General features: G+C 40.1%; 4 protein-coding genes and 1 non-coding gene across 6 annotated transcripts in view; 3 read left to right on the forward strand and 2 right to left on the reverse strand.

The window, feature by feature from the left end:
* Window positions 1-5988: 5988 nt before the first annotated feature.
* On the reverse strand, window positions 5989-8485 carry LOC134215078 (uncharacterized). The gene is made up of 2 exons (XM_062694328.1): window positions 8343-8485; window positions 5989-7277 (listed from the first exon to the last, which is right to left on the reverse strand). The coding sequence occupies exon 2, from the start codon at window positions 7270-7272 to the stop codon at window positions 6022-6024; it is 1251 nt and encodes a 416-aa protein (XP_062550312.1). The 5' UTR covers window positions 7273-7277; window positions 8343-8485; the 3' UTR covers window positions 5989-6021.
* Window positions 8486-22146: 13661 nt separating this feature from the next.
* LOC134209229 (mucin-2-like) lies at window positions 22147-40389 on the forward strand. The gene is made up of 5 exons (XM_062685219.1): window positions 22147-22326; window positions 35968-36210; window positions 37456-38470; window positions 38993-39250; window positions 39350-40389. The coding sequence occupies exons 1-5, from the start codon at window positions 22147-22149 to the stop codon at window positions 40387-40389; spliced, it is 2736 nt and encodes a 911-aa protein (XP_062541203.1).
* Window positions 40390-52292: 11903 nt separating this feature from the next.
* On the forward strand, window positions 52293-108146 carry LOC134210801 (basic proline-rich protein-like). Its single transcript, XM_062687080.1, has 5 exons — window positions 52293-52595; window positions 104040-105109; window positions 105164-106194; window positions 106259-107197; window positions 107262-108146. Exons 1-5 carry the CDS (start codon window positions 52593-52595, stop codon window positions 107816-107818), a joined length of 3600 nt encoding a protein of 1199 aa, XP_062543064.1. The 5' UTR covers window positions 52293-52592; the 3' UTR covers window positions 107819-108146.
* A 13401-nt stretch (window positions 108147-121547) lies between these two features.
* The window catches only part of LOC134210804 (2-acylglycerol O-acyltransferase 2-like), a 75295-nt gene continuing 52663 nt past the window's right edge, over window positions 121548-144179 (forward strand). The window contains exons 1-2 of one of the 2 annotated variants that reach the window (XM_062687086.1): window positions 121548-121708; window positions 122232-122435. The gene's annotated coding sequence lies outside the window, so the exon portion shown is untranslated. Of the gene's footprint in view, window positions 121709-122231; window positions 122436-134589; window positions 134744-144179 lie in introns of those variants that run through there. The other variant, XM_062687088.1, reaches the window with a different exon arrangement.
* On the reverse strand, window positions 133967-134077 carry Trnay-gua (transfer RNA tyrosine (anticodon GUA)). The gene is made up of 2 exons: window positions 134041-134077; window positions 133967-134002 (listed from the first exon to the last, which is right to left on the reverse strand). It is a non-coding gene; the product is annotated as a tRNA-Tyr (tRNA).

The following is a 144179-nucleotide window of genomic DNA, read 5'->3' on the forward strand; positions in this document are numbered from 1 at the left end:
AGTACTCTTTAAGAAATAATGTTCTTTTTGGGGAACCCGGAGTCAGTGGTCAATTCTATGAGACTGTAATATGAATGAAATCTCAGAGTACAAGTGTGAAACCTCTTCACTGAATGTTCCGAATAAAATGCGAGATTGATAAAATCTCACGGGCCATGGTTGGAGGAGAGTGGTTGTGATCGTTGATGTTGAAGTGGTCATTTCTTGATACTCGTATTTCAATGAGCCCTTCCTAAACCGCAGGTAACACTCTGAGCAAGATACCGAGAAAGGTTGAGCAGAAGGAAAACCCGAAAGTCATAAACATAACTTGTGTGGGTAGCTCCATTGCATATTGATAATGATTTACGTCTACCGTTTCCTATCCTCGGTGGCATTTAACATTCCAAAACATTCCTAAAATAGGTGAACCATCTTATACCGCCGTTTGTCGAAGATGCAGAAGGCTCGACTGCGTTACGGTGGGAGAAATGGCGAGAGCATTTCGATGCGTATTTGACGTGGAAGGATGTCGAAGGATCCTTGATGTTGTTCGGTGGTCCGGATGTCCGCAAAATAATATCAAAAATTCAAATTGATGAAGACCATGTTTTGGGAAATCGATAACAAATAGCGACGCGATTGTTCGACGAATATTTTGTCCCACGAATGTCGAAAGCGTATGAAAGGCAGAAGTTTCGTCAAATGCTATCGAGTTCAAACGAGAAACTTGACACTTTTATTAATCGACTGAAAATACAAGCGACCTACTGTGGTTTTGGTGACCAAACTGATAACATGCTAGTTGACCAGGTGATTGCTACAACAAAAAATATACAACTTCGACGTAAATTTCTGGAAAAAGATTATACACTCCATCAGGTGCTAACCTTAGGGCGCACACACGAGTCTGTTGATCTGCAACTTGCTGCCTGGGATACCGCAACGAAATCGAAAATAGAACCTACTGAACTCAAAACTGATCTTATTAATGAATCCATTCTTAAAGTCAACACTGGAAGAAAGTTTCATGCTCGTACAAGATGCACCCGATGTGACAACCAACACTCATCAAGCGATCCGACCTGTCCAGCGAAGATGCAGAAATGTCGAAGCTGTGGAGTAGTTAGACACTTTGCACGATGTTGTTTCCTAAAGAAGAAAAAGGCGAGGCCAACCGAAAACGCGGAAATCCCCAAAAAGAAACGATTCGTCCGTGAAGTACATGAAACTGTCCTAGAAAATAATGAAGATGATTTTTTCGACCTATTCCATCTTGGCGGTAAACGAACAGCTAAAATAGATGTTGGAGGAGTACCTGTGGCGTTTGTAATCGACACTGGTGCCGATGAAGATAGTCTGAGTGAAGAGGATTGGCGTATCCTGAAACACGTTGGATTCGAAGCATATCCAGCTTTTTAAACGATGATGCCATTGTGAAACTCGCGCACTGCCGTCGCTGATTAATGACGCCTAGAGAGGAACGCGCCCGCTTTTGTGTCTGCACACGTTGGTGGTTAGCGAAAGAAGGAGGACAAGTCATGGCTTGCTGTGTGCTGGGTGGGAAACCCGTTGTGTGGGTCGTTGCCTGTTAGTGGGTGGCTTTGTAGGTGGTGTATGCTACCTATGCTGTGACACTGCTTACATCCCTATTATAAGAGTATTCATACCGCACATCCCCCTCCTACATTATTAAATAGATCACATATTTTGCTCTAGTAAGATGAACACAAGTGTTCTCGTACATCTTTCCGCCTTGTTAGATCTCTACGCGAAGATTATTTGCGTGAATATTTTCCCCGTCTCACACACAAATCAATTAACACTATTTGCCGCTAGACTTGACGTTTCTATGCTCATTTCTACGCTTGTGATCAGAACTGTTGATCGGTTACAAGCATAGTTTGAATGTTTTGGTGTGCACGCTAAAATTCAAAGCAAAACGAAGTTGCGCCAGAAAATTGATGCAACGGGCAATATGATTTGAAATATTTCAGCGTTCCCGATCTCTGAGTGATTGACGCGAAAATGGAAGAAGAGAAAAAAAACCTTTTCGATGACAACCAAATGCCAGCAAATGACGTAAAAAGTTATAAAATAAATAACAAGCTTTTAGGCTTTCTGCGAGCGTGTACGTACACGCACAGTTCACTCACACTCTTACTCTGTTACTTTCCCACGAGTAACTGTTGCAGCAAAATCAAAATGACCCGTGTGCGTGTTTGTGGGAAATATTGGCGAGTGCCTACATGCTTTCGTGACGTCACATCAATGTTAACATTTCTTTTACATGGTGTTTATCCTTGTACACTTCTTATTTCTGCGATATTGTATACGTATGCATTGGTTTGTGAAAGGTGGTAACTGTCTTTATTTTCCGTAAAACTTGGCTTTATGACAAAATAAAAGACTATTCAGATATGTCAGGTGAGACAGCAAAAGCGAAAACTTTTAATGTGGGCGATTGATTCAGAAAGTTATTTATGTTCTTTTAGCCGTTTAATATCGTTCGAGGAAAAAAATTGTGCAAAAATGCGGAAAATTAACAATGGTGTAGTAGCTAGGTGAAATAAGTATGGAATTATATAAGTTAATAGTAAAAACTAAAAATTCTTCTTTATATTTTCAGGTAATTGAATTTCATTCTTATCTTTTTGATAGCATTTAGGATAAATACAGATTGACTTCGAAGGTGATTATTGGGGATCCTGACAGCTTTCAAGTATTTGAACGTAATCTTTATAACGAGTTGGTAGTGTAATTGTCCTGCGCGGTCGTCCTGATGAATCGTTTGGTGGATTGTCTGTTTGTACTTGACCTCCACAGCTGAGCTTGTTGGACATACGCCACGGTCCAACCTTTTTGGTCTGGGTGACATGTCGTTTCAACGTTTGACCCTTATCATTATGTAAGACGAGGGATCCATTGTCTTCCCGGATGACTGTATATTTCTGTGGATCGAATCGACTTTCTCCTTTTGTCCGGGCTAGTCGCTCAATAATGACCGTGTCTCCTGGAGCAACGCGGCATGTTCGAGCTCCCCTACGAACATCTTCTCGCTGTTTTGCTTTAAGCTTCTCCGTTTTATCGCGATAATTAAGCACGTCTTCGTCGTAATTAGCTTTTCGACGATGCAGTAACGGAAGGCGCCGTTTGATATTACGACCAAGCATCACCTCCTCTGGTGGAACACCGGTTACCGCATGTGCTGCAGCGTTGTGTGCGTTTACAGCTGATCGAAGTTCTTCTCTGAAGGGTGTCCCTTGGCTCACCGCTACGGCCATTGCCTTATTCACAAGCTTCATGTAATTCTCGACGAGGCCATTCTGTTGAGGAAATAATGGCGTCGAAAAAACAGTTTGAATATCTCGTTCAGCACAGTAAACTTTATAGTCCTCGCCATTGAACGGCGGTCCATTATCCGGGAACCCTTCTCGTTCGAACACTTCTTCTAGCACTAACTTAGTTTGCTCGAAACAGGTTGACTTCACCGGTTTAGCTATTAGGAATCTGTATCAAGAAAAAATCGAAATATTTAGTTCACATATTATTTCAATGTATAGTTCAAATATACCTGGAGCGGTAATCGACTATCAGCAGGATTGATATACCCCCGAATCTAGCATACGGACCGTTAAAATCGAGGGCAATTGTATCCCAAACAACTTCTGGAGCTAGAATTCGCCTCATTGGGGTTGGTTTCTCTGGTCTTCCATTCATTGCACATATTTGGCAAGATTTCACCCATTCCTCGGCATCGGTTGTTAAGCCTGGCCACCATACTCGTTCGCGAAGGATGCTTTTTAGCTTAGCGGCTAATGGATGTCCATCATGAGCTAGAGACAACGTCTTTTCCCGAAGCTTACTTGGCACTACGGCGCATCCATTCTTGATCAAAATGCCGTTGTGAATTGACAGGTCGTTCGATACGCTTTTGAATCTGCTCAGTTCTTTTGGCCAAATTTCAGTTTCTAGGGCATCGATAACACTTTGGATCGTCGTATCTACAGCTGTTTCTTCACGAAGCTCATTCTCCGTTAGGAAACCAACCGGATTTGCCTCCAGTGAGGCTATTTCCCACGGACTATGTTGTTCGTTAAAAGCTTCGTCATTACCAACATACAAGCGGGATGATGGATCCGCGATATTTTCGCGCCCCCTGATATATTCGACACTGTAATTGTATGGGCTTAGGCGTAGTGCCCATCCATCAGCCCTCGTTAGTGCCCTCTTCGTGTTTTCCCTAGAACGATTTAATATAAACGTGACACCCTGTGCATCAGTTCGAAGTGTGAAGTGCCGCCCGAGTAAAAAGAACGAAAAATGTTCTACAGCCCATACAGTAGCCAACGCTTCTCGTTGGTTCTGCGCATATCGTTTTTCCGTGTCTGTTAACGCCTTAGACGCAAAACTGATGATACGAGGAGATCGAGTGAGGCTTTCCTGAACTAGGACGGCTCCCAGGGCATTGGGAGATGCATCAGTATACAAAACTGTTTTATCGTCTTCGGCAAAGTATCCTAGGGTGGTTGCGCAACTCGTTATTTTGTTCTTAACATTTTCAAAAGCTGCGAGCTGTTTGGGTCCCCATTGCCAGTTTTTATCAGTAGTTACGGCCCACAGTGGGCTCGTGATGTTGGCAAAATCTTTAATATAGGGACTGATGTATGATGCTAGCCCTAGGAAGCTTTTCAATTCAGACACACTGCTTGGGGGTCGGAATCTTCTTATCGCCTTTACTTTAGCTTCGTCTACGTTGAATCCAGACTTGTCCAGCCCATGGCCCAAAAACGTGATGAATTCTTTGTCGTATTCACATTTTTCATGATTGAGTGTTAGGTTGTGTGTACGTAGGATTTGTAGGACATGGCTAGTAGTTTCTCTGAGCTTTTCTAGTTCGTCGGCAAATATAAGAATATCGTCGATGTAAACGATGATGTTCTCAACTCCTTCTAATAGCCTGCACATCTCTCGCTGAAAAATTTCAGGGGCGCAATTTACCCCAAACATCAAACGTGTGAAACGGTACATACCGTTCTCTGTCAAGAATGTAGTAAGGTCCCGTGATTCCTTACATAGTTCTAGGTGGTAATAGGCATTGGTCAAATCCAGCTTCGTGAAGAACTTCGCGCCGTGTAGTTTCACCTTCATTTCTTCAATCAACGGCATGCGGAAGTACTCTCGCTTTATTGCCTTGTTTGGAGCTCGCATGTTCACCACTAGCCGAAAATCGTTCTGACCCTTGGGAACCGCCGACATGCCGCTTATCCACCCTGGAGCTGAAACAACACGTTCGATGATTCCACGTGTTTCCATATCATCCAAACGCTTCCTGGCGGCCTCCCGGTAAGCTGCCGGTACATTGTAATAGGCATTCTTCTCGGGTGGGATTGAAGTATCAATACTGAATCGTATACGCACTCCTGGCATTTTCGGAAATACTCCAACAGCGGTTGACTCTTCGCAACTATTAACCGAAAGACCTACTTCAAGAAGTCGCAACTCTCCGGATGTGCTTCTCCCCAGTATCGACCGGTGCCCACCTTCCACTACAAGAAATTCAGCGGTGATTATGGGTTTGAATGCTTTCATCACTTCGACCTCTGCGCGAAACGCGCACCGTATGACCATTGGGGAAGCCGATGCGTATGCGCGGATTTCTTTTGCTCTTGGACGCTCTACAAGTGTTAATTCGGCTTTCTGGTTGTGGAACTCCTGTTCAAGCATTGCCCAATCGTTCCCTCCGATGATGTTGACATCGGCGCCAGAATCAACCAAAAATTCAAGTGGGCTGGATGAGCCGAGCCGACAACGTACAAGTGCATCACTTAGAGATACAATCGCATTGATATTCTAGGGAAAAAACAAGCAAACCAATGGAATCAAGCATGAAAATGGAGAGTATTGGTAGTGTCTTGTACTTAGGTTATAACGTGTTAAATGAAAATGCTAGTGAAATGTATCTACAATTTTAATTTAAGAGTTCAACTACAATTTATTTGAGTTCATTCATTGTGTTATGTAGCACAGATTAATTTTGAATTATACCTGGTCGTTATTCGATTCATTTTTCAAATCATTTGACAGTATACTGTCCGATCTCTCCTCCTGTAGATTATTGATGCGTTTCTGTCTGATGTCGGTACGGCACATTGCGGCATAATGTCCAGTACGCCCGCACGAATTGCATCGTTTGCCCAAAGCTGGACAAACATTCCTTTTGTGGAATGTAAACCCGCATCTCCAGCACCGGTTTCGTCGTCCTTGGCCGCACTCCTGTTGAGAACCTCTCATTTCTGGAATTTTCTTGATTGCTCCACCTATGTTATTCTCAACTTTCCTGTATTTTCTGACCAGATAGCCATCTCTGCTGGAACCCTGGTTACGTTCGACAGCGTGGACTTCGGAGCAACTGGACTCTGTTGCTCTTCCCTGTGCTTTAAATGCTTCAACTCGTGTTGCAGCTCGGACGATGAGGTTCGCGTCATGCCCGTAGGTCCTGGCAGCCATAGCTAGTTCTCGATTTTCCATTCCCTTCAGTAGCTGGGACAAGATAAAACGGATTTGGTCGGATGGACTGTAGCCGCAAAGGCGTACTTTTTGTGCCAGTCTGGCGTGGAATGATACGATTGACTCTCCACTCGCTTGTGTCATGGCTTGGAATGCCTCATGCTCTGTTGCTGTATCCGTCATCGTCTTGAAGTAATCGTTCATGCCCTTCACTAAGGCTGAGTAGCACCTAGTGTCACCGTAGTTTGGTTGGAGATTTGCCGCGTTGATTATGTCCTGCAAGTTCTTTCCCATAGAGAGATAAAGTAGTTTTGCACGGTCCGATGGACCGGTAAAGGTCGACAAAGATGTAGCGATCTCAAAGTTCTCGATAAATCCCTGCCATGTTTCCCAGAGCTTGTTTGATGAAATGTCTTTCGGGAATTTAGGAATGAGGTCCCAGCGAATGTTGCTCCCTCTCTCCGTTATCCCAGCAGCGTACGATGGACCAGTACCGATTTCGCTGTCCTCATTCGATTTTTCAATCTCCGAATTCGCTCCTGTATCTCGTTGTTTCGTTAAATTCCTCAATGACTCCTCCAGTTGTCGCAGTCGACCGTCGACGTCGTCAGTTGTCATTGGTGTTGGATGGTCTATGTCCTCAGTTTCATGAACGGACACCGTCGACTCGTTCGAAAAGACCGATTCTGAGTCAGTTAAATTCATCATTTTAGACACGGAGTCTGTGTCCGAATCGTCATCGACGTTCGGGGGAGCTAGTACATATTTTCCTCCGTACGACATGGTGTCTAGATAAGCAAAGCAAAGATAAATGCACCTTAATCAATGCGTAGTCTCACAATGAAATGCTGTTAGCTGTCTATACAATTAAAAAAGGGTCAGTGTTTCTTTATTGTATCACATGCTTCTTCGGAAAACGCTTTTTTTTTAATTATTTTTTTTTATTTTCCAAATACATTACTATTTAACAACATTAAGGCATGAAGACAATATTATTTAGTTCATATGTTGAAACGAACATCTCAAGTCTTTGGTGGTCTTCGAGACGCACCATGTGGTTCCTTCACCCTCAAATATTCCGGTGGTTTTCGAGACGCACTTTGTGGTTCCTTCAACCACAAACACTCCGGTGGTCTTCGAGACGCACCTTGTGGTTCCTTCAACCACAAACATTCCGGTGGTCTTCGAGACGCACCATGTGGTTCCTTCAACCACAAACATTCCGGTGGTCTTCGAGACGCACCATGTGGTTCCTTCAACCACAAACATTCCAGTGGTCTTCGAGACGCACTATGTGGTTCCTTCAACCACAAACATTCCAGTGGTCTTCGAGACGCACTATGTGGTTCCTTCAACCACAAACATTCCAGTGGTCTTCGAGACGCACTATGTGGTTCCTTCAACCACAAACATTCCGGTGGTCTTCGAGACGCACCAAGTCGTTGATCAATATCAAGCACACGCTGGCCATTTAAAGTAACCTCTGAAACATTCTTTCAACCTTGATAACCCGTACAAGGAAAAGCGCATATTTAAAAAAAATGGAAACCAAGGAAAAAGCATGTAAAAGAAAAAGAAACGCTTACACGCGACATGAGCGGGATTACACGCAAGGGACTCCACGTGGATAGAGAAAAAAAAATGAAAACCATTTCAAGATTTTTTTTTTCTAATCTTTTAATTTTCAACTACTTCAATCATGCAATTATTTGAATCTTGCTGATATTAGACTGATAGGTATTAAAAAAATAGCCAATGGTCATTTCCGCCATGCTAATGCTAATGACAGCGTTTTTTTTTTTTTTTTTTCGCGCCTCAATAATTTTAAGCAACTACTTAAATTACATACGTACCAAAATACTATGCGACCACACAAATTATTTATGAAACCACTTTTTTTTAATATTCCGAAAAAAAAAACAATATTGGCCTGGCAGGATCGCCAATGTGAAACTCGCGCACTGCCGTCGCTGATTGATGACGCCTAGAGAGGAACGCGCCCGCTTTTGTGTCTGCACACGTTGGTGGTTCGCGAAAGAAAGAGGACAAGTCATGGCTTGCTGTGTGCTGGGTGGGAAACCCGTTGTGTGGGTCGTTGCCTGTTAGTGGGTGGCTTTGTAGGTGGTGTATGCTACCTATGCTGTGACACTGCTTACATCCCTATTATAAGAGTATTCATACCGCACAGCCATAATGCTTTGCATCACTCCTTTTGACACATGGTGCGTCCACCATAATTTTTGTGGATTGATCTTAGCAATCTGTAAATTTGTAATTTTCCTTGAAAACAACGAACTGTCATAGCTTTGCTAGCGTTTGGAGTGTGCTTCAGGAACATGGAATATTATTTCTCCTCAAAACATATTTTTAATATTGATTTTTTTTTCAGGAAAAAATCAAGGTCGTAAACGCTTTTTCGCCTCTGGATGAATCTCTCGATTTTCAGTTATTCATCATGTGCTTTGAATCCAAGTTTAAAAGTGCTCGCGTTTTTGGGGGCACACCACTCGATACGGAAGCAACGCCCAACTGTCATTTTTGTTGATTTAGCTTTGCTGCGTCGCAGCATGCGTGAAATAATAAAAATGACAGTTGGGCGTTGCTTCCGTATCAAGTGGTGTGCCCCCGAAAACGCGAGAACTTTTAAGCTTGGATTCCGTCAGAAGTGACCTTAACGGACGTTTCGAGTGATACGTATCAACGGGAGTCTCATATGTTGTTTAAGGAAAGATATTCAACTCAAATCACAACGTGCTTGAAGATTTCTTTAAGGGTTCGTGAAAAAGTGTTCTGAAAATGCAATTTTGCAATATTTCTGGAAATTTTATAATTATTTATTGCTCATACCCTGATTTCTTTATTGGCAATTCCCTATCTTTTATGGAAAGTTTCTAATTCATCATGGACATTTTATTTTGCTGCTATTTGATATCTGATACCGGACTATATCTTAATCAGAAATTTAGAATATTGAAAGCATTTCGTAGGGGCTTTCCTTAGCCGTTCGGTGGGATGCGCGGCTTCAAAGCAAGTCCGAATTCAAACACGTATTTGGCAAAGAAGCTATTGTTCAGCACACAAATTCCAAACGTTCAAACATACACCGCCTCTGAATCGAGTGGTGTGCCCCCGAAAACGCGAGCACTTTTAAACTTGGATTCCGTCAGGAGTGACCTTAAATAACATCGATTAGCGCAGATGGTAAAATACACGGACGTCTGCCCGTACTGATAGAAAGTCCTAAAAATAAATATACAATTAGAGTAAAATCAGCAGTGATTCAAATCGTTCGGGGCTGTCAGTTTGAATATGAATCTGAATCATGCACTTTCCCAGCAGTGGCCCAAGATTCATTTTTTATAACAGTCGAGATTCAAAAGCTTAAAACTGTTATACCGCTCAGTTCTATTTTCTGCAGATTTGAACCACCAATGAATCACGAGATTCAAATATTTTTCAATTGTTTTGGTGTATGAATGCGTCATTTTATGTACAGATCAATCCACTTTGCATTAACCGCACCTTCCTCAGCAGCAACATAATCATTTCATTTAATGGAAAAAGAATCAAACATGAATAGAACACTGCTGTGGAAGCCTGTGAGTTTGTTCTATTTTGGCTCATATTCAAACTAGAATAGTATTCGAAAATTTGCAACCAAACTGAATCACTACTGATTTCACCCTTAGATTCTTATTTATCGAAATAAAATCTCACAAATTCCTGAGTGTTCGTTCAACTACAACATCGCTCGCATTGTTCACAACATAACTTACATACATGAAAAATGACAGTTCTGCAACTAACTCATGGCTACTAAGACTAAGGCTAAAAATCATGTACACAGCATATGTCAAATTTGATTCACCCCTTGTTAATTTATGGCTAGCGTAAAAAGCTGGATACGATCAAAAAGGGTAGCAGCAAAACCTTCAACAGTTTTGGCTCCAACAAACCGCTCACAGTGCTAGGAGAAGTTGAAACCGATGTGAAGTACGATGGCAAAACACGGAAAAACTAAATTTTTCGTAATCCGTGATGACAGGTGCTCGCTTCTCTCCGGAAATACAGCAGTCGAACTTGGATTGGTGAAGTTCCTCTTCGAAGTTAATGATGGTGCATTCCCTTGCATAAATGGTAAGCAATAGCTTTATAGTAATTATCCTTAAATAAACAATTATTAAACTGATTAGGAATTGAAGTATGTATGTATGTATGTATCTTCAATCTAACTCCCACTGTCTGGCAGTGGTATTATGGAAGAAAGCTGACTGTAATAAAGTCAGCTTTAGCCCGGGAGTTAGAAGGTGTTAGCTCTATCGCAGCTCCAGTGACCCATTTCAGACTGCCTGGTAACTCACGTCCAGTCCGAGGCCACTTTCACTTACAATAAGCCCCGCCTGTTTATGCTACCATTATCAATTGGATAATGGATCCATAAACAAACTTCCGGATTTTTTAATCCAGCGCGTATTTAGTTTTGGAATCATATAAAAACATATTGAAACAATCTCACCAAATTGATCCAATTCCAGTTCAATGAACTGAGGAAACGATGAGCATTTCTAGTGTCCACAAACAATTCACTTCACTCTTCCAGATCTATTCTGAGCAATGTATGTATGTTCATGTATTTCTGATATTTTCACTCAGCCACACATATTGCACCAAGGACGTCCCAGTATACAAACTCCTCAAACGATTTCGCGCACTCAATTAAGAAACACACTTCATTAAAAGTCACCAAACGCGTAAATTTTAAACTTCAGATCACATAAACTTTTTTTCTTCTAGAGCATATATGCAAAATATAGTCATCACCCAAATCTATTTGTTGCTGGAGCTGGAACGAACAAAAACCAAACTGATTAGGAATTGAAGTATGCATTAAAATTGATAAAAAGGTTCCACCAGTCCGTCAGAGTTTGCGTAGAATTCCATTTCCACTTGAAGAGCTCACTTTGAACAAATTGAAAGAGCTAGAAAGTCAGGATATTATTGAACGGGTTAGCGAAGCCTCCGAATGGTTTTCACCCCTACTTGTAAAACGTAAAAGCTCAAAAGCGCATTATAGTTGATCTTAGAGAGGCAAACAAAGCTGTGATTCGTGAGATGCATCCTTTACAAACACTGAACCAATATCAAGGATAGAAGTGCCTAACAGGCCATGGGAAAAGGTAGCAGTTGATTTCACTGAAGTTATAGACGGACTGCATCTTCTAGTAATCACGGATTATTTTTCAAGATATCTTGAAACAGTAATCGTCACATCAATGACAGCACAGAATACAGTGACTAAACTGCGTGAAGTTTTTGCAAGATTCGGTTATCCTGAAAACCTTGTTTGAGACAATGGACAGCCAGCTCATTTAGATGATTATAAACTATATAAATTAAATTCAAACTAAATAAACTGGATTCTGTTTTTACACGATTTACATTTTCTCAATTTTCCGCTCATCCCAAATGTTATACGTATATCAATTATCATGTGATTTTTCTTTGATTTATCCTGGATTTTTTGAAACATGTTGCGAAGAGTTTGGTGGCAAACTGAAGTCACACGATCAAAAATACGAGCGAAAAAAAATCGTGTAAAAACAAAATCCTGTGTAATTATAATAAATATTAAGTAATGAGAAAAAGGGAGAGAATGTAGGATCCCAGTAGCCATTGTTATATGAAGATCTATGACCAAATATGATTGTCAATAAACTAATCATTATTATCCAAACTACCAAGCGATCAAGACGTGTATCCTCTCCTACACGATCCATGGAGTCAACTGCACGGTGGACTGTCGTGCATTAACATCTCCAGATTGAGAAGGTTATTCCAGAAGCTGTTTATGTTCCACTGGATACAGAAGATAACCGCCAACGAAAGTGTGGGGGTTGGGAAAGTAGCTTGTAAGTTATTTTGATCCGATCCGGTGGAACGTAGGGGCGTTGTGTTTCATGTACCAGAGAGTTGTTGAGATAGTATCCGCTTGAGATATCCGGAGGGGTGCCGTGGTCAACAGTAGATTCTTGTGTAATCAGATTTGAGTATTGCCTGGACCAGGAGATAGAGTCGGTAGAAGGAGCTGGATGAAGATGCTGGAAGATGTAGTACATACAACCCAGAGTGAAGTATCTGGGATGCCTAGGAAGCGGCCTGAAGGGGTGATTCCGTGCTTCAATCCGTCTAAGGTCACAAACGAGGTTGACACTTCGTCTGCAATCCGAATACTAGATTTCAAGCCATCTAGCATTGCACGTATCAGTCTAATCAGTCTAATCAGGAAAACCATGTTCGGCCACAGCTCATTTCTCTTCACTGAACCGTACGCTGCTTTGAAATCAATGAACAGATGGTGAACCTGCAAGTTGTACTCCCGGAATTTATCAAGAATCATCCGCAGGCTGAACATCTGATCCGTCGTTGATCGGCCCTCACGAAAACCTGCTTGGTATTCGCCGACGAAGGAGTCCTCAAGCGGTCTCAGTCTGTTAAACAGGATACGCGACAGGATTTTGTACGCCGAGTTCAGAAGGGTGATCCCTCTGTAATTGGCACACTCTAGTCTGTGCCCTTTCGTATTGGGCATATTTCGTAGATTGGGCATATGAGGCCATCCAACCAGCCGGCAGGCAGTTTTTCATTCTCCCATATTTTCTGGATAATATGGTGGAATGATTGATGCAGCTGCTCGCTTCCGTGCTTGAGAAGCTCGACCGGGATCTCGTCCTTCCCAGCGGCTTTACTGTTTTACAGTTCGTTTAGAGCCTTCTTAACCTCGTCCAGCGTTGGTGATTCCACAGCTTGACCGTCGCCTACTATGTCCATCCTGCTCCTTAATACACCTTCATTTTCACCGTTCAACAAATCTTTGAAGTGCTCCTTCCACCTGGCTGCCACCATAGTCTTGTTTGTCAGTAAATTCCCCTCTCGGTAATTACACATGGCGGGCACTAGCGCAGTCTTATGCCGCGCGCCATTGACAGTTGCGTAAAACCTCTGCATATCGTTTCTATCAATGTTCTCCTGCGCTTCAGCTATCACACTCTCTTCGTGTTGCCTTTTTTCCTGCGGTGGGTTCGTTTCTCTTCTGCCCTTGCTACACTGTACCTAAAGGTGTGCGCCGTCACGCCACGCCGCCGGCAGTTTTTGACACGCCGCCGCCGCCGACATTTTTGCATCGGCGCGCCGCCATTTAAATTTGTCACGCCGGTGGTCTACAATTTTCCACGCCGATTCAAATTTGAAGAAGTCCGAAGAATTTTTCGTACATTTAGAGGAATTTCCTTGTGAATTTCCGTAGATTTTCCCAATTTATCCCAAGAACATCACGTTAAAGCACCAGAGATTTTTTCGTGGAAACACCAATGATTTCCTTTGAAATCCTATACAATTTCCGTTTGAAATTTCGAAAATCTCTCCGTAAATACTAAGAAAAACTTCGAGTGTAAATTTCGTAGGATTTCTCGTTGAAATAAAAAGAAAAGCTCGATGAAATAAAATTTTTGAACGGAGAATAGCCGTTCGGCAGAAAGCCATTTTGCCAAAGGCCACAACCCAACAAACACTGGAGGTAAATAAAGCGCTTATATGACCAAAAATAGTTTTCTATAGCTTATACCGTTCGACAGAAAGCCATTTTGCCAAGTCTAAAGTGATTTTACCGAAAATTTCATTTGGTCGATCAGTTCTTTTGAGAGAAAAAAACAGTTGGGCGAATAGCTCAACCGGTCGAAATGGTCGTGTGGCAGTAAGGGTTATTTGGCCATAATGAGCATTCGGCCGAAAGTGCCGGTCGGCTGATTTGGTCATTTTGCCAAAAAAAATCAGAAAGGACATTTTCGGGCCAAATGGCTCTTTCAGCCAAACGACCATTTCTACCTAACGGCATTTTCGATCAAATGATCTATTCGGTCAAATGACTTTTTCGGCCAATCGACCATTTCGGCCAAACGGCATTTTCAGTCAAATGAACTGTTGAGGCAAACAACTTTTTCGGTAAAGTTATCAGTTCGGCTGAATGTGTCTCTCGGCTCTCTCGGTCTCTCGGCCAAATGTCATTTTCGGTCAAACCATTTAGGCCGGCTACTGACATCCGCCAGATCGTTGCCAGGATGTCCTGGGTACAATTTGTTTTTTCTTAATGCTTTTCAATGATAAGAGCGGGCTATGTCTGTTGATGATGATGATACCGCGATACAATTGTCACAGGCTCGATTTCGGCCGTATCGGACAAACGTTCAATTCGGCTTAATGGAATGATGACGTGTTATTCGACCAAGCGGCATTCGAATAAATGGCTTTTTGCCGAATGACTTTCGGCCAAACGACGGATAGGGCTATTTGTTCGAGAGCCACAAGACCGAAAGCTGTTTAGCCGAACAAACCATTAGAACAAAACCCATCTGGCCCGAAAATTTAATTTAGCTGAAATGGACATACGGCCGAAAATGTCGTTCGACCGAAATGGTCATTTTTTCAAAAAAGGCGTTTGGCCGAAAAGGTTATCCCGACCATTTCCGTTCGGCAGAAAAGCCATTTCGCAGAAAATGTTATTTATTCAACCTGGTGGATATTTTTGACTACCTACACAGCAAATAATTTTGAAAATTCAACGACGTGTAAAACTGCAGGTTACACTATCAAACGAATTAACATTCGATATTCAATTAAATTTGATTGAATTTTACAAGCAAGCACCGTTTAAATTTATTTCGATTTAAAAGAATAGTGAGATCGATTGAATGTTACGTTTATTTGCATGCTCCAAATATGTGCATGAAAATACATTTAAAATCACAACATATTTTTATCTGTGTATATTACCCGTTGAATAATCAACATTTGGCCGTTAGTTCAAATGACATTTTCGGCCAAACGACCCATTCTACCGAACAACCATTTCGCCCAAACGACATTTTCTGCCTTATAACCTATTCCGTCTTTTTCCGCCAAAACATCAGTTCGGCCATATGTCCCTTTGGTCAAATGAAGTTTTTGGCCGAACTGTGGTATAACCGTTTTGTCCAAATGTTTATTTCGGCCAAATGCAATTCGGATTGATGACTTTCGGCTTGACGTATTATTCGGCTTTCCATCAAATGATTTTCAGCCAAACGACAATTCTTTTTGCCTTTTTCTGGTAGCATCTACTATCCGCTCGTCCAGCTTCTGGTAGTACTGTTCAACAACTCCTTCTACTGAAAAGCGTTGGATATTTAAACGCATCGTTCTGTTGTTTCGTGAATTCGTGACGCTCAAAAGTCGCACCCGAATTTTTGCAACTACAAGATAGTGATCCGAGTCGATGATCGGACATCTGAAGTACTTTACATCTATAACATCCGAGAAATGTCGTCCGTCGACTAGCACGTGGTCTATCTCTGAGCAAGTGTATCCACTCGGATGTTGCCAGGTGTGTTTGCGGATATTCTTACGTGCGAAGTAGGTACGGCTTATTGCCATCCCTCTAGCAGCAGCAAAAATTACAAGTCGCAGACCATTATCGTTGGTAGCGGAATGAAGGCTTTCCGTACCAATGACAGAGAAAAAGAAACTTTCTCTTCCGATCTGCGCATTTGCAACCCAACATCATTCTGTTTGACATAATGACAAAAAATCGTCAAGTCAACCTGAAATTCATATCGATTTCGAATCAGTCTGATAGTTGTCCGGGTAAGCTTGACAAATTTTGTCAATGTGAGACAGACAGTGGACTACGGGCCTAATACGTTTAAATTCTATATGGAATGTTTTTCTGTCATTCCAACGCCACTCAAATGTCAAGACAACAGATCAGTAAAACAACGAAGAACTGGAACACAGCCTCAGCAATTAGCACTAATCAGTACTGCACGTTTTCCATCCCATCGTTAATTGATTACCATCGTTCTGGTTCAAGTTCACGCTCGGTTCATATTTACAAGAGATCCCACAACTAGTCGAATCTCCTTGTGCGGCGTACAGCAGCAGTTTAGCACTGACTGGAATACGGAATACTGCAGAACTAACCAAACCGCACCTAATTCTGTTCTGCCTCATTTGCGTGAAACAAGTTATAATCGATTGTTCGGACCTCGGCAAAGGCTCAACGATTTAAATTCATTATATTCCATAGGTCCCAGCATCTGGATCTTCGTCGCCCCCATCAGTGCCAGTGGTGATGATAGGTGATGACCATAATTACTCACAGCCAGCAAGTATCAAGCGATGTGGATGATCCGTGCGGGGTGCAAGCGGCTGCTGTAGCGGCAAACAGAAGGTATTAGAAACTGCAAGCCCTCCGATACTCGCTGCAGTCACCGCTGTCAAACGCAAATCGTAGTTATTAATTTGAAGCCCACCAGCAGCTGCCACTCTCAAAACATCAATTTTCATCACCAATGCTCTCGGATCCATAAGTTGGTTTAGTGCTCGGTGAACAGAATGGGTGGCTGTGTGGGACTAACATTTAACCGTTGCTGTTGGGACCTTCAAAATCTATATGAGCACTTAAATTTACTTCTCGCTCCGTAGTGCGAACGCAGTAAAGCTGCTCGTACTGAATCGGCTGACTAAAACTTAACAAAGAACAGAGTGGAACAGCTTTCCAGCTTCAATGCGACAATTGGAACTAATCAATTAATTGATGTTTCCTTCCCGAGAATCGTCCATTAGCTCTCGAACCGGGGTTGACCGAGATCCGGTTGGGGAACTGCGTGACTGATCGTTATTGAAAATGATGCTAGTGAGAGAATGTTAATGTTCATTAATCTATGCGTTCTACTAGGGCAATGTTGATTACGTTACATAGGGCATGACTCATCAGTGAGAGGCAGATTTGATGACTCATCATGAAGTTCCAAGGACCTACAGTTGAGTTTCCAACCGTCTGGGAAAGGATCCATTGCAATTTCGCGACAAAACATTTTCCAAAACTTAAATCACACTTCATTTTTATCCAAAGATCGCCACAATAGCTTTACTTGAGACCCCAACATCGTTCGATAAGTTTGTCATCGCCCGTTTGTATTTAGATGTTGGCCACATAAAAGATGCATATTCTAAGAGCTGTAGACATCTAACGTCCGATAAAGATGGCGATCATCTCTATGCGTAAGTCGGTCGTAAAATTCCTGCGCATTCTTATCTAAAATACCTCACCAGTTTTGAAAGATGCGTTGTCGGTTTGTGTCGTTTGCCGGCGCTACCAGACTACCAGACCGACAAGGTGCTCAACTTGAACGGGAAAATGAGCCATAAAAACATGACATTACCGTAACTCGTTCTATCGCAGTTGCAGACCGCTTGACCACTTTCATCGTTTCCCATTATAGATGCGTCTCTATTTGGCCTATACGCAGACCATTTCGGTCAGGAGATGCGTCGCAGCTAACTCCCGTCATTTTAGATTCGCATATACAACGCAGATTGATTGGAGGCCCTCCACATCATTATAATGGCAGGTCGAGGGTCAGTGAGGGGAAGATGGTTCGAAAGCTTGTTAGTAGTATCTTAAATATTCTATTGTTCCTACGTCGTTTCGTTTATCACACTAATCTCCGGCAAGGATAAACAACGTATTCGTGACTTACAAATGCACTTATATTTTGTTCGACAGTTAAGTACGAATGGGGAAAATGAAAATCTTAATGGACAAACGACCAACTTGAGTTCATCTTATTCTTTCAATCAAAGATCAGATGAGTATTCCAGAAGAATTTCATCTTCTTCTTCAATGGCTCTAAATTCCAATTGGAACTTGGCCTGCTTTTCAACGTATTCTATTAGCTTTTCCTTAATTATTAATTAAAAACTTTTCTATGCCCGCCATTGCATGAGAATGTATCTTGTGTGGCAAGTACAATGAATACACTATGGTGTCTAGAAAGTTTCCAACCCGAAAACATCCTAGACCGGACCGAGAATCGAACTCGCCATCTCCGGATTAGCAATCCTACGCCTTTGCTCGCAAGGCTACTGGAGACCCCAGAAGAATTTCATGGTTAGATATTTTTTGTGTAAATCGAAATATGTGATCATATTAGTTCGACACACTGAATCACTACAGTAAAACGATGGATATTAACAGAAAAATCGGCTGCCTTTTAGACCATTCTCCTACAAAAAAGTTGCGTTTGATTTATGACCGCTCACGTCCGTCGTTGAAGTAAATAATGTGGTTTGAAGACGGGTGCGGTGCCATGGAGATAATTAGCCATACAAAATCATAACGCGTTCATAATTGCTATTGTACTAAACCATTGATTTGAAAAAGAACGATGGTGACCAACTAACTGTGGACAAATACGATATTCAATAGAATTTGTTCTGTTTTAAAAAAGTTCATTTATGAAAATGTTCGAAAACCAAAATCCATTGTTTATAGGTCTGGGTTCTGCCAAACCGCACCAAGCGACTTTCTGACTGACATGTGGTATTTTGATCGTACAAAGAAAACGGAAATCATTTCATATCAATTCATACGTACATTTGTTGTAGGATATCCTCAGTTAAGAGGTTGAGGGATATCCGATACGATTTGCGTTTAATCAAATCTTCTAAACGTAAGCGGGGCAGAAAAATGGGTAATTTTTTGTTGGCGCTTGGTGCGATTTGGTATAATCTGCGTTAATGAAATATGTTTCATTTGTTTGACATTCGAAATTCAATTACATTGTTTATTGACTAGGACCCCAACCAGTACTGGAAAAGGTCGTGATCGTCATAAGACAGGTAGCAAAGCGCATTTTTTTTTCAGGCGACCAAATGAAAGAATCGTGGGTTTTTTTATCAACTCCGCATGAAAGGCAGTCATGAAAGGATGTTGTGCTTTATTTTAAAATGATAATTTCTAAGTTATTTTAATAGATGTATGCGAAGAATAGTAACTAGCCGATAAATTAATCCTACTCCTTTAATGCACCGTGTTGAAAGTGGTAATAAACAGTAAATTCTCGATTTTTTTGGTTCAATACCAAGTACTTTTGGTATCGATACTTTGATATTTCATCAATATCAGAATTTCATCAATAATAGAACCTATTAGAATAAGTTATAGGGTCCTTTGAGGGCTATATGTTTATATAAAAAAAACATAATTGTAAATAATGTGTGAAAAATTAGCCCATGACATCGAAATGACATTTCCCGTCACTGCGTCGCACTATGATTGTTAACGTGAATTGGACGTTTCGATTGAATAATGCTGTGCAATCAATCTACGGTACAGCTCCGTCCAATCAGGCATTACTGTATAGTTCATGTCAGTCATTACAAATTGTTGTTCAGACTGAAAATGTGTATGAGTTGTTTAAACTATGAACATTGTCGAAAACAAACCCAATCGCTTTAAGAGACGATTCAGAACCTGTCGTACCGTATTCAAAGCATCGGATCTGATGCCATGCCTGTCCTGTTTCATAGCAGCAGATGAAACACTAGTTCTGGAATTAGTGATTTACGGACTAACAGTGTAATACGTAACATACGGCACAAAGCGCAGTGGATTCAATATGTTCTTATTATTAGATGGTTCAGTATTTGATATTCGAAAATTTGTATTTTTGCTTTTCTCGTACAAGGTATACGTATATATGGCGTAAAGACTATGTGTGCGTAAGTCGGTGGACAAACAAACCTCACTCATATTTAAGGTACTTATCCCCAACCGCAACAAGCTGCATTCGTAACCTGTTCAATTGTTTCCTATTGAATTATTATTTATTAATTTTCGTCAACCGTCGTAGACTAGTACATATAAATATACATATTTTTTTTCATTTCCTAATGCTAATATACATAAATTGTGAAGTATTTACCATATATTTATAATAAAAAATTAACTAGAGATTAAATAGTACAGATAAAAAATGTTATATATTTTGTCTTATGTGTTGCGATTTCGAATTCTATTAAAACATGTTTTAAGATTCTGCCGAGACATTGTAAAGTCGATAGCTTCGCAGTGTTGATTGTAAATGTTCATTATTCGATTCAAAGGTCCAAATTTGGCATAATTTGTTCGATGATAGTTTGTTATAAATAAGGTACGATTACGAAGTTGCCTTGAAGGAATATAAAAGTTTAATTTTGATAAGATTTCAGGTGAATCAACACGTTGCGAAACGATATCATTAACGAAGGAAACCATTGCTATTTCACGCCGCTCTTTCAAAGTCTGTATGTCAATAAGCATGCAGCGTGCTTTGTATGATGGGAGTGGAAATGATGTCCAGCCTAATTTACGAAGAGCAAATAGTAAAAATTGCTTTTGTACAGATTCTAATCTCTCTTCGTGCGTGATTGAGAAAGGAGACCATACAATACTGCAATATTCCATTATTGATCTAACATAAGCTACATAAAGTGTTTTAATTGTATATGGGTCATGAAAGTTATAGCAGAAACGCTTTATGAACCCTAGCATGTTATTAGCCCTGTGAATGATTGTGTTGTAGTGGTCTACGAAAGAAAGTTTAGAGTCTAAGATTACTCCTAAGTCCTTACTCTTTCACATATTTCTACATATTGATTTCCTAACGAAATTGAAATGTTTGGTGTAGCTCTATTTCTGCTAAATGATATTAAGTTGCATTTCTTTACATTCAGTTCTAATAGGCTTTTCTTGCACCATATGTAGAATTTGTCTATTTCATTGCGGAATACATTGATGTCGACTTCATTTCTTACTTCCATAAAGAGCTTCATATCATCGGCATAAATTAACACTTTAATGTTTTTCAGAATGAAGGAAATGTCGTTTACGTACAAGATAAAAAGAAGAGGGCCCAAATGAGAGCCTTGAGGTACTCCCGAAGTGACTTGAATTGGTTTTGATTTGTGTCCATTGAAGTTAGGTATGATTCAAGTCATTTCAGGAGACCTGGTTTACTTCCAATTTTTGTTGTTGTTTTTAAAGCAGCATCGGTATATCAATGCGATCGAATGCCTTGCTAAAGTCCGTATATAGAGCTTCTACATGGTTGCCGTTATCCATTGCATTCAATGAAAAATCTACGAATTGAAGCAGATTTGTTGAGGTCGAGCGACCTTTAAAAAAGCCGTGTTGTGTGTCAGTTACTCTGTTTTTGATTTGCAAAAATAGCTTCTCGTTGACAATTGCCTCGAAAAGTTTTGGAATGCAAGAGATAAGGGCTATGCCACGATAATTACGTACGTCTGATTTTCGACCAGATTTAAATATGAAATTTGGCCGGATCGGACTATGGGCTCCAAAGCTATTTTTATTCGTAACTCTTGTTTAATTTAATTTCTCTGGATATGCGGAAAACGTTGAAGCATGTGACAATTTCTTTCTCGGTTATTGCGTACAATGTTCTTTGTCGAACCTATTAATTTCGTGTTCTCGCCCATTAGGTATAACCAGCCACCGCACATTTTCAAAAAGATCGGTAGTTAGGTTGTAAGACTCTAATTTTGTGGCCCCGGAATCGCTCAGTTCCAGAAGAGAACTGGCCTAAACCCCTAGCTGCTGGTCTAGCCACGGCAGCCGTTTGGGGTGGACTCAAAAGGCCTCTTCTGTTCCAGGTCTCAGGGTGTCAGGTGTGGGGAGGCTTTCGGGAGCGTGAAGACAGCCGAATAATTTAATTTTAATTGAGAGGCGCGTATTCATGCAAACATACACTTACGGGTGATTAGTTGGCTTCCCAATTATCGATGGCTGGCGGCTGGTCGCACGATGAGTCAGCCAAAGCGGTGGCTAGGTATCGAAGTAGCCAACGGATTGCCGAGGGGAAGGGCAAATCGGCGGGAGATCGATCGATGAAGCGGTGCATGGTGCGGTCGATGGAGATGAAGATGAAGCCAACGAGCGTGTGGCTAGGTGGCCGACGGGCGGTCGGACGATGCGGCAGCCGATAAGTGGCTTGGCGGTGATGCGGCTGGCGATCAAGATGTCGTCAGGTGGCCGGACGACGATGTAGTAGACGCTTATCCGGATAGTGATGCCGCTAACGGACTGCGAGGCGACAACGTGGCTCGCGGTAGACTTGAAACAATAGACCGACCGATGGTAAAACAATCGTGCGGCCGAAGAGGGGTCAGGCGATAACGCAGCGCACTAGTGGCCGTTAGGTGTGGGGCCGGGCGATGATGCGGCCTACAAATCCCCCGTCGGGCGGCCAGGTGTCACGACAAAGCCTATAGGCTGCCGTTTAACCGCGTGATGGGTGGGATGCCGGGTGGTAGGGTTACCACCAGGTGGAACCACAATCGAATTGTTTGATGATCCAGACGGGTGATGTCGGTTGGATGGAGTAGTTTCCAGGGGCGTCTAATTTGAAATCGCCGTGTAAATTTGAAATTGCCGTTTAAACTTTAGCAATATGTCTTAACGCTTGAATGGATTTAATATATATCTAATTTTTACCAATTTTTTGGGAAACGACTGTGGGGTTTAATCATAGATCATTAATTAACGGCTACGCAGTCTCATATGATTAAAACGAGTTTTTATTCGTCCGACGTTTCGACACGGGATTAGTGTCGGATATATATCTAATTAAATGTTACCCGCCGGTAACACGGTTGACGGAACCGCTAGTAGATCTCATTAGACGTAAGACGTAATTGCGAATCTTATTCAACTTTCTATAGAAACAAATATTGGCAAGAGTTTGAGGGCTACGAGTTCTGCTTTAACCAGGGTTAGTGGCGTAGCCAGAAAATTGGTCGGGGGGGTTTTGAACTTTTTTTTTTGGTAAAAAAAAATTGTTCTAAAAATTTTGTCTCTGGGGGGGGGGGTTATGTCCAAAACCACCCCCGTGGCTACGCCACTGACCAGGATAATTAAAAGTATCTACCTAGGTAACCAATAAGCATTAAAGTAAGCACTATAGTAGCATTATACTGGCATTGCATATGCTTCATGCTGTAAATAAGCATTTCGAAAACCGGGTTGTTCTAAATAGGCATTCTCAAAGCAATCATGAGAGGCATAGCCTTATAATAGCATTTTGAATGTACAACAATGTTTTCTTCCGTTAAGTGCAATGGACCAGCTACATTAGTGCCACTTTAAGGCATGTAGTGTTCAACGTTTTCCAATATGGAACCATATAGCGGGGACTATTTGTCCAATGAACTTACATTTGAGAATAGAAATCGGTACGTGCAGAATGTTTTTTTCCATTCCGACCATTGACATGAGTACTTGTCGTTAACCTAACCCTATCACTAATTACATAGTTTAGCTACATTTTTTTATTCCATTGCACTATTATTGATGGATGCATTAAAGCAGCACTACTGTAGCTGTTTTATTGCAACTGGGTATGACGTTTGTGATGGTTGCATTCTAAGATGAGTTAGACTAAGTTTCAATGTTCCTGAAGGGGCGTAGTGTTTATGTTGGGCAAAATTATTCCCACTACCATCTCTCTCTTATGGGCCAGCTGGTAAGGGCGATGACAACTACAGCGTCGGGTGGCAAGAGCGCGAGTTCGAATCCCCTTCGAAGAAAGTATAAAATTATGTTTCCATTTCAAATATGAAAAATACGATATAATATGAAAAAAAAACTATGTAAAAAAAGAATTAGAAAAAAATGCCATTAAAAAACCTTTTTTCTTGTTTTTAAAATTAAGCATTTATTCAGCATTTCGGATGCTGAATAAATGCTACTCAGCAAAATTTCTACTTTATCGATAAAGTAGGATTGAGCATTTAAGCAGCCATATATTGGCCTAAAACCTGCATTAAAGGCGACTATAGGGCTTATTGGCATTTAATGTTTTGCAGTAAAGGCGCATATAATGCCACTTAAATGATTTATATAATGCTTACTGGTTACCTGGGTAGTCTCGACCGAGTAGTGCACATGTCACATACCAGTTACTGTGACTCATGTGCGACCAAATCCAGTAACATTGGAGTTGCTGAAACTAAATCGCTCCGAATTGTGTTACTAGAGTCCGGTTAGATTCTGGTTTAATACATTTTATCTAATAATAGCTGCTGATGCGTAACCGAGCACAGGGTATTGAGCTAGTTAGTCCGTAGCTCGAATTATCGCCAAATAAATTAACTCAAATTTTCCACTTTTCTATCCGAAGGCCCAAAAGAAAATTAGAATAAGATGTAGGTAGTTTGTTTAAAAATATCTTTTACATGGCACGCTGATGCGATTAAACGAGGGTCGTTTGGCTGAAAATGTTCTATTCTTGTCTCTTTTCGTTTAAACATACTTGGTTTTTCAAAATGTGAGGATGGTAATAATGATACAAATAGTCTATTCAGATTACGTGCTTCAAAACTAGATTTATTAACGCCTTATTTAATTTAGAAATTATTTCAACGCTGACAGAAATTTCTGAAAGAATTTCTTAAGAAATTTCTTAAGGTATTTGCGAAAGAATCACCAAAGGAATTTCCGGTGGAACTCTTGAAGGAACTCTTAAATGAATTCCTAAAAAAATCTAAAGCAACTTCCGAAGAAAGTCCTAAGCGAATTTTCAAAAACCTAATAATTTTCCGAAGGAATTTGTTGAGGAATTCCGGAACGAATCCCCAAAGAAATTTTTGAAGGAATATCCGAAAGAATTACCAAAATATTTTCCGTAGATATTTGTAAAGGAGTTTCGGAAGGTATTTCCGGATAATGTTTAAAAGGAATTCGTGAATATATTTCTAAATGAATGATTCGAAGAATTTCCCAAAGAATTCCAGGAAGAAGTTTTGAATTCCGAAGGAACTCCTGAGGTAGATTCTGAAGTAATTCTTAAAATTTATTCTTTTCGAAGAAATACCCTCCCCCCACTATTATGGATCAATTAGTGTTGAAACCAATTTTCATAGTTCACTAAAAAAATGTAGGAGGTTGGAACTTTGAGTGTAAAAACGGTTCTGGAATCGTTTATGAATCAATTTTTGATTGGCACAGTGTTTCATGCATAAAATTTCATTAAAATATAGCCAAAAGCTAAATATTTGAACCGTGGTCAAAAATCATATTATGGATCACTTTTGGAAGCGGTCACAATTATGGATCAATTTGGTACATATTATGGTTCAGTATACTGATACACCCAGGTGTTTTTTTACGCGGTTGGAATTCATTAATTTCTCGGTTAACCTGAATTTTTACAGTTTTTCAAATACCCCCTGAATTTTCTTTGATTTTTTGTGAATTTTTTCATGGGATTAACCCATAGCTTCATTGACGATGAAGGTCTTAAACGACCAAAACCAAACCGTGTAAAAAAAACCTGGGTGTATTCTCATTTTCATCTCCATATGGCCTCCATATATTTATGGTCAATCCCTAAATTAGAGTGAGAAATGTCTTCGTTCATAAAAACAGCTTGTTTTATAAGCAAAAAATACACAAAGTAAAAGATGAATGATGGTGGATCATTCATACATTAATTCACGTTTGAAGGGGTGTGGAAGGATGGAGTAGTTCCACAGCAGCTTGAATAGGTTAGATGGCTTGAATTATTTCACCTACCGTCAAAAAATCATCCTCACTGTGTGGTTGAATTTGGATTGAAGCTCCGAATTAATCATAGTTTTTTTTACCGGGCATCTTCAACTCATAGAACCGTTTGAACATGGATAACACTCTATTCCAGCGTGTCTTGATATCAGCCATCGATAAAAGTTATTTTCCGAACTCAGAACGGACATAGTCTTGTAGCAAATATTTTTTTCACAGGTGATTGCCGAAAGAAAATTCCCTTTCACCAAGCGAACTTCTTCATTTGCTCGCAAGACTGTTGAGGGCCCAGGGTTGATATTCTTAGGGGGTGACTTAAGATGACGTTGCAGTGTTGTGAAAGGAACCTGGCGAAGGTTTGACGCCTTACGGATTATTTCCGTTTTTACGAGAATCGAATGCTGCTTTTTATAAAGCTTCGGAATTGTATTGCATCCGTTTTTTATATTTCTTGCAAGTTAAAGAAGATACGCTATGATGAGATGCTAAGGCCAGAGAAATAATGATAGATGGTTTTAACTGAATCTTATTGAATTTCAATTTCGACGGATTTCCATAGATTTGTTTATATCAGATCTCGGTGGTTTTAGCAGACCGACGAATTCCCAAGAACGACTCGGCAGTGTGTGAGAATCACTAGATTCAGGAAAATACTTCAATGGAAAGTGATCCATAATTGTGGGAATCTACTCGTTTCCGGTCACAATTATGGATCACTTTAATATTCTTTAATTTTTAACAGAATAAAACGAAAATGATGTAAACTCTGTGTGATTTGTGAAAAACATACCTTAATTTTGGTGTACGAACCATTTTTTCACTTTGATATGAAAAATTTAACGATTTTAAAGCTTATGAATGAAGCAACCACTTCTTGTGAAGCCACAAAAAATGTTGATATTTTGACAGATGCTCAACAGCAAGTTTTCAAATCCGCATAACTACCATTGTTTTTGGGTTGAAAAGCATGATAAACGCAATAAATGTTAGAAAATAAGTGTTTTTATGTAACAAAAATATATGCGGAGTTACATTATTGATATCAAGCTAGAAATTTAATGTCAAACACAAAAGTGATCCATAATTGTGGGTGATCCATAATTGTGGGAGGAGTGTATTGAGGAGGCATTTAAAATGGATTTTTAGATTTGTTTCCGAAGTTGTTTCCGGAGGATTTTTCAAATAAATCCCTCTAGTTAGCCTGTTTTTAGAGTCCTGGTTTTCCTCACAGCACTGCACCACTCCTTTCTTCCTCTTCTCCCTTCCTTCCTTCTGTGGCCGACGACTCGGCAGCGAGCAACTCTGTTCGCTGAGGGCCTACCGGTGGTATCGCCGGGGTGGCTTGGGGATCCTTCCAACTTTGGTAACTTTGTAGCTTTGTAACATCCGTTCGCTTCAAAATACTTTGGAATAGTGACCGCATCCCAGGGTAATGACCTCCTTTTTCAGGTCAGGTCAATTACGCCACCCCTTAATGGCTACTTAACGAAGGTACTTCTGGCCCTCTGGTGTTGGATTGGAGGACTATGGTGAGTGGTTGGATGCGGTCTTATAGGGTGGTGGAGGATAATCATGTCCTGCTATACTGCAGTTGCTAAGATACTAGCAAAACCTACACATAAAAACGAGTTTTACCTGCCATTCACAACACAGAAAAAAATAATGAAAAGTAAACAGCGCGTAAAACTTGCCATGCGGAAAGTTACACTATTCTTCGCAGAAATGGCCCTCTTCCTAACAAGATTGCTTACAACTTGCATGCAATATAGACGATTCACGGCAAATATTGTATACATTTAGGCTATATCCGTTCTGGAATTACGCTAATAATGACGTTCCATTTATGTGCATGATTTTTAGCGTAAATTTCAGTGGATTTTTCTATCTGTGAACCAATTAACGCATTAGACTACATTTTCAAGATTTTCTCGGAAACACTCATCACATAACCCGACTAGAAGAGCATAACTAAAACTAAACACAATTTTAACATATTGTGATATTTATAACTTATTTTAATACAATTGTGTTGTTAGTATCCATTATCTTTCGAATGTTGTAATAGAATTTTATCATAATATGATTTAAAAAATGCTTAATACCTAATTGCCCAATAGTAGGCAATTAAAATAGATGTTACAAAGTCTCCTAGCGATAGATATCACAACGCTGATACAATTTGAAAAAGGTCATACTCTGGAGACCTTCACGACCTGTAAAAAATTCCAACTGCCCAGTAGACAACATATTTTGTATCTGATTCTCCTATAAATTTCTAACAAAATATGTTATTTTTATGATAATATTGTAACAAAATTTGATAGTTTTTTTTTGTTTCAAGTAGTGTAATTTTTGATAGAAATTTAGATATTTTAACAACATCCTGTACCATGTTTCTAACAAATTTTGTTATAAAAATTTAATATAACATAATAACATATGTTGATATAATTTTGATATGACCTTCTAGTGTTAACATAACCAACACTTTAAAATCCGTTTTTAAATTCCCCATGAGTTTCTTTGAATTTTATTCTAGAATTTTTTGAAAAATTCCTGAGATAATTTCTAAAAGTATTGCTCAAGGAGTTTCCGAAGGAATTTCCAGAGGTCTTAGGATTTTCTTGAAAGAAATTAAAGACAAAAATCGATGTGAAAGTATTGACCTTATGTCTAAGGGAAATTCCAAAGCAATTCCTAGAAGAATTTTCGAAGGAATAATTGGATTCATTTCTGGATGATGGTTTGAAGAAATCTTTCCGGGAATCGCCGATGAACTTCCTGGAGTAAATCTTCAAAGGAATTTTTGGAGCAATTTGAGAATATATTACTGGTACATTTTCCAAAATCTAGGAATTTCTTCGTAAATTCTATTTGGAGTTCGTTCCTAAATACCTTTAGGAATCGCTTAAAAATATATTCAGGAAACTACTTCGGAAATTCTTTTAGGAATTCCTTCAAAAGTTCCATTTGACATTCTTTAAAATATTCTTCCAGAAATTACTTTATTCAGTTTTTTTAATCCCTTCATGAATTAAATCAGATTTTTTCAAAGAATTAATTCGGAGATTCTTTTTGGAACTCTTTTAGAATTTCCTACAGGAATTTCTCTACAAAATTCGACAGAAATTATGTTGGGAGCTCCTCCAGGAATTTCCTCTAGGATTTATTTTAAAATAATATGGTACACATGTCAAGCCTAGATCTACGATACCATTACTTTACTCGACATTGGCTGACTTAGACCTAGAAACAACTCGACATTTGTCCATAGAATATGCCTAAAACCTCATTAACTCAATATCATCCAATACCTCGGGAGAATTCTGAGGATAGTGCAAACTGAAAAAAAAAACAGTAATTTATGCCTCTAGCTGATAAAATTAGACTCCATACTGGAGGATTTTCAGGATTCCTTGAGGAACTTAAGAAGAGTAGAAACTTCAGAATGATTTTCCTGGTGAATTCCTTAGGAATTACTGAAGAAATTTCTAAAGAATCTTCCGGAAGATTTTTTGCAGGAACTTCTGGATGAATTTTGGGGGAACTTCTTGACGTATTGCTGAAGAAATTTCCGAAATAAATCCTCAGTGCGTTTGAGGTCTAAAATGCAGTTCAGTTATCAACCGGCTAGTGTATATGTATTTTTTATGTTTGAGAAAGACCATTATAATATTTGTAATACAGGCTGGACGGGCTCTCCTTGGCCGTGCGGTAAGACGCTTAACTACAAAGCAAGACCATGCTGAGGGTGGCTGGGTTCGATTTCCGGTGCCGATCTAGGCTATTTTCGGATTGAAAGTTGTCTCGACTTCCCTGAGCATAAAAGTTGGAACCAGTTCCAACCTAAGTGCTGTCAAAGTGTTTTTTTATTCGCTCAGGTTGGAACTAGGTTCGCACTAGTTCCAACCCCAAAGCTGTCGGGTTCGCACTGTGTTGTTTCACGGTTTCACACTGGGTTCACCAATACAACTGTATTTCAACTGTCAAAACCACGTGGGTGGGTGGGACTGGGCGGAATAAACAAGCAGAAGGGAGAAACGAAACTGTCTGTTTATTAAAATAAAATGCGCGTTGAAAATCTTTTTTTCCGGGAATTTCGTGATATTTGTTATTGTAGTTTTAAATGAAATTAATCCGGTACTGTTGCCTAGATTCAGCTTTAAAAATAATGTTTAAGGGAAGTTATGTATTCATGAGTTTATTCAGGTTTTCCTCACAGATGGTGTCCTAAATTAGGTCGGTGGATGGAATTATGTAGTTTGGGAACTCCCCTTGAAACCCGTTCACAAAATCCACTAAGAATTGTCAGACAAATATATTTGAGGAACATCGAACAAAATTATTTCTTATGCAGAATTTCTTTTGAAATTCTTCCAAAATCTTCTTTCGTGCGTTTCGGGAATTCTGCCAGAAATTACTTCAGAAATTCTTTCAGTAATTCTTTCTTGAATGTGGCGATATCTTTCAGGCATTCCTCCATATTTTTTCCAAGGGATCCTTTCGAGATGAATTCCTTTGGAAATTCTTCTAGGAATATCTTTGAATACTGTTCCAGGATTTTCTTTGGAAGTTGCTCCAGGAATTAATTTGGAAATTCCTACAATATAATTCCTTCAGGAAATCCTTCTGGAATACAGGAACTTACTCGAAGTTTCCTTCAGGAATTGCTCCGCAAGTTTCGTACAAAAATTCCCCCGGAAGTACCTTGAGCAATTCCTCCGGGAGATTCTTGAAAATTGAAAATGCACGGGCCCAAAATCCGGCGGAAAATTTTCTCAAGGTGTGAGGCTACTTTTATCAGGAGAGGTAGCGAGGAAAAAGATTAGCGAATCCTTGAGAATTTTTATTACATGCTTCTGAGTGTTCTCCGAAAAATAACTTTTGCAGAAATAGAGGAATTTTTGTAGAATAGAAAGTCCTTTTACATGAATTCCATACGGAATGCTTGGTATAAAAATGTGCACGGGATTATTGAATATAATTAAATAGGGGAACTGTTCCGATCTCCATCTCACTGAACATATATTCATCTCATCGGAAAACGAAGAAATGCAGCACCAATTTCGTCGCCTCTTTTTGTCAACATGCGTGCTCACTGCTGAGAAAAATCACAAAAATAATAAACAATCCAAATTCCAAAATGAGATGAATTCCAGGAGCAGTTTCCCTATTTATGTACACCCAAAAGTAAATTCCACTATCCGCAAAAATCAGTTCACGCACTTAACATATTTATTTATCATGATCAGATCACTGCCAGTGCACTGGATGCCCTGGATCATATGTTTCGAATCAAAACAAACACGATGCTACGCACACCAACATATCCACTGACAGATGGACCTGAAAATGTTTTTTTATTCAGGGTAGGAATGGGCGTTTTTCGGAAAAATATCGATACTGCCGAATCGATGTTTTTATTGTCGAAAAATCGATGCCGAAAAATATCGGCGTTGAAACATCGATATTCCGATATATCGATACGCCCGAAAAATTAAAAGCACGAGAAAAAAAAAAAAAAAAAAACAGGGTTAGTTTAGATTTTTTATTTCAGGTCATCGAATCGCACATCAAAGTTTCGCTGTTTCGCAGTTTTTAACAGATTGTGCCTAATGTGCTATATTTTTGGAATTCAAAAAATCGAAATCCGATATTCGCTAGAAAAAATCGATACAGTCAAATATCGAACTTAAAAAAATCGATACGAAATATCGATTAATCGGAGCGAAAATATCGATTCCCGATATATCGTATCGGTATCGCCCATTCCTAATTCAGGGTTCGGGTTGGCACTGACCCAGGTTTAAAAACGAATTCGACATAAGCTGCGAGGCGGCTCTGTCCCAGTGTGGGGATGTAATGCCAATAAGAAGAAGAAGAAGGCCGGACTCGATTATCCGGAGTGTTGATAAAAAATTTCACTCCGGATAATCGAATCCTCCTCCTGAAAATTTAACTTTTGCTCAAATAATCTTTATTATGGTTATATAACATCTAATAAAATATATCGTTGGTCCGTTCGTGGATTCTGACTACCGTTAGAGGTCAGCGCCGATCCGAAAATCGTTGGCGGCAACGTTTGTCATAATTTTTGTCGGCGATGGTTTGGCGAATTTTATTACGTTCGTAACGTAAAGCTTTGCTTTTCAGGATATTTTGAGACATTAACGGAAGAATCCTTTTAATTTCCCTGGAAAAATCTAATGAGCTGTCCTAAGAGATTCTTCCAAGTTTTTCGAATTTTCAACAGGAATTGCTCTAAAGTTTTCACGGGAAATTCTTTGAAATTTTCATGGGGAAATTGTTTAGGAGTTTGCCTATGCCACCGGGCATGCATGCTTCGAATTTAACAGAATTTCCTTGTGATTTTTTTAAAGTTTCACAAAAAACTGTTTCCAACGAAATTTCAACTGGATTTTTTACGGAATTTCTTTGGATTTCTACGTGAAATTCTTTATGTTGTCTATTAGTAATTGTTCGGGAATTCTACGAGAAAATTTTCAAAAGACGAATGGTCGTTTGGTTGAAAGTCATTTGACCGAATACCACATGGCCGAATAATACGTTTAGCCGAAAGCTATCTAGCCGAATTCCATACGGTTATTATGTGGAAAATGGTTTAGCGGTACGACCAAACTAGTCATTTAGACATTTGACCGAAAGGGTAGTTTAACAGGAAGGGCAATTTGGCCGAAAATATTATTTGGCTGATCGGATTATACGGCGAAAAACGTTGACCCGTTCAGCCAAACGCCATTTCCGAACAAATTAGCTGTCGGAGCAATTGCGAGAAAAGCGAGAGTCACTATCATTACTAGGTGTCTTGCACATATTGGATACGTTACGGATACACACTGATAATACATATTTCTATTTTTGTAAGATGGGTAAAAATATTACTCCGGATAATCGAGCCATTTTCTCCGGATAATCGAGCCTCCGGTTATTCAAGCCTCCGGATAATCGAGTCCGACCTGTATATATATAAAAAGAAAAAATCAATTTGCAAATGGAAGTTGCAGAATTTATTAGTAAGATTGAATTTTATATTTACCGATAAGCCATGCCCTTGTCATAAGACGAGTTTGTACGAGTTTGACAAGTGAAGACATTCCATTAAAAAGCTCAAAATAATTTTCTTAACGATGAGCCATGATTAGCCATGATTAAAATGTCTTCAAATGACATGTCTTAAATCTGGCATCGCTGTGTGGAAGAGTTCCTCATTATACTGATTCGCATTACACAGTATGTTTGGATAAATAGTAAAATGTTAAATTAAATATATTTGGACTAAGATCTTCCATATAATAGCTTATATGTCAATGTTTATTGGCTTTAGCCATTTTCAATTTAGCAAAAAATGGAGTGGAGCATTTCTTATAGATGTCTACTATATTAAAAGAACGAAAGTAAAATAAAAACCGAATAGGTATATAAACAATCTTGTATGCAGTAAATTGCTAAAGATAAAATATTTTAAGCTCTTTTTAGTGGAATGTATTCAACCGTCTAAGACGAGTTTAGTACTCTCCATTTAATTCCACTGCGTTTTGTTATCTTTGCAGATACGTATTTCGACCTCTATTTCGAGTACGAGACACAGAAGACGACCTCACAGTTGAGGTCGAAAAACGTATCTGCAAAGATAACAAAACGTAGTGGAATTAAATGGAAAGTACTAAACTCGTCTTATACGGTTGCTAAAGATAATTTTCTCAGCACGAGTTGCTCGTCCACGAGGCTTACTGGCTTCAATGATGCATGGGGACGATAATCCATCGCGTACAGTATGGATTAGTTGACTACATTCGAAAATTTCAAAAGAATTTAAATGGTTGGCTCGGTTGTTTTTAATGCATTTCAATATTCATCCCTTTCTTTAATGTATGCGTACATAAAGTGGTTGAAATTTTTTCTCTAAAGTTCATTTATTTGAAAATAATCTCAAAATACGCCTATTAGATATGACAAAATTGAGCGTACAGCGTATAAAATTTCTTGTTTTAAACACGATTAATGTATTTTAATATTGTTTTTTTATGATTATATTTATTATAATAAACATCCGCTACTTAAACATTCAATGTTTTGAAATTAAACCATGTTTTGGTCAAAATGGCAAACAAGTGAGAGGTAAGAACATTGCTATTTAACAATTCAATGCTGCTGGGCAAAATAGATGCTTTAATTTGTATGTTTCACCGGCATCGTATCTTATATATGATAGATAATCGAAGTCGAGCGAGACATACGATTAATTTGGGAAAATTCAGTCGGTAAATGATGAAAACAGATGTAAACATACAGAGAAAACGACAACTGTTAGGAATGACATAATTCAAATTTAGTATGTCTTCAACTTAAATTTGTTTTAAAGCTCGATTATTGTCTCAGGTCTATCATTAAGAGTAATTTTATTGAATCCAATCATTCAGAATCAAATCCTAAAAGTACAAGGTGCATGTTAAGGTATCGTACATAAAAACAGCTTTTCAACCCTATAGAGCACTTCTGATTGAATGTTGAAAAGATAGCTTAAAATCGTAATTTCATAATTAAATTTGGATTAAACTCCACGATCTGTTACCATAAGGGATACAATTGATTTCCCTGATTTGATTTCCCTGCGGCGAGTAAAAATAAACTTTTTTAAGAGTTCGGCAGCTTATTTAAGGATATCTTGGTGAATTTAAATGATTCAACCAAATTTGTTCCTACGGTGACTAAGTCTTCAAATATAAGATGACATCTTATAATGTATCCGTGTGCTGCTCTTTTATTAATATTATTATTAATGAGTCTCCTGAGCTTATAAGCTACCTATACATCGACTTTAAAATAAAGTTATACTTAATTTGAATTATGCCGTTCCCAACATTTGTCGTTTTCTCTGTATGTTTACATCTGTTTTTATCATTTACCGACTAAGTTTTCCCAAATTTATCGTATGTCTCGGTCGATCTCGATAATCTATCATATATAAGACACGATGACGGAGAAATCCATATCTTGATACATCTATTTTGCCCAGCAGCATTGAATTGTTAAATAGCATTGTTTATACATCTTACTTGTTCGCCATTTTGATTAAAACATGGTTTAATTTCAAAACATTGAATGTTTAAGTAGCGGATGTTTATTTTAATAAATATAATCATGAAAAAACAATATTAAAATACATTAATCGTGTTTATAAAAAGAAATTTTATAGAAAAAAATTCGCCGTACGCTCAATTTTGTCACATCTAATAGGCGTATTTTGAGATTATTTACAAATAAATGAACTTTAGAGAAATTTTTTTAACCATTTTATGTACGCATACATTGAAGGAAGGGATGAATATTGAAATGCATTAAAAACAACCGAGCCAACAATTAAATTTCCATTAGAATTTTTGAATATATCCATCAAATCCATGCTGTACGCTCAATTTTGAGAGTGACTGTTGTAACCGTTTGGTTACAAATTGTAGATTTTTGTTTAGGTTTATTGTTGTTTGTATCGGAACCTTCACGTTTTTCGTGTAAAAACAACAGAGCTACCACAGAAGCGTTAGGGTTTGGTACCGCTGTAATAACATGAGGGTGCTATAAAATATCCAACATGACATCATCTTGGAAGAATGCCATGTTGGATGAAAGCGAATTGTAAAATTAGCGGGAAAATATGGGAAGAAATTGATATATTAGAGTAGCCATTGCCCAATTTTGGCCTCTTAGTATATCAGGCGTCCGTGTGCTGTGAAGTGGAAGTGAAGTGCAGAATTTCAAGTGAACCCTCCCCCCCCTTTTTCTAGCAGGAGCTAGTGTGAACTCCGGGGAAAAAGTGTTCAGGTAATTCTGAACCCTGTACTGTGGAACTTGAAGTTAATTCTTGTGTCCATTAGGACCTCTCTTTTCCTACGTCTCTTTTTCTAAGACGTTTTCGGACTGCTTTTCCGTCCAGCACACGGTTCGGCCCGCGAAGTCATTTGACTTCCGCGCCTAATCCGTCAAGGATTGTGACGTCTTTCACCGGTCGATTCCTCGGGCCGTAGGCCCTAACCGTAAAGGAGGAATTCCCTTCTCGGCCGTCCAAGGTGGCTAAGCCACGGCCGGCCGATCGCGCCTACGAGGGAAGACGCCTGCCCACCATCGTCCAGCAACGCCCGCTGGTCCCGTCGGACGACGATCGTCCGCATAGCCGCTCGCCTCGCTATTCCGGCGAGATTTCTGGCCGCACAGCTGGCCAGGAGTCGCTGTGCCGGCTATTCCGGCCCCAACAACCAACAGCAGCAGCGGTATGTACCGGTACCAACGTTTAAAATAGGTCACACTTAACAAATTAACACAAATTTATTACACAGAACAACACGCACACAAAACCCTTGATTACCCAGTAGTTAGCCGACCCTGGGATTGCCGGAGAGTCTCTTGCATCTTGGTTGGTCTAGGTATTGATAGTTGACGATTCAAGAAACAGTAGTTTCACTGTACATATACATTTGTGTGATGTGCCAAAACTAGTAGAACTTGCTTCGTATTTTAAATCTGTTTATGAGTCAAAAGTAGAGTTTGTTCGTGTTCAAAAATAGCAAAGACATTAAATATCGAATAAATCAGAAAAAATAGCTACTGCCTAATGCAAATATCAAAGTCTCACTCGCTCTCCAATCGGACTTATTTGTCATTTGCCACGAGTCGGCTTTCAGATAGAACCTGCTGCCATCTCCTTTGTTTTCCTACTTTCTAAAGCCTCATCTTTATTCATGCGAAGAAGTGACTCCGATCGAACTGGACGTCCTTGAAGATCCTTTTAGGCAAGCTCTTCAGGTTAGTGGTATCAATGGAACCATTGTTGTGTCTAGCTCGGTTGGGTAGTTTCCGCTAGAAACGTCTCGATACCGCTTGTTCTATCAATGATGCCTATTTGTTCGAATCTCGCATAGTTTTATGATCCTGCTCGGAGTCGTGATTGCTGCAAAGTGCATTCGCGAAGCTGTGGCAATAAAAAGTCGCATCTGTTTTTCACATTTTATCGTTCACATCGCGAGATATTTAGAATCTTTGTCCTTGTACACGGAACTGCGCGAATGGTACGGGTGAGATTCCGAAACTTATGCAAATTTCACTTCTTTTATTTGGGAACAACTTTTTCGGTTCTTCATCGTTTGCTTACGTGAATAGAAGGTTTGACTGCATCAGAAGAAGCGACTTTTTCTTCTCTGATTGTGCTTCGCTGATATTATGTGGACTAGATTTTTGTCCATGTATCTGAGCATACTGCCTAAAGATCAGGGTTCCTTTAGCGACTTTTATCCGTTTTGTATGTATAAATATGGGATACGAGTGAGAATTAGCAGTCAGTCGTCATTTTGATACCGAGTGGTGTGTCAAAATTAACAAAATTTAAGAAGTCATTATTTATTGAATTAGGTGCTAAATGTAGGAAGTATGAACTGTTAGTGATATTAGAAACTAAAACATGGTATGATTATGTGGAATTGTGTATCGATCATAAAACTAATTGGACGTTTATTCAACAGTTGAAATTATTGTGGTTCCTGTTGCTTGTGACGGTTGTGATTCGTGCTACCAGTGTGTTAGGCCCAGACGGCTATATAGATTCGAGACCCACCACGCCTGCAAACGGAAAGCACATTTGTTTGAATGGGGGAATATGGCCGCTTTGTTCATCTCTATTTACACCAGTTGTGATATCTTCTGGACCTACGACTCCATTTCCAATTGTAGCAACGGCTAAGCCTATTTGTTCGAATGGAGGCTTCGGACCTAATTGTGTGCTTCCAACTAGTCCCGTTCCTTCACAAATCAGTTGCACAAACGGGGGGACACTGCCTTTTTGTTGCACCAATGGAGGTGTTGGACCAGAATGTGAGACTCCAGGATTATCAAAACCACCATCGATAAGCTGCGCCAATGGTGGTATTCCACCTTTCTGTTGCGAGAACGGTAGAGTTGGCCCAGATTGTGAGATCTCTATCCCAGTTACATGCGGAAACGGAGGTGTTCTTCCATACTGCTGCAATAACGGTGGCGTTGGACCTGACTGTGTAATTAATAAACCACCATCATCAACTCCACCACCATTCATCCCACAGCCTGTGACACAACAAAGCTGCTTGAATGGTGGAATTCCTCCAAACTGTGCAGCTCCTAAACCACCAAAACCACCATCATGTCCTAATGGTGGAGTCCCACCTTACTGTTGCACCAATGGAGGAAGTGGGCCAAATTGTGCCCTCCCAATAACTCCGTCCCAGCAAGTTTGTCCATTTGGAGGAGTTCCTCCGTACTGCTGTGCTAATGGTGGTCAAGGCCCTTATTGCATAAGCATTCAACCAGCCATCGAATTCGCACCACCACATGAAGTCATCCAACAACCTTCAAGTCAAGGGACGGCTAATGTTGGTACGTCTTATTACAATCCAGTGCCAGCTCCTTGTCCCTACGGAGGGCTTCCCCCTTTCTGCTGTACAAATGGCGGCTCCGGACCATACTGCCAACTTCCCATTCAGCAGCCCGTTTGCCTCAACGGAGGTCAACTTCCGTATTGTTGCACCAATGGTGGAGTTGGTCCTGGTTGCTCTATCCCACTAATACAGATACCGATTCAGCAACATGGTTGTCCTAATGGAGGACAACTTCCATATTGCTGCATTAATGGTGGAATTGGACCAAGCTGTTCTGTCCCTCAGCCTCAGATACCCATCCAACAGACTCAGATTCCCGTCCAACAACCTCAAATTTCCTTCCAACAACCTCAAATTCCTTTCCAACAACCTCATATTCCCTCCCAACAACCTCAAATTCCCGTTCAACAGCCTCAGATACCTATCCAACAAACTGGTTGTTTATTCGGAGGACAGTTGCCTTACTGCTGTACCAATGGTGGAGTCGGTCCCGATTGCTCGATTCCATCAATTCAAGTTCCTGTACAGCAACCCAGCTGCCCCAATGGAGGACAGCTCCCTCATTGCTGCACTAATGGTGGAATTGGACCCAATTGTGCGATTTCTCAAACTCCTGTTCCCGTGAAGCCATCCGGATGTCCTAATGGAGGGCAGCTTCCTTATTGCTGTACGAATGGCGGTGTTGGTCCAGATTGCTCCATTCCACAACCTCAGAAACCAATTCAACAGCCCGGATGCCCCAATGGAGGACAACTTCCTCATTGCTGCACCAATGGTGGAGTTGGACCCAATTGTGCGATTTCTCAAACTCCTGTTCCTGTGAAACCATCCGGATGTCCTAATGGAGGGCAGCTTCCTTATTGCTGTACGAATGGCGGTGTTGGTCCAGATTGCTCCATTCCACAACCTCAGAAACCAATTCAACAGCCCGGATGCCCCAATGGAGGACAACTTCCTCATTGCTGTACTAATGGTGGAGTGGGTTCAGACTGTTCGATTACGCAAACATCCTGTTCTAATGGAGGTGAATTGCCTTACTGTTGTACAAATGGAGGCCAAGGACCGAATTGCGAAGTTGCAACTTCTCCCAAACCAACAACTTCCACAACTCGTCGAACCACAACAACTACCAAGCGTACGACAACCCGTCCACAGACTACCACTCCTAGACCAGTTATCACAGCCCGTCCACCCACAACAACCACCAGGTCCACAACAACACGTCCGCCGACCACAACAACGAGAAAAACAACAACAGCTCCAATTACCACTAGAAGGCCTACGACGACCACCAGTAGAACAACAACCTCAACACGACGTTCGACAACAACCACTCCTCGTCCAACAACTACTACCCGTCGTTCAACAACAACAGTTAGCACTCGACCAATCACCACAACCCGTCCACTAACCACAACCCGTAGAACAACGACCACAACACGAACAACCACTAGAAAACCCACAACTACAACTAGAAAAACAACCACCACTCCACGACCAACGGTAACTACACGGCGCCCGGTGACCACCCCAGCAAAAACAACAACTACCCGTGTTTGTCCATTCGGAGGCAGCCCTCCATTCTGTTGTACCAATGGGGGTCTTGGCCCAACATGTTACGTTCCAACCGCGAAGCCTCCAGCCACGACCACTCGCCAAACAACCACAACTACGCGTAGAACCACGCCAACAACCAGAAGAACGACAACAACCACTTCTCGGAAAACTACAACGGTCACACAACGGCCAACAACGTACAAACCAGTATGTCCTTCCGGAGGATCTCCCCCGTATTGCTGCACAAATGGCGGACAAGGGCCCAACTGTGCCGTCCCAAGTCGACCCACTTCTCGACCACCGAGACCACAAACTTGTCCATCGGGTGGTGTTCCTCCCTATTGCTGTACTAATGGAGGCAAGGGACCCAACTGTGAATCACCTGCATCATCATTACCTGCGGTACCAGGATATCTTCCACCCGTCAGCAGTGGTGCCATTTCCAATGGTTACAAGTATGACGTCGGTGAACCTCCGTTTGCCACTTGAGATTGATACGATTCTAGTTTAGTCAAATAAATAAATTATTTGTTCGTTGAAGAACAATATCGTGATAATCAATAATCGATAAAGATTTTTCTTTGACCGTTGAACTCTTTCATTTTCATTGATCGGACCACACAAATAACCCATTCATCAGAGCAGAACATTTAGCACGCACAGTTCTCACGCCAGCTACGTACCGATCGCCGCCGTCGGCCCGATCAAGTCCGTTAGTCAGGAAGCAGTCTGCGCTGGTAAATCGGATGCGATGCGCTACATAATTAGCTTCAATTATGCCCTCCCGGCGATCGAATCAGTTTTTTTTTCGGCAAGTGATGCGTACCTTCCGATCCCATATGAAACCGATCCCTCCGAACAGAAAACCTGTGCATAACGGACGGATGCTGAGAAGTATGACCCAGTGCATGGTCACGAACGTCAACAAGTCGCGCGTGTTCTCTCCTCACGCGAACTCCGATCTATCAGTTTGTGATAGTGACGAGCGCAAGGGTTGTTTCAGTACATACAGCAGAGAGGTACGTTCTCTGTTCCTGCAGCGTGATGCCGGATGCAGCGAAAGTGACGCCTCTCCGATTAATGGATGAGCTTTTGCCTGTCCTAAGTCAATACCGTTGCAAGAGCTTTTCAAAAAGTAATAATGTGGGAAATCGTCCAAAGCAGCTCTCAGAATTCTCTTCTCAATAATCTATATAAAGCTTTTACTGCCGCCACAAGTACAAATTGTCCCATATTGATATAGGGGGAAAGACGGCTTTGGCAGGTTTTGTTCTATTATTGGCAGGGGGGTTTTTGTCGATCAAATTTTAAGAAATTTGGCCACAATATTCTTTGATATGCAAAGAATGTTTAGGCCAAATTTGAGCCTAGTCAGTCACAAAAAACCCCCGGCCAATAATAGAACAAAACCTGCCAAAGCCGTCATTCCCCCTATGTAGTATTTATTTCAATATGAGGCAGTTATGCTTGCGGTGGCAGTTTTTTTATTGCATTTATTTAAAAGGCTCATTCGCCAATGAGCATAATGGAGCCGCATCTTTTTTGAATTTTTATCATTAGCATTGTTACGGTGTAATTCGTAGATTGGACACTAGTGATACTCATGTTTTACTTTTAAGATCCTTATCTAGAATCAGAAATTAAGAAGGGGAGTGGTCCTTGATTCCAGTCCCAAACAAAAATACCAAAAGCATGAGGATTACTACTCCTGGCCACGCCAATCTTCACCGTGACTAGGGACAGGAAGGAAGTGTTGATGTGGTACTTACTTAACGAGAGGCCACCGACTTAGCGACACCCTCATAAGTACCACGGAGTTGGATAATGAGGAAGGTAATCGTTGGGTCAGGATTTGCTTGTAACTGGCAATCTAACCGTGGTAGATCTTACCCCGTAACACACCACGTAAAGGTGTCTACCCAGCATTACGGGTCGGAGCCGCATCTTTTTTGAATTTGTACAAATTCATAATTTGTACAAATTCATAATTTGTTCTTAATCAATTTAGTTAATTTATGGGTTCACTTTGGCGAACCAAAAGACTCACGGTTTGGTCAATGTTATGGATTACAGAATAAAAATATAGGGCGGGATGAGAACTTGGGTTCTTCTTGTTGTCCTTTGGCAGTGTTGTTGTGATGATACGGACAACTGTAAGGGCAATTTCACCAGTGGTCTACTCTTGGTCCAAATTTATACCACATTTGGACTACATCCAAATGAAAAAGAAATACCGCATCAGAAGCGTTCGCACCAGTGGTCTATCTCGTTTGATGTAAATTTCTAGCGGAACATGACAGATCGGCTGATAATTTGAACGAGAATTCAAAATATAACTTGAAATATGTTTCAGAATTATTATATTTTAATAAAACAGTGAAAGCAAACAATTGATTTTATCTTTAAATGAAACAAATTAAGAAAAGCACGGCCCAAACTTTGCAAACGCACGCATTACAAGCTTTGAAAATGCGTAAAAATTTTTGGGAGATAATTTTACTAAATTAATGATTTCGTGTGTGTTACTTCTACGTGAAGTTAAACGATTTACAATGATATGGAAATGCTAATATCATCTTCCAAACTTGGACGTACATGTTCATGATAGCATTAGAGGCGAAAGTATAGAATTGATAGTTCCGTTAGGATACGGCAGCCAGTGGAGATATATTAGCTTCCACACTGATATTCTTCCCTCCCCCTTCATACGGGAGCTTGGCAGAAGGAAGGTCGTGCGATATGTGCCATCACAAATATTGCCCTCCGCTCGCTTTCAAATCGACTTCTATAAAAACATTCTTCATGCCTGCCGTATCCTAACGGAACTATCAATTCTATACTTTCGCCTCTAATGCTATCATGAACATGTACGTCCAAGTTTGGAAGATGATATTAGCATTTCCATATCATTAGATAATTTTAGTTTGGATAGAGACGAGGATTGATTGGGTAGTCATCCTAAGCAACTGTTAAAGCTTACCGCTTCCACAAAGGACTGTATTGTCACACATCAAATATCTATTTTTTAACGTGCTCGTCTTTTCATTGTTTTGGTAGTTCTACTCTTGCACTCGGAGCCTCGATTAAAGGGTAACCATCAAGCTCAAAACCAAATCACCTGCTTTTTCTCATGACAGTCCATATGGTGGGTACCTACATGGATACCTGGTTGGCTACAGCGTCGATATAACTATGCCTGGCGTATTGTAGAGCTCCATAATCGTCGATCTTGGGCGATGTTCCTCCAGTTTTCCCGAACGTTCAGGGTCCCCAGGTCCGTTTCCACCGCGTGCAGCCAGCGTGTTCGTGGCCTTCCTCGAAGTCGCCGGCCTCTATCTGGTTCTCTGTTGAATATTATTTTCGGTATTCTTTCTTCCATAATTCGCACTAAGTGACCTACCGTAAAATCAATGAACAGATGGTGAGTCTGCAAGTTGTACTCCCGGAATTTATCAAGGATCTTCCGCAGGCTGAACATTTGATCCGTTGTTGATCGGCCCTCACGTAAAACCTGGGAACGCTTGGGAACAATGCCGCTACGTCGAAATACCATTATGTCCTCTTCTTAGATGCGTCCTGATTTCAACAGCTTCCAACAGCGAACTCCTGGGTGTTGATGACTGACCTGCTGAGGAAAGGTTTCGGCATACTTTGGAACTCCTTCACTAACCATTTGGCCAAATTTTGGGTGGGGGAGCCCACTGATGAAACTATCTCTCGCATCTCCTTCCCGGGTTTGTGTATCTTTGGTAGTCCTTTAATCCTTGGTAGCACCGGATTTGCTGTCTTCACTCGAGCTTCTCCGATGATCGCCTTACGCTCTCAAATGCCTGTATGGTCCTCCGTTGATTTTTGTCGTCACCTGTTCGTCGTACTCCTCTTTATCCATTATCACTACTGCATTGCCTTTGTCGGCTTTTGCGTAGTATACTGGTTTTTCCTTGAGCTCCTTTAGAATCCTCCTCATATTTAGGTTCGTTGTCCCGTGTTGCCCTTCTTCGATGGCGTCTGCTACGATGTTCCTCACTGTATTCTGATTCTGTTGTTCGATGTTTCGGGAAATTGCTGTCTCCATATTCACGATGATCTGTTCCACGTCCGCTTTTTGCGTAGTCGCATATCCTAAACCCTTGTTGAGGTGTGCTAATTGTTCCTCTGTAAATTGCTGTGTTGAACGGTTAACGACGAATCCTTCGATTATCTGTACCGTGGGGTTGGTGGTTCTACCTTCAGTCGTTGATTTCCCTCGTAGATCGGTCAATTGGGTCATAAAGCCCTACCACGTTTATGGTTGCAAACGATATTACATCGGTCAAGCATACTTGAACCGATGTAAAAATTCTGGTAAAAGTCTTAATTGGGTCCTAAAATGAATAATCGATTTTCGATTTTCTTTCAGGTAACAATGAAGTTAATCATCCTGAACGCGTCAGTTTTTCTTTCGACTCAAAAATCGAAAGGAACATTGTTTAATTTGAAATTTAAAAATAGATGAAAATGCTTCCTAGACATTTTCGGTCTTGTTTGACGTACGGAATAATATGATTCAAACGCACCAGCAAAACACCACAGGGCACTTGACGCAACCTTTGACAGTTGGTATATGGGACTGACGTTTTGGGCTGATGGTTTATTCGTTCTGAAACACAAAAATATCATTTCTACTAATTAGGACTTTTACCAGAATTATTTATAACATCGGTTCAAGTATGCGTGACCGATGTAATACCGTTTGCAACCATAAACGTGGTAGGGCTTTAGGACCCAATTGGTTTAAAACGCTTTTTAGAGCAAAATCATTTTTTTTGGGAAATGTGTGAAATGATCCGTTTTGGCATGAAAAACTCAGACGTGATGCATTCCTTTTGAATCACAAACGAATTAGTTCGCACGGGACCGCATAAAGCTTCAGTTTTATGAATGATTTTACCAACACTGCGAACGACTATAGGATCTGTATTGTAATCCAGTTAAATAGTCAATTATTTTTAGTTGCAACATCTAATAGACACAAACATAGCTAGATAACGCGTCATGCAAAAACGAATATCACGCCGTCAATTTTGAAATAAGAATTATCTGTAACTGATAAATGATGACTGCGACATGACATAACATAAGACGAAAACGTACAAAGCAGATGTAGGTTGTACATCTCTAGCTTGGCGTAGTGCCCCTTAATTGACATCTTCATAAAATCCGATTCCGCTTTCTTACTAATTGTTTTTGGGATTTGAGATCCATTAGCGTAACTACAGGGAGGCTAGGGGGGGGGGGGGGTTGGCTATAGCCCCACCTAGAACTAAATTAGCCCGCCTAGAATTTTTGCCGCTTTGCATGAATATTGTTCATATCTAGCTCTCTGATCATATATAGGCGTAACTGCCAGGAATTAGTTCTCTTCATTCACATCTCTCTCTACGAAACATTGAATCTGTTTTAACAAATTTTCGATAGGAATGATAGGAATGTTAAACACGAAACATAGTACGCTCCCTTGATTCTCCAGCGCCAGATATCATTACTTTAGGAAATTGGAGTAGGAACAGTGGTTCCATGCTGATGCAATATTGATTGAATAAATAATAGAAGCAACAGACTAAGAAAACAAATACAATTTCTAAAATTTTGATTGGATAAAGAAAGTTCTAGTGGCATACTGAACTGTCTGTATGGTCTTAATATTGACACAGCATAAATTGTTTAAGGAACACAGGATGCCTAGATTATCGGCATATTTCTTAAAAATCCTGATTCAAAATTGGTTTTCTCAGCAAGTTTTAAATCTTTGAATATTTTAAAGTTTTCACAGAGTTTTGCGAGTATATTTTATTAAACCTAGCGTGTCCATAGTTCTTAAAGATGCATGGCCTTTCTGAAAGAATGATCAAAAGAATCCTTCCGAAAAAGTGAGAGCCAAATACTACGTATCATATGTCTGTATCGATCCAGATATTTTGAAAGCATTTCTTTCTGTATCTTTGAATGGTAATTTGGGGGATTTTTCTGCTATTTCCAGAAAATCAATTAAGAGAGTCCAGAAAGGCAAAATCTTGAGTTTTCAACAAAAATTTAAATGAGAAAGAAATCAAAATTATTTCGGATGGATAAAACTCCACAGGCGTCTTACTACCCAACAAACAATTTAAGTTGAATAAGCTAGTTTTTTAGCTGAACAAGCCAAATTGTGGCGAAATAAGTTCTTTATCAGCCTCCAATGCTTGTTGGGTAAGCTCATATGTCTTTCTAATCGCATAAAGGTTTTCTGGAATCCAACGACAGAAAATTCGTCACTCATACTCAACAATGCGCCTTTCCAATCACAGGCAAAATCAGAATTTTGAAGGAAAATTTCGTTTGTCTACTCTGACATTAACGTCAGATGATTTGCCATCCATGGAGAAACAAATTTCTGCAGCTTCGGCAAGCGATTATGATTTGCACTTTGAAGTATGTTCGTCTCGGCTTAACCTCCTCTAGTGTATCTGAGAAAAACCGATTTGTTTTCAATAATGTTCCTTTCCAATTACAAACAGAAATAACATCTGAATTTTGAAAGAAATTATCACTTGACTACTACTGACGCCAACGTTTCTGCAGCGTTGCTCTCCGACGAGCGTTGGTGATTCTGATACTGACGGAAGCTTCCTTCAGTACCGCGAGAATGCAACCGACGGCGACGCCATTGCTTGCTATCAACCCTTTCTTTTTATAAAATGCTGGTCCTGAAAAGAGTCGATTTTCAATCCACAATGCGTCTTTCGCATCACTCACAGCAATCAAACGCTAATCCGAATCTTGCGTTAAAAATCCACTGCTGCTGCTGTCCGACGGCCACTCGATAATTTTCCGCTAAGACGCTAAGGATAAAAGTTCAGCACCGCCACTGATATCCCGAGACCGCAATCGACGCCTAAGAAGTACAGATTTTCTTTTCACAAAGCGCCTTTCTAATCACTGATAGAAGCGAAACGATAGTCTGAGCATTGCATGGATATTTCTCTTGAGTACTGCTACTTTCGGCGACGGCCAGAGCATTCTAATCCCTTGTTTTTAATAGTTGGGGAAATTTTAAAGAGTTCGTCGATCGATTGATACCAAAATCTCGAAAATCGGTACTTTTTGTAAAGATCTCAAATTTGAAATACCTCCCTATCTTCACAAAGGATGTAATCCTACGTCAAAAATTAGCCCCCCTCCCCCCTAGAATTTTTTGTTAGTTACGCCAATATCCTATGGCTAACTGGAGTCAGCCTCTCCTTTTGGCACTTCTTGAGAAGGGCCACGTCCTTAAGAATAGGGGAAGAGGTGGTAAAATGAACAATTGGCTATATTTAGATTAAGGGCCGATGCCCACGTAGCGGTTTTTTACGCTGCGTGCACGCTCCGTTCACGCAAGATACCCAGCATTAAATGTAGTCGTGCACACGTTTACGTGTGCATTGCTCCATTTGATGCTGGGTACCTTGCGTGAACGCGGCGTGCACGCAGCGTTAAAAACCGCTACGTGGACATCGGCCCTAAAACACTAATTAGGCGTATGTTAACCATGCACAAGTTTTCCTCGAAATAAAATAAGGTACCTGAGCTGATATTTTGGTTGTGAGACCGAACGAATAGTTAATAATGTCCAAAATATCAAACGAGACCGTAAAAATATGGTCTGATGTAATTTTCAACCATTTTTCCGTAAGCATTAATTCTTAATAAATTCATCATAACATTAGTTCAAGCGGCAAATAGGACAACCTTCACAAAGATGTTGCAAGGGTAAATAGTAAATTTTTTGGTTTGCATCGTTATAAGAAGAGTTATTTATCACATGGCATGTATGCAGGTAAAATGGACACTTACATCAAACTTACAAAAAAATTTGATAAAAGTGTAATTGTAAAGCAGAAGTTCAAGAAACAAACCATATCAAATAACTAAGATAAAATTATGAATATTTAAATTAAATTAAAAAAAAACTGATGTTCCAAAAAATTGTCTTTTTCTTTTTTCAAAAGATATACCAATTTTTTAATAAGGCGCTCGTACTCTTAATTGGTTATATTTACGGTGCTGGAGTTTAAAAAATGAAAATTTGATGTTTAAAAGGGGTTTTAGAAGCGATGTTTATTTTACTACTAGAGAGTGTTCATTTTACCTGCACTATTTTTGTACATACGAAATTTCGATGTTTCGACCATATGAAACAATGTTTATTAGCGAAAAAATTGTTCAGTGCAATAAGAATATGAGTAAAATTGTTGGACTAAGTGGTAAAACTAACAAATTATCCTCGTTTTATGATTGATATTATATTATATATTTATTCAGACTAAGTCATCTTCCACCTGATCGATCCACCTGGCCCGCAGCGCACCTCACCTTCTTGTGCCCGTCGGATCGTTGTCGCGAACCATTTTCTCCGGGTTACTGTCCGACATTCTGGCTACGTGCCCGGCCCACCGCAGTCGTCCGATTTTCGCGGTGTGAACGATGGATGGTTCTCCCAACAGCTGATGCAACTCGTGGTTCATTCGCCTCCTCCACGTACCGTCCACCATGTGCACCCCACCATAGATGGTACGCAGCACTTTCCTTTCGAAAACTCCAAGTGCGCGTTTGTCCTCCACGATCATCGTCCAGGTCTCGTGTCCGTAGAGGACTACCGGTCTAGAAAAGTTTTGTAGATTGTCAGTTTGGTACGGCAGCGAACTCTATTCGATCGGAGCGTCTTGCGGAATCCAAAGTACGTACGACTTCCAGCCACTTCTTCTTCTTCTTCTTCTTATTGGCATTACATCCCTACATTGGGACAGAGCCACCTCGCAGCTGAGTGTTCATTAAGCACTTCCACAGTTATTACCTGCAAGGTTTGTAAGCCTGGTTACCATTTTTGCATTCGTATATCATGAGGCTAGCATGGAGATACTTTTATGCCCAGGGAAGTCGAGACAATTTCCTATCCGAAAATTGCCTAGACCGGCACCGGGAATCGAACACAGCCACCCTCAGCATGATCTTGCTTTGTAGCCGCGCGTCTTACCGCACGGTTAAGGACTTTGCGTCTCCAAATTTCTTTTCTGGTATTATTTTCGGCAGTCACCAGCGAGCCCAAGTACACAAATTCTTCAACCACCTCGATTACGTCACCTCCGATGCAAATTCGCGGTGAGTGGCTCACATTGTTTTCTCTTGAACCTCTTCCTATCATGTAGCTGGTCTTCGACGATCCGATCTCTTCAGTCTGCTGAAGGCTTCCTCCATCTTCTCAAAGTTACGTGCCATAATATCAATGTCGGCGACGAATTTACTTGCAATTGGTGCTAGTCGACGGCATAAAATTTGGTAGAGTACCTTGTAGGCGGCGTTCAACAATGTGATTGCGCGGTAGTTGCTACAATCCTGCTTATCGCCATTTTTGGAGATGGGACACCCGACATCTTCCATCCATTCCTGCGGAAAAACCTCATCCTCCAAAACCTTGGTAATTACCCAGTGCAGCGCTGTAGCCAGTGCCTCACCACCGTGTTTAAATAGCTCTCCTGGAAGTTGGTCAACCCCAGGGGCTTTGTTGTTCTTCAACCGGCCAATCTCCTCCTGGATTTGCTGGAGATCCGAAGCCGGTAAAATTATGTCCTGCACGCGTTCTCCCAGGTTCATCACCATACCGCCATATTCGTCTGCCACATCGCCATTCAGGTGTTCTTCGTAGTGCTGCCACAACCTTTGGATCACGTCATGCTCGTTCGTAAGAAGGTTCCCGTTTATGTCCTTACACATATCAGGCTGTGACACGTAGCCCTTATGTGAACGGTTCAACTTCTCATAAAACTTTCGTGTGTTATTAGCGTGGTACAGTTGCTCCGTCTCTTCATGGTCTCGATCTTCCTGCTGACGCTTTTTCCTCCGGAAAATCAAGTTTTGTTTGTTCCGCGCCAGTTTATATCGTGTCTCATTCGCTCTCTTGTGGTGTTGCAGCAATCTCGCCCATGCTGCATTCTTCTCCTCAACTAACTGCTCACATTCGCCGTCATACCAGTTGTTTCTCTGATCCGGTGGCACCGTGCCTAGTAAAGCGGCTGCGGTGCTTCCAATAATTTCGGGTCGAATATCTCAGCCATCTTCAAGAGACACTGCGCCTAGCTGCTCTTCCGTTGGGAGTGCCACTTCCAGCTGCTGAGCGTAGTCTTGGGCTAGTCTACCGTCTTGTATTCGCCCAATGTTAAGCCGCGGCGTTCGACTATATCGTTCGGTAGGATTTAATATTCGCACTGCGGTAAGTGCGGACGTTCGTGATGTCGGAGAAGAATTTACCGTCGATTACAACGTGGTCGAATTGGTTTTCCGTTTCTTGGTTAGGTGATCTCTATGATCTAAGCCTCCTCTTAAGAGGTTCGGAAGCCTCCTTTCAAGAGGCTCGGAAGCCTCCTTTCAAGAGGCTCGGAAGCCTCCTTTCAAGAGGCTCGGAAGCCTCCTTTCAAGAGGCTCGGAAGCCTCCTTTCAAGAGGCTCGGAAGCCTCCTTTCAAGAGGCTCGGAAGCCTCCTTTCAAGAGGCTCGAAGCCTCCTTACAGGAGCCGCGAACCCTCCTTTCAAGAGGCTCGGAAGCCCCCTTCCAAGAGGCTCGAAGCCTCCTTTCAAGAGGCTCGGAAGCCTCCTTTCGAGAGGTTCGGAAGCCTCCTTTCAAGAGGCTCGGAAGCCTCCTTTCAAGAGGCTCGGAAGCCTCCTTTCAAGAGGCTCGGAAGCCTCCAAAATTTCTCAACGTATTGGAGAGAGCTTGATGTATAAACTTAATTTGAATTGGAAAGTTTCAGGTTTCTTTTTCCATATATCTTATAAGTAAAATTTATTATGAGGGGGTACCTTAAAGAATGCAAAAGTTCGAAGGGGTACCTCTTAGAGAAAAGGTTGATAACCGCTGCTGTAAAGGATTGTGTAAGCTTTTTCGACAAGAAATAACGGGTACTGTTATCGTATTTTGACTTTCCAAAGCATGAACTGATTAATATATGTGACATGAATAAAAAATTGTAAATAGTTGAAGTTGATACTGTCTGCATCTCCCTAAAAAATATGTATGGAAAAGGGAAATTTGATTAAACGTTTTACCTTTCTCGCACAACAAAGTTTTTTGGGAAAGATCTGGTATCATGTATCAAATTCTACTTTCTACTTTTCTACTTTCCGGTGCTTAGTGTGGCGCGTAAAAGCTGGAAACAGAGCTCTTCAATGAATTAGGACGCTGTAACTGCTTTAGATCCTGAGGCTTGGGCTTCTGGAAATACTTGAGTAGCATAGCATATGTCAGATGACAATTCTAACCTCAACATGAATTCAGCGATCCAGAATTACTCTTTGGTGAAAAATTCGAGCAGCATATTAGATTTTGTCATGTATTTGTATGGGGCGTGCCACCATGACGCCGCTGATGTTGTGACCGGCGCACAGGACTAGTTTCAAATCGATCGGTTGAGCTATTACCAAGAAATCGAGGCCACTGCTAAGCCATTTTTGAAAAAAAACACGATATAGAGATAATTGCTTTGAAAGCTTCAACTCAATACTGTGCAATGTTAAATTAACTTATGTTATAATTTTAAAGAAACAGTTTTTGAGAAAAGCGCCGTAAGAAAATAAAAAAGTCAAATTTTTCGACCCAATCAAGTGAAAATGACCTCTCTAATGCTAAAACAACCATTGCCAGATTTAGAATTCGTATCAGAAACTAAGCATCCGGCAGGTACGAGACTGCGTGGAGCACAGCGAGCAAGGTGAGCAGACCAGGTGCAAAACGACTTGGCGAGCATGGGGCGCATTCGAGGATGGAGAGATGCGGCCTCGAACTGTGTATTGTGGTGTCAAATTGTTGATTCAGTGTTATCTGTTTAGATGTAAACTAAATAAATGAAGCACCCGTATCTTAAGCAGGTAGTCTGCAAAATACAAAAGAAATCTAAACTTGATTGAGATCCAAGATCTAAGCATCATCCAACAATTCTTCCTACGCATCCTAAACACGGCATTGTAGACCACTCCGCGAGAACAGGAAACCAACTTGCAGTAGGGGATGATCTGAGCAGAACCCTCTGCTCTCAGTTAAGCGTTCTGTTAATTCTGACGATCGCGCGAAATCTCACACTCTTCTCAGATGTTCTCTCGCAATCAGAAAAAAGCTCGCCAAAGCTTGCCGTCTTCGACGTGAAGACGTCATACCGACCACGCCAAACCCTCTCGAGATCGAGAGGAAACCGGCACTACTACTGGCTGATGGATGCTTCTGCTTAGAGGATGGTAATGAGCACATTCGTAAGGGATGCAATCGCATCCCCTCGTGCGGGTGATGAACCACGATGGCACGGCGGCGGACTCCCCACCCAATGATCGTATAAATATACGGTCCCGTTGGGCCCAGGCCACGAGTCTGTCGGCGGCTGTCGATCGAGTTGATGTTTTGACCTGGAAAGGTCCCGCGGCTTTTTTGTTGTTGTGTTCTGGTTGGTAACTTTTCGTGATCGCGAGTGAGTGCACGCCATTAAAGGACTATCAGATCGAGGGTTGTGGATTATCGTTGGTGCGTTTGGTCAAGTGGGCCCTCGACAAAAAATAGAAGATAAGGACTCTCGATTGATTAAGTGGTTTCCACGCGCCAAGTGATTTGTCGACCGGCGAGATCTTAGGCACGAGCAGCGGGGAGTTATTAAAGATGGTGAGATAATTTGCTGTTGTTTTCGGTGGTTTCTGACATTCGTCGGATTAAAATAATAAGCCGTGTTATTCTGCGTGCGGACTTTTCAAGTGTTAATGACTATGTTGAGCATTTTTGGACAGTTTTGATAGCCCGGTGACATTTAACTCGAAATGAGGTGAATTGCAATTGCACGCAGAAGGGTCGTCATCGGTGTCAACGCAACGGTCGGAGTTTACTGAAAGAGTGGATTACACAGGCTGACTTTAGTGTATGGAAGACTCTCTGATCAGGTGTAGAAACAAAACAGCATCGATGTGGTTTATGCGGACTTGAAAAAAAAAATGAATGAAGCTGGCCAACTGCGGGAGATCGTTATCGGCACGTTACCAACATTGGATCGTGATTGATGTTGGAAATGTTGTGACTACCCTGGGCAGGATGAATGCATTGTGCGAAAAAGGTTTCGCAGTGTGATGTCATATGTGTCATGGTAAACCGTTGATTAGGACTGGCGATACGCAGAGGTGGTGCAGTTTGAAGTGAGGCGTGATAGGATTATGCAAATAGCATTGACATTTTAGAAGAGTTCTGCATGCATAATCAAAAGAAAGAGAGGTGGTTTTGTGTGCCAATTTAATATAGAATAAAAATAATCTTCTTCGAAACTAAGCATAAAAAACTGAATATTCTGCATCAAGGATAAATTGCTAACTGGAAGGATAATCAACGGCTAAAAAAAAATCTTAGCAGTCCGTAATACAACTAGGGCAAACCGCCAAATGTTGAACGGCTAATTTTGTCGCCTATTGTTGAACTTCCATAAGAAATGCACGTGCGTTTAACATTTGGCGAATTACCCTAGAACTCAAAAACCATGTGAAAAATAATGAATTTTTCATAGGAAATTTGTAAATAATCATTACGATTACCGGAGAATTATAAATATTTTTAAAAAACATAAGCATATAACAACTGTTTGAACTGTCTAAGACGAGTTTAGTACTTTCCATTTAATTCCACTACGTATTGTTATCTTTGCAGATACGTATTTCGACCTCAACTGTCAGGCCATCTTCAGTGCCTCGTACTTAACTCGACTTCAAGTACGAGTTAAGTACGAGACACTGAACACGGACTCACAGTTGAGGTCGAACATCTGTAAAGATAACAAAACGTAGTGCAATTAAATGGAAAGTACTAAACTCGTCTTAGACAGTTGAAGACATTCCACTAAAAGAGCTTAAATATTTTTTCTCGAGTTTTTAAAACCAAGAAGATATTAAATCAGTAGAATCACGCATAACAAAAACAAATCAAACATTTCCGTCAATAAATCCAAATTCATGATAAATCATTGCAAAATTGTTTGCAAAATTGTCAGTCTGAAGCTGAAAAGTAAAAGAAAATTTATTCAACTTTTCGTTATAAAATCACCAGCTTCAACATTCTTTCCCATTCAATTAAAAGCTGTAATCCCATTGAATTTAGTATATTTGGCTTCAAAAAAACATAAATATATTTACAGTGTGCCATTCTGTTTTTATAAATCACGACAATCTTCGAGTAAATTTCGTTTCTGTTACACTAGACAAGTCGTAAATTCACCAGTTCAACACTTCAGTAAAGTCCTAAGGACTGTATCGAAAATAAGTTATCCACTTTCAAAGTGTTACTACTCAGAAGCTCATGAAGGTATTGGTTTATTCATATGTCAAGTTTCAAATCAGAATTTGTTTGATTGTTGAAAATTTGTTGTTTCCGATGTATTGAAATTGAAAGTGATATTGAAATTCGCGTTTTGGACACATGGCTTCGTAAGAAAGGCATCGAGACGGATAATTTGACTAAGCGTTTAGCTATCTACCCCCAAAGGTAAAACTTCATGGCCAACAAGCTTGGGGAATACTACAAGTTCGCTAACCTGTCGGAAAAGAAAGAAAATCAAAATCAAGTGACCAGAATTTGGCCCAGAAAGTAATCATGTTATAAAGCAAGGCAATTGTATTCCGATTTGTGGCCAGGAAGAAAAATTCTTGAATAAATGTTCGAATAGTGCAATATTTATTCAGTATTATATTTTTTCATAAAACTTTACAAACAGAATTAACATATTAACAGAATTAACATATTGCTAGACAAATTTTTAGAAATTTTTAAAATTTATCCGATTTTATTCGAATAAAATAGTGTGGTTAACTTATTTTCGATACAGTCCTTACTAATAGGGTGAAACAGTCACCATTGAAACAAGCCAAAAATACAGGCCGAAACGTCGGGCAAAACAAAACTAATCGTTTTGACTAAATTAAACTGCGAAAGCCACACAATAAAACACCAAATCTTCCAGTCGCATTTCTTTTGTAAAATTCGATAATCTTAAGAATGTCAAGAAGTATGATATGCTTTTTGAAAGGTTTTGATACTCTTCTAAAAGCTATATTAGTTCTGAAAATCAAAAAAAAAAAATACAAATTATGTGAATCCGCTAAAACTTCTCTAGTCCTGATTAAATATTTTAAGAATTGATTATATTGCCACCGCAAGCATAACTGTCCCATTTTGCAATGGATTTCATACCAACAAGGGATAAACGCTTTTATCTGCAGTATATGTAGTAGGTATATGATCGATATTTCAACACCAGAACTGTTGCCCAAATCAGAGACAAGCTTAATGGTGGCTACCGCTTCTGCATATAAGCAAGAGATCTTGGATTCACTAGCAGGCCTGTTTCTTCCATATTTTCTGTATGTCTTAGTTCTTTCTATGTTTCTTGATCTACCAAAAAACGATTCCTACTGTTACTAACATTAACAGATGCAAAAACTCCCGTGGCACCTATGAGAGTTCTCTGCACACTTCTTTAATAGGTGTCCATCCTTTCCCCTAAAACATACGCTATCGCGTGGCCAGGACAGATATCGACTATTGGACAGTGTTTCTGTGGTAACGGATGGAAGAGATCCCGACCAGTTAGTCATAACAAAATTTTATCACAATTATATCAGTATGTGTTACAAATAACAAAACTTGCAATAATTTTGTTATAAATTCTCTGGAGGAATTAAAATAGGAATAGGAAAAAAACGAAGGTACCACCTTCAGTATAAATTGAACCTACATTCAAAGTTGAACCAGCTGGACAAAGTTAATTGCCTACATTATGGATAATCATAATCTTTTCAATAACATAATTTGCTATATTTCTCGGGCAGCAGGGACTATGTCCAAGGGCTTGACGATCCCTCCCCAGGCCATCTGCGAGTTGTGGGGCTTGCCTAGGATGTGGTGGGGTGGACCCTGTTAAATTCCTATGAAAAGCTGCATGTATCCGCAAGTAGGCTCCACCAAAGAGACCGTGTGTCGCTCAAAGCGCACAAGCCCAAGTCCTGGTATTATGTGGGACGCTAAACAGCCCTGACACGACGGCCCTCCGACGAGACAGGAGATTTGCGCAAGCCCAATAAGCCGCCTGGAAAACCAATAATTACGAACAATATAAGAGATAAAGGGAGACCCGACGACGAGAAAGAAGCGTTCTACGCACAGCTGGAGCAGACATACGATGGATGCCCACTTCGGGACGTCAAAATCGTCATCGGTGACATGAACGCACAGGTAGGAAGGGAGGAAATGTATAGACCGGCCATCGGACCGCATAGTCTGCACACCGTATCGAATGACAACGGCCAACGATGCATAAACTTCTGCAGCCTCCCTCGGAATAGTAGTCCAAAGCACCTTCTTTCCCCGCAGAATTATCCACAAGGCCACATGGAGATCACCTAACCAAGAAACGGAAAATCAAATCGATCACGTTCTAATCGACGGTAAATTCTTCTCCAACATCACGAACGTCCGCACTTACCGCAGTGCGAATAATGAATCCGACCACTACCTCGTTGCAGTATGCCTGCGCTCAAAACTCTCGACGGTGTACAACACGCGTCGAAGTCGGACGCCGCGGCTTAACATTGGGCGGCTACAAGATGGTAGACTAGCCCAAGAATACGCGCTGCAGCTGGAAGTGGCACTCCCAACGGAAGAGCAGCTAGGCGCAGCGTCTCTTGAAGATGGCTGGAGAGATATTCGATCCGCCATTGGTAGCACCGCAACCGCTGCACTTGGCACGGTGCCCCCGGATCAGAGCAGACATGCGTGACATGAGCAGACAAAACTCGATTTTCCGGAGAAAAAAGCGCCAGCAGGAAGATCGATACCGTGAAGAGACGGAGCAACTGTACCGCGCTAATAACACACGAAAGTTCTATGAGAAGTTAAACCGTTCACTTAAGGGCCACGTGCCACAGCCTGATATGTGTTAGGACATAAACGGGAACCTTCTTACGAACGAACGTGAAGTGATCCGAAGGTGGCGGCAGCACTACGAAGAACACCTGAATGGCGATATGGCAGACGAAGATGGCGGTATGGTGATGGACCTGGGAGAACGCGCGCAGGACATAATTTTACCGGTTCCGGATCTCCAGGAAATTCAGGAGGAGAACAACAAAGCCCCTGGGGTTGACCAACTACCAGGGCCCTGTAACATAATCAGACTAATGATATTAGCTACATGTTACAAGTTACAAGTCAACAAATTACAAGCACTTGCAATTTGCGTTGCATAATGATGTTTTGCCAACTAATAATATTAGTACTTGTATTATTAGTAAGGTTGAAATTACAAGTCCGTCAGGTTCATTTACCTGTCAAAATTTATCCGACAGTTCACTGTCAATGCGGAGGTAAACGATTTGTTTACGTTTGTTTGCAAATTTGTGGATAGAATATATATTTTGACTGCGATAGGTATGCACGGAACATGAATTATTATCTCTGTAAATTTATTGATTCCGGTTTAAGCCGGCTTCGAGGTATTGGCACTTTTAACCAAGACAATGTAATGCACACTGGAGTCGTTTTTACGTGGTCAGTCAATCCCAAGACTTAAGTTTTAATTAAGGCGATTTGTAAGATCCGCGAACGTATCCTTCATGATAAATCGAATCATGATAGACTTGTTTGTTGTGTGTTTTTGAAACGGGTTTAATTTACGTGTATTGTGATACTTATGCGAGTTTGGATTTTGCTTCTAATTCGATTATGAAATTTGGACGATTTTTTATTTTAGTTCAAAATACTAACTGATGAAAATATCGTAATAAATTCTACTCAGAATTTAGGTAGTTTTTACGTTTTTCCTTTCTTTCCCATGATTGTTGTCGAAAATAAAGAAATATGCATATGCAATAAAGTCAACTTTGGGTAAACTAAACTCAGCTTCGGTTAATATGTGTTAAGTGGATTAGGTTAAACTACTAAGAGTGAAATCAGTAGTGATTCAGTTTCATTCCAAAACTACTATTCTAGTTTGACTCTGGAGCAAATTAGATCAAAAACGCTGGTTTCCCCCGCAATGTTCCATTCATGTTTTTCAAAATTTCAGTTAAATGAAATCATTATGTTGCTGCCAAGAAAGACGCCGTGATTGCAAAGTAGATTAATCCGTAGATAAAATGACGCATTCATACACAAAACCAATTGAAAAATATTTGAATCCCGTGGTCTGCAGAAAATAGAACGGAGCGTTATACCAGTTTTATTTTTTTGACAGTTGACTATACCAACTGAATCTAGAACAGTTGCTGGAAAAAATAATGTTCCAGAATCATATTCAAACTGACAACCCCGAACGATTTGAATCACTGCTGATTTTATTCTAAGTGTTAGGAAATTCATTTTACTCAAAATTGGGTTATTGGTCCAAAGTACGGATTTGAGCTAAAACAGAGCTAAAAGAGAAGACAATGTGAGCCACCCACCGCGAGTTTGCATCGGTGGTGACGAAATCGAGGTGGTAGAAGAATTTGTGTACTTGGGCTCACTGGTGACTGCCGAGAATGATACCAGCAGAGAAATTCGGAGACGCATAGTGGCTGGAAATCGTACGTACTTTGGACTCCGCAAGACGCTCCGATCGAATAGAGTTCGCCGCCGTACCAAACTGACAATCTACAAAACGCTCATTACACCGGTAGCTCTCTACGGACACGAGACCTGGACGATGCTCGTGGAGGACCAACGCGCACTTGGTGTTTTTGAAAGGAAAGTGCTGCGTACCATCTATGGTGGGGTGCAGATGGCGGACGGTACGTGGAGGAGGTGAATGAACCACGAGTTGCATGAGCTGCTGGGAGAACCATCCATCGTTCACACCGCGAAAATCGGACGACTGCGGTGGGCCGGGCACGTAGCCAGAATGTCGGACAGTAACCCGGTGAAAATGGTTCTCGACAACGATCCGACGGGCACAAGAAGGCGAGGTGCGCAGCGGGCAAGGTGGATCGATCAAGTTGAAGATGACTTGCGGACCTTCCGTAGATTGCGTGGTTGGCGACGTGTAGCCATGGACCGAGCCAAATGGAGAAGACTCTTATATACCGCACAGGCCACTTCGGCCTTAGTCTGAATAAATAAATAAATATTTTTTTATTTAAAATATCATCGTATATTGGACGCCTTTGTATGTTTTTTCACCTTTATACAATTGTCTGGTTTAAAAGAACTGAGAATTTCACAGGATCAAATGCGATCGTTATGCTCCGATTTTATCTTAAATTAAAACAAACTCCCTATCAATACATCTATTATTTGGAAACGGTTTTGATTTACTATTCACGAACAAAAATTATACGCGTTTTTTACAGTCTACTCCAGGAATGGAATGCTCCTCAGAGCGAATCAGGAGAAGAAAAAAAAAGCTCACTGCTCTCGACACACGAATCTTTGCTCTTCTCTTTTGTACTTTTGCGTTTCTCTCTTTTTCGGGTAGCTCCGAAATATATTCATTTCTCAATGATAATCAAATGGTTTGACTCAATGAGGTGAAGAAAAAGTTGCTCATTGAGTATCTTTGAGCCTCTTTCCGAAGGACGGAATTGGTGATGGCGAATAAATTTATGATAATTAGTTGGCTAATCTAGTCAGAAGGTTATTGTATTTATCGTGTTCGTTTAGAAAACAGTTCAATCACTGTCATAATGCGTGTTTAGGACTATTCCATTTAATTTTTACACGTTGAAGACATTTCCTTAAAAGAGCTTAATAAGAGCTTAAAAATTGAAGCAGTCGAACATATATTGTATTAATCGATCAAAACGGTATACACAGGAGTTGCTTTTCATGCGGTTTAATATTAAGCTTCCTTTTTATGTGGATTTTGGGTCTCACGCGTTTTAACGCGTTTACACAATATTTTGGAGAAGGTCTTGGTACCTTTATGCCACTACGATCAAGGGATCGCTCCCTAGCCCTTCCCTTTTCATCTTCTTCAATCATCATCATCATTCTATCTATATATAAATAAATGATTTTGCTTTTCCTTTAAGGCATTATAACTTATGAACGGGTTGGCCGATTTGCAAGATTTACTCACCAATCGAATCGTTTTAGGCTCTTCTGTGTTTATGTATATAAAAAATATAACAATTTGCTGGGGAAACTTGAGAAGTTGTCTAAAAGACGAGCTCGGTGGTCTAGTGGCTACCGCTTCTGCTTTATAAGCAAGAGGTCGTGGGTTCAATTCCAGGCTCGTCCCTTTCCTACTTTGTATTTCTATCTTAGTTCTTTCCGTGTTTCACGTTCTACCAAAACGATTCCTACTGTTATAACCTTCCACACAATTCCAAAACCTCCCGTGGCACCTATGAGAGGTCGTAGAGTTCTCTGCATCTTTCTTAGGGGCCCCATACACGCTCCGACGTGTTGTACAACTTTGACTCCACCCTCAGAAAATTTGGTTCGGTCGGAGTAAAGTCGGACCGTCTGTGGGTAAGTTGAATTGCCCAACGGTTGTACAACTTGCCCACAGACGCTCCGACTTTACTCCGACCGAACCAAATTTTCTGGGGGTGGAGTCAAAGTTGTACAACATGTCGGAACGTGTGTGGGGCCCCTTAAGTAGGTGTCCAACTAGCCATCCTTCCCCTTCCTCAGCATTCGCAAGGACGTGGCCAGGACAAATCTCGACTATTGGAGAGTACATTGCTTCCATCTAAGAGTTAGTGATTAGTCCCGAATCAATATCTGTGGTAACGGATGAAAGTGATGCTACTCTCATACAATAATCTTGGCTTGTACCACCTACGAATTTGTGCGAACTGCTAAATGCTAATGCTAATGCTAATGCTAAACTTGAGAAGTTGTCTAAATGCAACGGTTTCATGAGTTCCATCAAGCTCGAACTGAAATCGATCTAGAGTGCGACGCCTCAATCAATTAAATGATTGACAGATCAAAAATAAAGCCCGAGCGAGATCGGGCAGGTTCGCCTAGTATAAGATTATTTCGTCAATAATCTCTTTGCCTTTGCTGCCTGTTGTTTAGAAGCAGTAAATTATTAATGTAAAGATAGAATGGTGTTCATTTCTACCCGCTCATGGATGTGATACACGGTCCCTATTCTCATGCTAGTCTCATAAAGGTGCGAATGTGTGAGGCTGTTGTGCGGGTAGCGATGGTATGACAGAAGTGTGCTTTCATTTCTCTGTACGTTCAGTTGGAAAGAACGTAAAGTAAAAATTATCGTTATCTAAACATTATATAAACATACACATAACACATCAATCATAATACACACGAAATACATCACTATAATAAAACTGAACTAAATAATCTATGGTTGTAGTGTTAATTTGTGTCACGAAAGTATGCTGTAAAAACTCACTGTAGAGTAGCTGGCGATAGATTAAAATCAAAGAGATGGAACACTTCGTTGAAACTGGACGACATATATCGAACTGGATCATGCTGACCGTAACGACTGTTTCGAGTACCAAGTTGAATGAAATCCCTCCTCCTCAGCGGACGCATAGGAGCGTAAAAATTCATCCTGTTAAGTATTGCTGGAGAGTCAAAAGCACCATTCAGGATTTTCGCTACGAACATGGCCTGTGCCACACGGCGTCGAACATCTAAGGTATCCAGTCCAAGCAACCGACAGCGGTTTTCATACGGGGTGAAATGTTGGCCATCACGCCAAGGGAGATTGCGCAATGCAAAACGCACGAACTTTTTGCACAGATTCGATCTTCGAAATCCAAGTGGTTTGGTAAGGGCACCAGACAGTGACAGCAAATTCCAAAATTGATCGTACAAGCGCACAATATAGTGATCGCAGGGAATGAGGGTCAAGGAATCCTTTGGCGATTTTCATTATAAAGCCAAGTTGTCGGTTTGCCTTAGAAATCACGTTATCGTAGTTGAAACGGAAGGTTAGTGCGTCGTCAAGTGTAACTCCTAAATCCCTGATGTGGTTCACTCGCTCAAGAACTGTCCCAGACAGCGTGTAATTATAGATGATAGGTTTTCGTTTTCTGCTGAACGTTATTGTCTGACATTTATGGATACTGAGTGACAAGCAGTTTCGCACGCACCACCCCTCTAAACGGGATAAAAGCATTTGCAGTTGAATGCAGTCTTCAAGACGGTGACAGTGTCACATCGTTGACGAATATCGAAAACAATAATGATCCTAGATTACTCCCTTGTGGTACGCCAGATGGAGTGACGAAGGGATCCGAAAGAGATGATCCGATTTTCACACGCAATTTTTGATCCGTCAGGTAAAATATAAACCAATCAATACACGTAATGGAAACTCCCAACTTCTTAAGTTTACCAAGTAGAATACGATGATCCACTCGGTCGAAAGCAGCTTTAAGATCTAAGTATACCGCATCCACTTGCCGCCCATTGTCAAGAGCCTCAATACAAGTTGTTGTGAATTCTATCAAGTTGGTCGCGACCGATCTATTAGGAGAAAATCCATGCTGGTCCGTAGAGATGTACTGCCTGCAACAGGCGAAGAGCGTGTCGTTCATTATTAGGGGGAAAGACAGCTTTGGCAGGTTTTGTTCTATTATTGGCAGGGGGTCTTTGTCGACCAAATTTTATGAAATTTGGCCACAATATTCTTTGATATGCACAGAATGTTTGGGGCAAATTTGAGCCTAGTCATTTATAAAAAAATACCCCTGCCAATAATAGAACAAAACCTGCCAAAGCCGTCATTCCCCCTATTTCAAAAACTTGCGAACAAGCGGAGAGAGTGGTTATTCCACAGAGAACATTACTTGGTTGGCATGTGTACAAAAATACATATGAGAGAGTTAGTTCTGAAAATGTATTGCGAGAGTTCAGCTGGTTGTCGAATTGGGAATTTGGTTTCATCAGTACCCGCTAAGCTGCGGAGGACGACGAGGTCCTTCGTAGCTTAGTAGGGAAAGCGCCTGTCTAGCATACTGGGGTCGTGGGATCAAAGCTAACCGAAGGGGCAATTACCCTCCAATACCTCAAGTAATTAATTTCCACTCCGGGTGGCTTATTACCCGGCATATAAGCAATTAACTTTGAATGTACTGATATCTTTACTGATACTGATATCCAAATAAAAAATATTATAAATAATACCATCTGGCATCATGTCGGCGTTGAACGTGCATATTTTTGTTTGCGTCGCATTTTCTACCATCCCGAGAGAGAATGAGAGTAAGATGTTGAGAGACTGAGCGAAATTTTGCTTAGGCCGGGAATTGGTTTGGATGTGATGATGATGATGATGATACTACCATCTATTGTAGCAAGGCATCTGCCGATAGCACTGGCCATATCTGACAAACGATTTGATCATGATTATACTATTGTATGTATTTCATCAAACTCCTGTATGAAGGGCCAAAAATGGGTGGGGTGGTTCCATAAGCAAAGACACTTATGCGAATCCACGGGATGAATAGATAATCTCCTTCCAGAAGAAAATTCGTACACACAAAATTATAATCTAGCCCTCGTTTCCCAGATTGACCCAATAGATGGGGAGAAGAGCCCGCCCTTTATCCACGAGATGTTAACAATAGGAAGTTGGCGATTCCACTCTTCCTATCCAAATCGCTTTAATCGGGTGCCCTGATGTTTTTTTTTGTCAGTGGTCATATAATTTGGTAAATATTTATGTATATATATATCATGTATAATGGAATTCTCTCACCAAGTTTTAATTCGTATGTCCTGAATGAGGGAGGACCTTTCTTCAACATCAGCTAATTTTAGATTTGTGCTGCCTTCAGAGATGGAAAACCAATAGTTCGGAATATTCTTGGATAAATTGCAAAACAGACTTCTTGATTTCTGAAAAGATGAAATAACAGGACAGATGGCAGTATCATAGATAATTACGTGAGCGTCTTGATTAAAATGAATATGTATTCTTAATTAATTGCATATTATTCGGCAACTCGGCCGTACGAAAACCATTTTTTTGTTAAATATCTTGGCTGTGCATATGCACAGCCAAGATATTTAACAAAAAAAAAAAAAAAAATATGTATTCTTATTTTTTTCACAATCATTAATCATTTCACAATCATACAAAAGCAAAGAGGACCAAAATTCTATAAGAATGCAAGAAAAATGTCCAAATGCCGGGAATTGGTTTGGAAGTGGGCCGGAAATGCAATCACTATGACTGAAATGAGTGCTGCTCATCGTTAATTTAACTCAAATAAAGGCTTTTTCAAACGATGTTAACCAAGAAAGCTATTTTTAAGCAGAAGTGAACCCCATTGTAGTATTGCACGGCCCACAAAATTCAGGAAAAGTTGCTTCCTATCATAAATATCAATTAAATAATGCAGTCGTATTCATGTTAGGCCGGGATTGGAGTAAGAAACCCTAAATGATAAAAAATAGTCAGTGAAGATGCTCCCTGAGCCTACGTTCTGTTACCTGTATCAGTTATTGACGGAAAAAAGGCTTTCGAAAATCAGTCAAACGGTTGATTGCAGATGTAGTCCCTACACGCTACGGCGCTGCATACAATGCATTACTTGTCATAACTATTGTCGTAATATCCCATTTAATTACACCACTTGATTGTACCTTTGACAGATATATATTTCGTCCTCAACAGTAAGGCCGTCTTCAGTGTCTCGTACTCGACTCGACTTATCGTACGAACTCGTCTTATGACAAGTGAAGACATTCCACTAAAAGCTCAAAATAATTTTCTTATTCAATGCATGTTGTTTTTATTTAATTTGTTGAAAAATATAATGGTTAACATATTTTGATGTACGAAAAATTTGCAGACACCCTGTAGTAAAATTGATCTACAAAGATAAATATTGATTCCATAATAATCGCTTAGCTTGTTTTGCGCTTCGCTGGGAGACACCCTTTTCCTGTTACCTATAGCATTCTATAAAACGTTCAATACTTGTTTAGTAGTTTGAGCTAATGGCACATGGTATTAAACACACGCAGCCCACAAAAATGTCCTCAGCCATTTAACATTCTTCTGTCGCTCATTGTCACATAGGCTAGCCCTATTACATCACCGACCCGACCACCGCACTTATATGCGCTCCTCGTGCTTAACGTAGTCGTCGCAGCGTGTCACTGTTTATTTTACCCCAACAGAAGACTCCGGCATCGATAACAACTTTTGAAGACGTCTTCAATTGAAGTACCAATAGTTCTTCAAAAGCCAAAGCATCTTCCACCTTCGTCCCACTTGTCCATGCTCCCATTTTCCTAAACGACTTACCGATCTGCTGCCATAATTTTACTTCAAGGGATATGCACCACGACGACGATCGGTTTGAACTTTTCGCCACTTCATCAATCACCCACAATTGCTCAATCACCGCACCGCCATCATCATGAGCGCTATTGAGCGTGATAATTGAAAAACAATTCCAATCGAGAAGGTAAAAACGCAGATTAACTCACCTATTTGTGTAGTTACCATTTTTTCAGTTTGTCTCGAAACGATAGTATATGTTCTAGTCATGGCATTGTATATATTTTTCATTTAATCAAAATGTCTAACATCGTCTATTCCCTAGTGCTGGTCTATTAAGCTCTTTCGATTTTTAATGTGATATCAGTACCATTCATTAGCCGACAAACGAAGTCTGCAAACCAACAATTGAACAACGCCCACGCTCCACCGTCACCCTCTTCAGCTGACGACAGATGCTTACTGCTGACACAAAGCGTACCTACCTATGTACATGAAGTGCGGAATAACATTGTTATTGTTTTGTGATTTCGCTCTCGGTGAGCCGAAAGGTGAAGAAGACCCGTTTGCTATTAGCTCATTGATGGTTTATGCTTTGCGCGCGGTTTTTATTGATTCTGTGGTTTATTGGAGAGTGGGCACTAAGTGAAGAAAAAAAAGTGCGGAGGCTCGGCTGAAACGTTCCTACCTGAAGATAATAATGCCTGCTCGATGGCCCTCGCGAGGTAACAGAATTCAATGAGCAGCGCATTTAAGTTAAGGTGCTAAGGTTGAGATGACAAAGAGATGGAAGGTTATTGTGCATATCAACAGTTATCGAAAAGTGGTGTTACCTGAAGTAGGTTAGTCAGTTTAGTGTTTCGAAATTCGCAAATATTAATAGCAAGGTAACAGCAAAAATAAAACGATACTAAATAAAAATGAAGACCATAAAATAGTTGCTTTTATGGTATTTTTCTTACATGATGCAACATGTCTCTAGTTAAAAACCTTTCCGTTATCTCGAATCGGAACACAATCGATCTGACTGAGGTATTTCTTCATATCCGTTTGTCTCGTGTAGTGATCTTCTCTTCGCCTCTGTTTAGACGATTTCTCAGCAATCTCGAGCACTGTCCGGATTGTATCCACTGTCGATACTCTTTTGCGGAATCTGAACTGCAACATTGACAGTCTCCGTTCACCCTCCTTACAGTTCGTCAGCCTGTTGAGGATGATCCTCTCCAGGAGTTTCCCAACTGTGTCTATCAGGCATGTAGGCCTATACGAGGCCGGTTTCCCTGGTTGTGGCAGCAGTACCAGCTACTGGGTCTTCCTCGTCCAACACTTCTGAAATACCGTTCTGAACGTATCCGTAAATCGCAGCTTTCAGAGTAACCTTTGGTTTTCCATCTGGACCTGGCACTTTTTTCGAATTTCAGGCGCCTCATTACTTCTGCCAGGTCTCGCCTTGTGGATACTTGTCGACCCTCGGCAATTGCTTTCTCTACTTCGTCATACGGTCGTATTTCGGGAAAACACCCTCCACGATATCGGTCAGCATAACGGGGCACATTTTAGCTGGCGTCGACGGGCCTTTGATATCCATAACCACAATTCGGTACGCGTAACCTCAGGGATTGGCATCTGTTTCTCGACATAGCTCCTTTGCACCAATCTGACTTGCTAATCTTGATCGCCCGTTGCGGTTGCGGTTCGAGCTTCCTGAAACGCCACCTTACGCTCCTCTCTCTCTCTCTCTCTCGCTCTAGTTCCTTCCTCGCTCTCTGTGCCCGCCTTCTGGATCTGAGACAAGTAGCACGTAGCACACTGACCCTCTCGTTGCGGCAACACAAGCTTCTTATCAATTTGACCGCATAATCGTTCTCGAAACTGATGTCCGGTCCTCCCATTTCTGCTCAACGGTCACTCTTCTCCGTGTTGTCACAGGATTTCGTTGTCCAATACAATAGCGAATCGCCTGGTGATCGCTATTGGTGTACTCGTCGCTAACTCTTCAATTCATGTTAGCCATCAGCGAAGGACTGCATAACGTAATGTCAATCATCACTGTTCATGTGCCTCCGTACGCTTTCCTTATTCGGATTACCATTTGCGCCTCGCCCAGGTTACTTTTTGACTTTAGTGTATCCTCTAGCTCCTCTTCCGTCCGACGTGTTCTCGTCTAGATCCTTGCACATATTCACCTTCTCTGGGGTTATTTAACTTCCACCGCGCCCAGTGTCTTCGCAATGAGCCTTACGTCTTCTCGAAAAGTATCTCTCCGATTGGTGTACGCATGGTCCTTACGGCTTCCCTTTTCGGTGGCTTCTGACAAAACGTAGACTTTTATTTCTTGTTCTGCTCTATTTTTCTCGCCTATGTTTGCTTCAGCTGTTTATATCTTTTCTCCTTCTCGCCTATTAATGGACTCCATCCTTCTCCCTGTGAAGTAACGTCTGTCCTTTCCTCCCGCTTTTGCATCTTGAGTTCGCCTGGCCTCCCGTTTCCCGGCGGGAGTGAGTACTTCGACTATGTGGCCGATTTGAGAATCTTGAGCTCATTGAATAGTCGAAAAAAAAAAGTTGCGAAGGCAGACGGAGGTTCTTCGTAACTTAGTAGGTTAAAAGCACCAGTCTATCGTTATGAGTGATATGGGTTCGAGTCCTATCGAAGGAAAGTGGTTACTTCCAATACATTTTCAACTTTGATTCAACTGGATTAATCTGGTTCCTTTTTTTCTTTTAAAATTTCTTTTTTCTGAGCGGTAACGTATAGAAATTTTTGCAATAAATGTGAATTCACGAAAATAATAGGACCCACCTTCCTAAAGAGCTGTAGACTTTTATTATGTTATTTTTTCAGTTAACTTCCATATTGCACGAGTACGACATTATAACTACTGGGTGGATTAATTTTGTTTTTTAGTGGTTTATGGCTAAAAAGGAATGAATTGTTCTGTTTTCCAAAAAAAAATGGCGGCTTTCATTGATTCATTCCAAGTTCAAATGTCATCATAATATTAAATAGGACCAAAGCTATGGGCCAAAGAAAAAAGAGTGCCCGCTACCGAACCTCTTCTCCTATTCTTTGAGAATTTATTGTCCTAAATATTACCTGTGAGCTGAACTGAACTGAACTCAAACTCACAGATAAAAATTCTGAAAATTATACGCTATGGAAATATTTGAACTCATATTTTTGTGTTTAATAGACTCTAATTTTACATCCAACTTTTTCTTGTACGCAATATTGAATACAAGCTACATAGTAACGACGATGGAAAAATGATGGAAAATTGAGTTGAATCGAACGGAGCCTTTTTGTTACATCATATATGCTGTAACATTTTTATACTGTGAATCAAATGTAGATCAAAAGTACAAATGTTTGCTGAATTTTCTTCATCAAATAATACTCCGAGTACAGGTATTCGAAACGCGCGAAAAGCAATTTCTCATCGACTTATCAGGCCACATCTAGCGATATAAGTATATGGAAAAGTCATAAGTACTCATCAATTATACCTTTGGTAATAATAATTATACAGAATGAAAGTATGCTTAATTTGCATACACATTCACGTTCCATCAAAATACTGTTGCCAAATTGTGTTTGCGACCACACTAATAGATTGTGGCCATATGACATCACACTAGTGCTGTATTTGTTAGGCTAATAAAAGCCATTTTACGTTAAAGAAATATTTGTGCAGCTGTATACACATTGTTAATTTGACCAATCCTATTCACTGAGTGTGTTTTGGATATTGGTTGATCACGTACGCAAGGTCAAGATTTGAATGGATGAATTTTACGGCGGCTATGAATCACTTATGCTGGGATCATCAGTTCACGATAAATTTTCACTATTTTTTCAATTCCTTTACGATATGTTAAATTCTATTGCAAGTTTTTTACGTATGAATTCTACCATTAAAACTAAACTATTATATGTGGCATGCGATCGAATTTTCGTATAAGGTCGACCAAAGGTCAACATATCTGTCAAGGTACAATCAAGTGGTGGAATTAAATGGGATGGTACAAACTCGTCTTATGACAAGTGAAGGCATTCCATTAAAAAGCTCAAAATAATTTTCTTAGCGACCAATGTAGTTTTTTCGTGATCTACTCTATGTCAATAAAAAATGTCCATACAGCGTGTGCGCATAGGTATCCAAAATCAGTTATAAAATGCATTTAAACTTACTAGACGTACTCCACCCTTGATTTTTTCGACATCTTATTAGGCCTCTTTGATTTGCCTGTACACTAAATCTCAAAAAGTACGTCTAATGAATCTAAATTTAAATGTTTGTGATGTAAATGAAAACATCATCTATATTTCTATACAATGTATCTCAATAATAGAGGTAATAAACAATAGAGGACGATTGTCGCTGCGGTTCCCTTTGTTATCGTCCCCAAACATGTTGGGTACCTATCTGTCAAAACGTTCCGATTTTTCCTTTGTTGACATTTAGTGCCCTATCCTCGCCAGCAAAAGATGTTTCGCCAGTGACGACAGCGACAAGCGTCCTCTATAGTTTATTACCTCTATTATCTCAATCAGTGGTGCAATTTCTCAGTTTCAGTGAGGTGCGTGAAAGTGAGGGTCCTATCTAAAAGCATGGAGAATACTATCACTTTACTCAGGACAGAAAAATTGTACCGAATGATTATCAGCTTCAGTCCGCTGTTGGCAAACCAAGGAGCGGAGAAAAATACAAAACAAAAGAATCGTTGCCGATTCAGGTAGCATGACTGCTTCCGATTTTGATTTTTTAACTGAACAATTGCATCACATGATTGATGCAATGTTCAAAGCAAATACCATACCAGAAGCTGTTCAGGTTGGTATAAAGTACACACAAAAAATTGTTATCGGACTCCGTTTTAATGGATCTAAATCATTCATTTCATTTATTTAATCTACATCTATACAGATAACACTGAATCAACAATTTGACGCCACAATACACGGTTCGAGGCCGCATCTCTCCATCCTCGAATACGCCCCACGCTCGCCAAGTCGTTCTGCACCTGGTCTGCCCATCTCACTCGCTGCGCTCCACGTCGTCTCGTACCTGCCGGATCGGAAGCGAACACCATCTTTGCAGGGTTGCTTTCCGGCATTCTTGCAACATGCCCTGCCCATCGTACCCTTCCGGCTTTAGCTACCTTCTGGATACTGGGTTCGCCGTAGAGCTGGGCGAGCTCATGGTTCATTCTTCGCCGCCACACACCGTCTTCTTGTACACCGCCAAAGATGGTCCTAAGCACCCGTCTCTCGAATACTCCGAGTGCTTGCAAGTCCTCCTCGAGCATTGTCCATGTTTCATGTCCGTAGAGGACTACCGGTCTTATTAACGTCTTGTACATGACACATTTGGTGCGGTGGCGAATCTTTTCGACCGCAGTTTCTTCTGGAGCCCGTAGTAGGCCCGACTTCCACAGATGATGCGCCTTCGTATTTCACGACTAACGTTGTTGTCAGCCGTTAGCAAGGATCCGAGGTAGACGAATTCCTCGACCACCTCGAAGGTATCCCCGTCTATCGTAACACTGCTTCCCAGGCGGACCCTGTCGCGCTCGGTTCCACCCACAAGCATGTACTTTGTCTTTGACGCATTCACCACCAGTCCAACTTTTGTTGCTTCACGTTTCAGGCGGGTGTACAGTTCTGCCACCTTTGCAAATGTTCGGCCGACAATGTCCATGTCATCCGCGAAGCAAATAAATTGACTGGATCTGTTGAAAATCGTTCCCCGGCTGTTACACCCGGCTCTCCGCATGACACCTTCTAGCGCAATGTTGAACAACAGGCACGAAAGTCCATCACCTTGTCTTAGTCCCCGGCGCGATTCGAACGAACTGGAGTGTTCGCCCGAAATCGTCACTCAGTTTCGCATACCATCCACCGTTGCTTTGATCAGACTGGTAAGCTTCCCAGGGAAGCTGTTCTCGTTCATAATTTTCTATAGCTCTACGCGGTCTATACTGTCGTATGCCGCCTTGAAATCAACGAACAGATGGTGCGTTGGGACCTGGTATTCACGGCATTTTTGAAGGATTTGCCGTACAGTAAAGATCTGGTCCGTTGTCGAGCGGCCGTCAACGAAGCCGGCTTGATAACTTCCCACGAACTCGTTCACTAATGGTGACAGACGACGGAAGATGATCTGGGATATCACTTTGTAGGCGGCATTAAGGATGGTGATCGCTCGAAAGTTCTCACACTCCAGTTTGTCATCTTTCTTGTAGATGGGGCATATAACCCCTTCCTTCCACTCCTCCGGTAGCTGTTCGTTTTCCCAGATTCTGACTATCAGTTTGTGCAGGCAAGTGGCCAGCTTTTCCGGGCCCATCTTGATGAGCTCAGCTCCGATACCATCCTTACCAGCTGCTTTATTGGTCTTTAGCTGTTGAATGGCATCCTTAACTTCCCTCAAGGTGGGGGCTGGTTGGCTTCCATCGTCCGCTGAACTGACGTAGTCATCTCCTCCACTGCCTTGACTTTCATTGCCTGTACTCTCAGCGCCATTCAGATGTTCCTCGTAGTGCTGCTTCCACCTTTCGATCACCACACGTTCGTCCGTCAAGATGCTCCCATCCTTATCCCGGCACATTTCGGCTCGCGGCACGAAGCCTTTGCGGGATGCGTTGAGCTTCTGATAGAACTTGCGTGCATCTTGAGAACGGCACAACTGTTCCATCTCCTCGCACTCCGCTTCTTCCAGGCGGCGTTTCTTCTCCTGAAAAAGGCGGGTCTGCTGTCTCCGCTTCCGTCTATAACGTTCCACGTTCTGCCGGGTACCTTGCCTTGGTATGGATCTAAATAATTGTGTGAAAGTTCTAAATTGGAATGCCCGCTCTCTAAAGGGTAAGGAAGATGAATTATCCAACTTCCTAACAGTTCATAATGTGCATATTGCCATTATAACAGAAACTTATTTAAAGCCCGGACTCTCCATTAAAAGAGATCCAAATTATTTTATCTACAGAAATGATCGTCTTGACAGCGCCTGTGGTGGGGTCGCCATTGTCATTAATAGACGTATCAAACATAAATTCGTTTGAAACCAAAGTTTTTGAAACCTTGGGAGTTCTGTTGAAACAAATTTTGGTCAATTTTCCTTCATTGCAGCCTATTTGCCTTTTCAATGTAATGGGCAGCAAAAGAATTTGTTGAAAGCTGATCTTCAAATTCTGACTCGCAACAAATCAAAATTCTTCGTAATTGGTGACTTCAATGCCAAACACCGTTCATGGAATAATGCTCAAAGCAATTCCAACGGCAACATTTTATTTGAAGATTGTTCTGCGGGATATTATACTATTCAATATCCCAATGGCCCAACTTGTTTTTCATCCACTCGAAATCCTTCGACAATTGATTTGGTTTTAACGGATTCAAGTCAGCTGTGTGGCCAATTGGTAACTCATGCTGACTTTGACTCTGATCACCTTCCTGTGACATTTGAAATCTCACAAGAAGCCATTTATAATCCAATCAGCTCTACTTTCAATTATCATAGGGCTGATTGGGATTTATATAAAACGTATATCGATAGGAATTTTGATGTTGATATTCCTCTCGATACCAAAAGTGATATTGATAATGCTCTCGTATCTTTGACAAATTTAATTGTCGAAGCCAGAGGCATTGCAATTCCGAAATGTGAAGGTAAATTCAACTCCATTATTATTGACGACGATCTTCAGCTACTGATCCGTCTTAAAAATGTGATGCGAAGGCAATACCAAAGAACTCGCGATCCCGCGTTGAAAGTTATTTGGCGAGATTTGCAAAATGAAATTAAAAAACGTTTCGCTATTCTGAGAAATACCAACTTTGAGAATAATATCTCGAAGTTGGATCCCAGTTCGAAACCATTTTGGAAATTAACGAAAATTCTTAAAAAACCTCAAAAGCCAATTCCAGCGCTTAAAGAGGAAAATAAAATTTTATTAACAAATGGCGAAAAGGCTCAAAAACTTGCTCAGCAGTTCGAGAGTGCCCATAATTTTAGTCTAGGTCTCACTAGTCCAATTGAGGATCAGGTTACACGAAGCTTCGAAGACATTCTCAACCAAGATAATGTTTTTGACCCTTCGTTGGGAACTAATTTGGATGAAGTGAGATCTATTACTAGAAAATTTAAAATATCAAAGCCCCGGGGGTGTTGGTTTTTTCTACATACTTAAAAAAAACCTCCCTGAGAGCTCTTTATCCTTTTCGGTTAATATATTTAACAAATATTTTCAATTGGCATACTTCCCAGATAAATGGAAAAACGCCAAAGTTGTTCCAATTTTGAAGCCGGACAAAAATCCAGCTGAGGCTTCTAGTTATCGCCCAATCAGTTTGCTTTCTTCAATAAACAAACTGTTTGAAAAGATTATTCTAAATAGAATGATGGTTCATATTAATGACAATTCTATTTTTGCTGATGAGCAATTTGGTTTTCGCCATGGGCATTCAACCACTCATCAGTTATTAAGAGTTACGAACTTAATTCGGCTCAACAAATCTGAAGGATATTCGACTGGAGTTGCTCTTCTTGATATAGAGAAAGCATTTGACAGTGTTTGGCATGAAGGTTTGATTGTAAAATTGATGAATTTTAATTTTCCTCTGTACATCATTAAACTGATCCAAAATTATTTATCAAATCGCTCACTGCAGGTAAACTATCAGAATTCTAAATCTGATAGATTACCTGTAAGGGCTGGTGTCCCCCAAGGCAGCATACTGGGGCCCATATTGTATAACATTTTTACTTCTGACTTACCTGATTTACCACCAGGGTGTCAAAAATCTTTGTTCGCAGATGACACAGGTCTCTCAGCCAAAGGGCGAAGCCTTCGTGTCATTTGTAGTAGATTGCAAAAAAGTTTGGATATTTTCTCCACTTACTTGCAAAAATGGAAAATTTCCCCGAATGCTTCCAAAACTCAGCTTATAATTTTCCCACATAAGCCGAGAGCTTCTTATTTGAAACCTTCTAGCAGACATATTGTCACTGTGAATGGGGTTCCAATTAATTGGTCTAGCGAAGCTAAATATTTAGGACTTCTGCTAGATCAAAAATTAACTTTTAAAAATCACATTGAAGGCCTTCAAGCCAAATGTAACAAATATATTAAGTTTCTATATCCACCTTTAAACAGAAAATCAAAACTTTGTCTTAAGAACAAACTTTTGATTTACAAACAAATTTTTAGACCTGCCATGTTGTATGCTGTGCCAATATGGTCTAGTTGCTGCAATACCAGAAAGAAGGCACTTCAGAGGATTCAAAATAAAATTCTGAAAATGATTCTGAAGTTGCCTACGTGATATAGTACCAATGAACTTCATAGAATTTCTAATATTGAGACATTGCAACAAATGTCCAACAAAATAATTTCCAATTTTAGTCAAAATCGTTTCAATCTTCTATTGCAACGATCAACTCCTTGTACCCTTAGTATAAAATAGGTTAAGATTAGTTTAAGTTGAAAACATTGTAATTCCTACATGGTTCAATTCAACCAGAGGAAAAATTCTAACTGCCAGAGGCAATTGAAATGTATTAATAATAACTAAAAATATAACATAGCAAATAAGGATGATAGTGTTAAGAAAACACCTAGTCTAATGGAACGTACACACGGTCAAGCAGTTTGACCAACATTGACTCCACCTCTCGTTTATTCAAACATCCATCAAGTTTCACCAACAGCGGCACGAACAATCAATTTATTCGACCAAAAAAATATATGGGGGTTTGTGCAACTTCACTACAAATGCTCAAACATGTTCGACGAACCTTGACTCCACCCCCGACAACTCAAACCAAAATCAAACCGTTTTATTTTTTTCCAACCGAGCCGCCAACTGTCAAATGGTTGTTCGAACAACTTCACACACGTTCAAACAAAGCAGCAACCGAAGCGTTTTCGTGGGGGCGGAGTCAATGTTCGTCGAACTGCTTGACTGGTGTGTACGTTGCATAAGAGATGAATGCATGTATTAGATAATTAGCAAATAAAATTAGTTATAAAAAAAAAAAGAAAGAATCGCACTCAGCAGGCTCTGTCGATAAATTTCACCATTGATCTCATTTTTACATGATTCTATCGGAGCTTTGGTGTGCGAGCACGTGGCTGTCAAAACAAATCAAAGCAAACCTCATTCCATTCCTCCTCTTTAACCTAAGGCTGTGAACCATTCCAGCGATTCGTTTAACTTTTAGTTAAAATTTGAGTTCAATGGTTATTTCTCTGTGGTTAAAAATAACCCTGCTCCGGATCATGGTTAGATTTGACAGTTCGATAGTTAAACTTTCTTCACGGAAGCTCTCAAGTACCCATTAATGGGTATTTTCGTACCCATTTTGAAGAAAAGTGGCATAACTCATTAAATGAGTAAACTCGATTTACTCATTAATGAGTATTCCCACTGAACTTCAAATAATGGGTAATTTTTGCTTTTGAATTTCATTAGCAAAATGGGTAAATAAATCCCATTTTTTATTTTGGTGGATTTGAGGTTATGTAACATAAATAATTTGTGTATTCAGATTGAATGATACGAAAACCTCGACAAAAACGATCGTATTTATAGAACATAGGCAATAATTTATTTGTTAATTATCGTTTTCCGAAACATTTCGATTCAACTTTGGGGCCCATTCAGCCGGCGTCATCCATCCGGCTTTCTGGAAACGATCTCAGCTTCCACCTTCTCCGTCCGCAAATTGTATGTTTCCCTCGATGTTTCCCCTCGTGATACATTTCTGCGGAAAATGATTTTGATTTGTCGGGAACCAGTTGCAAGGCCATGGTTCTCTGTGCGTGATAGTGTTCATGCTTGCAAAACAAAGCTGTGAATCAAAGAAATCCAATAGAAAAATCCAATGTTGTTGTGAATTGAAAAACTTACTTCACGCCTCAACAAAGTTCTACCATCATCGTCGGATGTCCAGTCTCGTGTCCAGTTTTCCGGCAGAAACCATTTCCGAATCTCACCGACTTTGAAGGAAGCACAACTTCCGTAATTTTTATAATATTTTAAAATATCAATCACTTCTGCAAAAATGATGCGGTGGCTGAACGAATAATTCACGGGTGATGTTTACCCATTATCATTGTTGGAAAGGAATGTATAAATTGTGGTTAATGTACCCATTTTATGTTGTTATTAAAAAGTTCATTTTTTGACATCTCCATATTGGTTCAAAAAATGGGTACTCTAGACCCATTTAATGGGTACTCCCAAATGTCCGTGTTCGCGAGAAAATTGGCGCCAAATCTTTGTTCCAAATAACTATCAACCTGTCAAAACTCAAATGGGTCGGCTTCGGGATAAAATTTTAACCACGATGGGAAAATAACCATCGAACTGTCAAATTTTAACTTAACTTTTAGTGGAATCGCTGGAATGGTTCACAGCCTAAGTAATTTATTCGTATAATGGTTAATCGTATGAATACTATATTCAGATTTTTCAATAAAGTGGCGGCATTTAATTGCTATAACTCAACACTTTTCACACATTCCGACGAAAAATCTGTGATGCAATCAGAATACTGAGTGTCAATCGCTCCTGTATCGGAGGAGTTTCTGTGTCATGTAATTGTAAGCTATCGTTTAGTCTGATAAAGAATAATTGAGTCACCAGAACGCTTAGCCTCACAGATAAAAATATGTTGTGATTTTAAATGTATTTTCATGCACATATTTGGAGCATGTAAATAAACGTAACATTCAATCGATCTCACTATTCTTTTAAATCGGAATAAATGTAAACGGTGCTTGCTTGTAAAATTCAATCAAATTTTATAGAATATCGAATATTAATTCGTTTGATGGGATAAGCTGCAATTTCACAGGTCGTTGAATTTTCAAAATTATTTGCTGTGTGTTACACCTGAATCGACTCACTTGCATGAAGTGGAAATGTCCGAGTGGCTAGCGTGATAGACTCTAGGCGCGGGGTATTTGAGAGGGGGTTGGAAAATGACAGCCAGCCAGCTAGCAAACTGGGTGGCTGGCTACAGGCTAGGTGTCATTTTTATACTGTCACAAACCTCAGTTTCTATCGAGATGTTTGCGTCACGCAATCAACTTGAATGTTTAGTTGTTTGTCGAACGGTGAGTGCAAACATTAAAATGGATTCAAATATTTGTTCCAATACATTATTATTTTAGAATTTTTGGATACATTTTTGCATACAGTGAAAGCAAAAACGTCCGGAATCCGTCATTCCACTCTGGATTCAATAATGTTGGAACTAGTCCTTCCTTACGTGTATGAACTCCCGATGAAGCATTCTATAAAAATTGACCCCCATATATAATTGTCCTTCTGCCGTTCGGCTCAACAATTATGCTTCAGTGTAGTGTAGCACTTCGAATTAAAACTACATACGCCTATATTTAATCCTTTTGTGTGAAACAGATCCCCCCAAAGAACTAGAAGAGGAATTTGTTCTACAGAATTGGCCCGATTGTGTCACTTTCCGATTTCGCCTACCACTGCTATTGTCTTCCCCCGATTTTATTACAAGACAAAATTTTCAAAACGACTTATCTGCTTTTGTAAACAAAGATTCAAACGACGATTTGACGAATCTGATAGCTCTCCCACGCAAACCAACACCATCAACAGGTGGCGGAAACCTTCACCTACCTATTGATGGTGTTGGTTGGGAGAGCTATCAGATTCGTCAAATCGTCGTTTGAATCTTTGTTTACAAAAGCAGATAAGTCGTTTTGAAAATTTTGTCTTGATTACATTTCAATCTAAATCAAAGCAAAATCATTTCTGATTACCTGTTAGGAATTTTGTAACCCTTTCCACAAAAAAATACGGGTTCCGTTTACATATTTCGCCTTTTCAAGGCATAAACTGATTCATATTAGCGAAACAAATTAAAAAATTCAAAAAAATTTTTTTTTTACAGATTTTATCACATTTCCCTTTTTTATCACTCCTAAATTCACCAGGGGGTGATAAAATCGGAATATCACTGTATTCCTATGCATTATATTGATTGACAGACATGCATACTTCAAACGCAACTAAACATATGTCAACTACTCAATACAGTTAGAAGCAACGCACAAACGTCATTTTTATTATGCATTTCACGCATGCTGCGACGCACAGAAGAGTAACTAGAACAAATTCGTGGACAAAACCCAAAATTTTTTTTTCAACATTTATACATTCTTATATTTTTCTAGTATCTAAAATACTTAAAAAAATTCTGCATACTATGGCTATTTCAGATATCACCCAAAATTTTGTATAAAAATATAATTAGGGCTCAAAAATGAGGTATTGGATTGGATTTTAACTACTTTATTTGTGGAGTATTTCGAAAATCTGATTTTTACACAACATAAATGTTATCAACAAGCTATTATTAGTACACAATGAGTAGCTTATAGTTGTATGTCTCCATTTTGTTCATGTTCATGGTCAAATTATAAATTTTATGTTTTAGGTGATGATCACTTGAAAATCACTATTTTTTCTATTTTTTATGTTTTTCTTCAAAGGAAAAGTTAATCTATACGGCAAGATCCGGCAAAGATAAATCACTTGGGTGTAACTTCAAGATATGGACTAAGCATTCCACGTGAAAACTCGTCCGCAAACGTCCGCAAATTAGATTCTGAGCTATTTGAATAAAATGCGATTTTTCATTATTTTCAAACAAAATTTTAACATTTGTTCATAAATTACCACATATAATCCAGGAAAAAAAAATGTTAAGTGCATGCTATTTAGCATGCATTTTGGCAAGACACAAATAGAATAATGGGTCTCCCCCATTGCGTTGCGTTGATATCTTTTTGAAAACCTTATATTAAAATCGCTTATCTATAACTTCTGCATTGTAGAGAAATCTATTACTACCTAGATTTAGGATGAACCCGTTTTCATTGAAGTGATCATCATTTATGAACGGTGCCTTATTATGATAGTTTCGTCATGGCTAGCTATGATATCTTGTGGGCTTCGATTCAGACATGGTAATCGTTATTGTTTCGAGCCATGGTATATAGAATACAGGTGATTTATATTTCTTACTACAGGCTTCACCTTTTCAGACCCTAATTTTTAAGGTTAAGGTTTAAGTTAAAGAGAGAAGAGTGTTCAATCAAAAAACAGTGTTTACTTTTGTACATGCGAATTTATACAACCATTTTTCTTTTGGGATCTTGGGTATGGGTTAAAATAAGTTAGATGTTTTTTTCCTATGTAAATGTTAGAAAATCCATCTAAGCATACAGCTTTAACTACGGGCTTCTTGCTACTATGTGGAATATAGTCATTTTAGAATCGTTTGCGTAGCGAAAGCAAGAGATTTTACATAAAACGCGAGGTTTTATTTGAAAACATATGTGCTTTGACATTTTTATCTGGTTTTACACTGTTAGGTGGATAGATTTATCCAAAAAAAATGCATTTCCTGCATAATTGGCAATTATTACTTCGTCCTAGGAATATCATGCCCAAATAACCGCAAAAAATAGTTTTGGCCAAGAATTGGCTTATTTACTCCTATGTGCGACGTAACGAAGCTGAAGAAACGAATGGCAGTTTTGCGTTGCTTCCGTATTGAGTAGAAAACGCGAGTAGATTCAAACTTTGATTCCGTAGCCTTGTCCTTTGAAATTTAAATTGTGAAACTTCAGCATGTGTAAATTTATAACAACCTCTAGATTTAGGTCAATTTGTTACATCTGCATGAACAGGTTTTGTTCGAACTGTTTTGTGATTCTTCTTCTTCTTTTTCGATGGCTCTACATTCCAACTGGAGCTTGGCCTGCTTTTGCCTTTGTGTTCCTAAACTTGCTGATAGCTGGTCACAGTGTGCGAAAGCTAAAGTCATTCCATCAACAATCCAGCATGTTATCGAATATCGTTAAATAAATTAATATAGGGAAAGACGGCTTTGGCAGGTTTTGTTCTATTATAGGCAGGGAGTTATTGTCGACCAAATTTTATGAAATTTGGCCACAATATTCTTTGATATGCAAAGAATGTTTAGGCCAAATTTGAGCCTAGTCAGTCATAAAAACCCCTGCCAATAATAGAACAAAACCTGCCAAAGCCGTCATTCCCCCTATGTAATATAAATGGAGATGAGCCAGCCTCGGGCTGAAAGTCTCCTAAATAAAGACAAAAAAAAAATATAATGGATATAATGCATATAATGGATAATTTAATAATAGATAAGCATATCCAATATTATTGAATATATATATATATATATATATATATATATATATATATATATATATATATATATATATATATATATATATATATATCGTCAAAATCTGCGATAATGTAGACTAGATTTTCTCTGCACATCTGGCCTTGTCCTTACGAATGTTTTCATGTTAGTTATAATAGTCCTGTTATCTACTTAGAAAGCGCTCGGAACCGAAACAGCTTTCGTAAATGAAGAAGTCAAAAAAAAGGCGAGCAATCATGTGCATATAGAATGTAAAAATAGCAATAAAAAGTTAATGGGAAGGAGCTCACCAAAGTTTCGTCGATTTTTCTTCCAAATGAACATTATATGGGGCTTTTCTATTTGATCCTCTTCAACTAGCTGCTCCGCAACTTCCATTTGGAAAGTCCCCTTAGATTCAGCTACTGGTTGTTACATTGCAATCTACTGTACTTCGGCTTCGGTCGATCAGGTCGATGGATGACATCGAATTCGATCAGGCTAGCAGTCGATCCCCACCTTCATCTTCAAAAATTTTCTCGTTGTAGCTTTAGATCTTGGCAAATACAACGGAAGGCAAAACGTTAAGTTCTAACTACTGGTGGGAACTTCTGGTTTAACTTCAGCATCTCTGGTGCTAGTGAAGGTCGTCTATCCGATTCCAGCAGATCTGGCATAGAAAACGATGTAACGACCTGATCAGCAGCAGTCAGCACCATTCAAACAACCTTCCGACCGGGCTACACTTTAGCAAACCTATATTCAAAACTTGTGGGATCCTTGAACGTAAAATTCGATATCACACGAAACAGAACTTAAACCAATCTTCTTCAATAAGTCTTCAATTGAAAAAGTGACAGGATATCTCCCCGGAACCAACCCAAAAACTGACAAATCAAGGGAAAAATATCTTCAGAACTTTTTAAACAATGTGTTGAGCGTTGTACGGACAATTGTTTGGACTGTTTATTTGTTGACGCTGAAAAGACGCCAACTTCATCCAATCAAGAAATATCAAGGTTTTTCTTTTTCCGCATCGCGTTTTAATTTGGTTTGGATATTAGTATGGATAAACATACTCTTTTCACATTTTTGCTCTCAGCGGCTACAATTTATCGTCAATATCGTTAGCATATATAGTCTGAAAGATGCCGATAGATTTTGCTGAAGAAGGTACTTCGATGGAAGGTCTATATAAAAATCATTGGAGTAACTAACTAGTCCCGATGCCTAGGTGGGGCTATAGCCCCTTCATCTATTTTCTCTATTTTGAGCTTATTTTCAAAAACCTAAGGCAATTGCGGATAAATCACACTTATCCATATTCTCGTTTCTCAAGCACGTGCTTTCTGATGTAGACCACAGTTAGGTTCCCACCGAAGCAATGCATATATTTGCATATTTATATAATTATTCTATCTATCTCAAATGAAAAAATATAAAGCAACATTCCTCCAGGTATTCCGATGGGAATCATTTAGTGATTTCGACAAGATTGTTTCAAAGATTTTGACGGAAATCCCCCAAGTATACCGAAGGGAACATCCAGAGATTCCAAATCATCCCGGGATGTCGACGGGAATCCTCCCGGGATTCCGACGAGAATGTCCCAGAGATTCCAATGAGAATCTTCCATTATCCAGGAATACAGACGGGAATATGTATTCCAGAAATTTGAACGGGATTGTACGTTCCAGGATGCTCCAGGAATTCGAAAGGAAATGTTTCATGAATTCCAATGCGAATCCTCTAGAGATTCCGAATGGAATCCTCCTGGAGTTACAATGGGAAACTCCGCGGGAATGATCCAGGAATTCCAACGTGAATGTTCCAGAGATTTCTTAGGCAATGTTCCAGGGATGTAGTAGCATACCGTCGAAGGATTTCGAAGCAATCTTTCGAGGGAGCAAATCGTCGAGGGAGTCCGAACTAAATCTTCGAGGAATTCCAAGCCAATCGTCGATGTATTCTGAAGCGAATCGTCGAATGATTCCGAAGCAATTCATCTAGGGATTCCGAAGCAAATCATTGAGGGATTCCGAGGTAAAACGTCGAGAGACTCCGAATTAAATATTCAAGGGATTTCGAAGCAAACCGTCGAAGTATTCTGAAACAAATCGTCAAGGAATTCCAAAGAAAATCTCCGAATGAAAATAAATCTTCGAACAACTCCGGAGCACGGCATACAAAAACAAGGCAGGCTCATCACGTATGTAAACATTCAGTTTGAATGTAAACATGTGACGTCACTGCTATCTTCGCACAAGCTGGACCGAGACGATGCTCTACGGTCGCAGCATGCTTGCTTTTATACTCCAACATGTGGCGATAAAATATGCGTCACATTCGAAGTGTCATTTTTCTAACGAGCCTACCTTGTTTTCTGTATACCGTGCTCCGGAGGAAGTCCGACTACATTTCTTTGACTGCTGACGAAGTACCACGATTACTTTGATTGATATTTTGGCGGTTCTCCGTTGTTCAAGATTACTTTGATGCTTTCGAATCAATTACAATTTCACTACCACACAGGAACCTTTTTCCGAAATGAGAAACAAGATCATTTGTCTTCCACTCATTTCATTATGATAGAGTGAATAGAGATAACTTTTGTGTTTTCAAACTTTTTCAGTAATTCATTATGCTGTTGAAAATTGATATCACTGCTAACTAACTTTTCAAATCCAAGGGGGGCTAATTTTTCTGTAGGGAGTGTGGAGAGCTAAGGCATCTTCGTATGTTTCGCAAAAAGCATATGCCGCTCAGTTTTCTCTCCAAACTGATTGCCTCTATCGTAGCGCCACGATAAGTAGTAGGTTCAGTACAGCAGTTCTCGCTTAAATTTTCAAAAGGACCTAAGTTAAAAAAAATTCATGAATTAATTTGAGCACTGAATTCAAAAGTTTTCGTATTAGTCTGTTCATCGCAATATTCAAATTATTTCATGAAAAAATGTTTCATTTATGTGAATGTGCTTGTAAAACCAGATTAATCCACCTAGCGGTGATGATGCCTTTCTCGTGCGGTAAAAAAATAGTATTTTGGGCATTACTTCTAAGCCCATCGTCCGTTTGGGCCAATTTTCAATAGGAAATAATGAGACAAGATTCTGCGTCTAATGCAACCTGTTGCGAGGAAATCGGTTCAGGGTAAGTGCATTAAAAGTGAGCTAGATTTTTTTACGCGCTTTTTTATGAGAAAAAGTATTTTGGCCATAACTACCAAGCCCATTGTCCGATCCGTCCAATTTTCAATAGGAAACAATGGAGCAAGATACTGCGTCGAACGCAGCCTGCTGTGAGGGAATCCGTTTAGGGTAAGTGCATTAAAAGTGAGCTAGACTTTTTTACGCGCTTTTTTATGAGGAAAAGTATTTTGGCCATAACTTCTAAGCCCATAGTCCGAATCGGCCAATTTTCAATAGGAAACAATGGGGCAGTATACTGCGTCGAATGCAACCTGTTGCGAGTAAATTGGTTGAGGGTAAGTGCAAAAAAAGTGAGCTAAACTTTTTGCTCTTTTGGTGCGCACATACACACACACACACACACACACACACACACACACACACAGACATCACCTCAATTCGTCGAGCTGAGTCGATTGGTATATAACACTATGGGTCTCCGAGCCTTCTATAAAAAGTTTGTTTTTGGAGTGAACATATAGCCTTTACGTATACTTAGTATACGAGAAAGGCAAAAAGGTATTTTGGCCATTACCTTTGATCCCATAGTCCAATCCGGCCAATGTTCAATAGGAAACTATAAGACAGGATTCTGCGTCGAATGCAATTTGTTGCGAGCAAGCCGGTTGAGGGTAAGTGCCTGAAAAATGAGTGACATTTTTTACGCGATTTTTACGTATAACATTGTATTTTAGCCATAACTTCCGATCCCATAGTCCGACCTGGCCAATTTCCAATAGGAAACAATGGGACAGGATTCTGCGTCGAATGCAATTTGTTGCGAGCAAATCGGTTGAGGATAAGTGCCTGAAAAATGAGTGACATTTTTTACGCGATTTTTACGTATAAAATTGTATTTTGGCCATAACTTCCGATCCCATAGTCCGATCTGGCCAATTTCCAATAGGAAACAATGGGAAAGGATTCTGCGTCGAATGCAATTTGTTGCGAGTAAATCGGTTGAGGATAAGTGCCTTAAAAATGAGTGACATTTTTTGCTTCGTTTTGTGCGCACACACACACACACACACACACACACACACACACACACACACACACACACACACACACACACACACACACACACACACACACACACACACACACACACACACACACACACACACACACACACACACACACACACACACACACACACACAGACATCACCTCAATTCGTCGAACTGAGTCGATTGGTATATAACACTATGGGTCTCCGGGCTTTCTATAAAAAGTTTGTTTTTGGAGCGATCATATAGCCTTTACCGTATACTTAGTATACGAGAAAGGCAAAAAAGGTATTTTGGCCATAACTTCGGATCCGATAGTCCGACCTAGCCAATTTCCAATAGGAAACAATGGGAAATGAATCTGCGTCGAATGCAATTTGTTGCGAGCAAATCGGTTGAGGATAAGTGCCTGAAAAATGAGTGACATTTTTTACGCGAGTTTTACGTATAACATTGTATTTTAGCCATAACTTCCGATCCCATAGTCCGACCTGGCCAATTTCCAATAGGAAATAATGGGACAGGATTCTGCGTCGAATGCAATTTGTTGCGAGCAAATCGGTTGAGGATAAGTGCCTGAAAAATGAGTGACATTTTTTACGCGATTTTTACGTATAAAATTGTATTTTGGCCATAACTTCCGATCCCATAGTGCGACCTGGCCAATTTTCAATAGGAAACAATGAGAAAGGATTCTGCGTCGAATGCAATTTGTTGCGAGTAAATCGGTTGAGGATAAGTGCCTGAAAAATGAGTGACATTTTTTACGCGATATTTACGTATAAAATTGTATTTTGGCCATAACTTCCGACCCCATAGTCCGACCTGGCCAATTTCCAATAGGAAACAATGGGAAGAGAATCTGCGTCGAATGCAATTTGTTGCGAGCAAATCGGTTGAGGATAAGTGCCTGAAAAATGAGTGACATTTTTTACGCGATTTTTACGTATAAAATTGTATTTTGGCCATAACTTCCGATCCCATAGTCCGACCTGGCCAATTTCCAATAGGAAACAATGGGACAGGATTCTGCGTCGAATGCAATTTGTTGCGAGCAAATCGGTTGAGGATAAGTGCCTGAAAAATGAGTGACATTTCTACGAGATTTATACGTATAAAATTGTATTTTGGCCATAACTTCCGACCCCATAGTCCGATCTGGCCAATTTCCAATAGGAAACAATGGGAAAGGATTCTGCGTCGAATGCAATTTGTTGCGAGTAAATCGGTTGAGGATAAGTGCCTGAAAAATGAGTGACATTTTTTGCTTCGTTTTGTGCGCACACACACACACATACACACACACACACACACACACACACACACACACACACACACACACACACAGACATCACCTCAATTCGTCGAACTGAGTCGATTGGTATATAACACTATGGGTCTCCGGGCTTTCTATAAAAAGTTTGTTTTTGGAGCGATCATATAGCCTTTACCGTATACTTAGTATACGAGAAAGGCAAAACTATGTGGAGAAGTGACGAGATGGAGAATTTGGAGGCGCGAAATTGAATTATCCTTCAAGGCGGCGCTCATGTGTTTATCACCCGTCTATCTATCCGGTTAAAATATTGTTTTGAGAACACTTACTCACAAGAGAATATGGAAAAATTGCAGTCCACTGTTTGGATTAATCCTGGTGAGTGTGAAATCCGAAGCCTGCTACCGAACAATCTATGGTTGTCAGAGAGCAAAACCCATCTTCTTCTTGCCGGAATATTTACTTTGCTAAATAATTCCGAATAACTCCCATCAGCACCAAAGCCCTATAAGATCAATAATTTTGTTATAACGCTCAGTTAAATTATTGATCCACATAGGTCTTCGGTGCTGACAGAATAAACGATTTTTTACCATATGGTTTGAACAAGCGTTATAATTTTTTTCGTGGACGTTGCTAGAATGTCCACGAAAAAAATTATACCTTTATACCTTCTTCGGCAAAATTTGTCGGCACCCTTTGGGTTATACTTTAACGCAATGTGCCACTTGGTTTACGATGAACTCAAACCTCTAGAAGTTAAAATGCAAAAATATGTTTTCCCATACTAATTTTAATACAAACTTCAAACGTGATGCGGAAAGCGTAGGAAAAACCATTGATTTAAAAAAATGTCCATGACGCCGCACTCGAATAAGCAAACATCGTACTTTTTCCTGAAACAAATAAACAGATCATAAAATAATCTCAGTTTGGAGAATCTATCTGTTTGATGATAGGGAATCCAATATTACTGTAAGAAAGTATGGGATTTCAAAGAGAGAGATCACCGATTCACCGTCAATACAGAGGAAACATCACAGCGAAAATAAAAAGAGTTTCTTTTTAATTCTTCTATGTTCTGTGCTCTGCTGATGACTAACACGAATCACCTGATTTACTACGACCTTCAGAGATATTAGAACGGTTATTTATGTATAACAAAACCCTGTAGTTCATTAGTTCTGTCGAACCGGTCCACAGAATCCTGGAAAGTTTTAGTATCCTGGTTGCCCATATGGAATATCAGAACGTCCAATTTATTTATGAATCCATGAATAAATTATCCTTGAGTCCAATCGCAAACAGAAAAGCATCTCGAAATGTTAAAATGAAAAAGTTAATCAGTTGATAATTACTGCTTCTTACTCCTTCATGCAAAATTCTATTGAATTGTAGAAAAAAAACTTCTCGCTATATGAAAAACAAAACCGTTTAAGAAGCAGCATATTATCTTTTTGCTCCTCTTGTTTCGATGAGAATCCGCAGTGACCTTTAAATTAAAAAAAATGTCCCATCTGATCGGCACTTTTACGGATTTGCCGAAAAAAAAACCAAGAAAACAAAATCATTGCATAACATGCGACCAACGATCGTGCGGCATGGGACCCAGTCAGTCGAAAGCTATGACAAAGGCAGATGAGTGTGAATCCCCTGAGCAGAAGATACCGCGATCGAGGTTGTGGTTCATCCACACCGCAGTCTGCTAAAGAAGTTTGGTTTGGGCATCGCTCGGATTGGAAACAGTTACGGGCGGCGGGTGGTGTATTGCTGTGCCCTCAGGGCCCATCCATTTCATGCCTTTTTGCGGAGTTCGCAGCAAACTACCCGCCCGGCAACAAAGTGTTAATGTGAGCTGAGAAACGAGCCAGAACCAAACAGTAAGCCTCCCAAAAAAGGAAAGAGTTTGGTTGTGGTGGGCGGAATTGAGGGGCGACCAGGAGATTGTTCACCAAAACATGCGGTTGCTGGAACGGTATGCGATATTAGTTTGGAACTGGACACATAACTATTTATTTTGAAAATCAAATAAAATTGTGCACGATTCTTCAGTCAATTTGTCTGGAGGGTTTGAAAATACGCTTGATTTTAATCGGGCATGATTTTTGAAAAACATTTTTTTTTGTCTTCAAACTGAGTGCCCTCACAAATTATTTCAAAATAAAACGATAATGGTGAAGGTAAAGAATATTAATAAGATTCTATAAAATTGAACAGAAAACATGAAAAAAGGCGAGTTTCAGTGAGTGCCTATGCAACATTGCCTGTATCACATCCCCTCATGCTTTTGTAATTACATACTTCGTCGCTGAGCAGTTCGTTGAAAATGGTCTCAAGTTAGTGTGGTGCCCTTTCGCAGATGGTAAGCACTGCTGATAGACATCGATTTTTGGCGGGAATGTCATCCTCAGCAAACAAACAAAAAAAAACCTTTGCCGACAATGGCGACGATACCTCATTACCAGTTTAATTGGATGAGAATCACTTCGAGGAAACAGAACTTCAAGGCTTATCTCGGTAGTACCATCTCACACGTAAATTGGACGATCATCGGCGTATCGAATCAACGATCAGCAGCCAAACGATCTGTCACTTCAAACGCCTAATGTCACGAAAAGGTCAAGCACGCAACCATCGCTGTCTATCAATGGGTCTTCAATCATTTTGGTTTATTACTCAAAAGTGCAGCAGCTTCTGTGGTGTAGTTCATCCTCGGCGAGCATTGGCTTTTAGTATCTCAACTTGGTTCCCCCATTTGATCGGAAGTGGTAACGCTGCTGCACCTTGTGTCAGGGTGACTGCTTAACGATCGCGGAGTAAAAAAGCATTTAAACTTGCTCGAACTCATAAAAGTGCATAACTGCTCGGTGGCGGAATACTTAACTGATGTTTGCTTAGGCAAAGCAATGCAATGGTGACAATTCGCACAGCGCTACAGGAAAATTGTATGAGTAATATTGCCCACTACGAATCATTATAGATTGATGTGAAAAAGTAGAGGCCGACGAATATAGACATAATACTTCAATAATCATCATACTTGAAAAAAAAAGTAGCCCGAAAATTATGGACATATTCTGCATCCATCAGCAGCACTTTTTAGCAGGTCATAAAACAGGTGTGATATTTCCTCGTCAGCGGCTCTTACGATTGTAGTGTAGATTCTAACTCATCAGTAATTGTTAAACCTGTTTGGATGACTGAATAAGAATGTGCATAGGATTGTATTATTACTACACGCATTATCTCATTCTCCGTTGGGCGGCGCCTTGTGGTATTATGTCATATAGATTTCTCGAGTATTTTACGACGGTTGGTAGTGAGTACTGAATGCTTTTCAGCTTTCAGTTTCTGATGGCTGAGGATGATGTCAGCTTGATTGATTCGAATCTGATGTGTGAATGCAGAAACAAATGAATTGTAAGAGATTGCGGCTGGTAGAATGGATATTTTGACGTTGCCTTTTCAGTCTAATTTAATTAAGACGGCTAGTTTGGCATAGCCCGACGTTTCAGTTCCGTGTGCCGTCGCCCCCTTAAATGGTGGAAAGATTGAACGGGTACTGAAATGAATCCCCTTAAACATGTGCACTTTACGATCCAATCATATTTAGAAATAGGTAGTTGAAATTCAAAAGATCCCTAAAAACTTATTAGGGTATCCAGGATTCATAATACAGTCCCTTCCCGATTTTGGCAACACAACTGGATTTTAATGTTGCCAAAATGGGGATGTTGCCAAAAACGGGAAAAACAATTTCATACAAAATTTCATTATTTTTTTTTGTTTCCATGATTGAAGCCAAACACTTAGAATATGTACTTCAAAGTATGTGGAGTGTGTTTCAATGATGCACGTGCATCATAATTGACATTTTTGCGATATAAGGAGTGTATCGGAAATAAGTTATCCACATACATTTGCGTTGTATGCATGTATTTGTGATGCTTTCGACAAATTTATCACTTCTTGTTGGTCATTTGACTGTCATTTTTCGTTCGTTTAATTGTTTGCACGGTTTAAATTTATCGATTCCAAAATGTCGCACATTGAAAAGGATGTGAAGAAGAAAGTTTTGGACACATGGCTGAGTGAAAAGGGTGTAACCATGCGAAAATTGGCGAAACGATTTGGAATTCATCACGCGAGTTTAAAAGCCATCATTGACAAGTACACGGAACACTACACTTTGGATGACCTGCCAGGAAGAGGCAGAAAACTCGGATCTTACAACCCGAAATTGGATCAGAAAGTGGTTTCGCTGATAAAAGTTGCGTTGCGTTGCGTGGTAACGTAGTATTTCGTAGATTGCATACTGATAGCTGTCATGTAGATTCTTTAACTTTCTTACCCCAATTGCTTATGGATTACTATTTGGGATAAACCCAATTGGAGGTCCGAAATGATAAAGCATGAAAGCTATCATTGCCGGCCACGCCCATCTTCTCCGTTACTAGGGAAAGGAAGGAAATGATGATATGACATCTACTTAGCGAGAGGCCAGCGACTCACCGACGCCCTCATAGATGTCAAGGAGTTGGATGTTTGGTAGGGAATATAGTTCAGGAATATCACCATAAGCAACTGATATAAGTTTGTACAGACGTTGGGAGTGACAATGCTAAGAAATTTACGTCACTCCGTTCTCCATAGTGTTGCTTCTTCTTGGGGTGGGACAAGGTATTAGACTTGCCCTGGCTAATTATCCTAGGTTTAAGCGCCAATACTCGCTCTCTGAAACGAAAAAAAAATTGCCGCACCCACCTCCCAATACATGTCAATTGTCACTTCCCTTATTGGTTACAGAAGAAACTTCAGCAAAGATAAAAATCATAATTTTTGTCAACAAAAAATACAGATGCGAATTTTAACATGATTTTTGAGCTGTACCACCAACAGGCGGTAGCGATGATCTTTTCCTAATGAATATGTATGAGTACTCTAAAGATGCTTCCCATAAACAAAATTGCCAAATAATGTAGAAATTGTCTTATATGTAACTTGTAGCTGCTATAAAAACCCTAATTTTAGTAACAAATTGATTGCAATGGAAAAGTATCTCATTCTTTCGGATCGTACATTTAAGGAGGAAAGAAAATTGGCAAACAGCCACTGAGAGTATTAGGGCTATCGCTGAGAGTTGCACTAATACTTTTGCAGAGGATAAAAGAGACAGACGACATACAATCGGTGGCGATCAGATCGGAAAGCTCTTTCCTTCGTTAAAAATGTCATGCATCTTGAAGACTATAGAATTGATTTGTTTAATCGATGACAAGAACTAAGCCAAAATTAGCATACCAGAACGTAGATAATATTTCAGATATGATATAACACATAAATGTAAGAACAATATTAATCAGATAGATCTCAGCAAATCGATGTTACTCCTTGGCGCATTCAAAGAAGCCACCTGATTTGAAACAGGTTTGTATGGAAACATTATGGCACACAAAAAAGGATTTCATTTCACTCTCGGCCGGATGATTGTTCGATACTAGCGTCGTTTCTTTCACCAGAAAACGATTCCGATTCCAGAGTGTCATAAACCTCACCGACCGTACACAAATTTTAGAGGTACACAGCAAACAGCACTAGGTTTTCAAATAATCAAGAATTAGCCATTAATTCGAACATGACCTGCTCTGCGTCATCAATATGACCAGAATCACATCACTTCATTTCACATCACTAAATGGTGGCTTAGCACCAGCCAAATTCACGAAGTTTTCAGCCGAAACGGATAGAAAATAAAACTGTCATGATGAAACACACCACCGTCCGCGCGCAAAGCTTACTTCGATCTGTCTAATATGTGTACGGCCCCTTAGAAGGAATAAGTCAATCAGGGTAGAAATATTTCACAGTCCATGTAGTGAAAAACATGGATCTCAGTATAATCTGCAGTCGCCTTCATCGCCGCCGTGGTGAGTGCGACTGGGTGCAGCCGAAAAATCATTTCCAACACCGACCATTCAATTTCGCATTCAGCCACTCACAAGTCGCTCTGACAGGCTGCTCAGTTCGCGCCTTACCGTATGACTGTGAGTGGCCCATTTAAACGCGTGGTGAATTCCAAATCGATATTTTGTTCGCAAAAGGAAAACGGAAAGTATTTTATATCAATTCATGCGTACATTTGTTGTATCCTTAATTATGGCGTTGAACGAAGTCCTATGCGAATTGTGATTAATTGAATCTGTTACATGGGAGATGGAAAAAATGGAAATTTTTCATTGGCGCTTGGTGTGATTTGGCAGAACCCCGACAAAATGTGCTACAAATTTTGAATTCTTATATAATAGATTTCAATGGAGGCAAACTTTCTTGTGGTCGGTGTGATTAAGAGTAAAGTTCTGTGCACAATTATCGCTGACATTATGGAAAAAAAAAATGAACGCCCGGCTTAAGACGTACCATTGTTTTAGAAAATGGTATCTGCATTCTGCACATTGGTCAAGCGTATCCAATGTAGTGTGAGTATGGGTTAACTACACTCACCTCACTAAAACCAAATCCCTTTGTACTAGTCGGTCTCCTAGCACTCAACCCAGGAATATTTCAGAATATTTCTTGGACACGAGATCTGGACAATACTTGTGAAGGACCAACGTGCACTTGGAGTGAAAATGGTTCTCTACAACGATCCGACAGGCACAAGAAGGCGAGGTGTGCAGCGATCAAGGTGGATCGATCAGGTGGAAGACGATTTACGGACTCTCCGTAGACTGCGTGATTTGTGACGTACAGCAGCGGACGGAGACGACTGTTATGTACCGCAGAGACCACTCCGGCCTCAAGCTGAATAAATAATAATAAAACCACATGTGACGCATCAAACGCCTATCGAAGCAGCTAGAATTGCACCAGCGATCTCACACCAGGGAACTTCACATGAGGTACTCCACTTCTGATACTTCGTCATCACAAACAGAACACTCGAGAGCAGGCATTGAAAGTGTGAGTGAGCATTGTGAGCATTGATCTATTGCAATCGTAGTATCCATAGCAAGCGAGTGAACTGCCTCGCTCAGATGGATGCCAAACAACGAGTAGGAGCGATCGTTGCTGTGACAAACAATGATGCCGTGGTGAGGTATCCAAGTAAGCGACGATTTTTGCATTCGTACCGTGCTTGCTCTAGTACAATGAAAGGAAACAATCAAACCACACTATGCGTTCTGAGAGAAAGTATCAACGCCTCCCATTCAGTGTGCTAGAGTTCCAGACTCATAAAGGTCTTCATTTTTAGAATGCTTGAATGGCTTCTATCATCAGCGCACCGTAACGACGCTCATTGTTGTGTTACCAAGTGATTCGCTTCACTCAATAGGCTTACATTGGTGAGCGTTGAAGATCATTAAACGGTGAATCATCGAACGTCCAATTTCAAAGATCTTAGGAAGCTCAAAACTTGCCCCGCGGCAGTGGATCAAGTTGGCTTAAATTAACCCGATTTTTCTCATGATTTGATTTTTTTCAATGCCTGATCGAGAGCCTTACGGTTACATGTTACCAATCTCTTACAATTACTGTTGAACTGTTGGCAAACATGCTGGAATCAAAAGGCTCGTTATGCAATTGACACATCAGGAAACTGAAAAAGCCAACAGTGTTCTGATATTAATCGTTAGATAAATTTGCGTCAATTTTAAACAATAAGACTCGTTGAAATAAAATTGTTGCTTATTGTCTATACGGGAATGTAGCAGAAAGACGGATAAAATGATAAAATGACAGTTTTTCGGCTGATACCAGAAAAGAGACGCATAATGAACAAAACGACTTGAAGCTATATAGCGCATTTAGAATATCGAGCAATTAAACCTACTGGGGCTTGCTTGCTCCTGGTGTCACCCATGCAGTATCGGTTGTATGTGATTGTGATTGTGATGTAAACAGCGGACTTCGCTTAATAGGTGTTGTACTATGAACAACGGTGTGAGTCAGCTTGTCGACAACAAAATCAGTGAGAATGTAAAAAAATACGACATTCTACGGTGGGCTGGTTAGATTAGGGTAGTGTGAATAGGGACATGGAAAACGTGAATAAAAAGAGCAGAAAAGTTTGCAATGAGCGGTGATACGAGTGGTGGTTTATTATTTCAGTGAAAGTGCCCACTATTCGTACAGAGCCCATAATACGCATATAAACCTTAATGACATTCACTTTTGGTTTTGTTTATCCTATTACATATTAATAAAAAGGTTTTAGCTCTAAAAAGTTATAAAAAAATATTTTCGAGGTTGTTGCCAAAATCGGGAAGAAAATGTTGCCAAAAACGGGTGTTGCCAAAATCGGGATGGGAAAACAACATTTCGGGCTCAGGAAATCTCCTTGAAATGTTTGTATTCTGTTTAAAATTCCTTTATTCAATTGTGAAAATCAATAATAACATTAATACTATATTCAGTATTCTGCCGTAATCTGGAAAAGTAATGTAACAGCCATTTTACAATATGCATGTTTTCCATTTTTCTGTTAAAGAGCTCGATGAGTAGTACTCGTTAACACCATTTTTGGAAAATGGCGTATACGTCACTTTTTCAGATTACGGCAGTATTGTGGATTTTTTAAATTGTTACCAGATTCTTTTGAGGGTCATTATATTTTTCACCATTCCTAGAATGTAAAGTTTTTATAATCATAAACCACTCTTCGGATTTTTTTTGTGATCCTCGTTCTTTATGGCATTATAAATTTTCTCTAGGATGCCAAAATCTGGAATTAATTTTAAAAATGAAAGATTAGTTTTAGATTTTAATATTTTTTCTCTAAAACCCAGTGTTCTCTACCAAACACAATATTTCAATGCTTTTATAAAACCATGCTCAGCTACGCTTAGCCAAGATGACTAAGCCAGGGTCTATCAATTACTATTTTGCCTCCCCCCTTCGGATTTTTTGTGCCAAAAAATAATATTTTGAGGGGGCAACAAAATAAAATTCTGATAATTTTGAGGATTTTAAAACATTCTTTAACAAATCCGGGGAGTTTTTTTTATTTTTTTTTCATTTAAATATTTATTTTTTATTATCCCCCCCCCCCTTGACCAATCGGAGACCAGTAGGACAAAATGTTAATTGAATATTTGTAAGGCCTTATTCCAAGAAGAAAATACGTTGGTACCGTACGGCCCAGAACCACCCACGACGACCGTGAAGTGATTGTGAGCTTTTTATGTTGCTTCAAAATTCCCTCGAAATTCCTAGCGAAATCATCTAGGATTTCATTCTGGAATTCTTTTCGCAATTACTCCAGAATGTCCTTCAAGAATTCCTCTAGATATTTCTTAAGGAATTTCTCCAGGAATTCGTCCAAGTATTTCCCCGGAAAATCTTCCAGGTATTTTTCCGGGAATTCGTTCAGGTACTTCTCTAGGAATTCCTTCAGGATTTTTTCCGTGGAATCGTCCTGGATTTTTTTCTCGGAATTTACTCCAGAATTTCATTCAGAAATCTTCCATCTTCCAGGATTTTTTTCCAAAACAAACCCCCGGGAATTCATCCGGTAATTTCCTTAGCAATTCATATAGGAATACTTTTAGGATTTCATCTGGGAATTTCTCCATTAATTCCTACTGGTATTTTTCCTGGTATATTTCTCCGGAAATTCCTTCAGGAACTTCTCCAATAATCATTTCAGGACTTCCTTGTGGGGATTCCTCCGAAAGTGCTTGTGGGAGTTCCTCCGGGAGCTCCTCCAGGAGTTCTTGCGGGAATCCCTCCACGAACTGCACAGGGAATTCCTAAGGGATATTTGGCAGGAATTTCACGGGAAATGGGATTTCGGAAGTTCCTCAAGAAATTCAACTCCAGGTATTTCACCGTCTGTTCCTCTGGAAATTCCTCCGTGAGTTCCACCAGTAGTTCCTCCGGGAATTTATTCAGGCTTTTTTTCAGGAATTCCTTTAGAAATTGCTCAGAGAATTTCTCTGGGAGTTCCTCCGGGAGGTCCTCTAAGAATTCTTCCAGGAGTTCCTCCTGGAATTCTTACGGAAATTCATTTGAGAGTTCACCTGGGAATTCCTACGAGAGCTCCTCCGGGAATTCTTCCAGGATTTCATCCGGAAATTCTTCCTGTAGTTCTTCAAGAAATTCCACAAGAAGTTCCTCCAGATGTTCCACCTGCAGTTCCTCCGAGAATTGACCTTTCCCGTCAAAAATTGTATCTCGTTTTATTGTCTCAGTCGATTCTATGGCTAATTTAAGGTCCACTTTTCCAAAGAACCCATACTTTTGAAGCCTCTAACAGTTTTTAAAATCGAAAACTAAAACCCAAACAGTGATGCAGGTGTGGACCGGCCTAAAAATACTAAGAAGCGTCGAAAAATATGGGTTCTCTGGGAAAGTTGACCTTAAATAAGCCAAAGAATCGTTCGAACGCAAAAAAAAATGACGGGAAAGGTCAACTCCTCTGAAAATTTCTCCGGGAATTCCCCCAAAAATTCCTCCGGGAGGTTCTCCAGAATATACTCTGGAAGTTCCTCTGCAAGTTCCTCCACAGAGGAACACCCGGAGAAGCTGATGGAACTCCCGAAGGAACTCCTAGAAGAATTCCTATAGGACCTCCCGGAGAAACTCCCAGAGAAACTGTCGGAAGAACTTCGGGATAAATTTCCAGCTAAATTGTTGATTTCCTAAAAAAAGCCTGAATTATTTCCTGGAAGAGCTACTGGTGGAACTTCCGGAGGAATTTTCAGAGGAACCCCCGGAAGAACTACTACTGGAACTACCAGAAGAAGTCTCGAAAAAAATCTTAGAGAATTCATCTTATAGATAAATCTCGTCTGGCTGAAACCTTTGTAGGGGTATGTAGCTGGATTACCATCAACATCATCAGAGGACCTCCCGGAGAATTCCCTGAGGAGCTCCCAGAGAAATTCTCGGAGCAGCTTCTGGATAAATTTCTATATAAATTCCTGATGAAGCCTAAATGAATTTCAGAAAGAAAACCTGAATGAATTCCCGGAGGAAATTCTGGATAAAGGAACCCCCGTACCGGAATAATTCTCGGAAGAAATCCTAGAGGAATTCTTGGAGGAACTGCTGGTGGAACTCCTGGAAGAATTTCCGGAGGAACTCCAGGAGGAATTTCCGGAGAAACTCCTGGAGGATCTCCCGGTGGAAAGCTTGAAGTTTCCACCGGAATTCTTCCAGGATCTCTTCGGTAATTATTTTAGGATTTACTCCGATAATTCGATTGATCACTTCAATAACGGTGTAATTTCTGTATAAATTGGATGGAATTGGTGGAATTCCTGGAGAAATTACCACTAGAAATTATTCGAAACTTTCACGGAAAATTATATGGAATTAACATTCGAAGATTTTTCTTGAAATTCTCAGGAATGTTTACTGCCATTTTTTTGGAATTTTCCTGGAATATTCTTAGGAATTCCACGATGCAGTTTCTTAGAAATTTTTATGAGAAACAGCACGAAGGAATTATCTGAAAAATTCCCTCAAGATTATTGATTTTCAAAAATGTCATTGAGTATTACAACTTTTATCATATTGTCGCGCTTATTTTTGTTTTAGAATTCCGAGTCGGTCTTACTCTCGCAGGCTAGACTGCGAAGGTAAACGTCAAGATTGTCATCAGGATAAAAAAATAGGAAGAACTACCCCGCTCAAAAGTATTTTTCTTGGCATGCTGTGGGTAAGATTTATACACCCAAAAAACAAATCTGATAATTATTGTATAAAATCTGGGCATATACAAATCTGTAAGCTTTTTATACAAATATTGTATTAAAATAATACACTGCCGCTAACCGCAAGTCGAGCACATCTGTATATGGTCTCCATATACAGATGTGCTCGACTTGCGGTTAGCGGCAGTACAAATCTGTATTATTTCATTACCACACTACAAAAATTCCACACATTTTTATTGGCAAAAATCCATTAATTTAATTCATGATTCTAATTAGTGCACACATAACCACTCTCCACGCGAAGTACAAACATAATCTATAATCAAATAAAATGTATGTGTGGTCTCTAATATGCAGTTATTGAATTTATGTGTGGGTACAAATTGCATATATTTGGGTCGCCAAATTGCAAAAATTTATGTGTGCGACAAATATATTCAATATAAAGATTTTTTTCGGTGATAATTGTATTAAAATCTGCCGAAATTGTATATGCACAATTATTATACAGTTTCTGCATGGTTCTTATGCAGAACTGTATTAAAATCTGCCATCCGCTGGTTGGGTGTATCAACTCCGTTGTGTTTAGTGAATGTTGTGGTTACCGGGGATGGCATCAGTAGAAATTCGCATTAATTGGACTTTTCTTCAGAAGCATGTTTTTTTGGAAAAGAAGAAAAAAAATTCTGAGAAACTTAGGTTTCCTAATATTATTTTTTTGTTCTCTCTTTTGCCCATTAGCCATCACTGAGGTGGTCATATCTTTCACTACTGTTCTAAATCGATTAGAAAAAGCGTCATTTTTTGTTTCCATTTTTAACATTTTCATACACTTACACATGTTGGTGCTGTCTTCGTGCTGATTGATTCACTTCTACAGGGGTTAGGCAAAATGATTGAGATAGGCAAAATTTGGCCCAAATTCAAATCCTTATAACTTTTTGAAAAATTGATGAAATTGGACAAAACCGGAAGCATTCGACGGCAAATTTAGTCAAGATTTAGGAACATGCACGGTCACGAATACTGGCCACCGGACACCGGAGATGTTCCGGATTTTCGGAGGCCATGTCAAAAACACATTTTTTCTGCCGCTCGTATTTTTATGTGGTTTGAAGTTACATCGATAAACACTATTTTCCTAGAAACTAGATATTATTGAAAATTGAATGCGGGCGGTTGCGCTAAGATCCGTTGAAAAACATCTGAGATATGGCCATTTCAGTAAACCTGGTTCCGGATACTATGTATATCCTTCCAATCACGTATATATTATCCGGTACCATATTATGGAGATGCTTCAGAAAGCATATGCAGGACGATCAGTTGCCCTGACCACTCTGTATTAGGTTCCAGGTGCTCCGGGGGAAGTGGCCAATTTGAAAAACGTTCAGAACCCTATCAATATGGGTATCAAACTTCAAGATTTTCCATGAAGATGCTTCAGGAAGCATATTCAGGATGATCAGTTGCCCTGACCATTCTGTAGTAGGTTCAAGGTGCCCCGGGGGAAATGGCCAATTTGAAAAACGTTCAAAACCCTATCAATATGGGTATCAAACTTCAAGATTTTTCATGGAGATGCTTCAGGAAGCATATTCAGGACGATCAGTTACCCTGACCGCTCTGTAGTAGGTTCCAGGTTCCCCGGGGGAAGTGGCCAATTTGAAAAACGTTCAGAACCCTATCAATATGGGTATCAAACTTCAAGATTTTTCATGAAGATGCTTCAGGAAGCATATTCAGGACGATCAGTTGCCCTGACCACTCTGTAGTAGGTTCCACGTGCCTCGTGGGAAGTGGCCAATTTGAAAAACGTTCAGAACCCTATCAATGTGGGTATCAAACTTCAAGATTTTTCATGAGGTTGCTTCAGGAAGCATATTCAGGATGATCAGTTGCTCTGACCGCTCTGTAGTAGGTTCCAGGTTCCCCGGGGGAAGTGGCCAATTTGAAAAACGTTCAGAACCCTATCAATATGGGTACCAAACTACAGGATTTTTCATGAAGATGCTTCAGGAAGCATATTCAGGACGATCAGTTGCCCTGACCACTCTGTAGTAGGTTCCAGGTGCCTCGGGGGAAGTTGCCAATTTGAAAAACTTTCAGAACCCTATCAATATGGGTATCAAACTTCAAGATTTTTCATGAAGATGCTTCAGGAAGCATATTCAGGATGATCAGTTGCTCTGACCGCTCTGTAGTAGGTTCCAGGTTCCCCGGGGGAAGTGGCCAATTTGAAAAACGTTCAGAACCCTATCAATATGGGTATCAAACTTCAAGATTTTTCATGAAGATGCTTCAGGAAGCATATTCAGGATGATCAGTTGCCCTGACCATTCTGTAGTACGTTCCAGGTGCCCCGGGGGAAGTGGCCAATTTGAAAAACGTTCAAAACCCTATCAATATGGGTATCAAACTTCAAGATTTTTCATGGAGATGCTTCAGGAAGCATATTCAGGACGATCAGTTACCCTGACCGCTCTGTAGTAGGTTCCAGGTTCCCCGGGGGAAGTGGCCAATTTGAAAAACGTTCAGAACCCTATCAATATGGGTATCAAACTTCAAGATTTTTCATGAAGATGCTTCAGGAAGCATATTCAGGACGATCAGTTGCCCTGACCACTCTGTAGTAGGTTCCACGTGCCTCGTGGGAAGTGGCCAATTTGAAAAACGTTCAGAACCCTATCAATGTGGGTATCAAACTTCAAGATTTTTCATGAGGTTGCTTCAGGAAGCATATTCAGGATGATCAGTTGCTCTGACCGCTCTGTAGTAGGTTCCAGGTTCCCCGGGGGAAGTGGCCAATTTGAAAAACGTTCAGAACCCTATCAATATGGGTACCAAACTTCAGGATTTTTCATGAAGATGCTTCAGGAAGCATATTCAGGATGATCAGTTGCCCTGACCACTCTGTAGTAGGTTCCAGGTGCCTCGGGGGAAGTGGCCAATTTGAAAAACGTTCAGAACCCTATCAATATGGGTATCAAACTTCAAGATTTTTCATGAAGATGCTTCAGGAAGCATATTCAGCATGATCAGTTGCCCTGACCACTCTGTAGTAGGATCCAGGTGCCCCGGGGGAAGTGGCCAATTTGAAAAACGTTCAGAACCCTATCAATATGGGTATCAAACTTCAAGATTTTTCATGAAGATGCTTCAGGAAGCATATTCAGGATGATCAGTTGCTCTGACCGCTCTGTAGTAGGTTCCAGGTTCCCCGGGGGAAGTGGCCAATTTGAAAAAAGTTCAGAACCCTATCAATATGGGTATCAAACTTCAAAATTTTTCATGAAGATGCTTCAGGAAGCATATTCAGGATGATCAGTTGCCCTGACCATTCTGTAGTACGTTCAAGGTGCCCCGGGGGAAGTGGCCAATTTGAAAAACGTTCAGAACCCTATCAATATGGGTATCAAACTTCAAGATTTTTCATGAAGATGATTCAGGAAGCATATTCAGAACGATCAGTTGCCCTGACCACTCTGTGGTAGGTTCCAGGTGCCCCGGGGAAAATGGCCAATTTGAGAAACGTTCAGAACCCTATCAATATGGGTATCAAACATCAAGATTTTTCATGAAGATGCTTCAGGAAGCATATTCATGATGATCAGTTGCCCTGACCAATCTGTAGTAGGTTCCAAGTGCCCCGGGGGAAGTGGCCAATTTGAAAAACCTTCAGCACCCTATCAATATGGGTATCAAACATCAAGAATTTTCATGAAGATGCTTCAGGAAGCATATTCATGATGATCAGTTGCCCTGGCCAATCTGTAGTAGGTTCCAAGTGCCCCGGGGGAAGTGGCCAATTTGAAAAACGTTCAGAACCCTATCAATATAGGTATCAAACTTCAAGATTTTTCATGAAGATGATTCAGGAAGCATATTCAGAACGAGCAGTTGCCCTGACCACTCTGTGGTAGGTTCCAAGTGCCCCGGGGGAAGTGGCCAATTTGAAAAACGTTCAGAACCCTATCAATATGGGTATCAAACTTCAAGATTTTTCGAGGTGATACTTTTAAATGCATTTTAGAACCAGCAGCTGTCATTATCACTCTGTAATAGGTTCCAGGTGTCCTGGGTGTCCTGGGTAGTGGATACTACACGATGATACTAAAAACAATTTCCAAACCCGAAAATGTCTTAGACTGCGACCGGAATTAGAACCCAGCCACCGTCAGCATGGTTTTGTAGTCGCGCATCTTACTGCACAACTTACGAGGGCAGAGTAACTGAGAAAATATTTTTAGTATAGAAGCATATGCTACCACGAGTTGACATTGAATCTTAGAACATCGACTCAAGGAGAATCCAATTAATGAGTGAAATCCTATCGGCTCAATGATCCTGGTTGGATGTTCAACGATGCACGGATAAATCTTTCATGATGTAAAGTAACGAGTGCACTCCTAACGGTTCAACAGACCTGCTGGGATGTTCAGCGATGCATGATTACGTCGTTCAGGACTTGGTTGATCGGGTAGATCACATGGACGTTTTGGAGATCCTGAAATAGTTTACGTTCAGGCTAGTAAAATGTCATCTGCATGTCATTTGACTAATTTGTTATAAACTTTCTTCAGCACACCCAAAAAACAAATCTGACAATTATTGTATAAAATCTGAGCATATACAATTCTGTAAGCTTTTTATACAGATATTGTATTAAAATAATACAAATCTGTATTATTTCAATTCAACAATTGTATTAAAATCTTCCGATATTGTATATGCGCAATTATTATACAGTTTCTGTAAGGTTCTTATGCAGAACTGTATTAAAATCTGCCATCCGCTGGTTGGGTGCAGTGAAATTCACATCATAATTTTAGATGTACTCATAAAGCTTGAGAAGGGCTATATTTTTGTTCAAGGGTTGCTCTAAATATAACATCTAAGGTTGGAGAGTGAAATCTCTCCAAAATGTCACGTGTCATTTGACATAATGTCATTTGAATGACATTTTGCCTCCCACGCCCCAGATTACATATTTACAGCAATGTCTTGTTAGACAAAGTTGTAGGCACATTTAAGCACTATACTGCCGCTAACCGCAAGTCAGACTTATCTGGATATGGCGTCCATATACAGATAAGTCTGACTTGCGGTTAGGGGCAGTTTAAGTTCGTCATACATCAAGAATCAAAAGCTAACTTCTGAAAAAAGTTCTGGGAAAATTATAGAAACGAATGCAAATGACATTTTACATCACTGTTTACGTTTATTCACAACTTGATTAACTTATGTATTATGATCATATGGATATTTTTAGACATACATCTTGGTTTAGGACATTTTCTTTCTAAACCTATTTTCTGATGCACTCGAGGATATGTACTTCAGAACAGTTTGGACGCCCTAGGACTCTATGTCTTTTCAATTCTTTCTTTACTAGTTTTGGAAGGATCCAGTGAAAAAAATCGAATTTGTACGTCAAATTTACGTAAAAAAGTCGTCCTGAAAAGGTTAAAAAAGCAGTGATAAATATCTATTCACAAAACGATGTATTATCGCTGAATTATTGATTAAATTACTTGATGAGCCAACGTTATACCGAAGGCTAACATTACCTCCCGTTACCCTAAATAATAAAAATTAGTGAAGATGCAAAAAACAAACCAGATTCATCTTAGGGTTGCAATCGATGACGCACCATTTCTCAATTTGCATATTCAAATGGCCCATTAGACGCTAAAACCAACTGCATAAAAAAGATCCACCAAGGTCAGTAGCATCTTTCTCGACCCATCCGTGTAGTTAAAACAAGTCAATTTGTTATTCGCAGTCTAACCAGGTGTATTTTACGATCAACTCTACCGGAACAAAAATGAATAATTCAATCAACAATTTAACTCCGTTTTCTATGATTTTGCATATGTTTCAATTTGTGTAATCCCATCAATTTTATTGCTTCTATAGTATAATAATTTTTTATTATCGACGCCACACCTCTTCAAGCAAAGCGTAATCATAATCGCATCTCACGATTCAAACGCCAATCCATACAGTAGGTACCGACAAAGCAAAACAAAATTACCATTGATGAATGCTCTCCAAATGCCACTGTTTCGGAATCCTCTCCACGATCGTTTTCCGTCGACATGTGAGGAGAAAAAGATCCATTCAAATTATAACCCCCGGTCGCGATTAGTGCTGGTTTTGTTTTGCTACCGTCATTCGTTTAGGTATTCTACGCACGATGACACGCACGTAGGTACCGGCTCGACAAGCAGTCTGATCTCCTCGGAGATGGCCACCAACATGCAGACACTATAATGTGATCAGCCCACACAGCACAATCGCACCGCCATTCCGGTTCACTAGGGCGAATCTGATGCCGTTCGAAGAAGCCGCGATGGCGCCATCCGAGCATTGAATCGTGACATAAGTACGCATAAATCAATCAAGGCGCAGCGATCAACACCATCTTCTACTGACTGTTAATCGGCCATCCGCAAAGAATGAGCGGAACTACAATGTTGCTAATTGGTTTTAAACACTGTTTTCCTCTATCTCATTGCAGCGGCTGCTAGTGCTTTGCCTAGCGTTAGCCACATCCAGTCATGGGGCGATAACCACCCACCTGGGTCCAGACGGCTACGAGTATCCGCGGCCAAACATTCCATTCCCATCACCGGATAAACCGGATCGGCCCAGCACACCTCGACCTTGTCCATTTGGAGGGATTCCACCGTATTGCTGTACCAATGGTGGTTCTGGACCTAATTGTGAAGTCTCATCACCGTCAACGCCAGCGCCTCCAACACCAAGACCGTGCCCCTTCGGAGGAATTCCACCTTACTGTTGTACTAATGGTGGAACTGGGCCTAACTGCATCGTACCTGGCAGGCCCACTCCCGGCCCTTCACCAAGTCCTACTCCATGTCCCTATGGTGGCATACCTCCATATTGCTGCACAAATGGAGGACAAGGTCCGAACTGCGTAGTTCCACCCAGACCAACTCCAGGCCCTACCACACCAGCAGGATGTCCCAACGGTGGAGTACCACCTTATTGTTGTACCAACGGAGGAAGCGGTCCAAATTGTGCAGTGCCTTCTCCATCGACACCGTATCCAACAACGCCAAGACCTTGTCCGTTCGGAGGAATACCACCTTACTGCTGTACCAACGGAGGGTCAGGGCCAAACTGTGCGCAACCATCACCAACATCACCTGCCCCGACTTCCCCAAGACCTTGTCCATTCGGAGGTATTCCACCATACTGTTGCACTAACGGCGGTACGGGTCCAAACTGTGCTCTTCCTTCAAAACCAACACCAACAACTCCTAGGCCATGTCCATTTGGTGGAGTACCACCATATTGTTGTACAAATGGAGGATCAGGACCAAATTGTGTAGTTCCTACTCAAAGACCAACCACACCAGCTGGTTGTCCCAATGGGGGAGTCCCACCATATTGCTGTACCAATGGAGGAACTGGACCAAACTGCTATGTCCCATCTCCAGCAACACCGCCACCAACTCGACCACCACCACCACCACCAGGTAGCGACAACGAATACCTTCCACCTTGTCTCAACGGCGGACAAGGTCCAGAATGTGTCTTACCAATAACTCCTCCACCAACCAGGTAACTTTAAATAACTTCATGTGATCTACATTACTCTGAATTACAATATTGCAGACCACCAAGTAGGCCAACTCCAGGTCCAACAACGACTCCTCGACCATGCCCCTACGGAGGAATTCCTCCCTACTGTTGTACCAATGGAGGACAAGGCCCTAACTGTGTTGTACCATCCAGACCTACACCTGGTCCAACGACACCCTCCGGTTGTCCAAATGGTGGAGTGCCTCCATACTGCTGTACAAATGGTGGAAGCGGTCCAAACTGCATTGTTCCCACTAGACCACCGCTTGGACCATCAACAACTACAAGACCATGTCCATATGGAGGGGTTCCACCATACTGCTGTACAAACGGTGGACAAGGACCGAATTGCATCGTTCCTACCAGACCAAGTCCCGCACCAACAACACCTGCCGGGTGTCCCAACGGTGGTGTTCCTCCGTATTGTTGTACTAATGGTGGCAGCGGCCCGAACTGTGTAGTGCCTACACGTCCACCATACGGTCCATCAACCACTCCCAGACCTTGTCCATATGGTGGAGTTCCGCCAAACTGTTGCACAAATGGAGGACAAGGTCCAAACTGCGTTGTGCCGTCCAGGCCAACTCCAGGACCAACTACACCTGCTGGATGTCCTAACGGCGGAGTGCCTCCTTTCTGTTGTACTAATGGAGGAAGTGGACCCAATTGTGTAGTACCAACAAGACCGTACCCAGGGCCATCCACCACACCTGCACCTTGTCCATTTGGAGGAGTTCCTCCATATTGCTGCACCAACGGCGGAGAGGGTCCCAATTGTGTGGTTGCATCTAGACCAACACCAGGTCCAACTACCCCATCCGGATGCCCTTATGGAGGCATTCCACCATACTGTTGTACCAACGGAGGAACTGGTCCAAACTGTGTTGTACCATCCCGACCAACGCCAGGTCCAACAACTCCAGCAGGATGTCCCAATGGAGGTGTCCCACCATACTGCTGTACCAACGGAGGTCAAGGACCTAACTGCCTTGTACCAACTCGACCACCGACAAGACCAACTCAAAGCAACGAGTATCTTCCTCCCTGTCCAAATGGAGGAACTGGTGAGTGATATTAACTATTTGAATCCATCCAGACAGTACTATATGATAACCATAATATTTTCAGGACCAGCATGTCAAACTCGACCGCCAGGACCGACCTCACCACCGACACGACCACCAACCTCCCCTGCTGGTTGTCCTTATGGTGGTGTTCCCCCTTACTGTTGTACAAACGGTGGACAAGGCCCGAACTGCATAGTCCCAACTCGGCCGACTCAGCCACCACGACCAACCACTCCAGCTGGTTGTCCGAGTGGCGGAATACCTCCTTATTGCTGTACAAATGGTGGACAAGGACCAAACTGCGTTGTTCCAACACAACCTCCACGACCAACTTCGCCCGCTGGTTGTCCCTATGGAGGGGTACCACCATATTGTTGTACTAATGGTGGACAAGGACCAAACTGTATTGTACCAACACAACCGCCACGACCAACCACTCCCACTTGTCCTTATGGCGGAGTTCCACCATACTGCTGCACCAATGGCGGTCAGGGACCTAACTGTATAGTACCTTCTCGACCAACTCCAGGCCCGACAACTCCTGCTGGATGCCCTAGTGGAGGAATTCCACCATATTGCTGTACAAATGGTGGACAAGGACCCAACTGTATTGTCCCTACACAACCTCCTCGACCAACAACGCCATCAGGATGCCCGAACGGTGGAGTTCCGCCTTATTGTTGTACCAATGGTGGACAAGGTCCGAATTGTGTAGTTCCAACTCAACCACCACGCCCTACAACTCCATCATGCCCCTACGGTGGAATCCCACCATACTGTTGTACCAATGGAGGACAAGGTCCAAACTGCATCGTCCCAACCCTTCCTCCAAGACCGACTACTCCCGCCGGATGTCCGAACGGAGGAGTTCCACCGTACTGCTGCACAAATGGAGGACAGGGGCCAAACTGTATCGTTCCTAGACCTCAACCAACTCCCGGACCAACACGACCTCCATCTGAGAACGAGTACCTGCCACCCTGTACCAACGGAGGATATGGTTAGTTGATCCTAATTTTTCAAGCATTTTATCTAGCTAACGAAACGGTTTTTTTCATTTGTAGGACCAAATTGTGTCGTGCCATCTCAACCTCCAGTTACACGACCACCCCCAACTCAACAACCCGGATGCCCCAATGGCGGTGTCCCCCCCTTCTGCTGTACCAACGGCGGACAGGGCCCCAGCTGTGTTGTCCCAGGTCGCCCTACTTCACCTCCAGTGACAAGACCACCGCCAACCTCCCAGCCTGGATGCCCTTACGGGGGAGTACCACCGTATTGTTGTACCAACGGAGGACAAGGCCCGAACTGTATCGTTCCAGGCCGACCGACTTCCCCACCTGTCACTCGACCACCTCCAACGCAACCGCAGGCCTGCCCGGCCGGTGGTGTTCCACCGTACTGTTGCACCAACGGAGGTGTAGGTCCAAACTGCGTTGTCCCTAGCAGGCCAACTTTCCCACCATCGCCGACGCCACAGCCAGGCTGCCCTGCCGGAGGTGTTCCTCCGTATTGCTGTACGAACGGTGGAGAAGGGCCCAACTGTGCACTGCCCCCAAGCCACACCCTCGATCAGGACGGATATCACTACAAACTGCCCAGCAAACCGTTCAACTACTAGTGTGTAGACCAGCTGTAGGTTTATTTATTTCAGCGTTGCGTGTACGTATATGTGAATAGTATAATTAAGCTAACAAGTCAACAGCATGGAAGCAATCAACTGCAAAACGAATAAAAAATGTGAATAGCATGTTAAGGGAGAACCGGTACAAGAGAGTCGTTACTAAGGAATAGTATGTATAACGTAATACTCGAAGAGTTTTCTTTTCACATTGGTTAAGCGTTTTTGTAATACAAGACGTGAGCATTGGAAATAAAAACTTTATCTAGATTAGTACAATTTATGTGCATATGTTTACTGATAAGGAAATAAACGTAAACAATAATAATTTGTTTTTATTTGGAGAAAGAATAAACAGTTTTGCTTATCCCCATACGCCAAGTGTAACATTCCAGGTCTTTATAGAAGTCCCAAAGTCTCATGGTGTTATTAATCAATCGACTCGGCTCGAAGAATTGAGATTATGTCTATATGAGTATACGTAAGCGAAAGTGCATAAACTCACAGGTTTACAAAGAACAAATTGATATAAAATTTGCGAAAAAGGATTCACATGTGCTTAGGGCAACGCCTTTTTTCACTATCCTTCAAATTAGCATCATTGTTGTACTTTAAAGAGTCCTGCAAACACGCATTCTAAGCAATATTAGTTATTTTGACTTCAAAATGTTAGTTTTATTATGTGGTCTCCTGCGAGGAAATGTTAGCATAGGATGTAACGTTGGCTAATACACGCAAATTATTCAAAAAATCAGCGATTCCTAATACCTACACCGTATTGTAGAGAGATATTTATTATTTTAGTTACATTACGCTTGATTCATTTCTTCACTAATAAACGCAATAAGCTTGCGTGAAAAAATCAATGACGGATTGTAATGCTTCACATATTTTCACCTTAGTTCATTCCGAATAAATGATTTTTTTTTGGGTTCAATCTAAGGTAATTGCCTATTTCCGGGGATTAAACCACCCGACTTGGACGTTAATTTACAATGTTATGAAAACTCATATGTGAATATGTACGTTATGTGGAAGATATTGATTTGGAAAATGTATTGGAGGTAACCACTTTCCCTTCGATGGGACTCGAACCCATGACCCTACAGTACGCTAGACTGGTGCTTTAACCAACTAAGCTACGAAGGACCTCCGTCGGCCTTCGCAACCTAGCGGCTACTGAACGAGCTCGAGATTCCCAATTTTTTTTTTTTAGTCTTTATTAAGGTGTTTTTTTAATCTACAGACTAAGTTCAACACCGGGAATAAATTAAAAGATATAACAGCTTCTTCTATGAAATATGCTGTGCTGCAAACTCCCGACTCGACTATATACATTATTGGATGAAATGTGCATAGAGTGCCAGATAGGGCTAGGCCAGCAGAAACGCGAACACGTGCGTGCCCTCCATCGTAGAAGCGTGTATGTCAATTTTAATATGATTTGATTAAATACCATGAGCGTGTATGTTGAGAACTGCGCCTTCCTTTATGCAATCAAATACACACGAGCACCAGTAGTACGTAGACACTTAATAAATTTCATTCGGCGTAGGCGTCAAGTTCAACAACTGAATTTCAATATTGACTTTAGTGCTTTCCGGTTATATACATATCGAATCAAATCAGAACACAGTATCTCCCATACATTTGACAAATGCATAAAAAATCTGGATTTGAACTATGAAATTCTACTCATAGAGAACTAGGAAACTCGCTAATTACCCAGATAAAAATGTACAGTACCTTGTATGGCATAATCCATTGAAATTACAATAAACATTACAATCTATTACGTTTATTGTACATTTTTCACTATTGTAAAAATCCTTTATTGTACTTACTTTAAAAGCACAATAAATTTAAATGTTAGCGATACTTTCTATTTTTTTTTATTATTTGCCTATGTTTTGCATTGCTCGTCCAAAAACTAAACCATTTATTTAAGTATTCTACCTGGGTGATAGGAAAATCCGCCTGAAAAAAAAAGATAATTTTAAAATATTTCATGAATTTATTGTATTGATGAAATAACAATTGAAAACAATAAATTAACAACAGCTTTATTTATTAAATGAAAACAAAAATGTTATATCGATTTCTAAATATTGCAAGTCTTGAAATAAATATGCAAGTTGCATTAATGACTCATTTATGACCCCAACAGAAAAATGGATGTATAAATCGTACGCTGGATAAAAAAGAACATGCTGCAGCGAAGTTGCTTGAAATTAACTCCCCTATAAGGGAAAAATATCAAGCATGGGCGCTCAAGGCCTTACGACAACCTAGAACGTCATGATCACGGTGAATTTAGGGAAAAGAAAATATTAGGTAGGGTATCTGTTCCCATATTAATAACAGTCCGTATATTAATCCCAACTGTCGATAATCCAAATAAAAAAATCAATTTGATTACAATTTCTCACATCGTATGTACACAATAATGAATAGACCACCTTCTCTAATGTTTGGAATATTATTTAAAATTCCGTTTGAGTAATGTTTTAGTTCACAAGACTCAAATTATTAAAAACAAAATTATAAAACACATTTATTTTCATTTTCCTACCTCTGAGCTGTTGGTTTGATGCACTGCTCGATTGCTACTAGCAGACTCATCTCATTTCACGCCGTTGTTTTTCACTCAATTTCAACACATAGAGCACATAACATTTTTACTAGAAATATAATCATATTTGAAAAACGAACGCGATTCCCTATAGTTTGATATAGGCAAATATACTATATTAACGAAGTGAGCCATATTGTTAATATAATATATTTGATATAGGTTCATTTCGAACAACGTCTAAATTATCCTTGTCCGTATTCCAAACTATTTACATGGCTTGCAGCAGCTGCAAGGGTTGCCGACCTAGATTTTTATTTCAAAAATGCTTGAATGAACTTTCATTGTGAAATTCAACTCTTATGTTTGTAAAACAAGGTATATCGAAGAGATAAGCTATGACAAACATAAATTTAAACTGATAAGTTGAAAAACTACAACAAAAACTTCAATTTTGTAATTATATTTCAACTGAAATACAAAACATTGAAGAATTCGGCATCACTGCAATCATATTGTTACGTATACACACAAGTAATAGTGTGCGTAATTTATGTTGGAAACAGTATTATTGATATAGGTACAGGCATAGGATTAACTGTTTTTGAATGTTATTGAAATAGGTGCATGGCAGTGATGATATTTTTTAGCTAAATACTTCTACAATGTGACAACAATTTCATTTTTGAAGTTACCAAATTGTTTTCAATTAAAAATGACGTAAGCCGAGCATAATTATTCTCATGTTGCTTGATTATTGGGTGAGAAATAAATGCATTTCATATACGCATTGCCTTATTGTTATTGATTTAGGAACAGATACCCTATATTGGCAGCGGATTGTACTGTTTTAAAACAAATTACAAAATATAAATTTGTTAAATACATATAAATTCTACAGATAAATTTGAAGAATTGGATTTATATGGGGTTTTTTATACATATTATAAATCTACAGGTGAAGCTGATTTCGATTATTTTTTATAATTTTAAAGCTATGGCTTAGTATGGAAATCTATAAATAACATTGAAAAGGCATAGAGATTACATTTAATAAAACCACAAGCATGTACTTTGTCTTCGATGCATTCACCACCGTCCAACTTTTGTTGTTTCACGTTTGCGGCGGGTGTACAATTCTGCCACCTTTGCAAATGTTCGGTGGACAATGTCCATGTCATCCACGAAACAAATAAATTGACTGGATCTGTTGAAAAACGTACCTCGGCTGTTACACCCGGCTCTCAGTATGACATCTTCTAGCGCAATGTTGAACAACAGGCACGGAAATTCATCACCTTGGCTTAGTAACCGGCGCGATTCGAACGAACTGGAGTGTTCACCCGAAATCTTCACACAGTTTTACACATCATCCACCGTTGCTTTGATCAGTCTGGCAAGCTTCCGTTGTCGAGGGGCGGTCAACGAAGCTGGCTTGATAACTTCCCACGAACTCATTCACTAATGGTGACAGACGTCGAAAAATGGTCTGGGGTATCACTTTGTAGGTGGCATTAATGATTTTGTGTAGCAAAAATAAAAGTGGTCGTTTTTCGTACAAACGGAAAAAACGTCCTAGGAAGCGGACGAAGGGCGCGAGTGCTTAAGAAGGACTCTGGGAAGGAATTCCTGGTGATATAGGAAAAATAATTACAGCAATAAGGTAGCAGTCAAATCGTTTAATGCAAGAGATGGCGTTTTATTAGTGGTAGTAAAATCGAAATTTCATAACTATAAAACTACTAATCAGTTTTTACAATGTTGTGAAAATTCATATGTGAATATGTACGTTATGTGGAAGATATGGATTTAAAAATGTATTGGAGGTAACCACTTTCCCTTCGATGGGACTGGAACCCATGACCCTACAGTCAGTGCAAACTAAGTGCAGGAGATCATCATACTTCATTCCTTATCACTACACACAATAAAAAATCGTTGGTAAAAATCAAAGAAACGTTAGTAAAATTAAGAAAATTAGTTAGTGATTTTCAGTAGAAAGTATACGACTGTTAAATCTACCAATGCAAAAATGTTACTTCTGTATAAATTCTGACAAGTATCGATTTTTAAAAATGACATTTTCCTCTCAAAACTAAATATGTATTTTGCATTGAATTTTACCAATGAAGCTTTCAAAACAACAATTTATGAGCGCTCTCAATTTTAATGTAGCATGTTAAAATAAAACTTTACACGTTTCAATTTCTTTTTATTTCATTTATTTATTTTTGTCATTTTATTTTTGTTTTCAGATTTTATAAATTAGATTTCGGACCGATTCCTCGTCATACTATGCTCACCCGTAATGCTGGGTAGACACCTTTACGTGGTGTGTTACGGGGTTAGATCTACCACGGTTACATTGCCAGCTACAGGCAAATCCTGACCCAACGAATACCTTCCTTATTATCCAACTCCGTGGTACTTATGAGGGTATCGCTAAGTCGGTGGTCTCTCGTTAAGTAAGTACAACATCAATACTTCCTTCCTCTCCTTAGTTACGGTGAAGATGAGATAATCCTCATGATTTTGTTTAAGACTGGAATCAGGGACCACTCAACTTCTTGACTTTTGATAGCATTCTAGATAAGGATCTCAAAAGTAAAACATGAGTATCACTAGCGTCCAATCTACGAATTACACCGTAACAATGCTAATGCTAATGCTAATGCTAAAATTCCTCGTCATACTATGCTCTTGTTGTCCGGGCTAGAGAAAGCGTACCCAAGCGTATCCCACCAATTCGAAAGAGGCCGGTCATGTGTCCCTGGGGTGTCCGTTCGTGGCTGAATTTTACAGCCTCCGCGTTATCCGGCACTCTCCGGTCATAATAAAGCCGTAATTCATCCACACCCTGGACATCTTGTGGTAACAAACCCGCTCAAAGTGCTGCAGCATGATGTCTTCCTCGTTCGCCGAGTCGATATTTTTTCTTGACCTGGTGCCACTGCTAAAGTTGTGTGGGGATTTCCTCTTCATAGGAGGGTCCTTATCGTTCTGGATTTGGAGGAAATGTGTGCTTAAGACCATGGATAAAACGATGAAAATTAATTTTTATAACTTACGGCAGAAATCTTGGCAGCGCATTTCTGAGGCCTAATTTCAAAATGTATTGTATGGTGGACTTTTAGTGCGAAGGTTTTTCTACAACTCTCCTTATCAGACCGATGTTCAAATTCCACTATTAAAGGAGTTACGGTGCTTGTTGCTATACTTATACTAAATGATAACAAAATATGCAATCATTTAGTCTAAGTTACTGCTACTACCGCCATAGCTCCGGAATTAGTGAAATTAAAACAATGAACTGTTGGGCAAAGTTGTAGATAAACCTTTGCACTAGAAGTCCACCATACAACACATTTCGAAATTCAGATTCTGGAATGAGTTATTGACAAACTACTTAATGATCGAAGACAGATTACTAAATGATTGATAACATCCTTGGGTGGAAGGAACGTGAGCGGCACTCAGAATGCGGCAGCCGTGAGTGATAGTCTTAACAAACAGAAACGGAGAAGATGTAAGAAAACCAGGCATGCCAATCGAGTAGGAGAGTAGGAAGTCAGAGGAACGTTGAGAAGTTATGAAAATGGGTAAAATATATGATGATATGATTGCACACTAAATTATGTTTTGTGGCGTTTATTGTTGCTAGCCGGACCGACTCGTCACGGAGAGGTCGTTTCACAACAAGTTTTGCGCGCAGTTTATCCATCACCAGATTGTAGTCAGAGCCGATGTTAGCGCCACGACATGTCCTGTCGTCGATAATGTCGAAGTAGTGCCTTCCATCAATCAGAACGTGGTCGATTTGTGTTTCTGTCTGCAGTGGTGATCTCCAGGTGTACCAATACGGAAGGCTGTGTTGGAAGTAGATGCTGCCATATGCTTGGAGGCGGCGAAATCAAATAGTCTTTTCGTTCATTAACCGGCCGTTTTCGTTCGTCAACCGGTGAGCGCTGAACCTTCCAATAGTCGGTCTAAACTCCTCCTCTTGGCCAACCTGAGCGTTCAAATCTCCTATGATGATTTCGACGTCGTGGCTTCGGCAGCTGCCGTACTCACGTTCCAGCGTTTCATCAGTGCTTCCGGAGTGTGGGCTATGGACGTTGATTATGCTGAAATTGAAGAACCGGCCTTTGATCCTCAACCTGCACATTCTTTCATTGATCGGCCACCACCCGATCACGCGCCTTTGCATATCGCCCATCACTATGAAAGCTGTTCCCAGCTCATGTGTGTTGCTGCAGCTCTGGTAGATGGTATGATTACCTCTAAACGTTCGCACCATTGATCCCTTCCAACAAACCTCCTGCAGCGCTACGATGCCAAATGCACAGTCCTCGAGCACATCGGCGAGAATCCATGTGCTCGCGATGAAATTTAGAGATTTACAGTTCCACGAACCGAGTTTCCTATCGTTAGTCCCTTTTCGTCGCAGTGGTCCGTACTCTCTTGTTGATTGTTCGTTGCGTGAGTTTTTATAAAGACTGGCTTGCAGGGCCTAACACCAAACTCGCTAAATTTTCGGAGGACCATTCCTCCTTATTTCCGGTGTACCATGGTGCACAATTTCACTTAGAGTCCCTCGCTGGCACTCGGACGATGATCAGCCGCTCCTAACATGGAGAACAGACGCTCAGTAAGATTTGCACCTCCGGAGAGGAGCAAGATTCAAAGTGCCACCCCTCTATATCAATGAATATCTTAAATGGAGTCTCCTGACCAATTTTCAGCCAAATCCATGAAGATTTAGAGGTGCATCAAACGAGATTTGTGATTTTCCAGACTTTTTCATATGTAGTCTGAATGCATCAATTTGTGGAGTAAAATTAGCATTAGTCGTTAAGGTGGTTATACAACAAAGCCACAAATCGGCCATCTTGGAAACCACGTGCTTTTTCTAGTGATTTTTCAAGAGCACGAATTGAGAGAACAACAACGCCCATGGGGATCGCAACATCTGTAGATCGTTTGATTACTCATGCTAAGCAATCGACTTTAATTTCAGCATTGTACAAAAAATATTACGCTGGTTTTGAACTTTTGATAATAGGAGTAGAAAACCGTGTGGTGAATTTGAAATTCACCACATGGCTTGATTGTATAATCACCTTAATAGCTTCTTTAGACTATTATCTGCCACTTTGTCATTGATACTAGGATGTTTCGAGGACTCATTCTATAACTTTTTAGTACACACTTAAAATTCTATGTTTACCGATTGCCGAGAATCCAACAGCCGAGATATTGGTAATAATTTCGACGAATTTCGGTAAAAATTTCACCGAGATTTCGGTAAACTTTACCGAGTCATCGGTAATCGTTACCGAGATCTCGGCAAAAAATCAACTTTGCCGAATTTCGGCAAAATATTGACGAAATTTCGGTAAAGGAATTGCCGAATTTCAGTAAAAAAAATATTACCGAGATCTCGGCTGTTGGAATCTCGGCTGTTGGAATCTCGGCAAAAATTTTGCCGAGGTCTACAAAATAATTTAATTGTGTAGATTTAGCTGAAAACAATGCCTAAAAACCAGAAAAATAGCTTTGGGTGCTTCTGAGGTTGTATAAATTTTCAATATGTACTCAATTCAATTTTTCCGTTCATTTCCTTCGAGTGTTGCGGAAGTTTCGTCCATACTTTATTCTGAAATATAATCTTTGCTATGTAATAATGCAGTTTTCATGAAATACTTAACATTTGAATAGGGTAGTCAAGCAAGACCATTCCCCCAATTGCAAAACAAAGTTGACTATGGTTTTTGAGCAATGTCATCCAGTATGCTCAACCCACTGGTATGGAACTAGAGTGGTCTATGTGATAGTGCCATGGCATGCAGATCTACAGGTCTACGGTTGGATATACTTATCTCTGCAACTCCATATACGATTTGTGCAAGAGTTCCAGGCTATGCTATGCTAACATTTGAAAAGGATAGTAATAAAAATAAAATTTTAAAATAATCTGATGATGCACAACACTCTCAAGCGATCGCATATCCAAATAATCAATTGTTAAAAACTCGCTAGAGAGTAAGAATCTTTCAATAATTGTATATCGATTACAAGCATTTGTAAATGTTACTTTTTGAACTTATTTTCCTACATAAAATCAAAACAAATTGCCAAACATTCGATTGAACTTCATTTTTTACATTAAATTAGAATTAGTTAGGTTTACATTATCATCGATTCCAAAATTTGAAAAGTTATCGCCGATGACAACTAGCCAACTTTTCACGCCTGAGAAGTTATCAAATGAAAATTCCAATAATTATCGTATGAGAATGATTCAGTTGATAAGTAGACCAAGTTCCAGTTGGAATGTAGTGCTATGGAAGATGAAGTTTGTGATGCACTTACGAGATTGACTGATTCACCGAAACCGATTGCTAAGCTGTTAACTAGTTTTCAATAGTAATGTATCATACATAAATATTGTAACACATTGGAGTCGGTTTTCACGCGGAGAATATGAGCAGCGTAAATTAAAAGAACGTAAAATAACACATAAATTCCTAAATATGTCGTGTAATAAACCGTATAAAAAAAATCGCGTGAAATCGACTTTAGTGTACATCGAGTATGAAGCTGATCGATTCGTCCAAGAAAATTGAAAATCCATCGTGAAACGGCTGAGATAATAACGGTCAAAGTATCATATTTTCGTGACGTTTATCGATTTTTTTGCAATCGTAAAGTTTACCCCAATATAGAAAAGACAGAAGAAGTTCTACGTCAAAACCTAGCATGGGAACTGTAGATCGCAAGCTCTGGACTCAAGAACAGTTTGGATGATCTAGCACATCCCATCATGAAAACAAATGGAACTTATCAAATTTACTGAGTAATACTGCTTAACAAAATTTGGACCTGAAAGGGTTAAGAAAGTTGTTTTGAAAATTGCCAACACACAGTTTTTCTTCTTCGAGCTCGGCTAAATCGGACACCACTGTACTGCCGTAATCTGAAAAAGTGACGTATGAAAATGGCGTATACGTCACTTTGCCAGATTACGGCAGTGTAGCTCACTAAACTTAAAAACTGAATCTCGGTAGAAAATTCCGTTTATTGTTGATTTTCAGCGAAACATTTACCATATCTTAACAACCGAAACGACACTTTTACTGCGATTCCGGCAAAAATTGTGTTTGCTGAATCTCGACGGTGCCCACCTCGGGAAAATAAAAAAAATTGCTGAGACCTCGGCGAAAAAAACAAATGTGAACACTTTTCAATGAAGTACACAACACCAAGTAGCCCAGTTTAGGGATCATTTGGAAAGTGGCTGAAAGGGTCATTTGGTATAGGTATTTGAATACGACATTTGGCCGAATTGGTCATTTGGCTGAATAGGACATTGGCCAAAATGGTCATTTGGCTGATTAGGACATTGGCCGAAAGGGTCATTTGGCCGAATAGGTCATTTGGCCCAATAGGTCATTTGGTCTAATAGGACATTTGGCCGAATAGGTCATTTGAAATGTGAGAAATGAGGAGTGACAAGTGAGACGTCTCAATTCTCACTCCTTATTTCTCACTGTGAAAATTGTGAAGCGTGAAGTGAGGAATGAGACGTCTCTCATCACACTCTTCGCTTCTCACTTCTCATTCTGGAAAGCAAGGATGTTATCGATCATTTAGTAATCTGCGTTCGATCATTTGGTAGTTTGTCAGGCGAAGGTTTTTCTACAACTCTGCCTAACAAGTTGATGTTTGAATTCCACTATTGAAGGAGTTATGGCGCTAGTGGCTGTAACTCTTACAAAATTATAAAAAAATTCAATTTAGTATAAGTTGCTGCTACTAGCGCTATAGCTCTGTTAATAGTGCAATTCAAACAACGAACTGTTAGGCAGAGTAGTAGATAAACTTTTGCACTAGAAGTCTACCATACAACACATTTTGTAATTTATCCTTTGGAGTGAGTTATTGACAAACTACTAAATGATCGAAGACAGATTACTAAATGATCGATAACATCCTTGGTGAAAAGTGAGTAGTGAGAAGTGAGTCGTCTCATTACTCACTTCTCACTTTTTACGGTGACCAGTGAGAAATTAGAAGTGAGAAGCGCTTCACACTTTTTACAGTGAGAAGTGAGAAATGAGGAGTGAAATTGAGACGTCTCACTTATCATTTCTCACTGTGAAAAAAGGGGGGTGCGAAGTGAGAAGGGAGACGTCTCAATACTCACTTTTTTCTTACTTCTCTTTGTGAGAAGTGAGTAGTGAGACGTCTCCCTTCTCATTTCGCACCACTCACTTTTTACAGTGAAAAGTGGGAAATATGTAGTGAAAAGCGAGACGACTCACTTTTCACCCCTCATTTCTCACTTTTTCAATGACTAATGTCCTATTAGTCCAAATGACCTCTTCGGCCAAATGTCATATTCGGCCAGATGGGTTTCGGCCTAATGGTTCGTTCGGCCTAGTGGCATTCGGCCAAATGGGTTTAGGCCAAACTACCCTTCCCACTGCCATCGCGGCGGAAACCGAACATTGCAAATAAATTAATATTTTTGCTTCAGCGCCGATGCAGCCGTATTAATCCTATTCCATGGTTGGCGACTCAAACTGGGAGCTGCTATTCGTCTTCTTGATTCGGTTTACCTCCGATCAGTTTTTCTAAATGTTAATAAAGAGACACAAACTATGTTGACAAATACCAACCATTTCGTACAGCTACGAAGTCCTGCGTTCTAAACTTTCGTATGGAGTAAAAATGTATCATATCGTTACAGTTTAATGTGTATAGGAGAACTAGGCTCAACTGGGGCATATTGCCCCATCCCCAAACGGTCCAAAAAAAATATTATCGTTCTGTCATCAATTCACTGTTGTTTGGGAAGAGGAAGAAGGCAATATGCCGTAGCAAACAAAGTTTACTTTAATGTCTTATTGAGGTGTAATGTTTTTCACAGGTATGTTTGCCCCATGCAGTAGTTAAACAATGTAGCTAGCTGATGTAATGTAATCTGAAAAATCTCAATCATATTGATAATACACCCAGGTTTTTTTTTACACGGTTGGAATTCATTAATTTCTAGGTTAACCTAAACTTTCACACCTTTTTAAATACCCCCTGAATTTTCTTTGATTTTTTGTGAATTTTTTTGTGGGGTTAACTTATTGCTTCATTGACGCTAAAGGTCTTAAACGACCAAAACCAAACCGTGTAAAAAAAAACCTGGGTGTATTAAAATTTTCAAAAAGTGGTGATATTTTGTACCGGAAAACTCCTTGGGAAAAACGCCTTTTAGCTGTCAGCTCTTGGGGAACAACGCACCACGCGTCGACAAATCAGAATTCTGATTTGGACAGTGCGTGGAGACGCATAGTACATTGTAAATTAGTCCACTAGGGCGTTTTGCCTCACCAAAATATTAGATGTGTCATCAAATTGTGGAAATTTTCCATCTAGGGGGAAAGACGGCTTTGGCAGGTTTTGTTCTATTATTGGCAGGGGGGTTTTTGTCGGCCAAATTTTATGAAATTTGGCCACAATATTCTTTGATATGCAAAGAATGTTTTGGCCAAATTTGAGCCTAGTCAGTCATAAAAACACCCCCTGCCAATAATAGAACAAAACCTGCCAAAACCCTGCCATTCCCCCTATTATATTGACTAATCTTTAGCCTAACCTACATAGTTTTACATCAACCATCTCAAACACGGTAAATATGAAAGAATACCTAAACGGTGTTTTGCATCGAAAGGCGTTCTGGGACCTCTTCCCCTATATACAGTTTAGGATTTTTGCAGATCCCATCCAACTAGAAAAGCGTTAACACCTCTAGGTGGATCAAACAGGTTTCCTTTTCATTGTTCTCACATTGAGATGCATTCAAATGCAATAATAAACATAAACCAGTCGGGTAAAATTCAATTTCAAGATTACGTAATCTCACCGTTTTCCATGATTAGATAAAAACCCTCTTTGTTGCAAATGGTAATCGCCATCGATTGTAAACAAGCAACTCGTGTATATTTCCAACGGAATTTGAGACAATCACTGCTCGCATAATTGTTGATTAGCTGCCGCGGGTGCTCGATGATAACCGCTAAATGCGTCGTGTTTACGGGGAACCCAATTGCGCTTACGGGTTCGCGGGGAACATACGCTATGGCCTGTTCGAAATCATTCTCGTTTGCCCATGATGTCGTATTGTCTATATGCGTAATTGGTAGCGCATGCGTGAAAGTGGCCCCAACTATTATAAGACGTCGAACTTAGGTCGATATGCATCGAGCTCAACGGAACAGGGCGTCACAATTTGCTAAGGAAATGTTGTACACTAAAATCTAAAATACGAAACACTGTTTAGGTTTTACGCGCACCATCGTTTATACTTTATTCAACACGAGTGCTTTTCCGCAGGTGATGTGCATTTCACAACCCTCAGCGATTGATAAGACCTTATTTTGACGAAGCTACATGTTCCATTAATTATCAAAAATCGAAAGCACCAGATTATGATACGAAAATGCGATGGGATAGATTAATTTAAGTTGTAAACATTAGTCAATAAAAATAGAAAGCATTAGGTACTGCCCCTATGTGTCGTTAATATTTAGACTATGTAGGGTAGAATTTTAACAAGGAAAATTAGCAAAGTAACATTACAAACATTAAGCATGAACAATAAATAATGCAAAACTATTGAGTTTCATACATATGGTGCATTCATAAATCTGTAGGATATTATTGACGCAATCCTTCCCAATGAATAAATGAATAAATCGTAAGAAAACGAGAATATTACTTGGAATTTCAAGCAATTATTATTATTATTATTATTTATCAATTATCTAGCCCTGGTGTCGGTGCATACACATTGTGATTTACAGCAGCAATATTAGCATCAGGCTTGGCTTAAAACTGCTATAAAACCGCAATACTACTTTTAATGTTGTCATATTCTTATTCATGATTTAAATTACCATCTCACTATTATGCATACCGTTCTTTAGAAACATCTCTTCTCCCAATACTTCCTAAATCAAGACAGATAGAAAAACAAGGGACAAGGGAAAATAGCATCAACAAATCTCCTCTACGGCATTAGTCCGCGGTACATTGGACTATGTGTGACAACGTGACATGCGGTGATTGAGACTACTCCTCAGCCGCTCAGTATTCTAACGTTTGTCGCCGCGATCGTTTCGGTCAAATTCATCTCACCAGAGCCGTAGAGCGTGCGTCGAAGTCCGCGTGGTCCCGCAGTATTAATAATTGACCAAAAGTGTTTCCAACTAGATCGTATTGCCATTTTCATGCTGGCCGGCCTCCCGAGTCGTTGTTGTGGTGTGAGGCATTATTCTTAATATCGTCCGCAGTAGACTGGCCCATCATTTTGAAGTTAAACTCCTAGCTTATGCTAGTTGCAATCCTTTGACTATAAAATAAATTCCTTATGTTTCGAAGCCTAATAGTTGAAAGACAAACTGGCATTTCGGATTGTATTATATTGTAAATTGATTTACATTTATGGATTTTGTCGTTAAATATAATCGATCATAAAATGTCTACTGTTGACTACAATACAACAAAAACTATTTTTATTGGATTTTAGCACTGTTCAGCTTGATAAATTATTGAGACAATCCGGATCAAAGCAGCAAATTTGACGCTAAAAACGAGTAAATGTAATAATTTTTCATATGAATTGACATTCGAGACTGTTCGTTTACGTTCCAATAAATTGAGCGCAAATTATAAGCTTTACTATTTCCCCGGAAGGCCCCGTATAGAAATGTGAGCCAGTTTGCTGCAGATGCAAGTGAACTTATTTCCCTCATGGTGAGATGCCAGTGATTCTATCGGTTTTAGAAAGAGATATTTTTGACGACGGAGGGAGAGCAGCAAATCGAAGACGCTTCAGAAGTTTATTCGTGAAGTATAGTATTATTAGGTCGAATGATCAATTGATGAGAGGACACACTACACAAGTATTGCAGATAGTGACAAAGTTTACACTTATTGATTCGAAGTGCCAGTAAAAAATAATGCATAGTTATTGAGCTTCGTACATAGGTAAGAGACTGATTGAATATTTCAAAATAATACACTACTATAGATTTAATGGTTCCAGTCAGCATTTCGTCCTTTGTAGGATGCGCTGCTCGGAACTAGAATGTTTAGATGAGAATAAAATTCACATATTTTATTCGACGCATAAAAATTACGACACTAACGAAATCGACATAGAAATTAATGATGGAAGAGATGATGCTAAATCGCCAATGGTTACAAAAATTAGCGATATGCGAATGTTAAGGATGCGATTTAATGCTTTGCAGCATCAATTTCGTTGCTTCTTTTTGCTAAACATGCGTGCTTTCCGCTGAAAAAAAAATCACAAAAATAAGAAACAATTCAAGGAGCAGTAACCCTACTAAAATAGAGATATGTACTGCTAATACGTCAACAAAATTTATTAAATGTTTTGGCTTCAAACTCCGAGTCTTAGTCAAGTTTAATAATATAATTTCTCAGAAAATGCAAACCAAAGTATGAAATAATGTTTTTTAAATATTCTACTGGAATTTATTTTTTGCGGCCTTTTTTAAAACATTTACATGTAGGGGAACTGTGCCGTTTTCCAGCTCGCTGAACATATATTCATCTTATCGCAAAATAAAGAAATCTCGTCGCTTCTTTTTGCTAACACGCGTGCTCATTGGTGAAAAAAATCACAGAAATAAAAACAAACCAAATTCCTTTTCATTGCTTCGTTTTTGATGGAATGGAAATAGGAGCTATGAGATGAAGTGCAGAACCGGTGAAGTTTTCTAATCTAGGATGGATATCAGCACCATTACTTATTGTGCATCATTTAATTGCCAATGCCTACTACGAATAAATGAAAGTAATTATTTTTAATCAAATTTTTATTTTCATCAGTGTAGTTGATTTTTTTGCTGGTAAATCAGAACTGAAGGTGTGAGCCGGTCCGAAAATCATCGGTGGCGGCGTTTGTCAGAATTTTGGTCGGCGGCGGCAGCGTTAATCGACCTGGCAATTTTTTTATTACATTACATTACATTATTACATTATTACATTACTTTTTAATTTTTTTAGGGATATTTTCAAGACATGGATGGGAGAATCTTTAGAAATATTCATTTGGAAACTATTTTAAAATTTTTCACTGGAACTACTTTAAAATCGCGAAGGAAAATTATTAGTGAAAAATCTTCAGCATTTCTACGAGCATTTTATCCAAAAAATCATCGTCACGGAAAGCGCCATCGGTAGCCGACCAGCTACAAAAAATCAAATCAACCGTTAAAAAGGTGTACGATGGAATATGTGTTAAGTAAGACGTCTGTTTCTTTGTGTTCTAAGTTAACGTAATCAACCAAGACTCGCATCTCAATATAGCATAATGTTGTGTCTCCAAAACAATATATTTACAGTACTATTCTGTCATTAAATATAGAATTATATTCAGTAAATGAATCATTTGTTTGAGAAACTGCATAAGTCCATTTTACACTATTTCGAGAAAACAACAAAAAACTAAATTAATGATTTCGTGTGTGTTACTTCTACGTGAAGTTAAACGATTTACAATGATATGGAAATGCTAATATCATCTTCCAAACTTGGACGTACATGATCATGATAGCATTAGAGGCGAAAGTATAGAATTGATAGTTCCGTTAGGATACGGCAGGCATGAAGAATGTTTTATGAAGTCGATTTGAAAGCAGGCGGAGGCAATATTTGTGATGGCACATATCACACGACCTTCCTTCTGCCAAGCCAGTGGAGATATATCAGCTTCCACACTGATATTCTTCCCTCCCCCTTCATACGGGAGCTTGGCAGAAGTAAGGTCGTGCGATATGTGCCATCACAAATATTGCCCTCCGCTCGCTTTCAAATCGACTTCTATAAAAACATTCTTCATGCCTGCCGTATCCTAACGGAACTATCAATTCTATACTTTCGCCTCTAATGCTATCATGATCATGTACGTCCAAGTTTGGAAGATGATATTAGCATTTCCATATAAAAAAAAATAGTTTTCGAACAAATTGGCACCGAATCTTTCGATTTCTTCGACAGAGATCAATAGTTTTTGGCAAAACTCAACATCCTGGGGCACTTCTGGTGCAAAAACTGTAAGCAGTACTCCACAATTGCTCTTCAAAGTGCGTGGACATATGTAGTTTCTCAAACAAACGAAAAAAAATTTCATACATTCCTGAACAAAATTTTTTTTTCGTTTTTTTTTGCCGGAATAACTTTTGGACGAGGATTCAGAATATATAAAAATCTCATTTTGGCCAAGAATGTTTCATATGCAGTTTCTCAAACAAACGGTTCAAATGTTATCAGACTTTTACAGTTTGACTTAAATTTACAGATGACTGAAATTCTAAACACGCCGAAGCAAACAGAGCGACGCAAGAATGCAAGATTCTTTACACCAAGTGAGCTCTGTTTTCATTTTTTAGTCGCAAGCAGCAAGCACCGGATTGCTTCTCCATATATATCAAATTGCAGAACATGTTGAGCTTCGATCTCCCTTCGTGCCTATCTCCGGCATCAACCTATGTGTCCATCTTACCTGCACTGTGATTTTGCAGCACGCTTAAACGCCGGGCACTTCGAACCCCCCCCCTGGGGTGCTTGCTGTTCGCAGCTTTGCTGGAACAAATCAGACAGTTGGGAGGGTTCATGCAGCATTGTGCCTTCCCCAGTAACATTTTGGTTTTATGCTGGTTTTATTAAAGTCATGAAGAGAAAATTATGGTTTTGAAGATCGTTATAAAACTAAAAATGTTACTTGGGTTATGTCCCTCCAATCCGCAGCGTCGGCAGAGCTTGCTTCTGTCAGGGCCTTTGCAGTCCCATTGCTTGTGCCCCGGTTCCAGGCACTTGAAGCAAACTTCGGGTTGCTCGTATATGCCCACAGGGCACACCGACCATCCCACCTTGACGCTCCCTAACTTGACTATCTTGGAGGCGTCCGCTGCAGATAGCCGAACCAATGCTACCTGCGTCCCTGCCGGACCTTTCCGTAGCCGAACGGCTGCGGTGGGCATCTCCACTTCACACTGTCGCCGCAGTGCCGTGACGAGCTCTTCGACTTCGGTGATCTCGTCCAGGTCTTTAACCCTTAGATTCACCTCCGTCGTGAGTGCCCTCACCTTGACCGTCTCGCCTAGGACTTCCTCCGCCAACTTCGCGAATCATTGGGCCTCAGTCTGGGTAGATCTCGACTCCACGGATTTCACAGGTTTGCACTTGGCCGTCCCGACCGCCCTCTCCAGCTTGGCGTCCAACATCGACTTTCGAAGTTTCAGCAAGCTCCCCATGAGGTCCTTACTGATATTATGCTTCGATAACGCAAAGTCGATGATGGCGTCCAACTGTCCCGTCGCCATCCCCGAAGGCCGAAAGCCCATCGCGTTTGCGGTTCATCGCTTTCACAAGCCATGGGCCGTCTATAACCTCTACCGGCGGAGCCTGGGAGATGGTGAGGTGACCCACGCTGGCGCTGCGCACTGAGCTGCCGACTATTGCCTCTGGCCTCCTAGGTGGAGACCTGAACAACCCACCTCTTGCGAAGGGGTTGTCGCCTACACTACTACCACTAATTGAAGAATTGACTTGGTTTTCCATTTTGATCCCACGAGTTGCTCGGGAAAAGAAGTCCACCACGCCAGAGCCCAGCATGACGCGGTAAGGGACAATTACTGTGGAGGGTGCCCAGGTACCCCACAGGCTCCGTTAAAGGCCTAGCTCATCATGTCACCCCACTGGCCATGCATCCCCTAGGCACGGGTCGCTTAACGCCTTGGGATTAGTTGGTTGGGGACGATGGTCCCCTTGGTCGCACCCCCTCACTCTAGCTGATGTCAGAAGGACAACAGTGCCCAGGCTGCACTACCAGCTAAGTACAAAACCCTCAGCTGGCGGTCGATTGTCATCGGAAGACCCGTGGAAGCGTGAGATTGAAGCTTGTGAGGACCAGAGCTGTGTAGGTCGCCCCTTCCCAGACATCAACTCACCATTTCGCAGCGCGTATGTATGTATGTGTGTGTATGTGTGTATGTGTATAAAATTTTGTAGATACACTTTTTGGAACTTGGAACTTTTGGAACTTTGGAGCATTGGCAGAATTACTCGCAACAAGTTCCATTCGACTGAGAATCCTGCCCCATTGTTTGCTATTGAAAATTGGCCAGATTGGATTATTGGATCAGAAGTTATGGCCAAAATACTATTCTCTATGTGCAAAACACGCTAAAGAACACTCACTCATTTTTTTTTATTTTTTTTTTTGCACTAGAAGGGCACCAACACAAATGGGTTTTTTATCTTTATTTTTGAGATTTTCAGCCCGCGGCTGGCTCATCTCATGAGATAATATTGCGAATCTTTTCAAAATTTTCCATTTTGCGGATTCCGTAAAGTTCTTCCGCAGCTGTCAAAGTTCTACCGCAAGCCTGGAAATCTTCAATACACTGAAACAAAAATCTGATCACCTGTCATAAGACGAGTTTATACCATCCCATTGAATTCCACCACTTAATTGTATCTTGACAGATACGTATTTCGACCTCAACAGTAAGGCCGTCTTCAGTGTCTCGTACTTGACTCGACTTCGTCTTCGACTTCGAGTCGAGTCAAGTACGAGACACTGAAGACGGCCTTACTGTTGAGGTCGAAATACGTATCTGTCAAGATACAATTAAGTGGTGGAATTCAATGGGATGGTATAAACTCGTCTTATGACAGGTGAAAACATTCCACTAAAAAGCTCAAAATAATTTTCTTATCAAAAATCTGATATTTGGCGTTGTCATCGTATAATGCCATGCCTAACAGCAGAGAAAAATTATGAAGTGATAGCTGCGGTAGTTTAAAAATTGAACCGGAAAAAGGAAAGTTTTCTCTGGAACAGCAATATTTCACAACAATGAAATACAATGCATTATGAATAAAATTAATTATTTTTTCTTGGATCGTGTGCTGTATACTTTCCAGTCCGAATGACATTTTTCTCCACTATCGCCAGCATCAGCAATAACATCACCGCACGATCTTTTGGGAATATTGTCCTCTTGATAATCGCTTGTTGTTGCAGATGCAGTACACAATCGCCTCTTCGCGCTGGCTCCAGTACCGGACTCTATGCAGTTATCAGTTTGTTCGTCACCATCACCGTCACTGTCGTTGTTGTTTTTCCCTTCGTCCTCATAGTCGTCCTCTTCGCTAAAAATGCGTCCTTTTCTTTCATGTATATTCGCAGACCGCTGATCGCTGACGACTGCATGCTGTGTCTGTGTACGTAAACACAGCGAACGCACGAGAAAAAATGCGCGAGCAAAACGCACGTCAGTACGCGCTGCTGTCACACACTGGAATGACTCGCACATGGCAGGCACTGCTTCTTTTATACACAAATAAATTCTTGTGGTGGACCAGAAGGCCCATGACTTACATCATTCTGATGTCCGTGTTAGGAATGAACGCCCAGACAACCACCGATCCAAGTTTCATCAAAATCGCATTGTGGTGCGAAGCTCAACAATTTATTTATAAATTTTCCCTCACAGTAGGCTATTTCACGAGTTTATTTCAGTTTCATTAGTTGACATCGCATATTCCTGCAAACAAACTCAATTGAAATCGGATTATCTGTCAAACAGAGTTTGTTATCACAAACTACATCGCAAAGTATAACGAACAAACTCGCTTAAAAATCGTTAACATCGCATACACTACCGTGAAACGTCGGATAAAAAATACACACATATTGCCTCCACTTTTCCCTTTCCCCTCCTCCTTTTTGGCATTAAATCCCCACACTGGGACAGAGCCGCCTCGCAGCGTAGTCTTCATTAGGCGCTTCCACAGTTATTAACTGCGAGGTTTCTAAGCCAAGTTACCATTTTTGCATTCGTATATCATGAGGCTAACACGATGATACTTTTATGCCCAGGGAAGTCGAGACAATTTCCAATCCGAAAATTGCCTAGACCGGCACCGGAAATCGAACCCTCAGCATGGTCTTGCTTTGTAGCCGCGCGTCTTACCGCACGGCTAAGGAGGGCCCCACTTTTGTACGTAGAAAACGTTCTCGCAACTGATATGCGATGAAATTTGTGCGCATAGGCATCGCATAACAGGAAAACAATTCTATTATACATGTAAATCATCTTGGGTTTCAATGAAATTGACAAATTGCTGGAGAGTGTTCGAGTCGATTGATATATAAATCTCCAAAATTCATCGAACGATAAAGGCGCTAGTAACGTTCGAAATCTTCCCTTTCGGCGTGACGCTTTCGTTTTCCAAAAATTGCAATGACACCCAGTATAGTAAAGTAAGACGCAAATTCAGCTGCTGTATGATTCCATGGGCCTAAAAGGGTTAAGGGATCAATGTCTCAGTCCAAATATTCGAAGCGAAAGAAACCCACTTTTTGGATCCTCTAATGATTTTGAAATAATAGTTTATGTAACTAGTTGTACAAAGATTATTTTTTTAGCATGAGTCGTAATATAATATAAATAAGGCTTGCCAAGTTGGATAAATACTACGAGTACTGATAATATCAGTTTTGTAACGAGTTGAGCAATGAGTTTGCTTTTTCCGAGAGCTGGTTTATGGTTCATTGAGCTATGGAATGTGGCACGGAACAAGGAACGTTCAAGAATTCTTGTAGCGGAGGTTACTGTACTATATTTTGGTTGGTTTTCATTGGCGTAACTAACGAAAAATTCTAGAGGGGCTAATTCTTGACTTAGGATTACGTCCTTTCAAAGATAGGGATGTAATTCTACATTTTCAAATTTGAGGCCTTCACGAAAAGTACCGATTTTCGAGATTTTGGTATCAATCGTTCGACGAACTCTTTTAGAATTTCCCCAACTATTAAAAACAATGGATTAGAATGCGCTGGCCGTCACCGTAGCAGTATTCAAGAGAAATATCCACGCAATGCTCAGACCATTGTTTCGCTTCTATCAGTGATTAGAAAAACGCTTTGTGGAAAGAAAATCTGTTCTTCTTAGGCGTCGATTGCGGTCTCGGGATATCAGTGGCAGTGCTGAACTTTTATTCTTAGCGTCTTAGCGAAAAATCATCGAGCGGCCGTCGGACAGCAGCAGCACAACACAAGGTTCGGATAAACGTTTGATTGCTGTGAGTGATTCGAAAGACGCATTGTTGATTAAAATTCGACTATTTCAGGACCAGCATTTTATGAAAAGAAAGGGTTGATAGCAAACAATGGCGTCGGTTGTACTCCCGCGGTTCTGAAAGAAGTTTCCGTCAGTAACAAATCACAAACGCTCGTCGGAGAGCAACGCTGCAGAAACGTTGGCGTCAGTAACAGTCAAGTGATATTTTCTTTCAAAATTCAGATTTTATTTCTGTTTGTAATCGGATAGGAACATTATAGAAAACAAATCGGGTTCTCTCAGATACACTAGAGGAAGTTAAGCCGAGACGAACATTGGGGAACGTTTCGCCACTTCATCTCATAGCTCCTATTTCCATCCTATCAAGAACAAAGCAATGGAAAGGAATTTGGTTTGTTCATTATTTTTGTGATTTTTTTCAGTAGTGAGCACGCATGTTGACAAAAAGAAGCGACGAACTTGGTGTCGTATTTCTTTGTTTAGCGATGAGATGGATATATGATGGATGGTACAGATGGTACAGTGAGATGGAGATCGGAACAGTTCCCCTACTTCAAAGTGCAAATCATAATCGCTTGGCGACGCTGCAGAAGTTTTTTCTCCATGGATGGCAAATCATCTGACGTTGATGTCAGAGTAGACAAAAGAAATTTTCTTTCAAAAGTCAGTTTTTGCCTGTGATTGGAAAGGCGCATTGTCGGTTCGTCTCAGAACTATCATTTCACAGGAGGTTGCGCGTGAATGACGAATTTTCTGTCGTCAGATTTCCGGCCCTCCTTAGCCGTGCGGTAAGACGCGCGGCTACAAAGCAAGACCATGCTGAGGGTGGCTGGGTTCGATTCCCGGTGCCGGTCAAGGCAATTTTCGGATTGTAAATTGTCTCGACTTCCCTGGGCATAAAAGTATCATCGTGTTAGCCTCATGATATACGAATGCAAAAATGGTAACCTGGCTTAGAAACCTCGCAGTTAATAACTGTGGAAGTGCTTAATGAACACTAAGCTGCGAGGCGGCTCTGTCCCAGTGTGGGGATGTACTGCCAATAAGAAGAAAAAGAAGAAGATTTCAAAAAAACTTTAAGCGATTAGAAACCCAACCGCCACAATTCGGCTTGTTCAGCTAAAAAACTAGCTTATTCAACTTAAATTGTTTGTCATAAGACGAGTTAATACAATCCCATTGAATTTCACCACTTAATTATATCTTGACAGATACTTATTTCGACCTCAACAGTAAGGCCGTCTTCAGTGTCTCGTACTTGACTCGACTTGAAGAAAATGATCGCAGCTTACACTATTTTATCTAGGTACTTATCTAGTTACATTTACTATGGTGCCTACTTCTACTCGCTTGTTGCGCTTAATGCTTAGGTATAAACTTGAAGAGCCTTTGATTTCCAAGCTCTCAGCAACATCAAGTTTCCACGGAGAAGAGACATTTCTTAAAATTTTAGTGTTTGATGTCGTAATTGAATGATTTTTCTGATATACATGTTCAGCTACCTTAGACCTAAACTCATAATTTAATCCCTTATCAGTTTCCTTCTTAGCCTTACTTACTTCTGCAATATGTTCTTTGAACCTTTCATCTAATGATCTTTTTGTTTGACCTACATATACTTTATCACACCATGAACAATTAATTTGATAAACCCCGGGCTTATTTAACATTTCTACTCTATCCTTTGTGGAGCCTAACAGTGTCTTCAGTTGATTGCTTCTGCTAGAGAATACTAAATCGATGCCGAATTTCCTCAGTCGATGGCGTAGCTGGTGGGTGATGTGTCGATCATAGGGGACCGATACCCTCTTCAGCGGTTCATCGATCGGTGTCAGTGTTGTCAGTTCGTTTTTCCGTAGGTTCCTCTGCTTCTTGTTGATGATTGCTTGTATTGTTCTTTCCTTGTATCCGTTGATCCTCGCTGTTTCCAAGATGTGTTGTAGCTCCTTCGTTTTTCCTTCTTCGCTCATCCTGTCTGCATCCTGTGGATCATGTGATGAAAAGCTGCCATTTTATGCTGATACGAATGATTTGATGTGTATGGGATAACTCTCATGGTGTTGGTGGGCTTCCTGTAGATTTCGAAGTCTAATGTTGCATTTGTTCCCTTGATAACCAGTAGATCCAAGAAAGGTAATTTACCTTCCTTTTCCTCCTCGTGGGTGAATTTGATGTTTTTATGCACGTTGTTTATCGCTTCCAAAATCCTGGGTAGATCTTTCCGGTTGATAATGCTGAAAATGTCATCCACGTATTTCCACCATTTCTCGGGTAGTACTCCTTGTTCGAATTTTGAGGACAACCTAGAGGAACAAGGAGTACTACCCGAGAAATGGTGGAGATACGTGGACGACATTTTCAGCATTATTTGGTGTGGTAGTAGCGGATTGTGTTAAAATAATAATCAAAGATACGAAATGGAAGCATGAATTATTTGAATGAGATTTGAATTTCTAAATCGAAGCAATCGGCGTTCGAATAGTAGGCGCCCATTAGCACACGAATATGAGCTCGATTGACAAAACGAAACAAAGTAAGAGACGATACTAATCCGAATATTGGGTACATCGTCTATGTATCACTAGCGCTACTCGTTCTGTCAGAACATACTTGTGAGTACACAGCCCATGATAATTCAGATATTCGACGGATGTCCAAGGATATTCGCTCGGCCCCGACATTTGGCTCTCACTTTTTCGAAAGGATTCTTTTGATAATTCTTCCAGAAAGGCCATGCATCTTTAAGAACTATGAACACGCTAGGTTTAAATAAATATATTCGCAAAGCTCTGTAAAAACTTTAAAATATTTAAAGATTTAATACTTGCTGAGAAAACCAATTTTAAATCAGGATTTTTTAGAAATATGCCGATAAGCTAAGCACCCTGTGTTCCTTAAACAATGTGTCCAACATTTTATGCTGTGTCAATATTAAGACCATACAGACAGTTCTGTATACCACTAGAACTTTCTTTATCCAATCAAAATTTAAGAAATTGTATTTGTTTTCTTAGTCTGTTGTTTCTATTATTTATTCAATCAGCATTGCACCAGCATGGAATCACTGTTCCCACTCCAATTTCCTAAAGTAATGATATCTGGCGCTGGAGAATCAAGGAAGCGTACTATTTTTCGTGTTTCACATTCTTAAGATATAACAATTATTCGAAGTTCGAAAATTTGTTAAAATAGATTCAATTTTTCGTAGAGAGAGATATGTGAATGAAGAGAACTCATTCCTGGCAGTTACGCCTATATATCATCAGAGAGCTAGATAAGTACAATATTCATGCAAAGTGGCAAACATTCTAGGGGGGCTAATTTAGTTCTAGGTGGGGCTATAGCCCCCCTAGCCCCCCTGTAGTTACGCCAATGCCGATTTTAATATAAGTTTATAACGCGATTGACACGGTAATCTGATCCAAAGCAAAAGGAGTCGAAACCGTACTCGAGAAGATAGATCCTCTAAACCTTTCCCAGGAAATTGCTAAACCTTTCCCAGGAAATTGTGCTTTGACAATGTGCCTATGTGAAAGCGTATTAGGGAAGCGGACTCCATCATAACTTTTTTTAAATATTGAAAATGTAGCCTAAATCATTGACAAACGGTCCGTGCTGAAGTTAATGGGTACTATCTGATCAAAATCCCACTCCTTGGCGTACGATCAAAAGTATCTCGGAAAAGTGATGCTGAACTGCAGTATCTAAAGCATAATAATCAATTATTCCCTAAAATCAAAGTTGTAATGTTATTTTTTAATCGTGCTTATACTTTCTGGGAGCATGGGTGCTTGGAAAAAAAATCTAAATTTCTAAAACATCCAAACTGAGAAGTTATCATACATTCAGTCTGCATTTCGCAATAAGAAAGCATGGTATTTCAACGGAATGTTGTCATATCAATAAAAACTCTGATAAGCATATTTGACATTCAGCTAGTCACCATGAAGGTATCAAGAGCTATAAAATTGTTCGATAAAACTGCACGATATTCAGCTTGAGTAATTCGATAAACTTAATATAGCGAAGGCATATGACTTTGTTTGGCTTGACGATATGATTATAGAATTAAACAATTTTAGTTCTCCTCTATAATACCTATCTCTTGTTTACAATCGAGCCTCGAGTGCTCAGATTTGACTGACCACACATATCTGTGGTTGCGACTCCATGGAAATTGTACGAGGAATCATCTGAATTGCTAATTATGGGATTGGTTAAACCTTCTTAGTGTACAAGTTTTAGTGACTCAAACATTCAAATGACCAATAATGGCGCTGGCCACGTCCTTGTAGTCATTTAGCAAAAAGAAATGACTATTAGTAGATTCTTTATTTTTTTGTTAATTATTCAATACATGCATTCATTTGGAATTTCTAACTAAAGTAAAAAAACGAATCCTTCGAGCCGGATTTGAACCAGCGACCTATGGATCACTGCCACCATATTGAGTTCATTTAGCCCAATCACTACTACAGTCCACCGCTCTACCAACTGAGCTATCGAAGGAGACGTAGACACAGCAACCCACACGCCACCGCGCCTTACTAATCAATTATGAGCTGCTTTCATTTACAATAAAATTACCTCTCTCCGATACTCAATCTTATCTCACATGAAATTAGTAGCAGATAACGAGCTAGTCGCGATTGAACGGCCGGCGACGACCTCATGGTGTGCAGCAAAGAAATTAATCCACAGCATTTGATCAATTTCTCCTACGCCGACGCTTGGACACCGTCCACAAACTACGAAGCACTATGATAGGAGGTGAAGAGCCCAAAATATGTTTGGGTCTTTCGTATTAAAGATGCAAAAATATGCTAATTTCTGAGTTGCGTAATTATTGGACGCTGCCGTAAGTACCTGTACTTAGTCCATCGCTTCGCTTAATCAGAGTAATTTCAGCCGGCTTCATATCATTATCACCATTAGTTAAACCAACAATCAAACGGAGGGCATTTACCGTATTTACACCGCGGGTAATCAGTACCTATATAGAAAAAAAAGCCCAGCTGAGTGGCGGTCGTTTACTCGCGTCGGTCAGTCAGTGTGAGTGAGGGGATGGTGACGATAAAGACAAGTTGACCGAAGACGTCATTTCATTGTTGTCGATCTGGACGCCCTCGTCGGACAATAAATCAATCACTCATCGAAGCCGCCTCGCCGTATCAGGTAACTTAAATTTAGGGAATTTCGATAAGGGAATCCAAACAACTTTCAAAAGGAAAAATAAACTACAATTTTACAACAGCATGATTCAGCATACTAAACTAATTTGAGTATTCGTCATTGCTTAGCTATCAATGTGACAAGCATAGCAAGTGACAAAAATCGGAACGGTAAAGCACACCTTTTCTAACACAGGATATGTGGTAATCTATTTTGTCAACTAACTGTAATTGTTTGATAACCAAGATGCAGACAGCCGTTGCATTTTACTTGTGTATAGCTTTATCATCAACGAAACTTTTGAACGCACCTACTTATTAGCTGATAACTATTCCCTGATTACTGATAAGCGCCGTCTGCATGAGAAATCAGTGATTCTCAAACTCAACTCAATATTTGACCATACACCCAGGTTTTTTACACGGTTAGAATATCAATTTCTCGGTTAACCTAAATTTTCACATCTTTTTAGATACCACCTGAATTTTCTTTGATTTTTGTGATTTTTTTTTTCGGGGAGTTAACGCATTAATTGTTTCATAGACGCTAAAGGTCTAAATCGGCTAAAACCAAACCGTGTAAATTAAACCTATGTATAGTGTTTGTCTCATCTTGAGAATAATAAGAGCATAATCGTTCCTAAATCAAAACAACCTCTCATAAGACGAGTTTAGTACTATTCCATTTAATTCCACCACGTTGTAGTCTTTACCGTTACCTATTTCTACCTTGCGCGTAGCGTTGCGTTGCGTTGCGTTGTAACGGAGTATTTCGTAGATTGCATACTGATAGCTGTCATGTATATTCTTTAACTTCCTTCCCCAACTACTTATGGATTACTATTTGGGATTTAATGGCAACCCAATTAGAGGTCCAAAACGATAAAGCATGAAAGCTACCATTGCTGGCCACGCCCATCTTCTCCGTTACTAGGGAAGGGAAGTACATGATGATATGACATCTACTTAACGAGAGGCAAGCGACTCACCGACGCCCTCATAGATGTCAAGAAGGTGGATGGTTTGAAGGGAATATAGTTTAGTACCATTATAAGCAAATGATAAACTAAGTTTGAACTTACGTTGGGAGTGACCATGCTAAGAAATTTACGTCACTCCATTGATGGTTTTCCTGGGATGGGACGAAGTTATTTATCTTGCCCTGGCTAAAAAGCCTAGGTTTAGGCGCCATTGTTCGCTCTCTTAAACGAGAAAGAAAAGAAAATATATTAAATGCCCCTTCCCCTCTTATTTATTTTTTTCCAATTGAGAGCCCGTAAGTATTTTTTTTAAATAAATTTCTTCTCAATTAAAAGTGTTGATTAAAGAAGTGTGACAGATTGAGGCTTTATGTCTTGTCTTGTCTTGTCTTGTCTTGTCTTAGTCTTAGATAGGACACAAATATTAAAACGGCCAGTCCCACCGTGCAGGCTTGAAATGGGGGATAATTCATTACTCCCCGGTAATCAGATTATTTAGCAATAAATAACATGATCAACGAAGGGTTTTGAATCCACGAAAGGAAGAAACGGGGACAGCCGTACCAACCGTTTCACATTCAGGGGTGAAAGATTATTGATGAATTGTTGGGAGTGACTTAGCTAATAGGATTAATGTACACTCCTTGGGTCCTCGACGTCGTGGGATGGGACACAGTTTTTAGTCTAGTGCCCTGGCTTAGGGATCGTTCACAAATTATGATACGCTGAAGAGAGAGGATGGGGGTCAAACCAAGCATTACTGTTCATACAAATAAATTATCATCCATACAAATGTCCAAATGCGATACATAATTTGTAAACAGCACCTTGTATAAGCCTAGGTTCAAGCGCCATTACTCGCCCTCTGGAACGAGAATAAAAAAGAACGTAAAATGCATAAACAAACTCCCGTGTTGATGAAAATATACCACATTTCAATGATTTCATAATTTTTGTAATTACCTCCTAATTTGAAACTCTTATAGCAGTCGTACGTTCGCATGCTCACTAATTTTTTTGTACGATATGAAATCCGTTTTGAATGTTTAACAATATTCTTCAACAAGAGCACTTCCTCTCATTAAAAACCACATAGTTTTTGGTGACGTTCTATAACACTAAGTGGTTTACGATACAATACATATCTCTCTAAACCAAATATGTTTACTACTCTAAACATCGTTTTAATGGTAATGCACTGTTCTCCTTAAAAGAAAGTACTTAGTACAAACTGTATAATGAATGTAATAAGTCTTTCCCTTCGTCCAATATAAAATTCATGTCGAAATTTACACACCCAATTCACCCTGGGAATATTGCATATTTCGTTTCACACCAAGACACATGAAGAGATTCTTCACGTGACACATTTCATAGTCTGAAAACCTTAAATTCCGATATGAATGGGTGAATATTGTATTATTAAGAAATTTTGAACCAACAAAACATTCCAGAGAAAGTGAATTTTCTGTGGAACTGATAATAATTTTCAGTCGATTGCCCTGAAAACACTTCATCAAATAAAAAAACATGCAAAACGTCAACCAATTCATAGTATTATAAGGACAAACATTTTTGACTTACAATTCGTTATTCTTTAAATGATATTTGAAGTAATGGCAATCTAATATAGACGAAACAACTTGGTGCGATTGTCCTGCAAACCCGACTTTACAAAATATTTAATCATTTCGCAAACTTTCCGAAAATCGAATAATGTCTGTATAATAAACTCAATTTAATTTTCAACGTAGATTTAGATGACGTGCCGATTTTTAGATTAACGTAAATGATGTTCAAAAACTTACCAAATTAGGATTTCACTTACGGATACCATCTCTAAATGACCAGTGCTCCTTGAATTTATGATGCCAGCGACGTTTATTCGTGCTTCCCACAAAACCATTGATGTCCCTTACAGCTTGCAGTAATGAAGTGAGCTGGAGTTATTTGCAAGGCCTAATACAACTACGCACAAATTAAAAAAAAAACATGGTAATATAAATGTGGACACACAGGCCAGAAAGAATTAAAATAATAGAGGAAAACTAAAGCAATAAATTTAAAATGATACTTAGTAATTCCAGAAAGCTCTTCGATCTAGAATTCAGCAGGAACTATTGAGGAATGAATCTAGAAAAATCGGCTTCCCAAGATACGCCAAACGCTGACCGTATATTTGACACATTTGATACCGCTTCTTCACAGTCACCTGTTTCTGACGGGGCACCGATCTGACGATAGGTATTCGCTTGGCGGGAGTTCCGAAACAGTTCAATTAACTCAAACAGGAACAGATTAACGGAATATCATCGAGATATATGCAATTCACACATATACATGCAACTTAAATTTGAAACTTTCCGGGTAGAGCAAAAAACACTTGAACTGGAGTTCTAAAATTCGAGGCAAAATTCCCAATTCAAATCGACGGAAAATAATCTGAAAAAAAAACTGTGACAACGAAAAACAAACACGTCGATTCGCGGCACGACTTACTACGATTCTTTACCGATACCTATTTCTACCTCTACTGTAAGGCCGTCTTCAGCGTGCTCGCATTTGACCGACTAAGTCGAGTCAAATATGAGATACTGAATACAACCTTACAGTTGAGGTCGAAATACGTATCTGTAAAGATGACAAGAGCTTAATAATTTTCTTTAAAACAACCCAAGCAGCACAACTTGCTTCACTACTGAAAATTTCACTGTGGTGCTACTATTCGGAAATAAACAATCTTTGCGTATGTGCCATCAAATATAACTCTCTTGCAACCTAAAAAGCGCATTGGGTGAAACCTACGGAAGCATACTTCGATTGCTGTAAAATTGCAATAAAGTTGAAAAATACTACAGTGGTAAAAAACAAAATAAAAATATAAAACTGGAGTTGATTTATGGATCTTGTGATTGATAGTCCTTCACTCTACCACAGCACTATTCAAGACAAAAACACCAATTTCATACGTATGCCAAAAGAGCATCAAGAATAGTTCAAATAGAGAGTGTAGATACCACGGAAAGTGCCGTAGGCTTCGTGGTAGGTTGTGTACACGATAGCTTATGCAGCTATCGGCGCAGGCTCACCAAGAGGATGCAACTCATTATCTATCAAGTATCAAGTAAATAAATATAAAAAAAAACAATGGACTCCTTAGGATTACGTAAATCTTCGGGGCTTCATGCAAGAAACGAAAATGTCTGTATCAGAAATTTTTTCGAAAAATATTGGTATGTACCTAGGTGAAATAAATAAACAGCATTTATGAATTTCTATCTGAGTGAATCTTGAGCTGTGGTTGCGAAGGTAAATCGCGGGAAGAGTTTGTACTTAGTGCTTGGTGAAGCATGAATTATAGGCAACTCATTGAAGTATTCAGAGCTCACGGGGGACGTCAGGTAGATCGTGTTGAAAAAGGAATATATCTGCCAAAGCTTCGCTGTCCTGTCCATCAATCTTGAAAAGCTAGACAGTTATTTTAAAGCAACCTACATATTATATTTACAGCTGAATGATTGGTATGAAATTCCTGCTACGGAGCATAAAATCCTTGCCCATGCTGTGGATATAATAATTCATTCACCAGCGCACTTGGAATGTTGGCTGAAGAAGCAGCTGAGTGTCAACATAAGCAATTACAAAAAGTCGGACCGGCCAGGAAAGGATAATTGTCATGACGTTTTCATTCGTGCTATGAACTCGTCGGATCCTTTGATAAGCTCCCTCAAGGTAACCGACTTCAAAATATATCAAATCTAGAATATCCAGAAGATGTTCAAAGTTTTTTAGTGACTGAAAGTTCCTGCAGTACCACAGATTCGAGTACAGAGAAAAATGCCCTAACAAATATTTTAATCTATCTTGAAGAAATAAATGATGATTTTGTTGAGGATGTTCATGTACATAATGATTAAATAAATGTTGTTGCAGTATACTTGTACATCTTGAAGCTTTTATTATATGGAGTTCGAATAGCCTTCATATAGCTTTATATTGTATTCTCTTTACTTGATTTGAGGGTTAAGAGTCTGATCCAATTTGAAAAATCCTTCAAAGACAACCTGTTGCGCTTGTAGATGCAAAAACCTGTATTCCGCGGAGTCCTTGGGCAACTTAGAACATATGTACAACTCAATACACACAAAAACAATATACAATTTTCTAGTTCGAACTCCACAGGTCTGTGCTTCAATAAAATACATAACTATAGATTGCTGTGCACATGTTACGTTCGTAGATAAAAGGGATATATTCCATGGAGATTAATGAGCTGTATTCCTGGAAGTTTGGAGACCCTAGAAGCAATAATGAACTGCAAAACAACTATTTCACATATTTTAGACATTAATCTACGATATAAATGTGAAATATGAAATGAAATGAAAATATTTTCGGCCACCTACTTGTATGGAGCCGCCCCATTGTGATCACTGGAATAAATTGTGAGTTGTCAAAACGTTGAACGGTGCTAAATGAAACATGAAGATACACTCAACCTATCTGTAGCGTAATTTAAACAAACAATTCAATTCCAAAAGGCGCATTAAAGTTTTTACATGGTAAAAATATGCATCTTAACAATTTTGTTTCGTCTATGTAACATGCAGTGCCGTATTCTTTGGTTGTTTATTTCCAAATGCCAATGGAGTACTGCATTGCAATGTTAATGAAACATTGATAACAATTCAAACGTTTTTGACATCTTGGTGCAACTTTTTCGTGCTTTGATGTTTTTCCAATGCGTTTAATGAAACTGAATAGAAAGCAGGTGTTCTTTGAAAGATTTTGCGTGTGCTACTTGGGAACCGTTTTATTGACTATTATATTTAAATAACATTTGAATACAATTTGTGTTAAAGTACACCCAACCAGCGACTGTTAGATTTTCTAACAATTTTGTATGAGAACCTACCAAAACCTGTCTAAGAACTGGGCATATGCGAAAATGCTCAATCATTATTTACAAATTGCAAGATTTTCTCACAATATTTGTTTGTGAACTCACATTTTTTGTATAAGAATCTAACAAGTTTTTAGTAGATTTATGTACAAAATTGTTAGGAAATCTAACAATCACCGGTTTGGGTGTAATTTTACAAATAATTATTTACATTACTTATGGGTCCAGTACAACTCAAGTGGTGCAAAGGATCGACTTGAAAGATCTCCACCCTGGGCGATGTACAGCCAGCGCCTCAACATGTTTCCAAGTTAGATTTCGGTCATCTTTTCTAATTAAATTAAGGAGGCTACGCCTCCATTAGCCTCTGGGCAGTGGCGAGAAATGTCATTTCGATTTTATGATGAAAATTTGCCGATTACTTTTTCATGAGTTATTTAAAATTGTACATTCTTTATAAACATGTAACGCCTTAAAGATCCTTTAACTATCTAGCAGATTTAAAGATCCAACAGGTCATTACTCTAAATCAGATACTACGGCATTATTGTCAAATGACATTAACTGCCGCTACTTGCATATCAGTCCCATTTCGGTTTTCGTCACTTTCGAGCTAACTCCGTGAATAGTATTCAACTTTATCATACTTCCTTATAACATGATAAAAAATGAGACTTTGTTCGAAAGAAATGTGAAAAAATACCAAACCAACCTTGTCCCATATTGAATGTACCCGCATACCAGTCCCATTGAAAATTTGCATAAGCTGATTGCTCAAAATTAAATTATTTTATCATTGATCTGAATCGTTTTACATTAACTCATTGAATGAGGAATGACTCTGCAAAATTTGAACCAAATCGCGAAATGTATGAACTTAGAACAATGATCTTTAAACAGTAGTTTGTGCAACTAGTTGCGATTTTTCCAACACGAGTTGTACGAGTTTCAACAAGAGTTGTTATCGTACCACATTGTGACAAACCGTAGATCGATAGATGGACCTGCCTTCGGAGAATTTTGATTTCATGTTGATCAAACTATTTTATTTATTACGCGATGTAAAGCACTATTTGAACATGCTTATTCGGCTCAAATAGTTTGTTGGGCTGTTGCCGCCCGGACTACTAGCATAGGCAGGTGGTGGATCCAAACTCACTACGATGGGTAGTTTTCTGACCTCGAAAGCTTCTTCGTAACCGACGACCCGTCTCAACGAATGATCGGTAAAGTGCCGAGGTCTATTCAATCATTCTGGATTTAGATAGCTTCCGGTTCAAAGGTGCCCATACATTATCGACATCAACCTTCTGCCAAGATGACCCGCCTTCCTCTATGGCATTCATTGTAGGATGAAGGCAGTCCTGATTGTCAGGCTTGCGACCCCGCCCTACTGTTCTGCGTTCTGGCGGTTTCGCACCTTCTTCCGACGGTGTTATTACTGGTAGGACATGCAAAAGAGTGAGCTCAGCCGTCTGAACATTTCGGATAGGCAGGGGAAGCCGTATTCGAACCTGTGCTTGTTCTACCTTAAACATGTTAAAAACTGGATTATAGCAAAGTTCAACTCTTCATAGGGTCTTTTAATTCAGGGCAACATGCCTGAGATCACCTCCTACCACCTACCCTTGTTCAAGTTGCCCCACTCTCTCTACCATTTGGATACCGTTGCTGCCTTGATATTCTCACGAGAACTACCGGTGCCCCTGAGGCCGCAGAGCTGCTCGTCATTCCGTGCAATATGCTTTGATGAATTTCATTAATGACATATCGGCCTAGGTGAGCGTTCTCTCCTGCTTTCAATAGTTACAATGGCGCAAGGAAATTATTGCTGCTCCAGCGGGCAAGTGCGGAGAGGAGAATTAGGAGTATCGGCTTGCGGGGAGTGCTTGATGATTCGTATGTTGATGCGTGCGGCAATCCAGAGGCTTGGCGTCAGTAGTGCCTTCAATTTGTGCAGCTGAAGGGGTCCCTACTCTTGCTCACGTCGTTTCAATGGTATTGTACATGTTCTGCAAATTTGTTTTTGTGCACATGGGCTGAATAGATTTTAAAACAGTAAATCTGCTGGCAAGGGCGAGATCCTGGTCTAAAGTTTCTACCCAAACAGCACAAATCATACCAATTTGGTTGCAGCAACTCCAATTTGACCATATTTGGTTACATATCAGTAACAGAAGGATCTATACAACAAGTGTGTTGCTCGGGAATGACTTGAAAGTGACCAGCTGCATCTACCGATCTACCAATCCATACCTACCGACTCCTCCCACCTAATCCTTGGAGCCTTGCGTCGACTTATCGACCTAATACCATATTAGAACGTTGTGACACAAACCCGAAAAACAATAAACTAGTTTTTTAGCTGAAAAAGACGATTTTCCCGTCTCGTATGTTTGTTGGGAAATCAGATCCTGGTACTGCCAAGTTCCTGCTACGTCAGGTAGCATCAATTATGTCCTGGGTAGTCACGACAATAGTGATCAAGTCTCCAATTCCTTCACGATTTCGATTTTGACATCCACATCTCACCGCCGATTTGTATGGCGGGGTTCTTTCATATAGACAAAACCAAACGCAGAATATACGGAGATTGATGATATCACGGTCAATCTCCGGATATTCTGCGACGCAGTCGACTTTATTTTTTGTTTTCGAGCATTCTCCATAGCTTTTCGCGGGCTTAGCAAGAGCATAGGTGTGAAGGATATCTGTTAAAAGCATCAATGAGATCACAGAATTGCGTGGGATTTAGATATTTTAACAAAACGCCAAACTAACTTAGTGGATCGATTCCTCTGTGTGTACTATGTTAAACGACCGTTCTTTGTCAGCAGTCTACAGATACAGACCCAATACATGGGATGTTGTGCGTTTGGTGTCAGCTAGGCTTACCAGATGGTATTCTTGGGGAGGACATGTCCTCCTTTTTCAGACAATGTCCTCCCGTCCTCCTTTCAGTCATTACCATTACCATACCCTACAAGTCAACGGATTACTCAGTTGCATTGACGAGACATTTATTTCAGGGCAGAAAGATTGCTAAAAATTTGTGGTAAATCGGAACGAAACTAGCCAGAATGGATTATTTTAGGTAACTTATTTTGCACTCACCGCATCAAAACAAAGTCGCTACTGTATATGTAGGTTAACATGCGAGAGGTTTTGAAGGAACTGGTCTACGGTGGCGCTATCTACTCGTTTCATAGCGGCAAATTTTGCTTTTTCATTAATCCATTTTACAGAGTTTATTATTTTTAATATTTTGTTTCGTTTTGATGAGTTAAAAAATTAAATAAAACGACTATCCGCGGAATTCCAAGTAAATTTGAGCGTGGACATTACTCCAATTAATTGGTCGTCTGAATGGTTCCGAGTTTGCAATTTTACATTAGTTAGACTATTTTAAAATCGGTCTCTGCAGCATTGTAAAAGCAAAACCAGTACAGCACCATGCTTTGACTAATTTTTTCGCCTATAAAAGCTTTTGAATTCATCATAGAGACTTACGTCTTTATCCAGGTTATTAACTTAGGGTGGTCATGAAGTATTTTCCG

This window comes from Armigeres subalbatus, chromosome 2 (assembly GCF_024139115.2).
Source record: "Armigeres subalbatus isolate Guangzhou_Male chromosome 2, GZ_Asu_2, whole genome shotgun sequence".
Lineage (NCBI taxonomy): Eukaryota > Metazoa > Arthropoda > Insecta > Diptera > Culicidae > Armigeres > Armigeres subalbatus.

Bases quoted from the DNA above. Each gene is read 5' to 3' on its own strand.
- LOC134215078 (XM_062694328.1), bottom strand. From the start codon at position 7,272: ATGTCGTACGGAGGAAAATATGTACTAGCTCCCCCGAACGTCGATGAC.
- LOC134209229 (XM_062685219.1), top strand. From the start codon at position 22,147: ATGGCTGGCGGCTGGTCGCACGATGAGTCAGCCAAAGCGGTGGCTAGG. The intron at 22,327-35,967 runs GTCGGACGATGC...CTCGGGCCGTAG, and splicing joins GGCTAGGTGGCCGACGGGCG to GCCCTAACCGTAAAGGAGGA. The intron at 36,211-37,455 runs GTATGTACCGGT...TTTATTCAACAG, and splicing joins AACAACCAACAGCAGCAGCG to TTGAAATTATTGTGGTTCCT.
- LOC134210801 (XM_062687080.1), top strand. The intron at 105,110-105,163 runs GTAACTTTAAAT...ACAATATTGCAG, and splicing joins ATAACTCCTCCACCAACCAG to ACCACCAAGTAGGCCAACTC. The intron at 106,195-106,258 runs GTGAGTGATATT...TAATATTTTCAG, and splicing joins CTGTCCAAATGGAGGAACTG to GACCAGCATGTCAAACTCGA.